The sequence below is a fragment of the Telopea speciosissima genome, chromosome 1 (assembly GCF_018873765.1).
Source record: "Telopea speciosissima isolate NSW1024214 ecotype Mountain lineage chromosome 1, Tspe_v1, whole genome shotgun sequence".
In the NCBI taxonomy this organism is placed as follows: Eukaryota; Viridiplantae; Streptophyta; class Magnoliopsida; order Proteales; family Proteaceae; genus Telopea; species Telopea speciosissima.
Genome location: NC_057916.1, coordinates 56,516,177 through 56,635,128, shown reverse-complemented (window position 1 = coordinate 56,635,128; position 118,952 = coordinate 56,516,177). Strand labels below are relative to the sequence as shown.

Sequence of the window (118,952 nt, the reverse complement as noted above, 5' to 3'; positions counted from 1 at the left end):
CGCATCCAAAGGGAGGGGTTGGGTGGTCATTTTACTACCATATGTGAGGGGATAGGAGGCGTTGCTGGGTGTAGACACCTCATTTCTTAAATTTTGATGCAAACTAAGCAATGATGAAACCTATATGTCCAAAGTAACGATGGACCCATTTTTAGAGCTCGGGAGGCTCCCCAGTGTAGATGCCTGATTTTGTCCCCCCAGAGTGGCCCGGATGATGATGAATTGGAATCCTTTCAAAATGTGAAAGTGGTTTTTTATTTATTCCCTAAAATGTTTTCTTAACCTATAGCAGTTCTTAGCTTTCATGTTGGTTTAGGAGGTTTAAATTGATAAATGAATTTTCAAAATTAAGATTAAAGGTTTTGTCACACATAGAATGAACCAAGACCAACCCCAAAGAACCAAGACTGATCCTGGTCAAGGGTTGGACTGGACCCAAAATTGAACTCGATCGATTCCATTTGCAGTCAGGTTGACGCCATTTGCGCGTTAGCTGACGTCATTTGCAACCTGGCCGAATGTAGGATCAATGTAGGCTGAACCCCATCAACCACCCGTGTTTTTGCGGGGGGTGGGCATTGTGTCGTGGATGATGACGCCTAAATGGCATTAATGTCCCTTTTTCCTTAACGACTCGAATTGAATGGATGTTGTGGTTCTCTTATAAACCAGTGATGGGGATGCAGGGAAAGCACAATAACAGAAGGGAGTCACCACTAAGGGTGTCAAATGATGTGGTTCCCATTCGATGCACATTTTGCAACATAGAAATCAAAACCACACTGGATAAGAATCACCCAAAATCAGAATCATTTTATATGTGGTGCGATTTTAGCCATTTTTATTTGGTCTTCGTTATCCGGATAACAATTGGTTTACATGCGATTTGTAATACCAGTTCACATCCGGTTTCACCTTTGTCCCCTTTAATTTTATGTTTCATTTTCTTGTTATGTGGGAGAAATTATATTATTTCATACACATCTAACTTTGGACGAAGTTAACTTAGACATGTTGGTTGCAATGATATTTTTAAGTGATTACTTAATGCACAAAGTACCGCAAGGGAAGCCAACCTGAGGACATCACCAATCCATACTCCCACTCAACTCAAATCATTAACAAAGTCCACTAAGAAATGCTAGTTGCAATGATATTTTAGAGTGATTTCCAGAACCCTCTATCCCTTCATGAATTTGGCACTCAAATAGAAATTAAAAAAAAAAAATCTCAAGAGGAGTTGTAATATTTTAGAGTGCTTACCCCCTTTCTTAAACAAATCAGAAATTCCTAATCTTGATTTTCTATCTAGTTACTTTTCGGTTAACCAACGGTTTTTTGGTTTTTAACCAAATCGAACCGGCAGTAGAACCTATGAAATCAGAATCACGACGTATTTTTACAATGCGGTTCAGTTCGAGAGTGATTTCCAGAACCCTCTATCCCTTCATGAATTTGGCACTCAAATAGAAATTTAAAAAAAAAAAATCTCAAAAGGAGTTGTAATATTTTAGAGTGCTTACCCCCTTTCTTAAACAAATCAGAAATTCCTAATCTTGATTTTCTATCTAGTTACTTTTCGGTTAACCAACGGTTTTTTGGTTTTTAACCAAATCGAACCGGCAGTAGAACCTATGAAATCAGAATCACGACATATTTTTACAATGCGGTTCAGTTCGATCATGAAATGGTTGGTTCCGGTTTCGACAATCGGTTTCGGTTCCATTTTCACACCCTTAGTTGCCACCTAGGTTGTAAAGGGTCTGGAACCCTAAATAGGCCCAAGTCCTGGTTAGAAGATAGGGCTATAAGTGATTCCATATGACTTGGCCAGAGAATGGGTAAGAGGTCAGGTTACGGAGATGGGAAGGTTTTACACACCCCACTCTGCTCGGAAGAGCTAGTCCTTCGTGTTAAATGTTGTTAGGATTCATAGATTCTCTCTAAATAAGGTCTCATATAACAATATGCAAGGTTGATCTAAGGTCAAAATATCATGATCATGCATCTCAAGACATTAAATATGCAGACTAGCATAAAGGCATAAAATGCAAATAAAGTCATGTTTGAACATCAAAACTGATCTAAATATGATTAAATGCATTAATAACATATGTATGAGTTATTGCCAATAACAAAAAGGCAAACCAACTCAAAATGATTTCCGGGGCAAAGTTCAGAAATTGCACTAAGGCATCAATTACATCTACAGAAGGATAAGTATTACTTACTAGGCATGGATGCACCATCAAAAGGTCCAAAAATCTCATTCTCAATCGCCCTGACCCTGCATTAGGTTAAAAGACAAAAATAACCCTAGTTCAAAAATTAGGGTATTACAATTTCCCCCTCCTTAACAGAATTTCTTCCTTGAAATTTACATACTTGGATTCTCAAATAGGTGGGGATATTCTGTCTGCATCTCAGCTGCAATGGTTCGTAGCTCAGGATATGCGATGGGTCTACTACGTACCTCCTGAGTAGTGCAACATGAAAAACATTGTGGACCCTTGCTAAGTTTGGTGGTAATGCTAATCGGTAAGCATCTAGTCTGACTCTCTGCAGTATTTCAAATGGGCCAATGAACGGACTAAGCTTGCTCTTCTTGCCAAATCTGATGACGCCTCTTATAGGTGCAATCTTCAGGAACACACTATTACCAACTAAGAATTGTAGGTTCTTCCTCTTAGCATCGGCATAACTCTTCTGCCTATCTTGCGCCGCTTTCATCCACTTCTGGATGAGTTGAACTTTTTCTTTAGCTTCTTGCAAGATTTCAGGTCCTATCAACTCACGATCACCAACCACTTCCCAGTGTAGGGAGATCGACAGTTCCTCCCGTACAAGGCTTCATATGGACCATTCCTATGGTCACTTGGAAACTGTTGTCATAGGCAAACTCGACCAAAGTTAAATGTCCTAGCTACCTTCCATATCCATAGCACAAGCTCGAAGCATATCTTCGAGAATCTGTATCACCCTTTCAGACTATCCGTCTGTCTATGGGTGAAAAGCTGTGCTAAACTTCAACTTGGTCCCTAGAGTTTGGTGCACATTCTTCCAGAATCTGGATGTAAACCTTGGGTCCCTATCAGAGATAATGGACAATAGAATTCCATGTAATATAATAATATTATCAATGTACAATTGCGCCATCTTCTGCATGGTGTATTTCATGGAATAGCCGATGAAATGAGCCGACTTGGTTAGACGGTCTACAACAACCCAAACTGAATCATGGCCCATAGGTGTCTTAGGCAACCCTGTAACAAAGTCCAGGGTGATGTGATCCCATTTCCACTACAGAATCTCCAATGGATGTATAAGTCCTGACGACCACTGATGTTCTGCCTTCACTTACTGACATGTTAAGCACTTGGCCAAAAACAATGCCATTCCTTCTTCATGTTGTTCCACCAATAGTACTCTTTCAGATCATGGGACGTCTCGGTGCCTCCTGGATGTATGGAATATGAAGAACAATGCGCTTCCTCCAGAATAAGCTTCCTCAACTCCGTATCCTCTGGTACACACAGACGTTTCCCACACTCATAATATTACCATCCTCAGATGTGTGGAATTACATCCATTTCCCAGCCTGAATACCCTCCTTGATCTCTAGCATCGAGGGATACAACTCTTGAGCTGCCTTGATCCTCTTAGTCAAGGATGGTTGAATTGTCAACTTTGCAAATAGTGTAGTAGGGCAACCAACTATTGGCTTCAGTCTCAAGCTCCTAAGGTTTTCTTGAAAATGATGTTGCTCAGTCAATATGGCTGCAGAAAGTCCTTCTGATTTTCGACTCAGTGCATCAACAATGACATTAGGCTTACCGGGGTGGTAAAGTATGTCACAATCATAGTCCCTAATCAATTCCAACCACCTTCTTTGCCTCATATTCAACTCTTTCTATATGAAGAAGTACTTCAGATTCTTATGGGTTATGTATATCTCTCACTTCTTGTCGCAGAGGTAATGTCTCTAGATCTTCAAGGCTAAGACAACTACCGCCAACTCCAGATCATGAGTCGGGTAGTTCTTCTTATAGTCCTTTAGTTGTCTAGAAGCATAGGCTACAACCTTTCCGTTTTGCATGAGTACACAACCCAAACCTCTTAGTGAAGCATCACTATAGATTACCATCCCTCCTGTATCAGACGGTATAGTCAAAATAGGTGCTGACACAAGCCTTTGCTTCAATTCCTGAAAACTCTTCTCACATTCTTCGGACCACATGAATTTCACTCCCTTCCTGTAATAGCAGTCAAAGGTGAGGAAATGTTGGCAAAACCTTCTAAATCTTTGATAGTAGCCAGCTAAACCCAAAAAACTTTGGATATTTGTTACGGTAGTCGGTCTAGGCTAATCAGTAATTGCTGCTACCTTAATAGGATCTACAAAAATCCCCTCAGCTGAAATCACATGACCAAGGAGTTTCACCTCTTCAAACTAGAAGTCACACTTGCTGTGCTTGCCATACAACTGCTTCTCTAGCAAAATCTGCAGAATGATCCTCAAATGTTCTTCATATTCTGACTTGGTCTTCGAATAGATCAGTATGTCGTTAATGAAAACGATGACAAACTTATCTAGCTAGTCATGAAAGACTCTGTTCATTAGATCCATGAATGCAGTAGGTGCATTAGTTAACCTAAATGGCATAACTAGGAATTCATAATGGCCATAGCAGGTCCTAAATGTAGTCTTTGGTATATCTCCTCCTCTGACCTTAAGCTGATGGTAGCCAAATCTCAAGTTTATCTTCGAGAAGACACATGCTCCTTACAATTGATCGAACAAATCATCAGTCCTAGGTAAGGGATACCTGTTCTTAATGGTGACCTTGTTCAACTCTCTATAGTCGATGCACAATCTCAAACTTCCATCCTTCTTCTTCACAAATAGAACAGAAGCTCCCCATGGAGATACTCTTGGTCTAATAAAACCATTCTCCAACAAGATTTGTAGTTGGTCCTTGAGCTCTTTCAACTAGGATGGAGCCACTCGATAAGGAGCTTTGGAAATTGGTGTCGTGCTAGGCACTAAGTGTTGGCATAACTACGGTCTAGGGATCAAACCATGGTTCCTTAGGGAAACCAATTAGGATATTGCACGCCCTGGGTTATCCCATGGTGTCGCATGGGTGCCCCATTTCAATTTTAGGGTTTCCCATGGTCTCCCATGGGAACCCTGGTGCATCCCTAATAGGGTTTCTCCTTCCCTCATGTGTCCCACGCAATTATAGAACACATTAGGGACAGAGAAAATACATCTCTAGTCATCACATGGCAAGAGGGATCCATCCCATACTCGAATGCGCAGCGAAAATAAATCGATTCGAGTTTCTTTCGCATCCCATAAATATTAATAATCAATAAATTGAAGGAATTAATAAAGAACTGCTAAAGGTGAGCCTCAAGTGTTGCTCCTTCAATAGACAGTGGTTCTTCCTCCAGTGAGCGATCCAAGCAAACAGATCTGAACCTCCAATGGTGCTACCAAGGTTCTGCAAGCCAATCCCAGATGCTCTCGAACTCTTTAGCACAGATCTAGGGTTTCTCAAACCCCAACTCTTAAACACAGATGAGAGAAGCAAGAAGAAGAAGAGAGATCATAAGAGGGAGAGAGAGAGAGACCAAAAACGTAGGAGAGAGAGTGTCTGCCAAAAATGTGGAGAACTTCTCTTCCCTTCTGCATTTTGGTCCCTTATATATAATAATAGGGTTCAATTAAATCCTAGATAGATTTAATAAAGCCCTAGTGAGAGTCAGACTCTCTCTCTCTCAGTCTGGCAGTTCTGTTTAAACTCAGAGTGCTCTAAAGGTGAAGAAGTAGAATCTAATAGGGAAAGTTTTAATTAGATTCTTTATTTAATTAGTAATGGATAATTGCAATTAGCACCAGATCCATTAATTAAATGAAGAGTCAATTAAATTAACAAATTCCAAATAACTCCCTATATGATAACAATTATCATATACAACCCCCCCACTAATCAACACCATCATTATGGAATCTAGTGCATGTACACATGTACTACCAAACCCCAATCCATAGTACGTGTCCATATACGAGTGTCTATGCATCTGATCGAGTCCCGCAAAACTTGATAAAACACTTTGTTCAAATAATTATAAATAATGTATCATTGTATGTAAAATAGATTTTGCAAAACCATTTCCAAAACGGTACTGGATCCAGATTTTGATCCGACCGTGCATAGACAGTCTCTATCTTGGTGTTCCCTAATCAGGTAGTGGTGACCGTGTTGGATAACTCCTTCACTCACAAAGTGTTCACGCATTCCCAGAACACCGGCTTTGACTCGCTTGAGTCTCAATCATTGATGAACCAAAAATGCAATCACACTTTGCAGTAATAGGGTTCCCTCAGGTACAGGGTGTCAGTGACACATGTCTATCCCTTCCTACATCTGGCAGTAATACATGAGGGAATCGACAAAGTAGATTCTTCGCCAATGCACACATCAAACATGTGAGCACTCGCATTCGTACCCTGACATCACATGTCTAGGCATACCCAATGCGACGACCATATGATAAGGGTGCCCAGCCCAAACCCTAGTTGTGACTACCATTTTAAGTAAAAATTAGGGACACGTAATGCTCAAAAAGTTTATATCGCATGTGACAATATCAAACTAAAATGTATAAATGTTCAACACAAAGGTGAACCGGGTTGAACCAAACTGAACCAAGTTTGATGGACACACACTTGTCCAACAATCTCCCACTTGTACATCAAAGCATTCCCTATACATTTTAAACCCATGCCCTCCATGTGTTTCTCAAACACTCCTGGTGACAAACCCTTTGTCATGGCATCAAACACATTTTCAGTTGTGTCCACTTTGGAGATACTCACGTCGTCCTGCTGGATAATCTCTCTGATGAGGTGCTACTTCCGCTGCACGTGCTTGTTCCTCTAATGAGCCCTAGACTCCTTAGCTTGTGCAATGGCCCCTCTGTTGTCACATAACAGGGGAATAAGGCCCTTGACAAGGTCAGAGATTACCTCCAAATCTGATAGGGATTTCCTCAGCCAAACACCTTCTTTTGCTGCATCACAAGCTGCAAGGTATTCTGCTTCAGTAGTAGAATCGGCTGTAGATTTTTGTTTCGCACTCCACCACATAATGGCACCTCCACCCATTAGATATACCTTCCCAGACGTGGATTTTCTATCATCCTTGTCAGTTTGGAAATCTGAATCTGTGTATCCCAATACTGACAACTGATCAGATCCAAAAACCAAGAAATATTTCTTAGTCCTTCTCAGGTACTTAAGGATATTCTTGACAGCACTCCAATGCTCGCGTCCAGGGTTAGATTGATAACGACTTACCATACCTACTGCATAGTAAATGTTTGACCTCGTACACAACATAGCATACATAAGACTCCCTATTGCTGAGGCATAGGGAATCCTCTTCATCTCTTCAATGTCTGTCTAAGACTGAGGACATTGAGATCTAGAAAGACTGACTCCATATCTGAAGGGAACACTTCCCCTCTTGGAGTTCTCCATGCTTAATCTGGCCAGGACTTTGTCTATATAGGTAGCCTGTGATAAGCTTAGCATCCTTTTTTGGCGATCGCTTACGAGTTTGATCCCAAGGATATAGCTAGCTTCACCAAAGTCTTTCATTGAAAATGTTGTGGATAACCACTGTTTTACTGATGAAAGAAAACCTAAATCATTACCAATCAGCAATATGTCATCTACGTATAAAACAAGAAAACATACTGCCCTCCCACTGATCTTTTTGTAAACGTATGGTTCATCCATATTTTGATCAAAACCAAATGATTTGATTGATTGATCAAACCTGATGTTCCAGCTCCTGGAAACCTGCTTCAGCCCATAAATGGACCTCTGCAATTTGCACACCTTTCTTTCTTCCTCTAAGGAAGAGAACCCCTCTGGCTGTTCCATGTAGATTTTCTCTTGCAGGAACCCATTTAGAAATGCAATCTGCACATCCATCTGCCAGATCTCATAATCAAAGTGTGTGACGATAGCCAATAAAATCCTGGTGGATTTCATCATCACCACTGGTGAAAAGGTTTCCTCATAGTCTATATCCTCTTTCTGGGTATAGCCCTTTGCCATTAGTCTCGCCTTGAATCTTTCAACCTTTCCATCTGCGCCCTTCTTCCTCTTGAAGATCCATTTACATCCAATTGGCTTAACACCAAGTGGTGGATCGACTAGAGTCTAAACCTTGTTAGAATGCATCGAATCGATTTCAGAGCACATTACTTCCAGCCACCTAGTGGCATCAATATCCTTTAGAGCCTCAGAGTATGTCATCGGATCATCATCTGATTCAGCCGATACCATGTGAAACTCTTCCACAGTTTCCTCTTCGGTTAGAAGAGTTAGCCTGGTGGGTGGTCTAATAGTCCTCCCACTGCGTCAAGGTTCTTCAGGTGTTGGTATTTCAATGGCTATGTCAATTGGTCTCACTTCTGGAAGTGACGTTTTTGAGTTATCTGATAACTCTTTAATGACTACAGATTCGGACCTTTTGGTCAACATTTCTTCATCCAAAAATGTGATGTGTTTGCTTACCATGACCTTCTGGTTAACTGGGTCATAGGAATAATACCCTATTGTGCCTTTGGGGCAGCCTATGAAATGGCATCTTGAAGTCCTGGATAACTTGTCTGTCTGTTGCTTTTGCACATGTGCTATGCAACCCCATACCTTAAGGTGTTGAATACTGGGCTTACGCCCTTTCCACAACTCAAAGGGTGTCTTGGCTACAGACTTGGATGGAACCCTATTCAAGATGTAAATTGCCATTTCTAAAGCGTACCCCCAAAAAGAGAGAGGCAGCTTAGTCTAAGTGAGCATCGTCCGGACCGTATCCAATAGGGTCTGATTGCGTCGTTCGGATACACCATTTTATTGCGGTGTTCCTGGATTATGATATGAGGTATTCTTTAAATTTATCTGATAGATACTCGCCTCCACGATCTGATCGTAAGGACTTGACGCATTTCGAACTGTCTTTTGACCTTGGCTTGGAACTCTTTGAATTTATCAAAGGCTTTCAATTTTCTACGCATCAAGTATATGTATCCATATCTAGAGTAATCATCGGTGAAAGTAATAAAATACTCATACCCATACCTTGCTTGTATGTTTATGGGTCCACACACATCAGTGTGTATCAACTCTAATAGATCTGTGGCTCTAGTACCTTTATTGCTAAAGGATTTCTTGGTCATTTTGCCCTGAAGGCATGACTCATAGGTTGGAAATGGTTCCACCCTCAGACTCTCTAAGGGCCCATCCCTCACCAATCTACTGATTCGGTCCACATTAATGTGACCTAATCTTAGATGCCATAGATATGTTGAGTTCACTGGAGCTGTTTTTCGTTTCAAATCAACATTCGAAACCATATTTGTTCTAATAGGGCAATCTAGGTAGTACAAACCACTTTGTATATATCTAGATGCCACAAAAAAATTATTAGAACAATTAATTAACATAGTATTAAAGGAAAAACTATATCCGTCCAAAACAAGTTTTGAAACTGAGATTATCTTCCTCTTAAAAGAGGGTACATAATAGCAATCCTTTAAAACTAAACAAGCAGAACTAAAATTCAAAATAAAAGTTCCCACGGCTAATGCCATGGTTTCATCTCTAGTGCCCATCCGAAGACGTACTTCATTTCTTTCCAGGTTCCTTGTCTCCTTGAACCCCTGCAAATCATTGCAAATGTGAACAATGGAACCACTATCCACCAACCAAGAATTGGTCGGTTCAAAAGATAAATTAGACTCATAAAGAATGTGAACATCACATGTATCTTCTTTAATGGCCTCAGTTTCATCCAGCTTCTTATCTTTCACAGTAGCCAGGTAAGCACGACAGTTCCTTTTCCAGTGACCCTCTTTCTTATAATAGAAGCACTTGGTTTGCTTTTATTGCTAGACTTCCCACCCTTGGGTTTCAGGTGCTTGCCCTTACTTCCCTTTTTCTTCTTCTTCCCATTTGAAGAAGGCTTCACATCAGTTGCATTAATCTCAGCCTTGTCCTTTTTCAAGGAACCCTCAGCCTCTACCAACGCATTAGCAAGCTTAGTGAGCTCCATCTCCTTGTTAGACATCTTGTAGGACATCTTAAAAGACGTGTAGACAGAAGTGAGTGATGCTAAGATCACATCGGTCTTGTATCGCACGCTGAATTCAGTCCCCATAGATTCCAATTTTTCAAACTAAGTGATCATTTTCATTACATGATCCATCACTGGAGTCCCCTGGGACATCTTGGAGTTATGGATTTGACCCACCACATCAGAGTGGGCGTGTGTCAACTGCCTGTTGAATAATTCAGCAAGCTTGTCCATTTTACCCCCAACTGTGCGTATATCCTTGACTGAGTCCAGAACTAACTTTTCCAACTATCCTAGGATATAAAGTGATGCCTTAGAATCCCTCATGAGGAACTCTTACATCTCTTTATTTGCCTCAAAATCTTTTGGGTCGGGTTGAGAAGGAACTTGTTCATCAAGAACCGTATACAGTCCTTCTGCAGTCAGGAGCAATTTAATGCTCCGGTACCAATCGATATAGTTTGTACCATTAAGTTTGTATTCACTAATGAGTGTTAATAGGTTGAAATTAAGGGTAGCCATTGTATAAAGATCTACACACGTACAAGTAAAACACATGCGAATTAACAACCATTGATAAAAAATTGAGCATACACACATCAATGGTCTTTCATGATTTAGGTCTTCCTCATGACCCAAAAGATGAATTGGATACCTACAACTTTCGTACGCATAACTTATCCTGTCGGGACTCATATGCACACCGTGGTAGTGTGGACTAAGCTATCCACCTCATGGGCTTTCAATATTTTCGGCCACCTGGGTATCATGCCCATATCCTATCGACTGACATACATCCAAGTCATGTATTTATCTATTGCATTAGTTAGAATCATGGAATTATGAAAGATGGCCCACTGTCGCGGTGCCCTCTCACTATCCATACCCTAATGTATCTAGATAGAGGTAAATATAAATAATCATGTGACAGTGGTCCTGACAATGTCTTGTTGGTGTATGCGGGGCATATCACACAATCTCTACATTTATCTTCAATAGGAGGCCATAGACATGTCTACCGATTGAGACTAGTCCATATCATACATGTATTATTAAAGAGGGATTAAACAACTTTCACATATCATGGATAGATTTAAAAACAACATAATTAATCAACATTAATTAAAAGTGATTATGGGATGGTGACATTTTTATTAGAAACAATTAAAGAACCCTCCCAATAAAAATAATTTAATAACTTGAGTGCATAAATCATGCCATGGATGCCACGCCTTGATCATCTCCTTCGCCCGATCACGTCTTCAAAGCAAGTCTTTGAGCGCCACATGTGGATCACCATCAACATGCCCTAGGAGTCCTAGCTCTTCTAAAATTACAATGAAAACTTAAGAAAAAATTCTATACACTTTCCTTTCCATAATAATAAAGAAACCCCGCATGGAGAAACCCACCCACCATTTGGGCTGCCCATGGGGTGGAGTACATTTGTTTATAAAAAAGATAGGGGGAGAGAGAGAAAGAGAGAGAAACATCACATCCACCCATAATCCCATGTATCACATACATAGACAATCCATCCATTTTATTAGAATGCCATTCCCATAATCACATTATAACATAATCTCATACATGGGCATTGTTAAAGCAAGTAATAAAAAATAACATGGATTTCTTCAATTATTGAATCACCACATCACATGTGATAACATGTATCCAAACTAAAAAATTAAAATCATATTTTAATTGCAAGTGAGTGGAGGGAGGGATCCCTTTACCCATCTTCTTCCTTTAAAATCAAAAATTCTGTTTTTCCCGTAGGCAGTAGCCACTGGCACCGTAGGCAGAAGCGACTGGCATCGTAGGCAGCAGCCAATAAAGTAAAATACGCAAATGGGCAGGGAAAAAGGAGAGGGGCGTGCGCAGAGGCTTGGTAGTGTGCGTTCTCCCCCACATGATTAAAATTTTAAAAAAAATCATTTATTTGGATACATGCTTCAATAATTAGAATAAATAAATCAATAATCAAATCCATTATACATGGGTAGGTTGTTACACCAACAATCTTGTAACTACCCATGTGCACATGGGAAGGTTGTTACAACAACCATATTATAGCCACCTATGTGCCAACTTGCATCCCACTCATGGTAATCATATTAAACATTAATTATTCAATATTCATGGGTGGGAAAGGTGGCTCTGATACCAAACTGTAGGTCAAACTACGGTCCAGGGATCAAACCATGGTTCCTTAGGGAAACCAATTATAAACCAATTAGGGTATTACACACCCTGGGTTATCCCATGGTGTCCCATGGGTGTTCAATTTTAGGGTTTCCCATGGTCTCCCATGGGAACCCTGGTGCATCCCTAATAGGGTTTCTCCTTCCCTCATGTGTCCCACGCAATTATAGAACACATTAGGGACAGAAAATACATCTCTAGTCATCACATGGCAAGAGGGATCCATCTCATACTCGAATGCGCAGCGAAAATAAATTGATTCAAGTTTCTTTCGCATCCCATAAATATTAATAATCAATAAACTGAAGGAATTAATAAAAAACTGCTAACCTGGTGAGCCTCAAGTGTTGCTCCTCCAATAGACAGTGGTTCTTCCTCCAGTGAGCGCTCCAAGCAAACAGATCTGAATCTCCAATGGAGCTACCAAGGTTCTGTAAGCCAATCCTAGATGCTCTTGAACTCTTCAGCACAGATCTAGGGTTTCTCAAACCCTAACTCTCAAACACAGATGAGAAAAGCAAGAAGAAAAAGAGAGATCACAAGAGGGAGAGAGAGAGAGACCAAAAACGTAGGAGAGAGAGTGTCTGCCAAAAACATGGAGAGTTGCTGTTCCCTTCTGCATTTTGGTCCCCTATATATAATAATAGGGTTAAATTAAATCCTAGATAGATTTAATAAAGCCCTAGTGAGAGTCAGACTCTCTCTCTCTCAGTCTGGCAGTTCTGTTTAAACTCAGAGTGCTCTAAAGGTGAAGAAGCATAATCTAATAGGGAAAGTTTTAATTAGATTCTTTATTTAATTAGTAATGGATAATTATAATTAACACCATATCCATTAATTAAATAAAGAACCAATTAAATTAGTAAATTCCAAATAACTCCCTATATGATAACAATTATCATATACTACCCCCCACTGATCAACACCATCATTATGGAATCTAGGGTAAGTACACATGTACTACCAAACCCCAATCCATAGTACGTGTCCATATACGAGCTTCTGTGCATCTGATCGGGTCCCGCAAAACTCGATAAAACACTTAGTTCAAATAATTATAAATAATGTATCATTTTATGTAAAATAGATTTTGCAAAACCGTTTCCAAAACGGTACTGGATCCAGATTCTGATCCGACCATGCACAGACAGTCTCTATCTTGGTGTTCCCCAATCAAGCAGTGGTGACTGTGTTGGATAACTCCTTCACTCACAAAGTGTTCATGCATTCCCAGAACACCGGCTTTGACTCGCTTGAGTCTCAGTCATTGATGAACCAAAGAATACGATCACACTTTGTAGTGACAGGGTTCCCTCAGGTACAGGGTATCGGTGACACATGTCTATCCCTTCCTACATCTTGCAGTAATACATGAGGGAATCGACAAAGTAGATTCTTTGCCAATGCACACATCAAACATGTGAGCACTCGCATTCGTACCCTGCCATCACATGTCTAGGCATACCCAATGCGACGACCATATGATAAGGGTGCCCAGCCCAAACCTTAGTCGTGACTACCATTTTAAGTAAAACTTAGGGACCCATAATGCTCATAAAGTTTATATCGCATGTGACAATATCAAACTAAAATGTATAAATGTTCAACACAAAGGTGAACCGGGTTGAACTGGACCGAACCGGGTTTGATGGACACACACTTGTTCAACACTAAGTCAATGGTAAACTCCAATTCCCTATCAGGGGTAACTAGTTAAGGTCATCGGAAAACACATCGGGAAATTCCCCGACTATGGGTATGTCCATTATCTTCAATTATTTGTCTTCCACTATTGAGGCGAGGATACCTTGGCACCCTTGAGAGAGTAGTTTATTTACCTTAGTAGCTGCAATCATAGGTACAGGCGGTGCATTTCTCCTTGACCCATTGAAGGTAAACTTAGAACCACTACTAGATCTGAAAATTATCTTCTTGTCATGGCACTGGATGTTAGCATGATGCTTGGATAGCTAATCCATGCCCAAATGACATCGAAGTCCGGCATGTCTAAGAGAATCAAGTCAACTGGCATATCTCTACCTTCAATGTGAACTAGACAGTTCGTAGCTGGTGGTTGCTACACTGACTTCTCCAAAGGGTAAAGCCATAGATAAACGTACGACAAAAGTTTTAGGGTCAACACCAAGTCTCTTGGCAAAAGACTGAGATATAAAAGAAAGTGTCAAACACAAGTCAAACAGTACAAAAGCAGGTTGAGAAGAAATATTTAAAATACCTGCCAAGATTTTAGGTTCAAATAATGTTCTCCTAGATTCATGGTATAAGATAAGGAGTCTAATCTTTAACAGAAAAAAATACCTGTCACAACATTGGGTTGTTATATCTAAATTTAACCGTCCAATTAGATCATGCCACATCAATAGGGCATTGCAATCTCGTGATGACCAAATATTTAACGAGTCACTTCCATGACTTGTTACAAATAAGGGACCTACTAAAAACAACGATGGGAGCCACATAGGCATGGATTAACCTTTTCTTATGAGAGAATATTCCTGTAAAGAAGCTACAATAAAGGCATCCACAATCCCTAGGAATCTGGGATCACATCCCTAAAAGGACTCAACCAACAACGTTCTTACCAAAGACAAAAGCTTACTATATGGGGACTATTTCCTTAGCCGCCTCTACCTGTCACAAGCCCAATATATACCCATGTATAATCACTCACAACCCATCTGAACTATCCTCAATTGTTGCTCAGAGAGATCTGACTTAGGCATCGAAGAATCCCTCGCTGGTGCAATCTGACTCTCTGGTGACACCTCTACTTTTGTGCAGGTGATTAGACAGGAAGAGTACTTCTGGAGATTTCTCGTCGCAATAGTTTGGTGCCATCTATGGGAAAGATCATCTTTCATCTATACCCACTCGAATTCTCTACCCATGGCTGGAGTGAATCGCAACTCCAACAACCAGGGAGGGAGATCCCTCCCACCAAAAACAACTCGCAGAGGCAAAGAACATGCGCAAAGAGGGTGACTGCCTCCTAGAGAGGCGAGGGCCCCCGTGGACGCCCTCGTCGCCAACCAGAGGCCGTCCTAGGGACAGCTATACCACCTAACCGAGACAACGAAGAGCTTCCTGCCACCACCGCCACCTTTGTCGTAGTCCCAACGCACCAGCTACCAACGCTCAAGTTAGACCTGCAACTCCAAATGCTACAGACTAACAAGCTGGTCAGTGGATTCTTCAGGCAGCAGATGGAGACCGCAATACCCCAACAACCAGAATTACCAAGAAGTCAAGGTCTGATACCACCACCACTGCCATACCTGCAGAACAGAGGGCCAAAAGCCATGTAGGATCTTCCCATCCACATTGACAGGAATCCGTTCCCACTCGAGTTGCTGGTATGGGAGATCTATCAACCAAGACGCAAGAAAGCCCACATGGTAGTGGAGGCACCGCCCAAACCCCATCAGGGGATGCGAGGACTCACCACACTACGTGATGTCATCATTCTTCGTTCGGAGCCAGCCATACATACCATACTATAAGGATCGAGATGTCAATTTCCAGAAGCCCCCATCACGCAGGCAACTAGGCGAAAATAACGAATCAAGCTTGCCAATTCGCGAAGGATGAACTTCCTCTCAAGCTGAATGAGGATCGAGTTCAACGATCCAAAACCCCGACAGAATTCCCCGACTCAATTAAGTCGAACCGCACGGTAAAAGATGACTAAATGAAGAAATTAAAGGAAATCGATGAGAAGCTCAAAAGTTTGGACCGACGATCCGGCTGCAAGACTCAGCTTGTTTTGGGTGGACATCCCTACTCGGCGGCTATTATGCAGGCAGAACTACCAGCCACCTTCAAACCGCACAACTTTGAAAGATATGATGGGAAGACTGACCCACATGACCACATCAACTATGTCAACGGTATGATGACGATATACGAAGGATCGGAAGTAGTAATCCATCAGGCGTTCCTGTAGATGCTGAATTTTATCAACCCCTAGCAATTACGACGATCAAACATAAATGACTGGCAATGTCCCCGAAAATCAAACACTGTATCAGAAAACATCTCCACTCGCCCTATAAAGCGTACAACCGTGCACATGACCCCCCAATAGCCCGTGTAAACCCACAAGGCAGTGTCATAGTCTTGGCCCCGTAAGGTAGTGCCCCGCTGCCTACGAGGACCTACCGTGCAGTGCCACACGTGCGCTGTGGCCCTGTTGTGTAGCACCGTGGCTTGTGCGGCCTTACTGTGTGGCGCTATATGCGCACGTACTGTAGCCTTGGCGTGCATGCCTGTATGACCCTACTACGTGTGCCTGAGTGGCCCTGCCGCACGCGATTGTGCAGCCTTGCTGCGCACGCTTATGCGGCCCTACCGTGCGGCCCTCCAGGTGCCCAAATTCAGATTTTCCCATTTTTTGCTTTGCCGCGGTCTTGCCATACGGCCCTGCACATTTTTTGCAGCACCGCCAAACCCAAAATGTGCCTATAAAAAGAGGGTCACCCCCTCATTTGGAGAATCCAAGTTTGTGGGAGAGGGGGCACCCCCAGAGCTCCACTTTTCCAATTTTTCCTTATTTCCTTGTTTCAGGGCTCTTTCCCAATTTGATTTTGAGCCTTCGAGCTATTGGATTTATGTGTCCATCAAACCCGATTTGGTTTGGTTCAATCCGGTTTTATTTTCTATTGAACCTTTATACATTTTGGTTTAATATTATCACATGCGATACAAACTTTTTGAGCATTATGTGTCTGTAAGTATTACTTAAAATGGCAGTCACGACTAGGGTTTGGGCTGGGCACCCTTATCATATGGTCGTCGCATTGGGTATGCCTAGACATGTGATGTTAGTATACAAATCGAGTACTCACACGATCGGTGTGTGTATTAGCGAAGAATCTATTTTGTCGATTCTCTCATGTATTACTGCCGGATGTAGGAAGGGATAGACATGTGTCACCGAGACCCTATACCTGAGGGAATCCTGTCACTGCGAAGTGTGACCGCATTCTTTGGTTCATCAATGACTAAGACTCAAGTGAGTCAAAGCCGATGTTCTGGGAATACACGAACACTTTATGAGTAAAGGAGTTACTCAACATGGTCACCACTGCCTGATTGGGGATCACCGAGATTGAAGTTGTCTGTGTGTGATCGGATCGGTGTTAACTCCTAGTCTCCCATGCTACTCAAACTTGGTTCGGCACTTTTACTGTAATCTTACACATGCTAGTGGTGTCGATTGCAGGGGCTATAGGCTCAGAAGTAGGGTAAAAGGGGTATATTGTGTTCACCCTAGCTGATTTGGCTGCCATACTACATATAGCCAATAGAGGAGATAGGCTTTACTGTAACCTGAGGGTCGACCTTTCAAATCTTTTCCCCAAGGAGACCCATAAGTTGGTGTTCCACACCCTCACTGGCAAGGACAGGATTCCAGAGTTTGAGGTTGAGTACAAACCCTCAGCTAGGATGCTGAGCAGATGTGTGCAGTACAACATTTTCCCAAAGGGAGGTAACAGGCGGATATCACAATGCTGCAAGCTTATACTTAATGCCTATATAGGGCAGGCGAGGGAGGACCAGAGATTTGCTTGCCCTACCTTCTTGTAGAGGTTCCTTTCCCGGGTATTTGAGCACTTTGGAGTTGATTTTTCTGGGGTGGTTGAAGGAGGTGAAGGCAGGGAGCCTATCATTAAGACCTCCGTCAAGAAGATCAAGATTTTGGGTCTGCCTGGAAGTGATGTGGAGAAAGAGGAATCGATTAGGGAGGATGAGATGGCAGGGACTGGGATGCAGCCAAGAGGGCTTCCTACTAAAGGTCATGCAGAGGCCTCATCTTCGTAGGCACCACCACCATCATCAGGGACCTTTGGTTGGCAAGATATGATGGCACAGTTCAACTGCATGAGTACCCAGCTTACTGAGATCTCATCTACGATGCAACAGGACTTCTCTTCCTTGGGTGGAAGGATGAGTACCATGGAGCAGAGGCTGAACTTTCGGGATGCTTACTTCCATGTTAACTCGACCTCAGACTTCTCAAGATTCAGCTCAGGAGTAGTTCTTAGTTCTGATGTTTTCTAGAGTTTAGGAACTCTTTTTTTTTTTTTTTTGTCTATGTTATGTTTCTTTTCCTCTATTATCAGTTGTACTTCCAGACCTTGTCGAAATGTAATGGCTTATGTCCTTTTTATATTATGCAGTTATTAACTTTTGCATCAATCTAATTTTGCTTTGTGTTTAATTGCATTCTTTATTTGTGTGCCTGCTTAAAAGTTTTATTACTTTGGCTCTAGCCAATTCATTGTTCTATTTCCTTTGTTTGTGAGTATATAAAGAGCTTCTCGCTTTGATACCAAGCTCTGTCATGCCCCGAAACCATCCCCTAAGAGGATTGAGCAAGTGACCCGGATGCCTTGTAACATTCGCTAAACCACCAGGATGCAGAAGCAGTATATATATATCTCACAAACCACACATCCACAAGAAAAAATGTAATCAAATGAACAGAGTGCCACTAAAGATTATCCCGAAGGTAACAAATATTTACATATTACATATTTGTTTCTACATTGTTCTTGTTGTACTAAGTTCCTATAACATGGTTAAAGCTTTACATATTTACATCAGGGTCATACTTACAAAGAACCCGGGGTAAGCTTTACAAAAGAAAGGTGGGGGGGGGGGGGTTAATAGAACCTATCTACTCAAAAAGAATTTCTACACATCATAAAGAAGTAAAATCCATCACTCAGGGTTCATCTTGAAGAGACACCCCGATCACCCGCATAAGAGGGATCACCTCCCCCAAAGTCCACACCAAGATGGTCACGATCACCATGAGCCTCCTCGAAATAACCCTCCCAGTCAGGGACACATCCATCTGCAATATCATCTAAAAATAAATTTCCACAGGAATGAGCTCCACTGAGCCCAATGGGTGAACAATAAGACATGCATGCAGATGCAACACAATGCTCTTATATGCATGACATCAGATTTTTTTCTCTAGTCCACCTAACATCATAATCTAGGTCACTAGGTTGATGCTACTGCAACAACTCGGGTAACAACCTCTGCTTCTTTGCTTCATCACTTTGGTTGCGACCTTAATTGCTATGTTGGGACCCGCACAGGTCATGGAGTCGCACACCACCTATTGGCGTACCCCCGATAACCATAGTCTACCCCATCCTGGGACGATGACAACTCCTTAGCCAATAGGAAGCCATGGTCACCCAACACATACACCCCTGTTGGTAAGGGTTGTAGCATAGGGATGTGTCAATCCTAACCACATGTGTCTACATGGCATCGTATGAGTTGAGTGGTGTCAACCGCATCCCATAACTATGAGTCACCATACCCCTCATTTCTAAGCCAGCTACGACATTCAAGCTAACAATCAATAGCATGCATCTCAAACATAGTACAATATCTCATAATTTTCCATTCAAGCTCCATGTCAACAACAAGAATAAAAAACATATTTAAATTACAGCAACAATCATGTCAGTAGTGTTACGCCTACATGAATGTCATATTCCCACTCACCTTGGCTAGGTCTTGGTTGTTCACTTACTTGTTGGGTTCTGGTTGCATTTCGATACTCTTTGTCGCACACGGGATTATAACCTACGTTAGTTAAATTATTAGTAAGTGTTAATTAGGGTTTGAGTGAGGTTAGAGCCCTAGGGTACCCTTAGTTTTAGGTTTGAACAAAGCCCAGGCCCAAAAACAGGGCAGACAACAACTCTAGCTGATTGAATTGGTCGATCCAGATCAACCAGAATGGATTGGCTAGTCTTGGTTATTACTGCAAAATTGAAGAATTTTGGGGGTTCTCATGTGGTTCCTTCCCAAAAGCCAAGGGAACATTACCGAGGGTATCCAAATAATTGGTTCATGGTTTAGCTCTAAGGATCAACTCTGGTTGATTGGATTGTCCCATCCGGATCGACCAGAGTGGATCAACCAGTCTCAGTGATTGCAACATGGCTAAAGGGATCATGGGGGAGTTATGTGGTTTTAGCCTAATTGTCCTCAGAGACAATTCTCAAGATCTCAAACCAAATTCTGGCTTCAAGGACCAACTTTGGTCGATTGTACTGGCCCATCTAGATCGTCCAGAGTTGATCGGCCAGACCATGTACAACACGAAAATTGAATGGTTTCTGGGAAATTTTGCATGGTTCTTCCCTAATTGTACTGGCATGATGATCAACCATTCACAATACAGTTCAATGATGTTAAATGATGGAATCCTATAGGGTTTATTACCAAAAAAAAAAAAACAAAAAAGAATCCTATAGGGTTTTGAGATGGAATCCAACATGCATGTTGGGTTGGGTTCCAATTACATTGAAGTATTCATGCATGGCTAGAATTTAGCTTTCAACATGCATCAATCACTAAAACAGATAAGAATTGATTAGAATTAAGTCATTACAGTACTAGATTAGTAGCTCTGAATTGAACATGCATGCAAGGGGTTTTGTGCTCTATCTTACCAAGTAGAACTCAATTTCACTGGTTTGTTTGATAGATGGTCATTCTTATGGCTGTGGTTGATGTTCCTTGTAATTATAGGTTTAGGAAGAATAAAAGAAGAAATAAAAAGCGGTTTTTGGGCATGCATGCAAGGGAAATATGTTCCTAAGCTTTCTATTCATTGGAACATAGCATGAAAGCATGATGGATCATATCTTCATAGTTTTAAATTTGGAATTGATTAAAATCAGAATTTCAAGAGAGTTTAAGGAGATGGGAAGATCAATCTGGATAGGGTTTTATCTCAGAATTCCAGAAGCTTGAAGGAGTTCAAGCCTTTTCCTCCTCTTCCTCTTCTCCTCTTCTCCCTTCTTCCAACGTTTTGAATAGTGTCAAATTTTGTGTTTTAGGTGGTTTATATAGGTAGTGCTTTAGGGAAAAACAACTTATTTCCACAATCTTCGCATACGTGGGACGATATGCAAGCCCCACTTGGTCTCATTGTCGGGGGAATACCTCTACTACGTATTTGGGACATGGTGAGGTGATCCTCGATGCGAGATACTAGGCCCCACACTTATGGAATGCAATTTACACAGTACAACAACTTTGGTCAATTGGACTGGCCAATCCAGAACCACCAAATAGGATCGACTAGAGTGTCTTTCCCTGCTGTTTTTGTGTTAGATCATCCCAAAGGCCAAGGCCTTTGGGTGACCACATACCCCACATGTTTCTTAGGTCAATGCCATATGTATTTGGGTAGGATCTTAGGATTAATAGGAGGGTTCTTACCTTAGGTTGTACATCAGGTGATGTACCGTATAGTTGCACGAGGATGGTGTTTGCCTCCTCATTGGTATGTAGGTTCTCACTAGCTAGGTTACCTCATCCTTTTCAACTACGGGGTCAATGCACCACAATGCAAGGGTCCAGTTAGAAATAGGTGTAGGTATAACATATTATGTTGAATTTTCAGTTGTTAGACTGTATGTTTGATTTAATATTTTTTTTAAACTAAATTTGACTTTTAATTCCCGTTATTAGATTATGTTAATTCTTGCAAAGTCTACATTAAGCTTGTATTTAAACTTAAATATTGGCTTCTACGCAAAAAATAAAAACTTAGATAGTGGCATAGTGATGTATCTTCCATATCCATTATGGTATTTATTTTTAATCTTTGAACAGATGGCTTCCAATGAGACTATGGTTACCGTTGCGAGATGCGAAATTTGCAAAACATTGTATATTAGAGATACAACAATGAAAGGTCCAAATAACGGTAGAGAATACTTCAAATGTCTAAACCATAATTCACTTTTTATGTGGGTCGACGAGTTGCGAATATGTGAATATGGGCTAGGACAATGTAAACCCAGGTCGACGAATTTGGTGCTGCACACAATCTACTGAAATATCACCACCAACTAGTGCATTGTTATGAAAGTGATAACATTTTTTACTTTTTAACTATAATGGTCTCTTAATAAGCTTATGTATTTAAAATACAGGTTGAAAACTGTGGTTGCAGATTTTTCAGATGGGTAGATGAGGAAATCAGTTGCTCTAATACCAAACCTAACCCACTTAGAACTGATTCCGTGGGATCCTCCACGTCTACTCCTTCGCCTTCATCTGATTATGTCAAGGGATACACAAAGAGCAATCCAAGGCGAGGAGGAAAATAAAAAGAATGATAACTGGAGCAATTCAAGACTTAAAGGAAAGGTTTCTAATATACTTGACGTTGTTCAGAAGCTTGATTTATGTGATGGAGGAAATCCATCTGAGCATATTTGGAGATGTTGCTTTGCAATCTCTTTTATTAAACTATAAAAATTTTAATGCCGCTATTTTTTGGGTTTTTTACAATTACCACCCAAAAAACTTTCATATCTACTATTACCCCCCCCCAAAAACTTTCAAACAACCGCTACCCTCCCCTGTTGCATACTAATAACTAAGTGACCCCCACCATTACAGACCCGTAACGGAGGGGGTTAGTAGTGATACTGTGCCGTTGTCACAAAATTTGTAGGACGAAAATGTCCTTCATCCAAAGTGAAATTTTTTACAATTACCACCCCAAAAACTTTCATATCTACTATTACCCCCCCAAAAACTTTCAAACAACTGCTACCCTCCCTTATTGCATACTAATGACTAAGTGACCCCCACCGTTACAGACCCGTAACGAAGGGGGTTAATGATACTGTGCCGTTGTCACGGAATTTGTAGGACGAAAATGCCCTTCATCCAAAGTGAAATAAAACAATCTTCAAAGGGTTATTTTTTTATTTTCTTCGTCTCAACGACCTGCCCTCCATAGGAATTAGAATGATTTACTACTATAGCTACTCTCTTTCACAGAAACCGCGTTCCTTGAAGGAGAACCAGAACCCTTTATTATCTCATCTTCTTCATCTTCTTGTCTCCCTATCCATATCCAACACTTCATCGCAAATACCTTTTCTTCTCTTGATTACCATTTTCGAAGCCAAATCTGTACAGAAAACCTTATCCCTCTTTCATTCTCAATCTCAGTGATGTGGTATTGCCTTAGGTGAGAGAGAGTTTGGATTGAATCGTATAGGTTCAGACGTTAATGGCTGAAAATGGTGAAGACAAACTCATCGCTGTGGCTCGCCACATTGCTAAGACTCTTGGCCTGACCGAAACCATGGCTGATGACATTCTTTAGTTCTTCTCCTCCTTCGACGGCCGCTTCTCCAGAGAGAAGTTGTCTGAGAAGATCAACAACGACGATCCTCAAAGTTATGCTGCCTTGGAGCAGACTCTGAAATCTCTTGATCGTTAGATCTCTCAGTATGTCTTGGCTGATCAACCCATTTGGTCTGTTTCCGCCGATGCCTCAGCCTTCCTCGACGCCATTGATGAATTACTCTCCACATCCAGGGAATGGAATTCCTTAGCCGGCGAGAAATCCATTGCTGCTTGTTTGGATCGCGTTGATGAACTTCTTAAGCAGGTGATGTTTCGGCCGCGACGAAGTTCTTCTTCCTCCGGTTTGCTGCAATAGGTGAAGTGAAGAGGAAGTGAAGGTATAACCCTTTGAAGATTGTTTTGTTTCACTTTGGACGAAGGGCATTTTTGTCCTACAAATTCCGTGACAACGGCGTAGGATCACTACTAACCCCCTCCGTTACAGGTCTGTAATGGTGGGGGTCACTTAGTCATTAGTATGCAATAGGGGAGGGTAACAGTTGTTTGAAAGTTTTGGGGGGGGGGGTAATAGTAGATATGAAAGTTTTTGGGATGATAATTGTAAAAAATTTCACTTTGGACGAAGGGCATTTTCGTCCTACAAATTCCGTGACAATGGCACAGTATCACTACTAACCCCCTCCGTTATGGGTCTGTAACGGTGGGGGTCACTTCGTTATTAGTATGCAACAGCGGAGGGTAGCAGTTGTTTGAAAGTTATTTTGTTTTGGGGGGGGGGGGGGGGGAATAGTAGACATGAAAGTTTTTGGGGTGGTAATTATAAAAAACCCATAATTTTATTGGCTAAAGTACATTCTTAAAGACAAATGCATTGTTAAGTTTTAGAAATATTGATTGTAATATCATAAAAATCTGAATTGATTTAGAAAAGTAGTATGGCAATTATGTTATTATTGGTAACAGTATAAGAACATGTTTCCGGAAACAAATTTTCTCAAACACCATTGGTGTTCCAATTGTGAGGTTTACCAAACGCTATAAAACCTGTTTGTTTTTTTGAGTGAATAGCTACAAAACCTGTTTCTCAGCATAGAAACGAAAAAAACTGTTGTATCTGTTGTTTCTTAGCATAAAAACAACAGAAAGGTTATCAAACGGTGCCTTAAATGCTATACATGATAATGGTGGCAATCACATGTTAAATTTATGCAAGTTAATAATTAATGGCATTTCTATAATAACTGGTTATTTTGGTAAAAATGTTCCAAAACAATTATAAGCAAACGGATCTGAAGATGTTTTTTTGTTCTGGAAACGTTTTTGGAACAAGTTTATCAATTAAAGGCTAAAAACGGATTTTCAAACCAAAAGCAGAAAAAAACGATAGAGGTAAAAACAACATTTTTGTTCCAAAAATGTTACCAAAATGCTATAGAAGAACATTGTGAAACAAAACCCTGAAAAAACCCTGTGTTTTCTCATCAGACAGGGAAAAGGAAAAACTAGACTTCGACATTAAGCTTGAAGCTATTACTCAGTAGTCAGTCCACTCTAATAGTTAACTCTTGACACGAGTCCTACAGGAACCAGATAGCAATCTTCTAGATTTAAATAGAGGTCTTTAAACTGCTCTATAGATAGCAATGAATGAGATTTTAATATTGCATTGTACGTAGATAATACATACAGAGGAAATCATAGTTTTTCGGATGTAATCATACCAACACTAATGCACCAGATCCCATCAAAATGAAAGCTCCTACAGCTCAATTGATGAATATTGTCAACATTTTTCTACTTTTTTTAATGTTTTACATTTTTGCCTGAGCGTCACGCATCGCATTGCCTGCCCTAAAAACCTCAAAGAGTAGAGGAATTGGCATAAGCGCTGGTCTAAATCAACAGGCAACCAGTGTTCGACTCCTCTTACCTACTTGGGGCCACTCACGTTGGATTTAATTGGCTTTCCATTTAAATCCTTGAATGACCCGATTCTGTGACTGTAGGGCTCACATGGACTCGGGGGAATAGCCAAACCTAAGGCCTAGATACCCTCGTTAGCAAAAAAAAAGGGTTGAAGGATTCATATTTACAATAAATCTCATACCAACAAAGCAGCTTCTTCGTCCTTCACCCTCTCTTCCTTCTCTATATCATCAAACTCTTTCATGTATTCACTCTATTCCGTTCTTCATTCACCACTATCCATTTAATTTTCTTTGTTTGCCATCTGTTCTTCATAACAAGGATCTCAAACTGTTGCGTTTGGCATTGTTTATAAAACTTACAGCCATGATTCCCTCCCTCACTTTCTAATGGAGGCCTATAATTGACCCGCCTTATTTTTTAAAAAGGTATGCCACTAAAACTTACTTCTATTTGCCTTTTTTAATAATTCTACTGTAAATGATTGCAAAAGGCTCATGGACAATTTCTTAACTTATTGAAAAAAAAATTCACTTCACAACTTGTTTCTTCCTAAACTTACCGAAGCTACTAATTTCACTGACCAGACTTGGAGACAATATCAAACTTTCACATGCTCAGATAGCTCAACTTGGTTCTACCTTTAATTCCACAATGGTGATACAACTAAAACTATGCAGATCAATCAAAGCAAGGATATAATCTGACATAGCACGAGCTTGAAAAGTTTACTAAAAGGCTCGAACATGTTGGTCATATGGATACAAATCATACAACACTGAAGCACTCAAGCATAAAACAGAAAAAGAATTGCAGCTGTGACTATTGTAGCAGCTCAACATGGTTCGTCTCCAAGACAATTATGGACACACCTGGAACTTCCAGATCAGAGAAAACTCCTCAACAAGCATGTCTAGCTGGACATCATAACTTGATCACTCGCCTGAAGAGCTTGGCTAGCAAAAAGTCTGACATCTACATCTGGGTCCTCACTGAGGTCCACCAAACAGGGACGAATTGTCTGCTCTACGACCTAACATTACAGGAAGAATTCCCAGAGAAAAACACAGCAAATTTAGCACCTCAGCATTCAAAAGAAAGATTGTCACAAGTATAAACTGCATTTAAGTACTTACAGAATGGTCAACAATAGGAATGAGGGACTGCAACACCTTTGCAATATTAAATTTGATGTTGGGTACCCTGTTATAATATCAGATATTAGTCCAGCATGAAGAAACTTAACAAAAATACTAACATTAACCAATTCACCCAAGTATTGGTCAAGCTTGAATACTTATGGATTAACCTGTCTTTTGATGCATAAATGACAACCGGTAGCAACTTTGAACATATGATTTCTGCACCCATTACTGGGGCGAGTAGAGAAATTGCATGTAGAATGGTCATCCGATACAGATAATGTGGGTTGTTAATCATGTCTAAAACCTGCCAAGAATACATTAACACCGCTTCAGGGGAAAATGGAGACACATAAAAAAAACTGATCATGCTATATTCCACAAATTATAAATCAGCCATTGAACTGAAGAATCAGCATCTACTAAAACCTAGAAAACACAAGATCATTCCAGTGAAGATATCATTCAAATGGACACCTACTGCTTCTATATGTATAAAACATCACATTCCAATGGCACCCAACAGTGGTAAAAAATCTAGCCTATGAATAAGCTCATTATAAATCTCCTCTTGTAGGCCTTGAATCTGCTGCTGATAAAGTCTGTTAATCATTAAGAAAAGCAGGGCATCAAGATTGTTTTCTGCCATGACTTAATTATGGAGACCACAATCCTACCAAACCATTAACTCTACCAAAGAAGAGAAAACTATATGATGGGTTTCTAGAAGCCTATCTAGGATTAGGTTCTGAAACTTGGTTAAAACCAGAACCCCATAGTGAAGAGGGAAAAACCAGATTTAAGGGAACTTCAATAATCAGCAACTCAGATGGGAATGATATTTTGGTCAAAGATCACTTTTATGGTCAAGAATAACTCCTCAAAAACTAACTGGAATCCAATGGTCACTTATAACAATAGGATTTTTAATTAGGGTTTTAGCACAATAATGAAATCAGAAACCTAACGAACCAATCTGATGGAAAAAAAAAATCGAAGTAATGATCAGATAACAGATTTAATAAGAGATTAACAATTTGAAATAGTAAACAGAATTTGGTCTCAAAAACAAATAGAATTAAGAATCCAACTCAAAGTAGGATTCTAGGAAAACAACACAAAGATCAAATTTTGAAACTGTGGGTAAGTTCAAAGTACTACCAGATTTCCAGGTCTGAAAATTTGAATTGAAATCTCAGATGTAAACAAGGAGAAATTGAAATTCCAGTAAGTAGGGTATACACAAGAACAAAACAGAAACCAGAAAATGCTGATCACAGTTCTGATTTGATGATGAACAAGATGAAGAAGAATGGAAGAGAAGTAGAATGGTATGGATCAAGCTTCTCACCTGAAACTTGAATGGAATCCCACTAACCTTACCTTAGCATCTCACCAAGAGTTGTTGCATCATACAACAAAATTCTACATCTCATAAAACATTAGAGCAAATGCCAAGCTTTATTCAACATAAAATAATGGGGGGCTTATGGAGCCTATCCTACATTGTTTATATAGAAGCTGAATAGACTTACAGTAGGAGAGAAAGAAGTAGAAACAGCATACGAAACACCCTCCCATGCAAGCAAGAATAGGTGTCCTAATCTACTCACCCCACTGTTGGATTTTAGCAGATCACCAAACACCCAATGGCCTAAAACAGAATCTGGTTCAGTTGAACCAAGGCTGGTTCTTAAGAAACCACAGGCCTATTTTGAAGCTGGTTTCTATGTTGGTACTACAAGAAGTACCTCTTCTCTGCATCAATTCTCCCCAGATTGAAATTATTCGTCCTCGACGAATGCACAAGGGACATGTAGACATGTAGTAGTCATACAAATCCCGGTCTATCCGTTTGAAATCATCGGCATGTATCCACGTGTAGTAAGTTCTAGGACAGCCTTTTCATTTGATGAGAAAGGGATGGTAACCAACTCCCTTCTGAGTGATAGTATACTTGTCGTCCACAACATCTGTAATACCCTGATTTTGGACTAAGGGTAATTTGGTCTTATCACCTAATGCAGGATTAGGGCAAGCTAAAGTGTAAGAGCTTGGACTAACTGGAGGTGTACACATGCATGCATGGTAAGTAGTGTGCCCTAGTGTAACACCCTTAATTTGATTTATTCCTTGCCTAAGTGTAGAATTAGGGTTTGTTAAAAACATATATAATTTGATTTGGAAAATCATGCATAACTAGTAACCTAGCCTAGTGGTTGGACCCTAAGTTCAAGTGGTTAGAGGTCTAGGGTTCCATTCTTGAGAGGGAGATTATTTTATATTTTTATTTTTGAGAATTTTTGGGCTAGAATCCCTAGCCCACGATTTTAGAAGGGGAGATTGTCGGAGTCAGTTAGAGTTTGACCAAGGATTTGACTTCTAATAAGGAAATAAGAAAGAGTTAGATTGAATCTAAAAATAAGGAGGGGGATCTAATTTGAGGGGAAAAAATGACACAAATACCCCCTTACCCACGATTTGAAAGAGAGCATTGCTTGGTCTTTGACTTTGGTTTAACCACCGATTTCTCTAAACAAAGAAGAAAGTGGATGATGTGGCATGTAGTTATACTAGAAGTTGCCTAGACTAGGAAACCCTAGTAAGAGTTAGATTTTACTTCTTATTTCTTTTCCTAGCTTTATGCTTTATATTTTGGTATGTCTAGAATTTAAATTCTTTTTCCATTATAATTACGTCTCTAAGATTCCTTTCTAACCAATAGGATTAAAGCATTCTTAGACCATGATAAGGATTGACATCTCACCGCCCTAAGATCACATTTGAACATATCTTAACCCTTTCCCCCACTTCTCAAAAAAAAACGTGAGAGAAAGAGAGAAATCATGGGAGAAGGAGAAGAAGAAGAAGAAAGAAGGAAGAAGAGGGGCAACATACCTTGGACTCCATTGAAGCTTCTCAACCTTAGAAGAAGAGGATCACCACCATTAGAGCATTAAAGTGAAGGATTTTCCTGATTTGATCTTGTACTTTTGGAGGTTTTCATAGCTTGAAAAAAGTGAGTGAATCTACACAACTTTACATGCTTATTTTCTCCAATATAAAAAACCATTTTGTTTTATCCTTTTCAAATCTGAAACCATGATTTAGATCTTGATTTACCATGTCAAAGTCATCCTAAATACTTGTTCTAAACTTAAATCCATGTATGCACATGATAGCATGAGAAGAATCTTTGTATTCTCCATGATTTATATACGATATGTGTGTGCAGAATTTTTCTAAAAGTATCATGATTATAAATTAATGAATCTAATACATGTGTGTTGATAGTGTGACAAAGTTCAATGAATGATCTTCTCAATTCAAACACAAAACAGAAGAAATTCAAAAAACAGTGATTGAAGCACCGTCAACGACACTTGAACAGATCGAAGATTCTACTGAGAGAGCCTATGTTGAAGATATTCAATTGCACAAAACAGAAGAAATTCAAGAAGACCAAGCTGAAACAGTAGATGAGAACGTGATCGATAAGTTCAGCACTTCCATTGAAGCAAAGATTGCTGATGCCGATCCAAAGATTTCTATAGATACTTTTTCCACTATTGAGATCAATAATAGTGAAATAGTTTTTGAAGAATCTGTGGTTACACCCTTTGTAACTGAGATTGAACAAGGGGTGGACTGAGAATATTGACTTTATTTTTCCGCCCAACTGTTTTAAAGAACGTGAACCACACTTGCAAGACTATATTTCAAGCTTCAGAGAACTACAAGAACATTGCCATGGGCTGAAGTCTGATCTCCATCATTCCAAGTTGATTCCTTCCTTGACCAAAACTCGAGGTCGAGTTTTTTCTAAGGGGAGAATTGATACAGATAAGTCACATAATGGGCTTATTTTATTGGAAATAAGCCTTGGGTGGGGTTATGTATACATTGGGCCTTTGATTCCATCTATTTTCTTTGTAATGGGCCACTTTAATGAGCCTAACATGTGGGTACAAGGAAGGCATACGTAATTAGGCTTAGTAGTAGCTTATTTTCATATATCTAGGTAGTTAAGTGTCTTTTCATATTCCTAGGTAGATTTATTATTTACTTTCTTTGTAGTTCCAAAGTCTTGGAACAAGTCACTAGTTTTCTTGGGGGTGGGGTTCAATGTATTGGGTTTATATTATCCATGTATGGGTTTTAGTTTCTAGGTGTGGGAATTCTAATTAATCTTGGAATTCCAACAGTCTTTTTGATGTAATCCAAGAGGCTATTAAGCCTCCTCCTAAGCTATATAATGGAATGGTGGGTTGCTGTTTCAGAACCCAAAATTTTGAAAACAAAAATCCTCTTGTAAGAACCCTTGTGAGAAACAAGAACTGTGAGATTCAGCAACCCAGGTGAGACTTTTGCAGATCGGCCTAGGTGGGAAATGCAAAGTCGATCTCGAACCAAGGAGAATCCAGTGAGAGATCGATTGCAGCCAGGATCTATTAATGGTGTGCAACAGCAGCAAAGCTGAACCTTGTTTTTTTTTTACTTGATTCTGATCTTCAAGAGGTCCTTACAGGCTCACAACACTTGTAATAACTTCAAATGACAGCAACAATAAAGGAGATCGAACAAGGTAGGGAGGATAGGAAATAAAAGAAGAAGATAGAAGAAGGGGGGTAGGGAGAATGGGCCTCTCACCCTGGGTCTCTCACCCACAGCTATCTCAGCTGTTGTAGCATAGGATTTCTCCCATAACCAATGGCAACAAGGCCTGCAAATTCTTTACTCCAAGTCTGTTTTTTCATTATAATATGATGCCTATTATTAGCTTAGGCAAGCTTACAATAAAATAAAAACTTTCCAAAATAGAAACTTAGGAAAATAGAAACTACTAAATCCTAACTAAAATAGAAGGTAACTAAAATTAGAAACTACTAGGCTTTATAGTTCAGCCTTCTAAACAAGCAAGGAAACAGAAATAGAAACAAACTGAAATTAGAAACTACCTAATATACTTTCTAAAACTGAAAGTAGAAACTAAATTATGGCAGCTTTAGGATAGAATCTTTCTCCACGTGATGGGTCCACAAAATCTTCAAAGAAATATCTCCACACAAGGAAAATATGGGCTGTGACACTGTTTACGTGAACAGTGTTTTGGCCTCTTTTTCTTGGCCTTTCTAGAAGACCTGCTGGGCTGGCTCGACCTGGTCCAGTTCTGGTCCATCTGGAGTTGGTTTGATGGGCCTTGGTTCTTCTTCTTCTTCTGGTCAGCCGTGGGATCTACATCAGTGGGACTCCTATGGCTGGGCAACTAGTGGGACTCTAGTTTGCTAAATTTATCTTTTTTTTGTTCTATCATCTTCAACTTCAAGCTTCCATCAGCAAAGTTACAGAAGCACCGTTTTGTTGCAGGTTAGCTTCAATCCAACCCCTTACAACTTCACCTTTTTGTAACGGTTCACATACCCAGTCCCTGCAGCATTCCCTAATCTGGTCATTACAGAACCAGGATTAATTTTAAGAACCTGTCACTGATATTCCATTAGAACCAGCAGCCAACCACCCTAATCAATCCTAGCCTAATCAAACCAAGTTCAGATCAAAACCCTATCCTCTACCAGTTATCGATCTTGGCATGCCAGCCTTTTAGGTTTGCATCAATTGGAAGACACTGATTGAAAACCAGACCGGGAAGAAAATCAAATGTCTTAGAACTGACAATGGCTTAGAATTTTGTAATGAAGAGTTCAATAGTTCTGCTTGGATGAAGGAATCTTGAGACAAAGAACTGTCAAGAAAACACCACAGCAGAATGGTGTAGCAGAATGGATGAACAGGACTCTTCTAGAGAAATCTTGTTGCACGATCTCTAATGCTAGATTGTCTAAGGATATTTGGGCTGAAGCAATTAATACTGCTTGTTTTCTGGTGAATCGCTCTCCTGCATCGGCGATTGAGTTTAAGACTCCGAATGAGGTATGGTCAGGTAAACCCTCTGATTATTCTAATTTAAAAATATTTGGTTGTCCTGCATATTACCATGTTAGTGATGGAAAACTTGAGCCGATGGCTAAAAAGTGTTTGTTTATGGGATATGCTAGTGGGGTAAAGGGATATAGATTGTGGGGTCTAGATCCTATATCACCCAAGTTCATAATTAGTAGGGATGTTACCTTTGATGAGTCATCTATGCTTGATCCTAGAAAGGCTTCTGTTGAGTTTACAGGAAATCAGGAGAATGTCAGCAAGAAGGTGGAGTTTCAGGTGGAGACTTCACAAAAATCAGGATCAAGCTACTCAGAACCATTCTGGGTTAGAAGATGAAGCAGATCAAGAAACTGATAATGAAGTAGTAGCTGAGGTTCAGCAGCAGTACAGTATTGCAACAGGAAGAGAGAGGTACAGTATTGCAACAGGAAGAGAGAGGAGGCAGATTAGACCACCCAAAAAATATGGGTTTTCGAATCTGGTTGCATATGCGTTGGCTACTGCAGCGGAAGAGATCAAGGATCAAGAACCATCCACTTATACAGAGGCTACTACCAGTAATGAATCTGCTCAATGGCATCTGGCCATGACTAAAGAGATTGAGTCTCTTTATAAACATCAGACATGGGACTTGCTAAAACTGCCAAAGGAAAAGAGGACTGTTGGCTGCAAATGGGTATTCAGGAAGAAATAAGGAATTACAAGGGTTGAAGATGCTAGATTCAAGTCAAGTGTAGTTGCTAAGGGTTATAGTCAAAAGGAGGGAGTCGACTACAATGAGATTTTCTCTCAAGTTGTAAAGCATAGCTCCATTAGTGTGTTGCTTGCCATTGTTGCTCAGTTTGACTTAGAGCTTCAACAGCTCGATGTCAAGATGGCGTTTCTGCATGGTGAGCTTGAGGAGACAATCTACATGAGTCAGTCAAAGGTGTTCATTGTTGAAGGAAAAGAAGACCACGTTTGCCAATTGAAGAAATCTTTGTACGGTTTAAAACAGTCCCCAAGACAGTGGTACAAGCGGTTTGATGCTTTTCTGACTGGGAATGGCTATTCCAGAAGTGCTTTTGATAGTTGTGTGTATCACAAAAAATTGTCTGACGGTTCTCACATCTACTTGTTGCTTTATGTGGAAGACATGCTCATTGTTGTAAAGAGCAAGTCTGAGATAGTCACTTTGAAAAAGATGTTGAATATGGAATTTGATAAGAAAAATTTCGGTGCGGCCAAGAAGATTTTAGAGATGGAGATCCACCGAGAAGCAGGAAAGGTGTACTTATCTCAAAAGAGATACATTGAGAAAGTACTTGAACGATTCAATAAACAGGCCAGCAAGTCAATGAGTACTCCTTTGGCGCCGTATTTCAAACTCTTAGCTTCTATGTCACCTCAAACCGAGGAGATGGAGTACATGTCATGAGTTCGATATTCTAGTGTTGTTGGTAGCATTATGTATGCTATTGTTTGCCTAAGCTGTCAGTGTTGTGAGCAATATGGCTAACCCAGGGAAGGTACATTGGGAAGTGATGAAGTGGATACTTAGGTATCTTAAAGCACTACAGATGTTGGCCTAGTCTTTGGTAAAGGGAGTGACTCAAGCTCCTCAGTTCTTGGTTTCATTGATTCTGACTTTGCTGGTGGTCTCGACAGAAGGAGATACGACAGGCTATATCTTCACACTTTCAGGGTGTGTCATTAGTTGGAAGTCAACTTTATAGTCTATTGTTGCTCTATCTACTACAGAGGCGGAGTATATGGCAGCACCGGAAGCAGTGAAGGAAGCTATTTGGTTGAAGGGTTTGGTTTGTGATTTGGGTTTGTCGCAACAAACCTCAGCAGTGAATTGTAATAGTCAAAGTGTTATACATCTAATTAGGAATCATAGATTTCATGAGTGCACCAAACACATAGATGTCAGATTTCATTTCATTTGAGATGTTGAAGATGAGATTGTTTTGGTTCAGAAGATTGGCACTGAAGACCATGCTGTAGATATGTTGACTAAGATTGTTCCTTTGATCAAGTTCAAGCATTGCTTGAGCTTGGTTGGTGTTTGCGCCATTTGATTTGGTGGTCCCTTGAGACCTTGTTGAAGAGCGGCAAAAGTTTCCTTGTTGTTGGAGTTGTCATCTTCTTTAGATCATCCCTTGTTTCCTACACCGAATTAGCTCACGTAGGCTTAGGGGTGTTGAAGGAGGTGTTTGATCGACAGCTTTGGAATTCAAGTCAAGGTGGAGATTTGTTTAGTATGTCTTGTATGCCAAGGATCCGAGTGCGATGTGGACCCGACCCAACCCGACCCGACATATTTTATGGTGCGACCCAAAGGGAGGAAAAATTTAGATTTAGTTCATGACGTGGAGAGGCCCAACCCGTAGCAAGCGAACAAATCTCTTTGGGGGTTTAGGTGTATAGCCCCCGAGAAAAATTTTTGTAGCCGTATTTATAAAGCACGTTTTTGTCATTCTAGGGTTAGACGAAATAACTTGTATCTTCATTTTTGCTCACTGAAAAGTTTTTCGATGCTCTTCCTGTGGACGTAGGTTTCTCGCGAAACCGAACCATGTAAATTTGTTTGTGTTTGCGATTGTCTTGATTGTTGTTTTCTTCGATCCCATATTTGACCATCTTGTACGATTCCGCTATAACAGAATTATATGGTTGCTAGCTTTATTTTTTTTTTACGTCGATCAATAATACCATTAAGAAGGGCATGGCTAGTAAAACCTTCGGGGGCATGACTCGGTCTAATGGGAAGCTTGATCACTAGCATTCCATTGGTTTCTGTTTGTGAGGGGAACAGTGTTTAGAAGTGGATCATAGCTGTAATCAAGTGTTGCTATCATGAGGGCCTTGGTCAGTGCATGTACTAGCTCATACTAGTCTATCAGGGAGTGATGTCTTTGTTTACCTTATTATTTACTTGTTTATTTCATTGATGAGAATTACCATAGACACTTTTCATTGCGGTGGCGATGTTTAGGGATGTGGTTATGATGGGATGTGGTTATGATCAGATTTTTTATTGTGGTCTTATTCAAATTATACTCATATGTATGTCTTTCACTTTTGTTCACATGTGTGTGTTTTTAAACTTGTACTGTTGTGTTGGTTTACTTGTTATGCTTTTCCCAAAGCTTACCCCTAATTAATTTTCAGATGAGCAGCTTTATGAGTGTGACGATGGTTATGATGATGCTAAAGTGGAGGTTAAGGTGGACGAAGCATATGGATATGATGAGGATAACTACTACTAGAAATTTGCCTAGATTTTACTATTTTATAGAACATGTTACTTAATTTATTTAATTTGGGAGGTTGTAATTAAATTCAGATTTTAACTTTAAGTTTTGAGGACTTGTAATTAATTACAGATTTTTATTTAAGTTTTGGAGATGTAATAAGTAAGTTACATTAGACTTTTAGTTAGTTTTAAGACTTCCCCTATCGCATTTATATATACCTTATATTTTGGTTCTACTCCGGTTCATATCTCCTATGACATTATGATCTTGTGGACCGTTAATGTCCAAAAACCCTAGACCGGGTTTGGGAGCGCAATATCCTTTCATTTTCAAGGGGTGAAGCAAACTGAGGCAGCCATAAGGTATCTCCCTCGTCCGAGTGATGACCTAAGTAGATTGTAAGATCGGACATGTTAAAGAAATTGCTTATGGCCATATCAGTAAGACACTCGAGCAAATAAGCATTAGGTCCAACCTTTTTAAGGACATTGCATGAAACCATTTTTCGTGGGTGGAGCTTTGTATTTGTGCCAATAGGAAATCTTACTAGGCAATGTGAACCATCATCATGTCTTCAGGCTAAAACTCCACAAAAGATCAATAACAATCAGCCATAGTTTTGTAAGAATCATTGCTAAGAGCTATATGTTGATGATCACTGATTTCAACATCATCAGCAGGTTCAAGTTCAGCTACAGCAAGATTAGCACGTCGTGCTTTCTGTGGACAGAACTTAGCAAAATGACCAGGCTTGTTGCAATGATAACAGATTTGGCTCTCGTCATTCTCTTGCATAGGGGACTTTCCTTTGTCAACAGTTTTAGGGACAACACTTGAGTGAAAAGGGGGCTATTGTTGGGTGGCTGGTTGAAAGTAGTCCTCCAAGCATCTCTAGTGGAAGTGTTAAAAGACCCAGATGGTAATTTTAACAAATCTTCAGCTTCCAAAGCCTTTTGATAACAGTCCTTTATTTTTGGTAAATTAAGACATTACCAAACCCCAGGAGGGGGGGCAGGGGGGAAAAGGGGGGGGGGGGAATATACAAAGGGGAGAGAAGGGGGGGAGAGGAAACACAAAATCAGGCCATCCTTAAGAGGTTGGAGGCCGCAAGAGAGAACTGTCTAAGCCCCATGTAACAATAATATGCCTGTTCCTTGGGGAGTCAAAAAAGGGTTTATGGGAGCAAAAGGTGAGCTTGGAGGAGACATCAAATGAGATGGCTTTCCAAATCAAATCGAAGGAACAAGATTTGGAAGTCCATCTTCTAAGATTCTTTTCCATCCAAATGTTATATACAGCAGAGCCAAAAACTAACTTTCCAACCGTGTCACAGATAGTGCTGCCTTTGAAGGTCTTAACCACCCAGTGCCATTTTCTATCAAAGGATAAGTGTCTCCTGCAATGGGGCCAAATGGACAAGAGAGCTTTTTTCCAGATGGTGGAGGAGAAGGGGCAGGCAAAGAAAAGGTGGGATGTGTCCTCAAAAAAGTTCCAACAGAAAATGCAAGAGGGGGAGGAAGGAATATTGCGGTGAATGTGGGAAGGCTTGGGTTGGGAGGCATAGGTTGAGGGATCTCCAGATCGTGAAGCTATGGCGAGGGATGAGGCCTTTGAACCAGACAAGGTTGGACCAAGTGACAGGAGTGCTAGGGTTACAAACAAAGTTCCAAGCCGAACTAAAGCTAAAGCGACCGATGGGGGAGGGGAGCCAAATTGCCTTATCCGCAAGGGCTGGGGGGGGGGAGGTTAGGCCAAATCTGGGAGAGGATACGGATATGGGGGGAGGGGGGGACCAAAAGCCAGAAGAGATAATAGAAGAGAGAGGGGGAGATTTGGGAATGCCGGAGGAGTAAATTGCTCTAGCTCCAAAGACATTGTAGAGAACTCCTAAGGGGTGCCAGGGGTCAAGCCAGAGAGAAGTGGAAGATCCATCAACAATAGCTGTGGAGGTGGCTCTAAGGGCAAGAGGGCAAGGAGGATCTTGCGCCAGACCCAAGAAGAATCGGAGGGAATGGGGACAGTCCAGATGGAATCATTATTGAGAAGATGGGAATAAACCCAGTTGACCCAGATGGAGTCATGCCTAAAGGAAATTTCCAGATAAGCTTAAGGATTCCCGTAGTGTTGGAATTGCCGATGCGGCGAATGCCCAGGCCCCCTTCAACCTTGGGAACGCAAATGGTTTTCCAACTAATTGGATGCAGGAATTTGATAACAGTCCTTAATATCATAGATACTAGTAGTTCTCATTGCTCTACGAACCTCAAGTTTCAAACCAAGTTAGAATTTGGACATGAGTTGAGCATCACTGGCCTCAATACCAGTTCAAGAAAGTAAAGAAGTGAATTGTTTCGTGTATTCAGCCACAGATAAAGTTCCTTGACGGAGGGTATTAAACTGATCATAGAGTCAATCAATGAAAGAAGGGGGAAGATAGTTATCTTTCAAATCATCTTTCATTTCCTCCCAAGCTTCCATCAGCCAATCATTACTAGTGGGACTCTAGTTTGCTAAATTTATCTTTTTTCTGTTCTATCATCTTCAACCTCAAGCTTCCATCAGCAAAGTTACAGCAGCACCTTTTGTTGCAGGTTAGCTTCAATCCAACCCCTTACAACTTCACCTTTTTGTAACTGTTCACATACCCAGTCCCTGCAGCATTCCCTAATCTGGTCATTACAGAACCAGGATTAATTTTAAGAACATGTCACTGATATTCCATTAGAACCAGCAGCCAGCCACCCTAATCAACCCTAGCCTAATCAAACCAAGTTCAGATCAAAACCCTATTCTCTACCAGTTATCGATCTTGGCATGCTAGCCTTTTAGGTTTGCATAATTTTCGTATCAGAGCATGGCTGGACAAGAGAATAATCAAATCCCTTCATATTCAAGACCAGAGTTCGACTGCCTAATGGAAGAACAGCCTTGTTGGTTGTTGGTGAACGATGGCATGACAACACCATTTCACAAACCATTGGATATGTTGTCTCAGACAAGCGAGATAGTCATCAAGCCTGCCAATCAAGTGATTGTTGAATTTGTAATGACTTCATACTATGACAGTGCTAAATGCCGAATCTTTCCAAGTTCGAAGAGAATTATCAGCGTTGGTCGTGATTGGCTAGAACAGCAAAAGGGTGAGATTGATCCGATTGACAATATTTGTATCATAAGACCCTCGCATCTACGCAAGACTCAAGTTTTGAGAGGATTAAAGCTAGTAATGACCATACCAACTATGCAACCACAGAAGAACCGACTGGATCAACACAAAAAAAAAAGATTGAAGCATCGTCAACGACTGTTGAACAGATCGAAGATTCTATTGAGACATCCTATGTTGAAGATATTCAAGTGCACAAGAAGACCAAGCTGAAACAGTAGATGAGAACATGATCGATAAGTTCAATACTTCCATTGAAGCAAAGACTGCTGATGCCGATCCAAAGATTTCTACAGATACTTTTTCCACTATTGAGATCAATAATAGTGAAATAGTTTCTAAAGAATCTGTGGTTACACCCTTTGTAACTGAGATTGAACAAGGGATGGAGACTGAGAATATTGATTTTATTTTTCCACCGAACTATTAAAAAGAACGTGAACCACACTTGCAAGACTACATCCCTGACTTCAAAGAGCTGCCAGAGCATTGTTTTGGATTAAAGTCTGATCTCCATCACACCAAGCTTATCCCTTCCTTGACCAAAACTTGAGATCGAGTTTTTTCTAAGGGGAGAATTGATGCAGATAACTCACATAATGGGCTTATTTTATTGGAAATAAGCCTTGGGTGGGGTTATGTATACATTGGGCCTTTGATTCCATGTGTTTTCTTTGTAATGGGCCACTTTAATGGGCCTAAAATGTGGGTACAAGGAAGCCATACTGGATTAGGCTTAGTAGTAGCTTATTTTCATATATCTAGGTAGTTAAGCGTCTTTTCATATTCCTAGGCAGATTTATTATTTTCCTTGTTTGTATTTCCAAAGTCTTGGAACAAGTCTCTAGTTTTCTTAGGGGTCTTGGGTTTATATTATCTATGTATCGGTTTTAGTTTCTAGGTGTGGGAATTCTAATTAATCTTGGAATTCCAACAGTCTTTTTGATGTAATCCAAGAGGCTATTAAGCCTCCTCCTAAAGCTATATAATGGAATGGTGGGTTTCTGTTTCAGAACCCAAAATTTTGAAACAAAAATCCTCTTGTGAGAACCCTTGTGAGAAACAAGAGCTGTGAGATTCAACAACCCAGGTGAGACTCTTGTGGATCGGCCTAGGTGGGACTCCTATGGCTAGGCAACTAGTGGGACTCTAGTTTGCTAAATTTATCTTTTTTTCTTCTATCATCTTCAACCTCAAGCTTCCATCAGCAAAGTTACAACAACACCTTTTTGTTGCAGGTTAGCTTCAATCCAACCCCTTAAAACTTCACCTTTTGTAACTGTTCACATACCCAGTGTCTGCAGCATTCCATAATCTGTTCATTACAGAACCAAGATTAATTTTAAGAACTTGTCACTGATATTCCATTAGAACGAGCAGCCAGCCACCCTAATCAACCCTACCCTAATCAAACCAAGTTCAAATCAAAACTCATTCTCTACCAGTTATCGATCTTGTCATGCTAGCCTTTTAGGTTTGCATCAGTTGGTGTTTGAATGATGAAAGTGGTAATGGTGCAAATGGTGATGGATGATGAATGATAAATGTTGAAGATAGTAGGATAATTTTGGCAAGTTAGAGTCCCACTAGTTGCCCAGCCATAGGAGTCCCACCTAAGCCCGCTGTAGGAATCTCACCTAAGCCTTCTTGAGTCACACAAGAAAATATTTAGATTGTTGGCTGTAAAATTCATTGGATGCCTTTGAGAGCAGCCCACGGTTTGCATTATATAAGCGGGTGGGGGGAGGCTTTAAAAGCCTTGAGTACATCAAGTAGTATTAAAGTAGAATCTTAGAATTCCAAAGCCCCTTTGGAATTCCCCACACATAGATAACAAATCCTAGACATAGAAATCTGCCCCAAGACATAGAAAACTGTTACCCAGAAAATCAAAGTGAAAAGACCTACGCTAAATTAAAACTCAGCACTAGACTCTTTGACTACTACTTAGAAGACCGAAAAAAACTAATTAATATTACCTAGGAAAATAAACCCACGACATTAATCAATCTAGGAGTGAAATTAAGCTACTACTAAGCCTAATCCAGTATGCCTTCCTTGTACCCACATTTTAGGCCCATTAAAGTGACCCATTACAAAGAAAACACATGGAATCAAAGGCCCAATGTAAACATAACCCCACCCAAGGCTTATTTCCAATAAAATAAGCTCATTATGTGACTTATCTGCATCATGTTCCAATCAAGTTCCAGGTGGGAGGCTTGGTCCATATCATTCTACTTCTCTTCCATTCATTTTCATCATGTTCGTTGTCATATCACGTCAGTATTTTCTGGTTTCTATTCTGTTCTTGTGCATACCTTACTTAATGGAATTTCAATGTACCCTACTCGTTGGAATTTCAATGTCTTTGTTGTTTCCATCTGAGATTTCAAATCAAACCTCAGATTTAGTAACCTGATAGTATTCTACACACACCCACAGTTTCAAATTTTAATTTTTCTGCTGATGTCATAGAGTCCTACTTCAAGTTGGATTCTTAATCTTACTTGTTTTGAAGAACATAATCTGTTTATTAATTCACATTGTTAGTCTCGTAAAAATTCTGAACTCTGGTCATTAATTTGATCTTTTGTTTACTATCAAATGGGACATTTAAGTTTCTGATTTCACTGCAGTGCTGAAACCCTAAATTCTAGAATCCTATTTTAAATAGGATACGTCCATAACTCCAGATCTAGCCGTCAGATTTCTGTCAAATATTGAGGAATTATTCTAGACAATTACACTGACCTTAGACCAGAATTACATTCCTATTCTTTTCTCTTCACTGCAATTCTGGTTTTCAACTGAGTTTATAAACCTAATATCTTAGGCTTCTAGAAATCCATCAGATAGGAATGTGGATACAGAAAGGCGCAGCAGGAGAAAATCTAATAATTTCCTAAATCCAATAGAAAAATGGATGAGATTACCCCCAACAGAAGGTATTCATACACTTTTTTTTGTAGAAAAGATTTTGATTTTAGTTTCAGCAGTAAAGTTAGAAGGTAGCCAGTACTCATTATCCACCATAACCTCATCAACTCAATGCATCATTTCCCAAATTAAGAAAGTCCAAACATTGAGAACCTTTACACCAAAAGCACCTAAAATCATTTCCATACCAACCCTCAATTTTCACTCCCTCTTCTTTCGCATCAAATCTGACGGACAACAACACCCCCCCGCCACCCTGTCTCTCTTTCTCTTCTATGTTCCTTCTAGGGTCATACACACATTTTGAAGATTCCTGCAACACTAGGTTAATGACGATCCTTAGCCCAAAATTCCCCAGCCTCTCCCCTAATTAAAGTAAAGTGGAGAGGATTTAGGAAACTGAAGGGACATTCACGAGAATGAATATATACCTGATTCTTCTGTTCTCTCTTTTCCTGAAAGGTGGACTACATCTGCCTATACAGTAGTAAAAGACAGCAAAATTTTCACCTCCACAAACCCTTGCTGCTAGATATGTTACAGTGAATCACACTAATGTATTTTCACTTGGCGAAGTAACTACCCAACAATTGTATTAGCAACAAAGTTATAAGGGCAAACCCCCAAACGAATGGTTTGTCTTTTGAAGATTTTAAATTGCATATACCCCATTACAGATCTAAAAAAATCCAAAGTTAGAAGCTGAAAACTGCTTCTTTGCTGTCTGAAGACTTATAAGTGTACTAATTCATCCCATGCTTATGGACTCCTTGGAAACATTATAGGAACTGAATCATTGCCTGTTCATAATTTAATGTTTTAATAAGCTAGTGGAGAACTAGCATGTTTATCATCAAACCAGTTTTTGTGGAACAAAGACCAACATAAACTTAAAAAAAAAAAAAAACAAAACAAAACAAAAAAAATAAGTTGCATAGGACAAGGAAATTTTTCTAATTTTCTTCAAATTAGAAACCTAGAAACACAATTCCAGCAGAAATTAATAAAAGAAAATTTAACCACTAAAGTAATCATTGAAGAATTAAAAAAAAAAAAAAAATTTTAACAGATTTAGCATACATTACAAACCATAGTTGTCAAGGCGTCGCCTAGGCGGCGCTTAGGCGTCCTGGCGGTATTTCAAGGGCTAGGCAGTGCTATGCTTTCCATGAGTCACGGATGGCGGACGCTCTGACCATATAGGCGTCGCCAAGGTGGTCAAAGCGGCGCCTTGGTGCGCCTTATGGTCAGAGCGTCCGCCATCCATGACTAATGGTTATTTTATTTTTATTTTTTCATGTTCTTTTTTTTATTCTTTTTGCTTGCTTTTTATTGGTTTGTGTATAAAGAGTCTAATGTACGCTGCTACATGGGATTATTTAGTTTTTTAAAACTAAATACTTAAAAGTTAAAAATCTATCTAAAAGTAGAAATGAAAAAGTGAAAACCTAAATTTACTCTAATAGTCTAACGACTCCTCTCTAAAGCCTTCGTCTCCTGCAACTCTTCGTCTCCTGTAACTCTTCGAGTCTTCATCTCCTCCAGTTCCGGCAAGTAGCAACATCAACTCGAGTCTTCATCTTCTCTAGTTCAGGCAAGCGGCAACAAAGACTCGATTCATCTTCTCTTCTAGTTCCGGTAAGTCTCTAGTCTCTACTCCCCTACTCTTCTTCTTCTTCTACTTCTCTTATCTCTGTAACTCTGTTTTCCCTTTTTTGTTTTTTTTTTTTTTTAAATTTTAACAACTGCTGGCTGCTACTGCTTCCCTCAACACAACATCTCTACTCTTCCGGTTCCACTTCCGCCAACTGAAACTTGACTCTTCCGGCAAGGTAAGCCCCTAGTTCCCTACTCTTCTTCTCTGTTTGAGTGTTTTGCCTGCTGCTCTGTTTTTTTAACGCCTGCTACTGTGTCGAATAAATCCCTACTCTTCTTCTCTGTTTGAGTGTTTTGCATGGTAACTTCTATAGTTCTATGCTTCTTCTTCTCTGTAGAGTGTAGTAGTGTAGTGTGTAACGGTAACTTCTTCTCTGTATTTTTTTTTTTAAAGTCTGTAACTTCTATGCTTCTTCTGCAGTTCTGCTACTTCTTCTATGCTTCTTCTGCTTCTTCTTCTCTGCTGCTTTTATTTTTTTTGGCTTGGTAATGGTATTATAGTAACTTGGTTAACTGCTGCCTGCTGCTTCTCTGTAACGCTCTAACTGCTGCTGCTTCTTCTCTTTTTTTTTTTTATTGGTTAACTGCTTACTACTGTTTCTTCTTCTTCTCTGTAGTACTAGGTACTAACAGTCTAACACTTGCTGCTGCTTCTCTGTTTTGATGTTCTCTTTGTAATGGATAATACCTGAATCACTAAAATAGATAGTTAGATACTAGAAATCTAGAATATTAGATACTGATGTAGCTTCCCTGCTTCACTATTGAGTGTTTTTTTTTGGGTGGGGGGGGGGGGGGAAGGGGGAGAAAACTAACACTAGACCGCCTTTACCGCTTAAGATCCACTTAGGCGGCCGCTCTACCACCTAAGCGCTTAGACAGGCCTCCACCGCCTTGGACCGCCATGCCGCCATGACAACTATGTTACAAACATGGATGCACATAATTTATAAACCAGAGAGAGAGAGAGAGAGAGAGAGAGAGAGAGAGAGAGAAAGAGAAAGAACAGACCTGAGGAATTATGTGCTGCATTGCCCAATCTGGGCCAAATTCTTCCGCAAGACGCTTCAAGTTATTAGCAGCAGCATCACGAATCGAGTAAACCTGGTACACATATAGACAGGGTAAATAACTCGAAAATATTACACAGCCAGGATCTTCTGTCACTCTTACATCAGCACTGCCCAACTATTAGGAAAAAGAAATGAAAGGTGACAACTATTAAAAAGAATAAGAGTGGAGGACACACACACACAGAAGGCTTTTTGTTGGTTAAAGAATAAGGCAGAGTCAATCATCATACTTATTTCATCATATCATCCCAATTACTTACTAGGCAATGAAAAATATTGACGAACCTTATCTTCCAACCACTGCATGCAAAGAGCACCAAGCTTATCATCAAAAAACCCCACACCCAACTGACTTGCCAATAAAGGTATGTACTCTATTATTGCAAGGCGAACCCTCCAATGTCTATCCTCAGCAAGCTCAACAATGGCTGGTAGCAATGATTGGGATAACAGATCAATTCCAATCACCTGAAAGGAAAGCTCCCATTAAAACTATTGAAAAAAATGAAAAAATTAAAAGCAATTAAACTTTTTTTGGGGGTAGGAAAAAGAAATCAAACTCAGTGTCATCAACACATCTAGTATACAACGCTTGGGGGAGTGGAAGGCACCTAGAAAAGTTTAAATGAGCAGTACTATACTTGATGAAATGATTAAACACTTGATGATTGTTGGAGGTCAGCACTGGGTACGCCTTTTTTTATGATTGTTGGAGGTCGGCATTACTTTTAGGGAACAAAAAGAGCATCATAGACATAATATAAGCCAATGTTCAAACCAACTGAAGGCTGAAAAATTCTGTTACAGCAGTCAACAGTCTGTCATCCAAACAGTGGTCCAAAACGGAAAAGTAAACATGTAAGCAGTTGTACAAATGGTCTGGTTGCTTTGTTGAATGGGAGCACTTTGAGTCCAAGTCAAGTGACACACCCATTTCATTGATAATTTGCAGGTTTCATTCAACAATAGCACTTAAAATCCAATCAGACTTGAACAGTCCAAGAAATCCAACCATTCAATGTGGGTAAGATATGGGTGACAGAATCTAAGTTACCCAAATGTTGACTTTGACACCTGTTATGAGAACTTTATAGGTTTCTGTAGAAGCAGAACATTTGGTATCAGCAATCAACTGACCACCAAGGAAAAAAGGTCGTTTAACACAGCTAAAGTTTGAAATTAAGTCTCCTTGTCATTTGTCAAGCACATTCCAGTTATAAAACACTTAAAGCAATACAAAGTCCCAATCTTTCAAACAGGAAAAAAAAAATTAAAGAAACCACAACTGCCCCCACCCCCACCCCCCAAAAAAATCCCCAACGACATGAACTCCATGGCCCCAGCCACCCATCTCAGCCCATCCTCATAAAAGGTCTCTGAAGGACAAGATCAGCATACCTAACCCCATCCCATGAGATATAAGACATCCAGACCTGTCAACTCCTTAAACTCATATGCATCCAAGACACAATTCGGGAAGATAACCCTCCTCACTGAATGCCAGCCTAGCCACTTGTATGTCTCTTCTCATTTCTCAATAGGAATATGGGAAAGCTCAATCACCATACCGTTTACAAATTTGAGTTTTGTCAATAAATGAGATTGTTAAAAGTTGTACCCCACGGCACAATTTTAACTGTACGATGTCACTGGGTGTACACAATTAAGTACAATATAGACGGTTCGGTTATTTTCTCTCGACAGACATGGACCCTGGTGGATTTACCTCCAAGTAAGGATCTTGTACAGTGTCGTTGGGTGTACACAATTAAGTACAATCCAGATGGTTAAGTTGAATGGCCTTAGGCCTGTTTGGTTGCAAAGGGTTTTACTCAGACATATGGTGTGGACTATTTTGAGACCTCTCATGTTGCTCATCTAAATTCAGTCTGGGTTCTTTCCAAGTAGATATGAGTTTGGACTGGCCTCTATCAACTGGATATCAAGAATGCATTTTATATGATCTACAGGAGGAAGCGTATATGGAGCAACCTCCAGGGTATGTTTCTCAAGGGGAGAATTCTCACCGAGTTTGCAAGTTAAACAAGACCATCTATGGTTTGAAACAATCATCTCGAGCCTGTTTTGACAAATTCAACTCGATTGTTACCAAGTGCTGTTTTTCACAATGTTATTCTGATCATTCTGTGTTTGTTCGCCGTCGAGGTTCTAAAATGGTTGTGTTGATTGTTTATGTTCATGACATTATTAATCTGGTGATAATTCATCAGGGATTGTAGAGGTAAATCTGATCTCCATCAGCATTTTCAGATGAAAGATTTGTGCTCCCTCAGTGATGCAGGGCATCCACCAGCCAATAGGCCAGCACGCCTATTCTCCAAAAAAGTATTTGCGCAGGCCCAAGCCCAGCCCATTAATCTCGGCCTAGGCTGGCCAGGGCACTCCAAGTCCCTGCAGTTCTGATTATGTGCATCCAGTGGCCTTGCTAGGAAGCCACTAGGATATCTCTTTAGTTCTCCTAATTCTAGTGCTTAAATTTTTGTTTTCCAAGGCATGTTTATGAGCCTTTTCTTATTCCTAGGACTATTAATTAGTCTTTTCAGTTTTCTAAGTAGTAGTCTAGAATCTAGTGCTAAGTTTTAATTCTGACTTAGGTCTTTTCAAATTGACTTCTTGGGAATTACTTTTGTCTTGGAATCCCAAGAGTCCCTTTAACGTAATTTGTGGTTTCAAGACGGATTTAGCCTCCACATTTGGGTTATATAAAGAGAAACCGTGGGAGCCTCTCTTGGCAACCATGAATTGAAAACAAATTGCTCTCTTTGAGAATTTTTGCTTGTGAGACTCAAGTTGGATCAAGGTGGGACTCCGACGGTTGGGCAACTAATGGGCCTCTAGGCTGCCGCCTATATATCTTCATCTTCAACTATCGGCATCCTCATCATCTCCACCATCCATTCCCTGCAGCCACCCCTCCATCAACCCCCATCATACCTACCCATAACTCACTCAAACCAGATCCAGATTGGAACCCTCTTCCAAATTTGATATTGGCTTGCTTACTCTCTCGGGTTTGCATCATTTTGGTATCAGAGCATGGCTGGCCTTTTATATTACTTCACTGATTCATTAAAAGTCTCGACTAAACAAGTGTTGGCCATTGAGCAACGTCAACCCTTCAGCTCATTTATGTCCGGCAGTTCTTGTTTTGCACCTCAGAAGTTGAAAACTGAAGTTCCTTACTTGGCTGGAGAAAGGGACTCATACCGACTCCTTGATTGGTTAAATTCTGTGGAGGACCATTTTAACTAGAGTGGCTTGACAGAGGCATGAAAGCTTCAATTTGAGCACTCACGACTGGCCGGTGAAGCTCTAGATTGGTGGAGATACATTGAACACAAGCTTAAAGTTCGAAGATGCAAGCCTAGTACTTGGAAAGACATGAAGCGTGAATTGGAAGCCAAGTATTTACCAGAACATTTCAAACAAGATCTCACTCCTCAACAAGATTACCACCACAAAACATTTAAAGCTGAAGAGAATTTCCAGCGGCCATATGTGAAGTTCAGTTCGCCAGTGAGAAAATATTGGCAGTTTAACACTACCAATGTTCCGATGAAGGCTGAACTCAAAGTTACAAAGTTACATTGCCAAAGGAAGTTGATAGAACACCAATCAAAGAAAATGAACCTGAGAACAAGGAAGAAATCATTCGACTGCATCGACAAAGGAAGATGAAACAACATAGTCAATGAAGCGGAGCCTGAAGCCAAGGAAGAAAATCCAGCACTTAGCAATGACAAGGAAGAGACGGTGTTTGAAGGTTCTACTGTAGAGGTCTACACTAAAGAGGTTAAAACAACGGACGATAATGTCGTGATTCATGAACTCGACAATACAGTTGAGTTGGAGGTTGACACAAAAGTTCCAGAGGACTCTTTGGAAACATCCTTAAAACTGAGATTGATCCAGATCATAAGCCTCTTCTAGATTCGATCACGGCTTGCTTACCCTCTCGGGTTTGCACCACTCAGCCATTTTCTTGGAATTGAAGTAATACGAAGCATTTTCAAATGAAAGATTTGGGCTCCGTTAACTATTTTCTTAAATTTATGTTGCATGTTAGGGTAAGAACTGCGGGGGGATAGGGCAGTGAATTTCCAATTACAATTGGATTACATCAAGGATCAACTTTAAGCCCATATTTGTTTGCGCTAATCATAAATGAGTTGACTAGAGATATTCAAGATCAGATCCCTTGGTGTATGCTTTTTGTTGGGTATATTGTTTTGGTGGATGAAACAAAAGCAGGGATAAATGCCAAGTTGGAATTATGGAGATCAACTTAGGAATCAAAAATTTTAAGATACGTAAAACAAAAACAGAATATATGGTGTAACTTTAGTAATAATTAGTAATAATAGGACTGAAAGTAAGGTGGTGAAAATTGATGATAAGAAGGTGCCATAAAGTGAAAATTTTAGGTACCTAAGTTAAATTATAAATAAAGGAGAAATAGAAGATGATGGTGCACAAAGAATTAAAATAGAATGCATAAAGTAGAAGGGTGCATCCACAGTGTTGTAAGATTGACGTATTCCTTTAAAACTCAAAGGAAAATTTTGTAGGATAGTTATACTATCAGTAATGATGTATGGAGATGAATGCTGCATAGTGAAGAAAACATATAGATAAACTTAGTGTAGCTGAAATGAGGATGTTGAGATGGATGAGTGGTAAAACCAGAAAGGATAAAATAAGGAATGAACAAATTACAGCTAATTTAGGAGTAGCTCCGATAGATGATAATTCGCAAGAAAGTCGTGTGACGTGGTATGGATATGTGCAATTGCTCCACCTTCAAATGCTCCAGTTAATGGGTGATTTGATTCAAATTGAAGGAGCCAAAAAAGCCAGGGGTAGGCCTAAAATGACTCTAGGAGCGGTGAGGAAAGACATGCATGGTGGCTTAGGACTAGTAAAAAGGATGGCTTTGAATGGAACTGATTGGAGGACAAGGATCTATGTAGCCGACCCCATTTAGTTGGGATAAGGCTGGGTTGAGTTGATTTGTATTAGGCTAGATTTTGGATAAAGGGGTATTTAGGTCCGCAGTGGCGGGAGCCTTGTGCACTGGGTTTGCTCTTTTTTTTTTTTTACTCTCTTTATTTTCATACGAATTTTCTAATAATTTATTGGGAGAGGGATGGGTATGCTAGCACCCTATGTCTAACTCTCTCTTCCCCACTTTGAAATGACTCCCTTACCCCTCAAAGGGAGGAAAAGAGAGATACACACATGGGGTGCTAGTATACGGTACATCGCTAGCATACCCAGCCTTTTCCCTAATTTATCATTCTGTTTTCATGTTTTTTAGGATAGAATCATGTATATTTAGTTTTATTTACATTTTAATAATTTTTGTTTGCATTAATGTGTAAGGATTAGTTTATTTTCCTTCATTATCATGTTTAGGGATTTTATTGAATAGAATAGCACTGTTGTAAATTATATTCATGTGATATTAAATTATTTATTTTCTGCTTTACAGACACACAGTATCTTAGGTTATTTTATTTTATATTAATATGTTGTATAATGTTAATTGATTAAGTTAGATTATGTGTACTAAACTTTGTCTTGTAGCACAAACGTTGTGGTATGTTCTCATATAGTCATATTCCCTTCTTTTCATATTTTGTTTAGTTCTGAGAATAATACATGGAAAGTCTTCAATGACTAAAGGACTTTAATAAAAAAAAAGTGGGGAAGTGTTGGGATCATTTTGAAATCTTTCCAAATTCCAACAAGTCCAAGATTGCTTAAATCTGATTTATATTGAAGGAGTTATGTACTGGTCAAACTTAATTTGGTGTGCACGAATGCTATCAAAATCGCTCTGAATGAAAATATTTTTTTGAGCATCAAAACAAATGAACATTTTACCGCACTTTTGGTTTTTAGCAATGTTTTAAGATATTAAGATTTATGGAATTTTTAGATTTGACAAAAACCCCAGCATTAGAAAGTTGAAAACTGCACCTACTGCCGCAAATCCAATTTTTGTTCTTGAACTGGAGGGTTGACTTTATATCTTTTTGGAATTTGATTTTTTAACTATTTTTATTGGATTCAAAATAGGGAGTATTTGCTTATTTAAGAATAATTTCTTAAGTTACTTAAATGATATTAGGCATAAATAAGTGTCTGTCCTGGTTTCCGGCATAAGTATCTGTCCTGGTTTCCCACTAAGTGAAACTCTTATTTGAACTTTGATTTTTCAAAAACTGATAGTGTCATTGTGTTTAAATGGCCCAAAATAGACTATACACCAACCTTCATAACCAAACTAGGTCTAAAACTCACCGAAACCAGCCATTGAATTGAAAAAAAAAAAAAATACCCCAACTCTCTATTTGGCCAGCTTGTAACCTGTACTTGAGACAAGTTTTAGTTCTTTGATTGTATCATATTGTATTGGAAAGACGCAAGATACACTAAATATACGAACGGAAATGATCAATAAATGCATGGATGTGCTTATGATACTAAAAAACAATTTTGAAGTATAAAACACCCTATTATGCAATATGTATATCTGTTTGATGCAAAGATTTGAGTAGTTGTCACCTAATCTAGTGATGTATAACAAAAAAAAAAAAAAAAAAAAAAAAAAAAGAAGGTAAGAAAAAATGAGATCTGCAACTTTACTAATTTTTTGCCCAAATCCTTCTGAGTTTCCAAGGCCTTCAGTTGCTCTCAGTTTTGTATTTCATTCATGGTTTCTGCTTTGCAAGTTTAAATGAGGCCTATCAAGAGTATCTTACCTGTATTGAACCATATCGGACTTTATCGGTCCCGTACTGACCCATATCAAACTATATTGATCCTGTATCGAGCTTTATCGAAGATATCAGTTTGGCAAATTTTTTTGAAAAAGTATTGTATCGATACCCATAGAAACCGTTACGCCTTGAACCACTCAACCATATGATACGATACTTACTGATACGTAAAACCCTGCCCTAATCCACCAACTAAGGCATTCAACTCACTAAGTGACGAAAGACTCAGCAGACAAAAACACGAACTGAAATTTGGGATTCACAACCTCAATGATGTAGATCACAAGTCCATATGTACCTGCAGGAACAAGCCCCAAAACCAGCCCAGCAAGGTTGTGAAATTCGACTGTTGTGAGAGGCAGCCTGGTCTGATGATGTGGCAAGTTTTTGTTGGTTCGATGGAGCATCACCTAAGGCAGCCCCAGCCCAGAGAGAAACATGAAGAAGATAAGAGATCAAGACAAATTTTTTTTTTTTTTTTTAAAAGTTATTGTTCATGTGAACAGTAGCCCGAGTTACTGTTCACGTGAATACTGATTTGGGGGCAGATATGGACAAGTTGGTAGAGATTGAATGCAACTTAGAAGACTTCTAGGAGACTTTCTAATTTATTTAGTTTCTATTTTAGTGTCCTTCCTATTGTTTTAGAAGGTTGATATATAAAGCTTTCGTAGTTTCTAATTCTAGTTAGTTTCTATTTTCAATAAGTTGCCATTGTCACTAGTTGCTAGGTTTAGGAGTTTCTATTTCCTACTTTCTATTATCAGTTAGTTTCTATTTTAGGAAGTTTCTAATTTCTACCTTCTATTTTGTAAGCTTGCTTAAGCTATTAATAGGCCCCCCATTGTAAGGAAGGATCAGAATTGAATAATAGAATTTTGAGGCCATGCTTGTCTTCGGTTATGAGAACATGCCCTGTTCAACAGCTGGGATAGCTGTGCGTGAGAGACTCAAGGCTGAGAAAGCCCATCCCCCTACCCCCCTTCTTCTATCTTCTCTTCTCCTCCTTTCCCTGTTCGATATACACTGCTGTGCTGTCTCTGTGACTGCAATAAACTATTGTGAAGATACCCTCTGAAGACCAAATTCAATTCCCAATCATCTTCAAGGTTTGCTGCTGTTGCACACCATTAATACATCCTTATCATGTTGATCCTGGCTGCAATCGATCTCTCACTGGTTTCTCCCTGGTTCGACGACTTTTGCATTACTCAAATGAACAAGCAAACTTGTGATTCCGGCTGCTGCAATAGTGATCAATCATCTCCCTCCCGCACTGTGATAGCTTCATCCTCTCATTCAATCATTCCCCTCTCTCCCCCGTCTATCCGTGTAGTAAGTTAAATATTGATCATTGGCTGATACACAGCTCAAGGTTGGGCTTCTAACGGCTGCAAAAAGAGGGGGTTTCACTCCCCCTTTTCCAACCCCTCCCCCCTCCCAAAAAAAATAAAGGCTTGGGATCCCAAAAAAAAGGCTTTGCTGAACACCACCACCACTCCCCCCACTTATCTCTTTTGACCACCCCTGGTTTCTTTACCTCCACTTGACCCCCGCTCCTGCTCACAACTATTTGGGCAATTAAAGAATTTTGAAACACTTTACAAAAGAATACAGCCACATGTCAGTTGATGATTCAACAGCATCTTGCACCTACATCCCGTGTCTAGCATAAGCTTTTATGTCATGGGCAATAACACTTATATGCTCAATCTGAGGGTTTTTTCTCCCCCCACTCTCAACCCTTCAATATCCTATTCAGTTGAATCTACAGAAGAGCAAGACCAACATAGTCTTTTTGACATTTTCAAGTGCTTGCTGCAAAAATATAATTTCTGCCCTTCTTTAAGAATTTGAGTCAGATACAAAGGTCAAAGGGAAATTGTCGTCTCGTTATGGTTGGTTACATGAAAAAGACCTTTCTGACAATAAGATTTTCCCCCAAAGCAACAACTGGAACAAAGACAATTTATAGATATATAGAATCTCCCACCCACCCACCCCCAACAACCAAAGAAAAAGAGTAAAAGAAAACACCCCAAAGTAATGCTGATATAGAAATTCATCCAAAGGAAAAATAAGTATCTGGATTCGGGAGTTCTTGCACACTTATCTGACATCTGTTAATGTATGGCCTTGATAATCTGTTCCTATTTCCCCCCAACTTATTTGTCCCAGATAGATCTTTTTATCCCCCACCCCCGGGTTTGTATATTTCTCTTCATAAAGGAAAGAATCAAAATAAACTTCTGATCTGTCACTAACAAGCTAAATTAATTAAAAGCATTAATCAGATAAGAGTTCGAAGAATGACAAACCTGATTCACTTGATCAAGCTTGCTAATAATATTAAGTCGGACATCAGGGAATTCATCTTTTAGAAGGGATAGAAAAATCGGAAGAAGTTGCTCAATTGTTGCATCCTGCATTAGCCATCAAGCAGTAGTTAACTATAGATTTAAAGGATCTTGCAAGCAAGGAAAACTAATTAGAAAAGGCAAAACTATATCTATACTGGCCCACAGAGAGGATTTCTAAGCGGGCCACCTATTTTGCCATGTGGAGGGGCGATATGGCAATTCTGACAGTTGGATATCTAGGAAATGGTCCAAATTCACTACATATCAAATTCGAGAATCAATTCAATCGAACACCCCCTATGCATGTCCATTCATCCCTGTACCCATTTCCTTGTGTGCACCCTCCTTGTAGTCCTTAATGTTTTTCAATACTTGATTTTGCCACTTGGCCAACTCTAATTGGACTGAAAGTATAAAACTTCACATTTGAGTAGGGGATCCAGGGGTCCACCTGTACAAAAAATTACAGCCCGGTCTAACCTGTCACGAGGCATAACCAAGGCCCACTTGGAGGACCCTCTCCAGAACAGCCCACCTAGAAATCCCACTCTGATTAGAAAAAATACTCTTTTATAATATAAAAGTGTAACAAGTTTGGGCCGTCTCACATTTATTTCCCCGCCTAAAAAAAGAGGGAAAAAAACTTTTACAATGTAATAGAAATTGGAAGATCACTCAAACACTTGTAGATTAACACCCTAGCAATACTTTGACATGCATCATACTTTATAGGAAGAACAAAGAACACTTTAAACCATGTTTAAAATCCATGCAAAATAAAGAAAACTTTAAAAGAATGTATAAAGGCTAAATGGTGAGAGAAACTGTCACAAGAAGAATTGCAATAAACACATAAAATATTAAATTCAAGCATGATAGACCCATGCAACATAAAGGAGGATGTGAACATTACACTCAACTATGAGGAGTGTGATAATAGCAACTCCCCCACCCCCTTCTTTCTTTCCACAGCCCCGCAATCAGTAAAAGATGTACAAAATGAATAAAGCCAGAGTCCAACTAAGCAGAGGCAAGCCTCCCCTGTCCAAACCAAACTGCCCACGGGGCCCCCCAAAAAACCAACAAAAACTAACAAGAGACAAACCAAGACCACCATGATACAACGGTAATATGCCCGAGTAGAGTTTGGAGAGCCTTAAGCAAAATGACAATCAAGAACGTTACGACAAATATAAGAAATTAAGGGAGGGGATCACATATATATATATACACACCAATAAACACAGCCATCTTATTCTTAATTATGCTGGGAGTAAAAACGTGCAACCATGGATAACATCTTACCTTTCCTAAAACAGGTGCCATTCCCATTATCACTGAAGCTAAAGCAGACCGAACATGCTGGGAAGAATCTGATGAGAGTTCCTATAAAATATGTAATGAAGTTATGAGACAGATAAGAAATTTACACCCATATAACAAGATAAACTTTGAACACCAAAGGAAGAAGAACAAAATGTAAGAATGCATGTGCACCTTCACACAAGGAAGGATATGTTGAATTGCTAGCTGGGGATTCAATATTCGGCAGAACTTGGTTACTTTTCCTGCAGCTGCAATACGTACTTCAGCCTCATTATCTCGAAGTAGCCGCACATATGCAGGAACCAGGTCCGACCTTAAACAATACAAAAATCAACATCACATAAAGCTTTGATAAAACCCATGGTAAACCATGGTGCCATATGGACATTAAGGAAAAAAGTAGAAGAAAATGGAAATTTAGGAATAGATTAAAAGACATGTGAGAAATAATGAACCAGTTCAAGATTTCCTTATCAATCCATGATTTGAGTGTAAAATTACAGAAGAAAACCACATAAAAAAATGCACAGTTGACCCAGATACAACAGAAAAATGATAACTCTTCGTTAACAAGGTTAAAGTTACCTGGTAGGCTCAGGCCCCACAGCTTCACAAAGTTCATACAACTGATTAGCTACCATGTATCGCACTCGCCAAGACTTATCCTATTCAGGGAAAAAAATGCACATCTAAGATATGAATCATCAAAAGCCATATAACTCAGAAGTCAGAGAAATTCACAGTTATAAGTGATTCCCAATTAGTAACTGAATCAACTAAGTAAATCCGGTGCTGAAGAATATTTTAGTGAAAATGGAACCTAAAAAACAACCCTAGTTCTCCCATACATGAGTTTGTTCAAAGGAGAGACCATTTCTCCCCAGACAAAGACGTCGAAAGGTAAAATCTTCATCATGTATACAAATACAGTACAAACATAATTACAATTGCATGTGCATGTGCAAGAACTAAAACATTGATCACCAGTCAACAATAAAGGTGACACAAAAATAGCCAGGCCAATTTATCATAACATTCACACTGTTTACTAGAACCAACGTACAATATCAGAAACACCAGCCATTCTCAAAGTTGACTGACCTAACATTTTTTACCTTGTATTGCATGAAAATAAATCTTTACAGAGCAGCAGACTTAAAATGACGTGAAGAAAAAGATAACTTCCACAAAGAAATACCATTTAAGACTACACTCCCATAAACATCATATCACCTCTGAGAATTCCCAGTAACCAAGTAACTCGTTGCCAACATAACACACTGAAAACTAAAGATTAGAAGAATAAACAGCAACAATTATACAAGTAATTTGACTCCCACCAACAGAAATTTGCATAATAACTATGAGTAAGGACAAATACAATTTCTAAAGAAAAGTCATCCCATGTCAGACATGGAATTTCATTGAAATAATGAAACGAAATCCTACGCGAAACACAAGGAAGTCCAGATATCGACAAAATTTTGAGCATTCGCCCCCTTTTGCCTGAAAGCCCAGAACTGCTAAAACACCTCACATTTTGCAACTGAATCAAGGGTTGGTGATCAACTGTGGAACATCACTTCAACATTTGGGGGGATTTGAAGCATAGTATAGCCATATTTCCCACATATAGGACTGTTGCGATGGACTTTGAGAGATATTCAGGCAGAGTATGACATGGCCGTCATATGCCATAGGATTCGAAGCCAAACTACCACATTGGTTTTTTTTCCAATCTAATGATTCAAACATGTGTAAACATGTTTAAATAGGCAATCTTTGAAGTATCAAAGCAAAATTCCAGGTTTTGGCCACTGAAATGGACCCATTTTTGGTGGGATTTCGACCATTTCGCTAAAAATTTTCAGTTTCAGTGGGTGGGGTTCAAAATCCCACCTGAAATTCAAAATTTAAAACATTGCATGAAACAGAAGCCATCTTTCTCTAATCTCATCGTTGAAGAAAGGCTTTATTGAACTCAACCTCATAAATCCTTACAGAATACACCCAACACAGTAAATGTTCTACTCCAAGAAATTGCAAGGAAACTTCCTCAGTAGTGGAGAGACAAACAAAATTACTACATTTATTCCATGACATATTTCATAATTAGGAAAAAGGAAATGACAAAATATTATGCCCCAGCAAGCCAGAAAAAAGAATAAAAAGGCATACACAAGAAGTGCACCTGAGAGAAATTAACAATGACAGGAAGGATGTGAGAAACACAGTCCTCGGGTTCCAACAACTTTCCAAGTGCTGCACATCCCTCAACAGCCAAAAGTCTAACAGAATCTTGATCTGAAATGAATCAGAATTGTTATGTACTTTTAGCTTACTAGAAAAGACAAGCAACATATTTTCAAAAAAATTAAATAGTATAACTGGGCATGCCAAATTAATTCCACTTACTTTCCAATGGCTTCTCGTTATGCATAAAAATCAAAAAAGAATTTCAAAATTTTAACATAGTAAGACTCCAAGTGCCCATCTCAAGCACCAATACACCAAAAAAGTTAATTATCACAATGATGACAAAGAAAAAGACAAATAGTGATCTTTCACTTGACCTCCTATACATTTCAAACATCTAGCTGGACCAGCTCTAATTGTAATAGTTAGGTGAGCCACAGAGATACAGCACTGGATCTAACCTTATGCATAACTCATCACCTTACAGGATGGTACATACACACCTCCACACCTTGCATACTTGTAAACATCTTTTTGTTATGGGTAAATGATACCTAGAGTACCTAATGTTTTGACAAATTATAAGTTAGATACCTGACGTTTAATATATTGCGTTTGGAATACCTAAACTGGATTATAATTAATCGATTACCTAATTTTTTTTCTCTATTTTCAATTTTACCCCTGTAAATAATTATTTTATAATCTTAACTTAAAAACTTAGCTGACCCACATCGCAAACCCACAAACCCCTCTCCTTCTTTCTCTTTTCTTTCTTCTTCCTGCTGCTACCCAACGGCCCTCACCCCCTTGCTGCAACCCAACCCAATCAGACCTGCCCCTAACCCCTGCTTCCCACCACCCCACCCACCCCCTGTTGCGATTTCAGCCCCGATGTGACCCAAACTGCCGCACTCCCTATTGTTGCCGCCTGCTAATGGGGAAGGAAAATGTAAAAAGCAGATGGCATTGGCACTTTACCCATTTGGTATTGAAAATCGAAAGTCTAAGAAGCAATTTTGAATTTATTTGATATTAATTTAAGTTCGATGGTTACCTTCCTCCGTCAATAGGGTCCCCCCTCTCTAATCTCTGTATATAAGTGGTCATCTGCTCTTTCACCTCCTCACTAGTCACAATGACATCACAGTTTTATTTGCAGTTCTGCACGTAGAAATTTGAGCAGAGCAACTCTTGATCCCGCTTCAGGAGAGGGAGAGAAGGCACCACCCCTTTGGACTGTGCTTGCCGTGAGTGAGAAGGAGAAGAAGAGAAGGGAAGAGAGACGCAACGATGGCAGAGCATGATGACGATGGTGATGAACAGTGGAAGCTTTACACCAAGTACTCATTCGGGGCAGCAGTCCAAAGAGGGGGAGAGTGCAGGCCGGTAAAGTGATAGGATTGGCTCATTCTTTCACTTCCCTCTTCTCTCACAACTCGCAACCACATCAATAGAGGTGCTGGTGAAGGTGTTGAGTCTCCTCTGTTGAACCTTGAATGGTGTGTGTGGGAGTCTAACATATCACTAACAAAGTGACGAAGTACTAACGAGTGAGGAATGAGTGGATTTTGAGAAAGAACAGAGGAAAACAGGGGGTTGGGGTTGGGGTGGGGTTGGGGAGGGAAGCAAAGGGTGGGGGAGACGGGGAGGGTGGGGCATGGTGGTGGGTTGAGTTGCAGCAGGGGTGGGTGCCGGTGGGATTGCTGGAGGAAGAAGAAGATGAAGAGGATGAAGAGGAGGGAATGGTAGTGTGTGTCCCATTAGGTTTTTATAAATAAAAAATATAAAAAATTAGTTATAAGGGTAAAATTGGAAATAGAAAAAAATTGGGTAATAGATTAATTATAATCCGATTTAGGTATCCCAAACGCAATATATGAAGCATCGGATATCTAACTTATAATTTATGAAAACATTAGGTACCTTGGGTGTCATTTACCCTTTTGTTATTAACATGGTTTTGTTGCCACCAACAAAAACATGGCAGCAGAGGTAAACTAACATATTTGTTTTCTCTATTTCATACCAAAGCCACCTTCGTAGAGTTCACATAATAACATAGCATCTGGCAAGAAACTCTATTTCTTTCCCTCTTTATGCAATTCCTGTACTCATAGACCCTTTTCTATTTATTTTCCCTTCTTCTATTCTTTCTGGCTGGTGAATAAGATCCCAATAGCATTGATAAGCGTCAAGTATAATCCACAAAATGTCTAGTTTACTCACTGCAACATATCATGTGGTTTAAAGTAATTTGTGAAGGAACCAAAACCTTGATTAAAAGACATAAACGAGTGAAGATGCAAAAAGAATGATATCAGCATACAATGTACTTATTGGCATTAAACTTGAATTAGAAGATTATCAAAAGTTAAATTCTGCATACCATCCTGAGTCAAATCCTCAAATATTGACATGATATCAGTCTTCAGATGGGCTGGCTCAACAGTAGCAGCAAACTTTCCCAGGTTTGATGCAGCAGATCTCCTCACCATTGGCATGTCATCTTGACATAATTGGCTGTATATTTGCCGTAATTCTGTCTTTAACATCTCAGGGGCACTTGGGTAAGCAATATGAAACAGTCCGCATGAAGAAACCCGAGCTGTAAACCACTCACCAGATGCCAGTCTCTGAAGGAAGGAAATTAAAACATGTTAACAGAAAGCAAAAGCATAAACATCAAGGTATGCGGAAGGGGAGGAAAACCTTTTTCTTTTTCTGCCTTTTGTCCATGAGGAAGTCAGAGCTTAAAAGGGGAAAGAAACCATTGTTCCAGTTCAAGCAGCAATAACAAACCTCATAAAAATGATTACTATTTTTCAAATGACTTAACATCCAAGCTTCTCTAATATACTTTGTAACAAAATAAACCCAAGAGAACCAAGGCCGAGAGAGTGGAGAAGAGAGAAGGGGACTGAATAGAGATGTTGGATCAAACTAGTCAGTCCCCTCTCACAAACCTTTATTTATATGTGAAACCAAATTACAACCAAAGAATCCTAATCCTACTAGGAATCACAGAAATAAAATTAGAAACACACTAGGAGACCAACTAAGACTAGGACTATCTAACACCTAATCATAAATATAAAGTGAGACACCTAGGAGTTAGGTATCTCGATTAGAATAAGGAATATTTTAATCGAGAACCGATTCAATTTAAACACTAAAACATGAAAATAAACTAAGTATAGAGTGAATCCCGTATGCAACCTATGTACCCCTATTTTAGGTCCATAAAAGTGACCTATTACATTGAAAACCCATGGGACCAAAGGCCCAACATGTATATAACCTAACCCTAGACTTATTCCCATCAAAATAAGCCTCCTTAGGTGATGTATCTGCATCACTAGGAGCATAATGTAGTCCTAGATTGGTAGAGGACCAACTAGGAGGAGCCAGACAACTAGGATCTGTTATGAACAGGTGATTCGGCTAGGTTAAAATAGGGTTTTTGGTGAAATTAAGTTTAGGGTTTGGTTAGGATTAGGGTTTGATGTTAGGGTTATGTCAAGTCAAGGTAGGGGAGTCTATCAGTGAAGGTCCTGAGATGTTTCGATGGATGGAAGTGTGTAAATTTGAATGAGCTGCAACTTAGGTTTAGGGTTTCGAGTTTTGGAAAAGAGGAAAAGAGGGGATCTAGGGTTTAGGATGGGAATTGGGGCTAGGGTTTGGATCAATTATTCCTAATGTAGGGAATGGAATTCGATTCAGGTATGGTGTGTTTCTGATGGTTGGATTGGTCTGCGAAGAATTTGGATAATGGGATGATCTCCAGAAATAGGTGGATGTTGTGGTTTGAATGGGGTAATGAGAAAACAGCTTGGTTTGAGTATTCCAATTGGGCAGGAGAATACTCGATCCAATTATGTGAAGGTGTTGTTAGCTGAATGGTTTGCTAAGAATTTTGGGAGATTGGTAGGAAAATTAGGGTTTTGGGGTGGTTTGGACGATTAGGAGAAGAATGGGTATTGATGGGATGATTCAAACTTACTGTTGTTGCAAGGGCAGCTCAGTTGGTTAGAGGATCTTGAATAAATCTTGAATCTTGATCTTTAACTTGAAGGAGATCTTCAAAGAAATGAAAGAAAGCTTCAAAGAACTACCTGGGCTTCACACCACAAAGTGTAGATTGGATCAAACACCGATCCCACCAACGAACCACCCTGGCTTCCCACCTTAAGGTGTCAATCGGATCAAAAACCAAACCCACCAGCCTTGATCAAATACAAGACAAAAATCTTCAATGGACAAGAAGAGCAGCAAAAAATTTTAATCAATATCAAAATTTGTGTTCAATACTTGCCCCCAGCCCTTACAACCTTATATAAAAGACTCAAAAATAGACTCCTACACTAAAAAGGAGAGGCCTTACACAATCGTTAACCTATTAGGTAAGTTAAACTAACTAGGAAACTGAAACAAACTCAAAACAGAATCCTAATCCAGCCCCACTAAACACTTTAAAGAAAACTATTAAAATCACTTACATTGAACCATTGGTTCAACCGGTTCAATTAATTAACAAAACACCAAAATAAAACTACGTATGGAACTAAAACAACTAATCCCATATGCAACCTATGTACCCCTACTTTAGGTCCATAAAAGTGACCTATTACATTGAATCATAGTCCGAAATCTCGCGAGATCTCACCGAGATTCTCGGTTTTCCAATTTCCCGAGTCGAGATGGCCTACGAAACTTAAAACGTCAATATCTCTCCGAGATCTCGCCGAGATCTCGTTTTTTACATAGGAAAATGCCCATGTAGGTCCTTTATATCAATGCCAAATCTGGAGATCTTGCTGGAAATTCTTGGTATACAGACACCTATCTATGCCAGGAACCAAGACAGAGAAGACAGACATTTAGTTATGCCTAATATCATTTAAGTAAATGCTTTTGTATTTGTATTTCATTTACTTAAGATATTATTCATAAATAAGCAAATACCCCCCCCCCATTTGAATCCAATAAAAATAATTAAAAAATAAAATTCCAAAAGGAAAAAAAGTCAACCCCCCAGTTCAAGAACAAAAACTGGATTTTCGGCGATAGGTGCAATTTTTAACTTTCTAATGCTGGGGTTTTTCTCAAATCTAAAAATTCCATAAATCTTATTATGGTAAAACATTGCTAAAAACCAAAAGTGCGGTAAAATATTCATTTGTTTTGATGTCCAAAAAATTATTTTCATTCAGAGCGATTTTGACAGCATTCGTACACACCGAATTAAGTTTGACCAGTACATAACTCTTTCAATATAAATCAGATTTTAGCAATCTTGGACTTGTTGGAAAGCTATGTTTTGAAAGCTTTCCAACAAGTCCAAGATTGCTTAAATCTGATTTATATTGAAGGAGTTATTTAGGCATAAATAAGACTGTTTGTCCTGTGTCTGTCCTGATTTCTAGAATAAGTGTCTGTCCTGCTTTCCCACTAACTGAAACTCCTATTTGGACTTTGTTTTTGCAAAATCTAATAATGCCATTGTGTTTAAATGGCCTAAAATAGGCTGTATACCGATTTTCAGACCCAAAAGAGGTCTAAAACCCATCGAGATGGGCATCCGAGTTAGAAAAAAAAAAGGCACAAACTCGCCCGAGATCTCGGCCCAACTCGGTTTTTTGCTGGACCGAGATGGCTTCGAGACCCGAGTTTTCGAACCTTGCATTGAAAACCCATGGGACCAAAGACCCAACATGTATAGAACGCAACCCTAGACTTATTCCTAATAAAACAAGCCTATTTTGGTGAAGAATCTGCATCAGAGCAGAGGGTAACGGGACAAGAACAGTGGGGGCCGGTACTGTAGTAGTGCATGGGATGGTAGGATGGCGACGTCAACGACATTTAGACAAGATCCAGTTGGGGAGATGGGATGGGTATGGGAATTGGTAGGAGAAGACCTAGAAGGTCTTCATTGTTCACAGCAGACAGTAAAGAAGAACGAAAAATAAGGAGTATTTTCAAAGAACGTGATGTCAGCCCTAATAAATTGTTTATTAGAAACCGGATCAGAACATTTGTACCATTTCTGGGTATGAGAGTAACCAAGAAAAATGTACTTAATAGACCGAGGAGATAATTTATCAACAACAAGATGAAGAATGTGGACAAAACACACGCAACCACAAACACGTAGTGGAGATCCAAACAAAGAACTATTAGGGGAAGAATAGAAAAAGGAATTTTATTATTAACGACAGATGACGGCATACGATTAATAAGGTAACAAGCAGTAAGGACAACATCACATCAAAAACGTTTGGGGACATTCATGTGGAGCATAATAGACCAAGCCACTTCCAATAAGTGTCTATTTTTACGTTCGGCCACCCCATTTTGTTGTGGAGTGTATGAGCAACTAGTTTGGTAAATAATACCATGAATGAAGTAAAAATCAAAAAGCTCAGTTTGAGTGTACTCGAGCATTATCAAAACGGAAAATTTGGATTAATACACTAAGCTGAGTTTTTATTTCTAGTTAAAAAATTTTTAATACAGTAAGAAATTAAGTCCGATCTTTCAAAAGGTAAACCCAAGTAGAACGGGAATAATCATCCACAAAACTAACAAAATAAGAAAGTCCTATCTACTACTGAAGCGACACGAACCCCAGATGTCAAAATGTACTAAAGAAAACAATGAAGAATTTCTAGGTGTATTAAGGGCAGAAAAGGTAGCACGATGATGTTTGCCTAGTTCACAAGCTTCACATTCAAGACGAGATGTAGGCCTGCAACTAGGAACCATTAACTGGAGTTTGGGTAGAGACAGGTGTCCAAGACATAAATGCCATTGCATGGTAGATGGTATGGTAGTAGATGTAGCAGCAATAGAAGGTCCAATGTCACCCAAATAATACAGCCCATCGCACTCAAGCCCTCTACCAATCTTCTTTGTCTGAAAGTCCTAAATACACAGTAAGAAGGATAAAAAGGTTACAAAACAATTAAGAGACTTAGGCCATGTTTGGTAACAGTCTCAAGAACGTTCTTTGGTGTTCTTTCGTTCTCAGAGAACGAAAAAAACGGGTAAATCATGTTTAGCAATCGGTTCGTTCTTTTGGTCTTTAGAACGAACCGGATGGGAAAATGGTCTAAAGAACGCATTTTACAGAACATCTCAAACTTATTTTTTCGTTCTAAAGAACAGTCTCTCTCTCTCTCTCTCTCTATGTAAGCTCGGTTTTGGGAAGCTCTAGGGTTGTACACGAGAAGCAGAGCAGATCGACTGTGATTGTTATTTTCCTCTCTCACCCTTGAGCCCAGGTTGATTATTCAGTTATTAGGGTTTTTTACTTTTTTTCTCCACCAAGTTTTTTTCTGCAATTTCTTAAGAATTAATCAAATGTATCTTGCGTTTGCAGATCCGTGAACAATCTCTTGTATACTTACGTTATTGATCTCAGTTGTTCAAATTCATGTCTTGCTACACAAATCATCTATGTTATTAGAGCTTGTGCTTGTGTTTGAATTCCAAGATTGACGCTTGAATTAGTTTTAAGATGCTAATTGGTAGCCATTTAACGGTTAAATGTCGGACTGCACTTGGTATAATATTGATTGCACTGCTTGAATAGAATTTATGGATCCTTCTTTCGTAGAAGTAAGTCTTTCTTGCAAAGAACCCATTTCTGTAACAAGGATACATTGATAAGCCCAATGAATCTGCCTTAGAAAGTGGATACTTCAGATCCTGCTTGGAAGATATGGATAATATTGTCGATAATTAGATGTAGATCTTTTTCATTATCCTAGAACTCTTTCATTGTTAAGGCAGTGATGGTTCATTCATCCGACTATGGACTAAAGTGTATTATAGGCTTTGTTTGGCACATTTATGCACTAGTCTTATGGAAAATTTTCAGCTTTTTTTGTTTTCCTTTTCTCCATTGTGGCTCTATTCATTCATCTGACCATGGACTAAAGTGTGTTGTAGGCTTTGTTTCATGGTTGCTCAATATTCAGCTCTGTATCGTATGGTCTTATAGCCATATTAGAGAGATTTCCTTCAACTTCAAATGTCTTTGTTGTCCACAGAACACTAGATAAGCAATGGTCCAAATCATCCATGCCACTATGATCTTCATCTCTCCCTCCTTGTTATAGACTGAAGTAAAATAATGAATAAGGGTACTTTGGACCATTCCATGGTTATGTCTTAACTGTTCTGTCATCTCTTTTCCTATTTGTACTAAAATTTGCAATTCATATATTCTGTAGTTACAGATATTGTTATGGTTCCTTGACCTGTTAATTCAATAGGTCCTGGCAAAAACATTTCCAGGTTCTTATGAACTGTATGTGAGAACAAGTACTTATACTGATTGAATACTACTTGACGGGTCTTTCGCTCAAATTGGTAGAGCTTGGAACATGAGCATGTTCCAAGGGGATGGTGGTTTGAATCCACCAAGGCCCTTTTTATTCAAATGTTCATAGCATAGTCAGTTATGGCACTAATCCACACAAGAACCCAATTTTAATGGCATCTTTGAAATTTGAAATATTTTAATTAGAACTTTGGTTATGTTAATGAGATATTTTAATTTTATGCTAAGGTTGGTAAGAGAAAATGATTTTACAAGTATTTTTTGGTATAGTTTAGAAGGAAATGGCATAATTGTAAGTAGGGAAATTTACGTCTACCACCCCTAGGGTTTCAAACAATTATGTCTACCACCCTTGGAAATTCAAAAATTACTTCTGTACCCCTGAATACTAACTCTGTTAGTTTTGGATGGAAATGACATTTTTGCCCATTTACCCTTCTTTTCTTTCTTCTTCATCTTCTTTCTTTTTCTTCTTCTTCTTCTTCTTCCTCCTGCAACTCTGCCCCCACCCTGCTCCCTTCTTCCCTGTAGACAGCAGCCCCGGCTCCATCAGCGCACCAGCCCATAGCCTAATAATAGCCCTGCAGCTGAGTTTGTTGAATGGCAAATATATACTCTCTGTTAATACCTCGACACATTACAAATTACATTTGATTTTCACCCAACCAAAGATGAGAATTGAGTAGTGTACTACTCGAATATAATTTCATGTCATAGGATGCCTTAACATGGGATTCCTCATTCTCAGTATTTCCATGTCATTATATTATTAATTATTCTCAACAATTTCCCAAAACTAACATGGAAATGGGAAATCAGAGAGAGAGAGAGAGATGCAAGTGGAATGACCTGTTGTTGACCTTGATTTCTCCTCCACTGTTTATTCAATTTGGTTGGCTTTTGTAGATTTGCAGCGTTAATAAGGAGATTCGAATACACCCAAAAGGTAAGAAAACATATATGAATTAAATTGAATTGAAAATGGAACATGAAGTGAAGACCGTGGAATCTGTCTGAAAGATCGAAGGAAAAAATAACACCCCCCCACCCCAAATTGAAGCAACTACAGTATCGCAGGCTTGTTGTAGCTTCAAGCCTTCAACAGTAAGAACCTTTCGAAAAAAAACCAGCAAGAACCGAAATTATTCGACCTTCTAGGGTTAGAAGATGACCTGTGTGTCTAAGACTCAAAAGTTGTGATCTTTCCAGCTGACCTGCAGAAGTTGCGAACTTAGGATCTTAACCCCTCGCCCGTTTTTTCCCCAATCTCTCTCTCTCTCTCCAAACTGGCCCGAATAATAAAAAATCCAGACATGAGGGTTTACATTTCACGGTTCAGAATCAGATTTCAGAGAACATACATTTCTTCCAGGCAAATAAATCTTAGATTGCATTGCAGAAAAATTGTACAATAAAACTGAGTAGAGTAGCGACAACCCAACCGCCGCTGCTCACATCGCTGTCCACCTACTCCGGCAATAGCAGCGGACTCCAGCGAGAGGATGGAGTGAGAGAGGAGAGAGAAATTAATGAGTTGGGGCTGGGGTATGTAAAAGCACCTTTATTAAGGGTATTATGGACATTTAGCTAATATTTGGGTAATGACATCATCACTTAACTGTTCTCATCTAACGGTAGGGGTACGTTTGTAAGAACCTTTCAAAATACAAGGGAAGTGTATGAAATAGATGTAGAGGTGGAGGCAGATGCAACTTCAAGTTGTTGCAGGTGTTTAACTAGCTTATTGTAATCATCACTAAACACAGTGGATGAAGTGCTAGACATCTGAGACATATCACCAGTAGGTTTTTCAGTGGTAGTGTCAGTCATTGAGGCATTGGCTAGTTCATTTGCCCACTCAAGTTGATGTAGATAAGAAACGCCAAAGAACGTTCCTGACCAAGAACGGGTGTTCTTTACCAAGACCATTACCAAGCGTAGCCTTAGTAAGTTGACTGACAAATTAAAGGCTTAAAGGTCATTTAGGAACATGAAGAACAGAAGAGAAGATCATGGAAGATGTTGGAGAAACAGTTCCATGACCTGAGTAGAGGATCCATCAGCAATGATAACATTGGAAGAGGTTTGAGGTTGATTTATTGAAGAGAACAAACTTGACTTACCAGTCATATAACATGAAGCACCCAAATCAATAAGCCACGAGGTAGAGGAAGGATAAATAACAGAATTACCTTTATAGGCTAAGGTGGCTGTAGAGGTGGAGGCAGATGCAACTTCAAGTTGTTGAAGGCGTTTGACTAGGTGATTGTAATCATCACTAAACACAGTGGACGAAGTGCTAGACATCTGAGACATATCAGCAGTAGGTTTTTCAGTGGTAGTGTCAGTCATTGAGGCATTGGCTAGTTCATTCGCCCACTCAAGTTGATGTAGACAAGTCACTTAGGGCTTATTTTAGTGGAAATAAGCTTTGGGTTGGGTCATATATGTATTGGGACTTTGATCCCATGGGTTTATTTCTTAATTGGCCATTTTAATGGGTCTAAAATATGGGTAGAAAGTAGGAAAACGGGATTTACTTCCTTAGTTTAGTTAGAGTCCTATTTTGAGATTGTTTTCTTTATTATTTCACTTTCCAAGTCAGTTTAGATTACCTTATTAGTTAAGGATAGGGTTAGGCCTTTCCTTTTTAGTGTCTAAGTCCATTTTTGAGTCTTCTTTATAAATATGTAAGGGAGGCCAGCATTGTACACGAAATTGATTAATGAAATTATGGCTTTAGCATTTCCAAAAATCCTGAGATAGGTTGGGTGAGATGCCCAGGCTGAGATAGCCATTCCCTTCCCCCATCCCCTTCCATCTGTTCTTGATTCCAAATTCTAATTTAGTTTAAGAGTGCTACAAGCTTGTGGGATTTCTTTCAACTGATTGTCACATTGATTTCTTGAAGATTATTACATCAAGATCATTGCTGCTTCAACAGGTTACAAATTTGTGGGTTTTTTTTTTTTTTTGGTTACTTCAACCAAGGAAATTGTTCCTTCATTTGAGTTTCCATAGTTCACTTGTTTCCCTTTTTTTAACTTCCCATTGTTCTCTTGTTTCCCTTATTTTTACTTCCCATTGTTCTCTTGGTTCCCTCATATGATTTTTGTTTCCATTGCTCTCTTTCTTGTTCTTTGGAGATTTTCTTTTTGATTCTGCCTAGGATTAGACCTATTCAGGTTCAAGTCTTACATTATTTGGTATCAAAGCTATGGGAACAGCAAGTACAAGTGACCAAATCATTCTTCAACAACTCGCTAATATATTCAAAGGATTCTCTGAAGATATGAAGACAATGAAGCAACAGATTAATTGATGCAGGTTCCCTCATATGATTTTTGTTTCCATTGCTCACTTTCTTGTTCTTTGGAGATTTTCTTTTTGATCCTGCCTGAGATCAGACCTATTCTGGTTCATGGTTTCCATTATTTGGTATCAGAGCTATGGGTACACCAAGTACAAGAGACCAAAGCATTCTTCAACAACTGGTTGATATATTCAAAGGGTTATCTAAAGATGTGAAGACAATGAAGCAACAGATTAATTGACACAGGGAGAAATTGGCTCACAAGGTTCTTTTCCAGAACATGGGCCAAATGCTGATCCAAAGGCCAGCATCATCCCAAGCCGCAGACAGGTCCTTAATGTCCCAACCTGGCCCTGCTGAGTTTATTTTATATAGTTCTTTTTGGATCCATTATTTTGGAACAATTGCTGGAGAAGAATTTTGGTATTCTTAGTATATTTTAGAATTCCAAGAGTTAGTTAATTTTCTTAGTGTCTTGTAGAATTCCAAGAGTTAGTTAATTTTCTTGGTTTATGTTTCCTATGTATTGGGGGTAGGGTTCGATGTTTTGGGTTTAGTTTTCTATGTCTTAGGGGCAGATATCTATGTTTAGGATTTGTTAACTATGTATGGGAAATTCCAAAAGGGTTTTGGAATTCTAACGGTCCCTTTAATGTTATTTTGTTGTATTCAAGATTTTCACCTCTATGCAATGCAAGCACTGGCTACTCTCAAAGGCAGCCCAGAATTTTTAAAACAAAAATTCTCTTATGAGAACCCTTGTGAGAAACAAGAGTTGTGAGACCCAGCAACCCAGGTGGGACTCCTACGGCTGGTAGACTAGTGGAACTCCAGCTCTACAACTTATCCTATTCTCTTCCAGATTCGATCTTGGCTTGCTTACCCATTAGGGTGTGCATCATTAATATTCTATTACAGCAACAAATAAATACAATATCTCAGCAGATTAATGCAAAAAAAATCACTCCACAGTTAGATGATGGTCACTATCAAAATTCTGCCTGCAAAGAGGAAAGGTACAGTGATCATAGCCATTGAATCCATTCCAAAGATTCTAGTATGTGAACCACAACTTAATGATGATTGGGGCGAACACTGCCCTTGAAGGAGAAGAGTGTGAAGATTAATGTTGAAGTTCCATCAATTTCTGTCGTCATGGAAGAGTCAGTCCCTTGATGTTTTGAATATCGAGGTGTACATCGAAGAGTTTGAAGCAAAGAAGGTTGAAGACACAACTATAGAAGTTCCCATGGACATGACTGCTGATTTCGAAGTTGAGCACATAGAGTTTGTCATGCCCCCAGAGTTCTTTGAAGAGAACGTTCCATGCCTTAAAGACTACATTCCTAACATCCACGAGTTGCCTGAATACTATTATGGGTTGAAGACAGATGTTCATCACATAAAGTTGATTCCTCCATTTTGCAAAAAATTCAAGGACGATTTTTTTTCAAGCAGGGGAGAATTGATGTAGATAAGTCACTTAGGGCTTATTTTAGTGGAAATAAGTTTTCGGTTGGGTCATATATATATTGGGACTTTGATCCCATGGGTTTATTTTGTAATTGGCCATTTTAATGGGCCTAAAATATGGGTAGAAAGTAGGAAAACGGGATTTACTTACTTGGTTTAGTTAGAGTCCTTTTTTGAGTTTGTTTTCTTTATTATTTCACTATCTAAGTCAATTTAGGTTACCTTATTAGTTACGGATAGGGTTAGGCCTTTCCTTTTTAATGTCTAAGTCTATTTTTAGTTCTTCCATATAAGTTTGTAAGGGAGGCCAGCATTGTACACGAATTTGATTAATGAAATTTTGGCTTTAGCATTTCCAAAAATCCTGCTTAATGTAGTCCTAGATAGGTAGAAGACCTACTAGGAGCCAAGCAACCAGGACCTGTTGAGCTGCCAGATCAATGGGGGCAGAATTGAGGTCTTAGGTCAATTTTTGGGTTAGGGTTAGTTCAATGAGGGTGTATCTTATGTGGTAAAGCTAGGCAGGCATAGGGGAGTCTAATAAACTAGGTTTTATGAGTTTTGAATGGGTAGAAGTAGGATAGATGTATTTGGGCAGCAACTAGGGTTAGGGTTTCGGGTTTTTGGAAAGATGAGAGTGAGGGGATCTAGGGTTTAGAGATGGATTTAGGGCAGGGGGTTAAGGTCGAGTTCTCCAGGGGTTGAGAGAGTCATTCGGCCAAGGTTTGGTGAGCTAATGATGGCTGGAAGTACCTGCCTAGGATTTTAGGGTTTTGGGTAATTAAAAGGGATGAGAGGAATTAGGGTTTCAATAATGGGATGGATCTGAAGTTAAGGTCGAATGGAGGGGATGATGTGAGGCTACTGTGGTTAAAATCTGGATGAAATTTGATGGTGGAATTAGGCTGGACAGAATGTAGAAAGTCGGGGGTTTAATGGATCAATAGGTCTTGAATGGTGGGTGACAATGAAGATCGATGGGGCTAGGTTTAGAGGATTAGAAGAAGAAGGGGGATGGCTAACAATAGTAATTACTTACTTGGAGTTGCAGGTCTTCAATGGCAGTAGCTTGAAGACAAGTAGCAGGTCCTCCCGATCTACAAGATGCAAGGAGTCAACTGGAGATCCACCAGTCCCTTCACCTTGATATTACTCACAAGGCCACACTCAACAGAGCAAGGCAGCAGCTACTATGGCAGCAAGCAAGAGATTAATTTTTGAATTCTGAATTGTGGGGGAGCCTCCCATGATTTATTTTATTTATAACTTGGCCAATGGCCTAATTCCTATTCAACCTAGGAATTTGAACACTAGGCTGATTCCTATTACAAAAATAAATCACTCCCTCTAAACAAATCGTGGAGGGTGTGGAGACTAAAAAAAACAACTTAAATAAATTCTCTAAGCAACCAATAGAATTATATCACTTAAATTGGACCATGGTTTGAACCGGTCCAATTTAAGTTTACAATCAGACAAAAAATAAACTAGGTATGGAAACTAATGTAAAAATAAACTAAGGCTCCAAACAGGCCCTACTCCTAGGGCTGCTTCTTCTTGTTGCGGATGTAGGCCCTTGGATCTGCATCACCTGAGATAGGTTGGGTGAGATGTCCAGCTGAGAAAGTCATTTCCTTCCCCCATCCCCTTCCATTGGTTCTTGATTCCAAATACTAATTGACTTTAAGAGTGCTACAAGCTGATTGTCACATTGATTTCTTCAAGATCATTGCTGCTTCAACAGGTTACAAATTTGTGGTTTTCTTTTTTGTTACTTCAACAGTTCAACCAAGGAAATTGTTCCCTCATTTGAGTTTCCATTGTTCTCTTGTTTCCCTTATTTTTACTTCCCATTGTTCTCTTGTTTCCCTTATTTTTACTTCCCATTGTTCTCTTGTTTCCCCTATTTTTACTTCCCATTGTTCTCTTGGTTCTCTCATATGATTTTTGTTTCCATTGCTCTCTTTCTTGTTCTTTGGAGATTTTCTTTTTGATCTTGCCTGGGATTAGACCTATTCAGGCTCTAGTCTTACATTACAGGTTTTCCATGTTTAGCCCAACATGTGACATCATGATTCAGTTTGCCATAGTAACAACATTGGTGGGAAGATTTGTCAATGGGTTGAAATCTTGTACCTCGTCCGAAAGAAAACTTAATTGAGAGAAGGAACCTTCACCCCTATGAGCAACTGACTCTTCACAGATTGATAGTCAGGATGTAGTCCAACTAGAAATTTAGCAACATGGAACTCAGCTCTTTGTTGTTTCAACTGATCCAAATTGGTAGTTAGGGGCTAATGTATCTGGAGTTCTTCAACTATGCCTTTATAACTGGCAAAATATTCATTCAAGGATTTATCTCCCTATTGGAAAGTAAAAAGTTTCTCATAGAGATCAAACATGCGGGAAATATTCCTTTCTTGAGAAAAACTTTCACTCAGAATATTCTAGACATCCTTAGCAAGAGTATGAAACGGTTCAACACTGTTCCATAATCATATCTTCATAACAGAATTTTCACGCATCCACTCATCGTAAGCTGTGATGGTAGCAGGATCCTTTGGATCACAATCAGGAGGATCATCAATACTGTATTCCAGCTCCCCTTTGGCATAAATGTAGGATTGCACTGCCTGGGCCCGTAAGAAATAATTTGAAACTCCGAAGAGTTTAATAGTAGTAATCTGAACTTGGATAGTGTCCGTAGGTGGTTTAGGATCAGCTATAATGAAAACTGCGACTGATAACAAGTAGCAGCAGCAGTAGTAATAAATTTAGGGTTTAAAAAACCAATATTTCAATAGGATCGAATCCACAAGAAGCAGCAGCAACAGTGGTGTTAATCGGCTCTTGAATAGAACCAGATTAGGGTTTAAATAACCCAAAAGTAGCAGCAGATACAAAATTAGGGTTTGAGATCCCAACTCTTAACAAGGATTGAGTCTTCAAGGATCAGCAGCAGCAGTTGTATCAATTGGTTCTTAAATACAACCAGATTAGGGTTCAAAACAGCCCAAAAACAGAGGGAGCAGTAGAGCAGGTGGTAAAAATAGGGTTTGATAACCCAAATCCACAAAGGAGGAAGATATAGACTTTACCAACCTCAAATACCAGCAGAGTAGATTGACTAAGGGTTGCTGGTGAAGTAAAAATCAAACCACAAGGTCCCTTAACAGAGATGGGATCGATGGGAGAAGAAAAAACTTGATGTAGAAAACCCTAATAGGGTATCACAGCTATAGTAGAACCAGAATAATTTGCAGAATCCACTAAATATGTAGTCTTCAATGAGGATCCACTGTCTGGATCAGAAGTAAGGTAGTAATGATCTCCAATTGATCTTGGTATCTAGGGTTTAACCTGTAGCAGTATGCAGCATAGGGTACTGCACCCCTTTAAGAGAAGCTTGAGAAGACCTTCAAACCAGAATCTGATTCAACAACCAGCTATTGGTTGTGCTCTGATACCATGTAATAAAATAAACCCAAGAGAACTGTAAATACTAAAAGAGAGGACAAGAGGAAGAAGAGAGAAGAGATGGAGCCGATATTTTTGTGTAACCTTGGGAGACTTTCACTTGAATGTGAGAGCTCCCCCTTCATTCAATATATATAGTGACTTTAGATACACACTAGGAATTAAGAAAACAGAAAATACCCAAACTACCCCTAAACAGAACCGATACATAAAACAGTCCTTACTAACACTCCCCCTCAAGCTGGAGCAGAGATATTAATCATGCCCAGCTTGTTACAAAAATAATCTACTCTAGCACTCCCCAAAGACTTTGTAAATAAATCTGCAAGTATTTCTCCTATACGAACATGGCTAGGAGAAATGAGTCCTTGTTACAGCTTCTCTCAAACAAAGTGACAATCTATTTCAATGTGTTTCATTCTTTCATGAAACATAAGATTTGACGCGATATGAATAGCAACTTGATTATCACACCATAGTTACACAGGAGAGTCATCCATAAATCCAAGCTCAATTAACAACTGTTTCACCCACATCACTCATATGTAACATGTGTCATGACTCGATACTTTGATTCGGCACTAGATCGAGCCACAACAGTCTGCTTTTTTACTTTTCCATGACACAAGATAGATTCCCCCCTATAAATGTGCAACAGCCAGTGGTTGATCTTCTGTCAACAGAAGAGCCAGTGCAGTCACCATCTGAAAAACCCTCAACTCTACCATGGACATGATCCGAGTAGAGTAGACCACGTCCAGGAGCCTTCCTGAGGTACCTCAAGATACGTATGACAACATCCCAAAGAGATGTACGAGGAGCAAATAGAAATTAACTCACAATATTGACAGAAAAGGCGATGTCAGGTCGAGTCACAATCAAGTAGTTGAATTTCCCAACAAGCCTCCTATACTTCTCAGGATCATTAAGAACATCACCACCATCAGCTATAAGTTCTGAATTAGGATCCATAGGTAGGGCTGTAAACGGATCGGATTCGGCTCGGATAGTGCTATATCCGCATCCGCATCCGATTAGCTATCGGATGGATTCGGATACTGCAAAACGGATACGGACATGGATACAGATCGGATATTTTATCCGTTTACATGTAAATATAGCTTTTTGTATAGCTATATCCTATCCGTATCCGCATCCGTTTAGCTTTCGGACGGATTCGGATTGTGCTAAACGGATACGGACACGGACATGAATACGGAAACGGATTTCGGCTATTTATTTACACTCCTATCCATAGGAGTATCTAGAGGTTTAGATCCTAGCAATCCTGTCTCTGAAAGAAGGTCAAGAACATACTTTCGTTGTGAGAGCAAAATCCCTTTCCTAGACTGAGCAACTTCCACACCCAGAAAGTATTTCAATCTTCCCAAATCTTTAGTTTGAAACTTCTGTTGTAAATGTATCTTCAACTTTTCGATTCCTGAAGAGTCATCTCCTGAAATGACAATATCATCCACATATACAATAAGAAATATTCTTCCTGCATCAGAATGCCTGAAAAATACAGAATGATAACTACTACAACGTGTCAGTCCAAATTCCAAAACCACTTCAGTAAACCGACCAAACCAAGTTCTGGGTGACTGTTTCAATCCATACAAGGATTTCTTCAGCTTACACACCATCCCATACTCCCCCTGAGCAACAAACCCAGGAGGTTGCTCCATATACACCTCTTCTTGGATATCACCATGTAAGAATGCATTCTTAACATCCAACTGAAACAGAGGCCAGTGATGAATGGCAACAAGAGAAGGTAATATACGAACATAAGTGAGCTTAGCAACAGGAGAAAAAGTGTCCAAATAGTCAACACTATACACTTGGGCATAGCCCTTTGCCACAGGTCGAGCCTTCAAGCGAGCTAAAGAGCCATCAGGATTCACTCACCACAAAGACTCATCTGCAACCAATCGATGATTTACCATAGTACTAAATCTCACGAATTCTCGGTCGAGATCTCAAATATTGCGAGTATCTCAACCTGACCGAAACGAAACAGCAACTCGAATAAAAAAAATGCAAAAATTTGGTCGAAATTTCGACCATCTCGCGATATCTCGAGACAAAATCAAAATCTCGCGAGATATCGAGATTCCTTTTTCAAAAGTAGTTTTATAAATACCAAAACTCGTTAGTCTCAGTCTTAACAAGCTCTGGTTTTTTGGGTTTTTTTCTTCTTATTCTTCATCCTTTCACTTCGTGCTGATTCTTACACCGGCCTTCGAATCTTCGCCGCATCTACACCAGAGAACACACCACTAGCACATTTGTGAAGCTTTTTATTTCAGGTAAAACCAATTTCTCCAAAAATGCTTTTTTGAAAGAAGTATGATCAGTACTAGTTTGTTTGTGATGAAATTAATATATGTTAGACACCGAAGGCCGATCTACAACTTCACAGTGTCGAAATTTTTTTTCTATATATATATTATTTTTTATTTTTCTGCTTCAAAATTTTTTATTTTCTTACAAGAAGAATGTAAAAAAAAATTAAGGGTTATGTACATTGTATGGTGATCAATTAAATATCTTCTCCATCCATTCCCAGTTTTGAGTATGACTCTCACTCACAGGGACGTAGTGGATAATCTTTTGTAGATGACATCTTTTCCTACCAACCTACCAGCCGTACCCGTACATGCTCCTAGAGGCGTCATATCATAGTAGATCAGTGGGTAGTACTTCTTCACAGTTTGGTGACCCAGATCCTAGGATAGGTTTCCTTCAGCATATTGATGATGCAATTTCCATAGCCACTGTGGATGACTACACTCGTCTCTTCTCCCATACTATGACATGGCATTCATTTGTCCTACAATCGGAGAACAATGCACGTCGGCTCCATCAGACTATGAGTGGGGTTGAGCCTGGATGTCAGAGTAATTATTATTAGAATATTTGTAAACATTTGAGTCACTCGATGACTACTTGACTTGTATTGGACTATTGGGGATATTGTCATATTGATATCATCTTCTTAACTTATTATTTACTTATTGTACTTAATATTATGACCTAAGTTATGACTTATGAGTCATTCACTTTATGTTTCCAACTTCCAAGTCAATTTACTTGTTTAAATTGCTTATTAATCATTAATTTATTATGTCCTCTAGTAATTAAAATCTTAAACAATGTGTATGTGTAATTAACTAAGTTATACATTAGGATTCGACTGTACATTGCCAATCAATGGTGCAAATCCAAAACACTGCTTTGAGTAGCTATTTTTGCAATTTGAACATTTAAATGTGTTTATATAGCCTAAAATATGGTTTCCATGAAGTTTCAGGCCCTAACTTGGCCTAAAACCACCGAAATGAACTACCTCTCCCTGTTTGAGTGGGCTTGCTTCTCGGCTGTCAAAATCACTTTCAACCCGCCCTAGTAAGTAAGTAAGAATGAAACCCACCTATATGTTGCTTGGCCCCTACTATGGGAAAAGGGAGTGCTTTCTTTCTTGCAGCATTAGTGGGAAACCCCAATGAGCCGGGAGAAACCACTGAGAACTAGAAGTCGAGCACCCAGGTATCGAGTAGAATGGGTTGAGTGAAGAAACAACCACGCCCCCTACTATTTTTGTTATGCAGGTTCCGATCTTTCCATTTGCGGTAGTTGATTCTTATTACATACAGAATAACAATGATCGACGAACAGCAATCGCCGACAACAAAAAAATGCAAAATTTTGACCGAAATATCCGAAATTTTGGATATTTCGGATATTTCAGTTAGCCCGAAACACCGAAATGAAACGAGTTTTCAAACTATGTGATTTACTAGAGGGTAATGGAACAAGATCCCAAGTCTAACTAGCCTCCAAAGCTAACAGTTCCTTAACCATAGCAGCCCTCTAGCCAAGATGAGATAGTGCTTCTGCAACGGACTTCGGGACAGGATGTTGCTCAAGAGTATTCAAGCAAGAATGGAAAGAAGAGGATAAACCAGAGTATGACACAAAGTTAGACAAAGGATGTTGGGTACAACTCCGAACACCCTTACAAAAGGCAATAAGAACATCAAGGTTAGAAGGAACAACTAGAGAAGAAGAAGGGTAACCTGGGATAGGATCAGCCGGCAAAGAAGATGAGGTTGAAGCTAGAGGGGGGGCCACACCTGTTGAAGATGGCGTTGGTACACAACAACAGGTGGCGACGGCGAAGATGGCGGTTGTAGTGGAGGTAGAGAAACAGATGGAGTAGAAGATTGAACAATATAAAGAGGAAGATCATCATCCAATATAAAGTCAGCAACAAGAGAAGCCATATAAGGAGTAGACTCAAAAAAAGAAACATCAGCTGTAACAAAATACTTCTGTAACTTAAAGGAATAGCAATGATAACCCTTTTGAATACGAGAATAACCCACAAAAATACATTTACGAGCCTTGGGATCCAACTTGGACAGACCTGGACAATGATCATGAATGAAACAAACACTGCCAAAGATACGTAGTGGTAAGGCAAATAAGGGAGCAAAAGGAAACAATAGAGAATGAGGTATCCCACCATGTAAGACAAAGGAAGGCATGCGATTGATGAGATAACAGGCTGTTAAAACATAATCAGCCCAAAAAGGTTTGGCCACCCTCATCTCAAATAAAAGAGATCATCTGACCTCCATCAAATGTCTGTTTTTCCTTTCTGCCACACCATTTTGTTGTGGGGTGTTGGCACAGGAAGACTGATGTATAATGCCATGGTGAGTCATAAAATCAATAAAAGGAGCAGAAAAATATTCCTTAGCATTATCACTACGAAGAACACGCAAAGGAGTACTTAATTGAGTATTAACTTCATTCATAAATGCACAAAAAATAGAAAACAACTCAAAACGATTCTTCATTAAGTAAAAGCCAAGTAACTCTGGAGTAGTCATCAACAAAAGTTACAAAATAATAAAATCCCAATTTAGAAACAACGAGACAAGGACCCCATACATATGAATGAACTAAAACAAAAGGTTGATTAGACCTTGGACTAACTCTAGAGGGATAGCTTACACGATGTAACTTCCCAAACTAATAAAACTCACAATGTAGACTAGAAAGAGACTGAAAGCCATGATCTAAAATCCGTAAACTCTGTAATGATAGATGACCCACGCGACAATGTACTTGGTGAGGAGATGCCAAACTCAAACATGCTATGGACAAGGTGTCTACAAGTATGTACAACCCCCCCGACTCATGACCTCTAGCAATCGTCTTCTTCATCGTAAGGTCCTAAAAGATACATGAATCAGAGAGAAAACTTACAGAACAGTTATGAGTTTTAGTGAGCTTAGTAACAGACCGGAGGTTAAAAGGGATCTCAGGTAAATAGAGAACAGAGGAAAAGGATAAAGAATGAGTGGCCTGAACAGTGCATGTACCAATTACTTTAGCCAAAGAACCATCAGCAAAGGTAACATTAGAGGATGATATACAAAAGGAAGAAAATATATCTGAGACCCCAGTCATGTGGTCCGAAGCACCTGAATCAATGATCCAGGGGCGAGCAGCAGTCAAAAGACATGCAGTGGCATTACTAGTCTGACCAAAGGTAGCAGTAGAAGGCTGGGAAGACTAAGAGATCTGGAACTGGTCGTCATAGTCTTACCCTCAAAAGGAGAAGGTGATGAAACAGTAGACTCACTAATAGCAGCAGAATAGGAAAATTGTTGTTGTGGTGGTTTGCCATGAAGTTTCCAGCAGAAGCATTGAATATGCCCAGTGCGACCACAATGGTGACAGGTCTTCACCATGCCTGAAGAATCTGAACCAAAAGAACTAGAAGTAGAAGCTTTAGCAGAAATAGAGGCTTTGCCAGAACCACCCCCATGGCCACAGCTACCACCAATCCTTGTCCCACTACTAGGACCACGGTAAGGTATGAAAGAGGCCAAGGCCAAACTATCCACAGTGGTGGAATCATGAGAAATCTCACGAGATACGCATAGAACTCGTGAAAAAGTGTTTGAAAGCGTGGCTACCTTATCACCACCAAGTATCTGGGAACAAACAGAATCAAACTCCTTCTCAAGACCACCCAGAAATCCCATGACTGCGAGTTGCTCTCGCTGGTTCTGCATCTGTTGCACAGCAGAAATGATAGGAAGTAAGGAATTCAGCTCTTCATTCATCCTCTTAAAATCAGCAAAGTACTGCGTCAAAGGGCGACCCTTTCGATCAACTCTGTAAAACTACTGAGATAATTCATAGATACAAGACAAGTTGTTCTGTCCAGAATACAGAACATTCAAATACTCCCATAACTCCTTAACTGTATTATGGGTCACTAAATCAACAATCTGATTTTCCATAGAATCCAACAATTGTCCCAAAATTCGTGCATCAATGGTATCCCACGATGCATCATCAGCCGGCTTGGTCTTGGTCAAATGGTCTTGTTGGTCCCGGCCAATCAACACCAACCTAACAATCTTCTTCTATTGTTGAAAATTGGTGATTTCTTGTAACTTCTTCTCAGTAATACGGTTGGATGATGAAGACACAACTTCACTAACAACATTCTTTGGTGGTTCAGACATTGTAACAAACACAAAGTGGAATGAAGATGTAATACATACCAAAAAATCAGAGAAATACCAACAAGACTGAAAAAGTCGATCTCAGCCCCAAAACCCTGAAAGTTGATTTCAACACCTTGAAGGTTGATGCCAAAGCTCAAGACCTTGAAGCAAGCTTGATTTCCATCTTCTAATGTGATGAGAATCAATCTCCAATCACTCTCCAATCAAACAAAAGTCGATTTCAGGTCCAAACCAGAAAAGTCGATCTCAAGTTTTCAAAACCCTGACAAAGTCAATCTCAGCTGCTGCCCCCAAAAATCAATCCAAAAACTCGATCAAACTTGCTTTCTAAGCTCCTGAATGTATTCTCGACTTCATAGATCAATAACCAACCATGAACTAGTCTCCAAACAGTCCAAAATGCAGCATAGGGTGCTGCACCCCTTTCAAACAAAAACTAAAGAAACTCTCAAAACAGCACAATCAATGATGATTGAGACCTAGAAAGGGAGGAGTCAAGATACTAGGAAGGTTGTAACAGTCCCTAGAGATCTTACTCTGATACCACGTAAACACTAAAAGAGAGGAAGAGAGGAAGAAGAGAATAGACGAGATGGAGCCGATATGTTTGTGTACCCTTGGGAGACTTTCACTTGAATGTGAGAGCTCCCCCTTCATTCAATATATATAGTGACTTAAGATACACACTAGGAATTAAGAAAACAGAAAATACCCAAACTACCCTAAACAGAACCGATACATAAAACAGTCCTTACTAACAAGAACCAAGGCCGAGAGAGTGGAGAGAGAGAAGGGGACTGAATAGAGATGTTGGATCGAACTAGTCAGTCCCCTCTCATAAACCTTTATTTATAAGTGAAACCAAATTAAAACCAAAGATTCCTAATCCTACTAGGAATCATAGAAGTAAAATTAGAAACATACTAGGAAACCAACTAAGACTAGGACTATCTAACTCCAAATCATAAATATAAAGTGAGACACCTAGGAGTTAGGTATCTCAATTAGAATAAGGAATATTCTACTTGAGATACTCTCTAAGCCTAGGAGCTTGATATACACATACTTCAACATACTTAAACCACTTGTTGAGTTTTTCAAGTATCGTCAAAATAACAAGTACATGCAATCTGGGATAAATTATTACGAAGTACATATCATGATAACGGAAAAGGTTCAAGTGCCCATTAATTCTTGCAATCTTGTGTAAGATATACAAACCCAATTCTAACCCCACCCAAAAAATTATTACAGAACCATTCTTTGTTATTCTGACTCAAATTCCACCAAACAATAAAGGCGACAATCAAGCACTTAAAAGGAAAACATCATAAAGCAGGACCAACTATATTACCTTCAGCAAAGGAATAAACCAATCTACCAAATCACTCTCCTTCATCTGAGCTCCAATCCGACACAACGAATCCACTGCTTTGTCTCTCACACAGGTTTCCTCAACAGTACAAAGAGTTTCCAATGGAGGTAACAAAACATGAGCGTATTCCAATCCGCCAACATAAGGAATGAACACCCCGAGCTCCTCAGCCATCGCAAGGAGTACTTCGTCATCATCATCATTGTTCTCACTTAGAAAAGGAATCAACTCCTTCCTCGTTCTTTCCTCACCCAAAGCACGAGCTATAGTAGAAAGCCTACGGATAGAGTTCAAGCGAAGCTGAATATCTTCATTTTTTAGCTCGTCTATCAAAATAGCAATCGGATACAGTGGCTCGTCGATCATAGCCATTGTATCTTACAAATGTCCTGTCAGCTGCAGACAACAATAAAAGGCAGATCATAACTTAATACACAGTCAAGACAAATAATAAACTAAAAAAATCAATTCAAAAGAAAATACGAAGAGAACCCAACCAATAATTAAATAATTTCCGCGGAATCTCTAAAAATGTGATCTTTGAGAGCTGGATCGGGACGGTTTTTAAGATCTGGGAGGAGCACTAAAATTAAAAGTTGAGAAAGAATGAGGAAATGATTCGACAGGAATGAAATGCGAGTGATTACCCGGAAAGAAAACAAAAACCCTAAAATCAAGAAATCATAAGCCTAGCGCAGAGAATCCGATCGTGGAAGTGAATGCAGTCTCTATGAAACGAGACCGAGAGAGAGAGAGGAAGGGTGATCGTTTAGTGCTGCTTGGAATATCTTCCGACGGGCTGCCTCTGTCTCGAAGTGCCTTTTCTTCTCCGTCGGGAGATTTACGGGGGAGAGAGACTCCCTAAGGTCGGGATTTCGATTGTTTTGTTCTTTTTGGAATACGAAATTGGAAAGAAATCATCCAAATCCCCCTATGCGTCTTCGGGCGCAGCGGTACTAATTTCACAGGGATACGTATTGGTAGGGATTTTTTTTTTTTTTTTTTTTTTTTGGGTTGCAGAAAGAGCAAATTTATTTATCTAACGTGTAATCCACACGGGTGGAGAAGTGACAAACCCCACAATCCATGGATCGAAATTAGGCCATATTATCGTACACGTTATCGATAGAACCCTCCTAGTCAGAGAGTCAGCAAAGCTACTTACCTTCTTTGAAACATAATAAGCAAAAGAATACGAAACAAAAGAAGAAAAAATATAAAGAATATCATCCAAAATAGGTTTAACCTCCAACATCATCGATCCACCGCCATGTTGTAAATAATTAACGATACCCATATGATCAGATTCCACCATCAGAGCAGTATAACCAGCATATAAGCCTTCTAGTAAAGCCGAACGGATAGCCAACCCCTCCCCCTCCATGATATTGGAAAAAATTATTGGAACTGAAACCGTCGGAATAGGAAAACTTTGATGATTTTGAAAAACAAAACCCAATCCACCTTTGTTTCAGAATGAAGTAAACTAGCGTCACAGTTTACTTTATGCTGGAGGACATTCTCAAACATGATTAGCAGTCAAATGAAAACCAACAACCGCATCCCTTTGATCATGTCATAAATTGCTTTGAAATTCTTCAAAAGCACGAACAGCAGATCAAATCACCTCATCTACAGATTTCCTTTGATGGCCAAAAATCGTATCACACCTAGCTAGCCATGTATGCCATGGGATAAAGGATGCAAGAGAGGACATACACCGACCATATTCCTTCCCATGCATATAGAAAGCTTTCCATGCACCAAGGAAAGAAGAAAGATGTGGAACATCCAAGGCTGAACGAGTAACCACTGCACCCAAACCACATAGCCTTTGCAAAGTCACAGGAAAGAAGAACATGAGTAGTCGTCTCAAATAAGACCACAGCGACAGCAAGTAGGGTCAATAGCAATATTCATGTGATGTAGAGACTCCCCTGAAGCAAGCACAGAGACACAGCTTCGACAAAAGAAACGTTGTATCTTAGGGACTGTTTTACACTGCCAAACAACGCGCCACACCTCATCAGGGACTCTATTAGTAGATAAGGAAGAAGAAGTCGATGCCCTTTGGCGATCCAACTCATCCTTCTTATTAGATAACAAGTCATACGCACTCTTCATAGAGAGAAGATCCTAGTGAGAGAAGCTGTCCAAATGCGCTTATCATCAGTAGGAAATAAGCGGAGATTAATCTTTAAAATACGATCCACATCATCCGGGAAAAAAATAGAGATCCAATAAATCTCTTTTCCAAACCATAGATTCCTGATCAATAAAGTCAGCCAAGCATGAAATAAATGGTTGGATTTCATATCCCCATCCACTAGGAATCCATTTGTCATACCAAGGATCAATAGAGAAACCCGGTCCAATACACCACTCCAATCCTTCAAGAAGAACATATTTACCGAACAAAATACTATGACCTCCCCAACTTGGATCATTTCCAGCCTTAGATTTGAGGAAAAAATACGAGGAAAATAAATAGCCTTCATAAACCATGAAAACAAACACTCCGGATCAAACCATAGCCTGTAAAGCATGGTTATGAAGAATAGAATCCCGGAAACCAAGTGCTCCCTTCTCCTTAGACATACACAAATGAACCCATGACCCACTGAATTTTGGGATGTCCCTCCTTATCACCCCAAAAGAAATTTGCAACAATTTTCTTTACATAAAGATGATGAGAAGTAAGTAATTTAAAATGCATACTTGCATAAGAAGGACCTCCTTTCCTGCATGAGATAAAAGCTTTGATTTCTAGTCTTGAATTCTCCCTTCAATTTTTGAAGTAATATCCTTAAAAAGAGAAGCTTTAGATACACCAAAGTCAGTAGGTAGTCCCAAATACTTCTTTGGGGCAGAACCATAAGGAATCTTGAAAATACGAGAAAACCATCTCTTCAACTTTTGATCAGTATTTGGTGTAGAAGTCAAACATGATTTAGACAAATTAAGATATTGGCTAGAAGCTTTTCAGTAAGTAGATAGAATATCCTTCAAATGATAAATCTCATCTGCCTTTACTTCAGAAATAATAAGACTATCACCTACAAACAATAAGTAAGTAATAGGAGGAGCCCTATTCCGAACTCTAATGCCATGGATGAGAGAATCAGATCCAAAAGTAGACAACTTAGAGCATGGCTGCACAAAATAAATAATACAGGAGACAATGGATCACCTTGCCGAATTCCACTACTTGGTGTGAAAGAACCCCTTAGTGCACCATTTATTAATATAATGAGAAACAGAATGCAAACAACCCATAATCATTCGGAGCAGTTGAGAACAAAAGCCCATACGCAAAAGCAACTTCTCAAGAAAGTCCAACTCAAGCCTATCACAGGCCTTCCAAACCCCTGGGATGATTTGACCTCAGACCTATTTGGATTCTAATGTGTTTTAAACATATTTTAAGTCTTGAAACCATTCCCAACCCTAGTTATTTAATTCTGTGAATTATTCGCTAATTATTCGACCAAATCGAACAATACTGAATAGTATGAATAATTCTCCCCAAATACGCTTTTAAAATAAAAGTTGGAAAAAGTCGTGCTTTTTACGAACTATTTAAAATATTGCGAATTATTCGGACGAAATGAGTTATATATGAATAATTCGGTTAAGTAAAAAAACACAAAAAATAACCCTTTTACGATTTTAGGCTTTGCTTTTAGGGTTTCAATAGTACAGTTTTACTGTGACTTAAGGGAGACTGGGAGAGATAGGCAGAGACCAATTGCAGACCGTGACTTGAGGGAGACTGATATAGCAGAGAATGACTGACTCAGAGCACCTTGCTACTTGTTCGACGACTCCGGGCCTCCGACCACCGCTGCAAGAAGGCAATCGGTAAGCCTAAGCTTCTTTTATCATTAGTGTATTTCTGTAGATGCTGAATTTTGTCACCCCTCTAGCGATGACGACAATCGGACGCAAATGATGGCAATGTCCCTGAAAACCAAAATTTCAAACACAGCAAACATCCCTATTCATCCTATAAGGCATATATCGTACGCACGGTAGCCCCGCAGACAAGGCACAGCCCAACGCACCCTGTGCAGCCCTGCCAGGTAGCACCTTGGTCGCGGCCCTGCAAGGCAGCGCCGTGTGCTGCGTGACCCCGTCAGGCAGTCCTATCGGGCAGCACCGCGGCCTGCACGCCTGTGCAACCTTGTTGTGCAGTGCCGCAAGCGCCCAGATTCCCCTTTTTCCCACTTTCTGCGGCCTCACCGTGCAGCCCCACACAGTTACTGCAGCGCCGCAAGGACCAATTTTGTCTATAAATACTCTCCTTACCCCCCTCATTTGCATATTCAAAATTTGTGGGAGAGGGGGAACCCCGAGAGCTCTAGTTTTCCAATTTTTTTCCTTGTTTTCTTGTTTCGGGGCTCTACCCCAACCCGATTTCGAGCCTTCAAGCCTCGTCCCCCGGGCCGAAGTCTGAGCTATCTAAGTGCGGCTTCTCCAACCCCTTTTTCCCAAATTTGGGAAACCTCCCGTGGTGTAATCACTCTGTCCGACACTTGAAACTTTGGAACATTGTTATTCTGTCCGAGATCCTAAGTCTGATACCCGCAAGTCGTTACTCTGTCTGATAAAGAGACAAAGTCAGTCTTTTGCCTCCACTTGAGCTAGGGAACGCCATCCGTCTTGCATAATTGCATTGTTTAAAGCGTACAGGTATACATTTCCTCCGTTAACTTTTAATTCCAACACAATGTAGTCCTTTCAAATATTCTAGTGTAGTGTACAGTAGTTATTGTAACATAGTTTAATTTAATTAAATAGCTTGTGCATCATTATTTTGCCATACATGTGGGTATAGGACATTCATAAAGGGAGAATATTCGAAAACTAGCTTCTAGTAGAAATACCGATTTACCCGGGCAAGGTGGGTGCCTAACACTTTTCCACTCTCGTAACCTGACGACTTACCCCGAATCTCTGACCAGACTAACCGAAGTCTCGTAGCCCTTCCAGGGCTACACCAATGGGTCCTAGGCCCTACTCCTAGGTGGCGACTCCATTTCATAATTATTGTATGACCCTCATCCCCCTGATAATCATTACCCCTAAGAAGACGCATTCCGTCTCTCTCCAACCAAGGAGCACAACCAACCCCCCTCCTCGCGACTAAAGCCCACAAAAAAGGGGAAAATTATAGATCCTCACATTGGAGACTCCACTGGGGATTAATGATGGTCAAACTTTCAATACTAGATGCTACCGTTGAACGTAAGAATTTTTCTCCCTCTGCATTGTTGAGTTGAGACATGTTTGACTAACCCCTTTTGTTGTATTAATTGCATCATGCATCGTGTTCGAAGTGAAATCAAACGACGATGGTACTCCCTGTTATGCCTCTACCCACGGGGAGGTGGGGCACATCATACTAAGTACTCTGAGATCGTATGATACCCGCTTCATGCACCACTATCATGCACACACAATACTTCATGGGAACACACATCCTCGTGGTTAGTCGTTGGACCCATGTGTAGTCATGGGTAATTCACGATCAAAGCCACAACCCTTGATATTTATTGTACGGGTCTAGAATTACAGACGAGCGTATTCACTAGTGTGTCGTGGGGTACTCTGCTACTCAAAAAGGGCACTAGATTAATTACTCTGAGATCGCGTGATCGATTCCCCAAGTATATCAAAAGAACCACGTACCCATAATTCGCTATCATGAGTGATAGGTATATCAGTCCCGTCAAGGGTGACCTTATTTTGTCCTATTAGCCTACCTATTGCATGCATCATATAGGAAATTAGACCATATACGACTAGGATACACCACAAACTAACCTTGTAGCTTTTTCAGGCTGAAAGTGGAACGCTCGGCAATATACTTTCTCTTAATGAAGAATACCAATCAGGGGAAGAATTCTATTTATCCCTCGAATGACCCTCGATATGTGTCGCATTTCCATTTGGATCAGTGAATCAAAAAAAAAATGTAGCCTCGATTATCCTTTGGAGAAAGATACACTGTTTAAATAATGTGAAAATGGTAGAATTCTGATGAGAGGTGCTCTGTATTAGGAAAAGGTAGATCGTTGAGAGGTCCTCGATTAGATCTCCTTGTGATGATTCAAATTTGATCTCCGAGAATTGTTAAATGACGAAGGATCTATGGCAAACTTGCATCATATCACAAGATCAAAAGGGTTATTCTCGAGCAGTTTTGAACGTGGATGTAAACCTTACCATCGACTACCTGAGCAAAATAGAATCGAGAGAGTAAAAGCGAATTGTCACTTTATTTGTATATATATAAATATATATATATATATATATGCGTGTATATATTTGCTTGTAAATAAAAAAATATAAAATATTAAAACAAGATAAAAAAAATGAATCTCCCCACTTGAGTCCTAAATTTGTCCCCTTTCACCTTTGTAAGGCACAATTCCGTGACAAAGAAAATCCCCGTTACTCGTGTGGAACCGTCATGGCGGTCGATTGAACCGGGTAATCTCCACCAGGCTCCACCTTTTGAGCTTGTTGAAAATTCTGGTTCACCTCCCTTGACTTCTAGTCCCCCGACACAGAGTCCAACAAGGTCACCCCCTGTTACAAGCACCATGGGTCCACCAGAGGCCAGTTCTTCAGAGGAAGAATTGAGTCAGGAAATGGTTAACATGCGGAGAGAAATGATAGATATGAAGTAGCTAGTTATGCAATTGGTCCAGTCAATACAAGGTCAATCTCGAGCAAACAATGCGCCAACTCCTGGAGAGCCAAGGGTGACCTCAACGATGTCTAGGGCACAATCCAAAATCATGATAGAAGAAGAGAATATAGCCATCAATGCTCCCCAAGAGCCACCAAAAATGGAAAGGGAGAAGCAGATGAGGGAGAAAGTTGAGAAGCTCAAAATGGCAATGAAAGGAAAGACTGTTGAGAAACCAGGAGAAGACATGGTTTGCTTCGCTAGAGAAAGAATACCCAAAGATTTCAAATAGAAGCTCAACAAGTTCGACAGAACAGGGGATCATCAAGCTCACTTGAATATTTTCATTACCATGGCCAAGTCGTGGATTCTCATAGAAAATCAAATAGGTCAAGCATTCCTTTAGTCATTGGCGGGATCAGCTCTAAGGTGGCTAACCCAATTGGATCAAACTCAAACTCAAACTTGGTCAATAATTGTAAAGGCATTCACCAAATAGTATCCTACAACATTGAAGTGGACATCACCCGGTGCGAGTTGGAAACCCTGAGGCAAGGAGCTGACGAGGGATGTTCTAACTTCATCATGAGATTCCGTGAAAAGGCATCCAAGATGTGAAACCGCCCGAATGAATCAGAACAGATTGAAATCATATTGGAAAACCTGCATGGAGAGTATCACAATCGCCTCTACTGTCAGCACATCAAAACCTTTGAAGCACTCATAGCTACTGGAAAGTGCATTGAGGACAAATTATTCAAAGGGAAGCAGGCCCAGACTTCAGCCAAGGAAGCTTATGGATCTTATTCTGGCAAGAACAATAGAGGAGGAAGAGGGAAAGGCCCTAAAGTGAATGCAGTTATCAGTACACCTAGAAGCAAATTTCACCAATAGTTGCTCCTCCTTTGGTAATCCAAATTGAGTAGTCAACCCCTTCCAAACAGTTTACCTTTGGCAATATGATACCCACTCGCCTCTTCTTCAAACTCAAGAAGGAAGCGATATTGGACGTCGTACCACCACTGCCCGTGAATACAGCCAATCCACCTCTAGGATATAAGCCAGAGTGGCACTATAACTATCATAATCAAAAGGATCATCAGACAGACAGATGCATATACTTCAAGCATGCAATCCAAGATCTGATAGATGCAGGAAAATTGAATTAAAGATGGGTCAACAGCCCAATGTGACCACTAACCCTCTACCAAATCATAAGGTGAATATGTTAAAAGAAGAAGATCCCTTCAGAGATCCAACAGTTTTGATTCAACTTGTGAAGCAAGAGTGGAAGTTGATGGACGCTCGAATCTATAGGGCTATCCTAGTAGCACGAATTGAGAAGAGCAAGAAGGAAAGAAAAGAGTTGGAGGCGCTAAGGTAAGAGCCGAATGAAGGATTCTCCGACTTCGTCAAAGGATCCGTAAAGAAACTAAAAAGATACAAAGCCACTTGACAGAGGCAAAACAAGTAGGGATGATCATAGAGAATCTACATGGGGTGTACCATGAATATCTCTACCCCCAGAGTCTCAAGATTATCGACACATTCTCCCCAAGATCGTCCACTGGGTCTGCAAATGTCTTAAAAGAAGGGACAACGAGTTTAGATCCCACATCATTAATCTAGGCTCAGATACCCTTAGTCAGCATGGAGGGACTAAGAAAGCCAGAAGATATCTTGGTGGAGTTGAAATTTCGAATTAATCAACTACCTACCCATCTCTAGGAACAGATCATGCATCAAGGTTTACAACCAAGGAGTGAAAATTGTCTCAAGATATTTCAGGAAGTCATTATCTTCAACAATGGGGATGATGACCTCCAAGGACTCCCATTTACCCGGATTATCCATTCTTCAACATCTTCTAGATAAGGAACCTCTATCGATTGACCACAGAAGCCCTCTGCTTTCTTTCATACTTGTGTAAGGGGTACAAGGTGGTATTCAACTTTCGAGTCCAAGAATTGATAATTTATATAAGCAAAGATAAGTTGCATCTTGATTCTATCCCTCGATCGAACACGATGAGGTTTCTTCTCAGATATCAAACCCGGACTCAATGGCTCGAGCAATTGTCCGAATGTGCAAAATGGAATGTCCTTTATGTCTTCCATGACCTTGCAAAATGTCATTCTTACTGGACACCAGAAGGGTCGGTCTCAAGTATGGTAGGACACCAATTGCATTGCATTCTCCATTCGAGGACTGATTTTGATATGGCAGAAATTTTGAATATGAGACATTGGGAAAATGACTGGTTTAGAATCAGAAATCATATATGTGAAGTCAACGGAGTCCCTAAAAAGCAAGTTCCTCCAAAAATGTGGGAAGATCCTTTTGATTCCACAGAAAATATGGAAAGGGACTATCTCTTTCAGGTCGCCAAAATACGAAGGAGAAAGGCCGCCAAGAGAACATTCCCATGGAAAATAAACAAAGATTGAGCACTACCGCCCAAAGGTGTTAAACTACGATCATTAAATTGATGAGAAATAACATAAAAAAAAAAAAAAGAAAACAAAAAAAAGAGAGGAGATTTACCTGGTCAGCTGCCTTGATAGCAGAATGCGAAGTCACTAGCCCAAGAAGGAAGAGTCCCATGGTGGGAACCCTTGTGATAACTGAAAGTAACTTACAAGATGAAGAAATGGGCCCAGTAGAGCTCATCATAAAAGGGAAGGAACCCAAGGTTGTGGAAAGAACATCAAAGATAGGGGATTGATTGTAGAAAAGCCCTATGCGCCTACTCCGAACCAAGTTAAGTACGAGCCAGAAAATCAGGTGTTGCGCCAGCTGAAGAAGGCACAAGCTAGCATCTCTATTTGGGGATTATTAATGGCTTCTCCATTACATTAGGAAGCAGTTCTGAAAGCACTCAACAAGGTTCAAGTTCAGGTAGAAATGGGTCCAGAAGAACTCTCACACATCGTGGGGGCCACCTACGCTATGTAATCTCTCTCCTTCTCTGAAGATGATCTCTCGCCTGGAGGAAAGGGCCATAATCGAGCTCTACACATTACAGTAGAGTGCAATGGGAACCAAGTCCCTCAAGTTCTGATTGACAATGGGTCGGCTCTCAATGTCATACCTCTCAAAGCTACAAGTTGTATAGGGTTGGATCTCACCCAAACGAATCCCTCCACTCAAACGATTTGAGCATATGATAATACAAGAAGGAAGGTTTTGGGTATTTTGACCATGAACATCCGAATCAGACCCGCTCTATTCACTATGGAATGTCAAGTGATTGACATACAAGCATCCTTTAATATGTTGTTGGGACGGCCTTGGCTGCATTCTGTGGGAGTAATAGCCTCAAGCTTGCAACAAAAAATGAAATTTATCTATGAAGGAAAAATGATCACTAGTTTTGGCAACCAGAAATAGTCCATACCTTGGCAAGCATTGAAGAAGGTGGGGAAGCTCCAGCAGATATCCAGCTGGGAGGATTTGAGATTCGGGCAATCAGTGTAATGGCCTCAGAAATGAAGGAAATAATTTCATCCAGTTACCCGTCCACATGGTGTGGGACAATTCTAAAGCTGAACAATATAGGATATTTCCTAGGGCTCGGATTAGGAAGGAACCAACAAGGGATTCCACAATTCCCTGACTTTCTGACCTATGGCAACCATCAAGGGTTAGGATACAAGGTACCGAAGAAGGGAAGTTGTCCTAAGCAAATGAGCCGAGAATGTTAGAAGGCCAGCGCTGCTGAGATAAAGAAACCATCTCCGTACTTTAAAACCTTGAACGAATATTTTGTCAAAGAAGGTGACAGCTTCCCTTATTGCGGGAGCATTCAGCCTTGGTTCGCTCATGACAATGAAAGTCTCCAACCTGGGTTTGAAATCTTCTTTTAGGATGATGTCAACTGGATCACCCTCGAAATAGAGCAGATGAAGCTGAAAGCTACTGAAGAAGAACTAAACATCGGAGGATTATTTGAAATAGCTATGATCTCTGCATGGGATGAAAAGGGGCCGAAACCTTATCTGTTAATTCACCCAATGCTAATTATAAACTGGATTAGTGTCTCTGAAAGGTTTAGTTAAATACAGTCCCAAGGAGTGGTCAACTTCGAGATAGTCCCGTCTGTCGATGAGTCTATTGTACTCAAGGAAGGTAGTACCTTCTAGTCTGTTGAGTTTACTTATATTCCCACTCTCATCATGAATGAAATCACCATTCCGAGTATGTCTCGTCTTCATCTGATTCCTCTTTTGATTCTTCTTTTGATGACGAGGATATCCTTGAACATCACCATCTAATAAAGCAACTAAAGCAAAGAAAGGCCCAACATGTCTGAGAGGATGTATGCCCCATAAATTTGGGAACTGAACAATGAACATGAATGGTTAAAATTGGTGCCTAGCTCAACAAAGAGGAAGTTGGTTAAATGACAGTCCTGTTGAAGGAATTCCAAGAAGTGTTCAATTGGTCATATAAAGATATGCCCAACATCGATCCAGAGATAGTGCAACACCAACTGCCTACTTATCTAGATACACGGCCAATCAAGTAAAAGCCCAGAAGGATGCGACCTGAATAAAGTGAGAAGATCTGGGAAGAAGTCATAAAGTAGTGGAATGTAGGGTTTCTACAAGGGACAGAATATCCTCAGTGGTTGTCCAATATTATCCCTGTACCCGAGAAAGACGGGAAGGTGAGAATGTGCATGGATTTCTGGGACCTCAACAGAGTCAGTCCCAAAGATGACTTTTCCTTGTCGCACATTGACATATTGGTCTCCAACATGGCAAAACATGCCTCATTGTCATTCATGGACGGATTCTCCGGATATAATCAAATCAGTATGTGTCTAAAGGATAGAGAAAAAACAACATTTACTACACCATGGGGAATTCACTGTTACAAGGTAATGCCCTTTGGTTTGAAGAATGCTGGGGCAATGTATCAAAGAACAGCGACGACCATTCTCCATGACATGATACATAAGAAAGTGGAGGTATATGTGGATGATACAATTATCAAGTTAGTCACTTAACAGGGGCACTTTGCAGCATTGAGGAAGTTTTTCGAATGAATTAAGGAATACAAGCTAAGGTTGAACCCTCAGGGGTACATGTTCAGAGCAACAGTAGGGAAACTCCTAGGATTTCTTGCTAGTGAGAGAGGGATAGAAGTGGATCCTGACAAGATAAAGACCATAATAGAAATGCCAGCACCAAAAATAGAAAAAGAAATCTGGGGTTTCTTAGGACGAATTCAATACATAACTCAGTTCATAGCCCGGCTAACCACCATATGTGAACCCATCTTCAAGCTCCTAAAGAAAGAAGAACCAAATCAATGGAATGGCAAGTTCCAAGAGGCGTTCGTAAGGATCAAAGAATACCTGATGAATCCACCCGTCCTTATTCCGCCAATATTGGGCGAACCACTATTACTGTACTTATTTGTCGGCAAAACTTCCATGGGATCCATGATGGCGCAACAAGATCAGAAGAGTGGGGAAGAACACACGGTTTACTACTTAAGCAAGAAACTATTGGAGTACAAAACTCATTGCACCCCATTGGAAAAGACGTGCATTGCTTTGGTTTGGGCAGCCAAGAGGCTGAGACATTACATGATCGCACATCAAATCCAGCTCATCTCAAGGATGGATCCGATTAAGTACCTCTTCGAAAAGCCAACATTGACAGGAAGGATGGCCAGATGGTTGTTGCTTCTATTAGAATTTGACATAACATATGTCAATCAGAAATCCATAAAAGGATGAGTGATCTTGGACTATCTAGCTGCGTACCCAATCAGGGTAGATTCACAGCCACTAGAAGATTCATTCCTAGATGGAGGATTTAGCATATGTGGAGAAAGAAGACTGTGGAGACTGGTGGCAATTGTACTTTGACAGTGTAACCAATCAGAGAGGATATGGGACAAGAATATTGTTGATAACCCCAATGATCTCTATCTGTCATCTGCATTCCAGCTAGATTTCCCTTGCACCAACAACATTGCAAAAATATGAAGCATGTGTGATCGGTCTCGAAGCTGCCCTGACATTAGAGATCAAGAAACTGAGAATCGATGGGGACTCATCAATCATGACTTGTCAAACTCAAGGGAAGTGGAAAATGAAGGATGAGAAGCCTAAGCCCTACCAAGAACATTTGGAGAACTTGATTAAGAGCTTCGAAGAGATCACCTCCGTGTATTTGCTAAGGGACAATAACAGATTCGTCGACGCCTTAGCTACTTTGGCTTCAATGGTTGAATGCAATCCAAAAACTCAAGTCCGCCCATTCTTGGTGGATAGGAGGTATGAACCAGCACATGAAGAGTTAGTAAATGCTCTGACAACTGATGGGAGGTCGTGGTTCATTTCCATCATTGATTTCATCAAAGAGAAAAAATATCCTCTGAATTCCACGACAGGTGAACAAAAGCAGTTCCGAAAGCGCACCACACATTTTATACTTCAAGGTGGCCTGTTGTACAAGAGATCTTATGACGGCACACAATTGCTATGCGTAGACGAGGACCAAGCCCGAGTAATCAGGAAGAAATTCACCAGGAAATCTATAGGCCGCACATAAATGCCAGGATGCTCACCAAGAAAACCCTCAGAATGGGATATTATTGGGTAACCATAGAAGTTAATTGTGCATCATTCATGCAGAAATGTTATAAAGGCCAGATATTTGCCAACATCATTTACATTCCTCTGATGGAGCTCCATTCACTAAGCGATCCCTGGCCATTTTTCACATGGGGCATTGACATAATTGGGAAACTCACGCCGAAGGCATCCAATGGACATGAATTCATTCTTGCGGCCATAGACTATTTCACTAAATGGGTAGAGGCATAGTCTTATGCTGTCCTAACAGCTGCAAAGGTAGCAAAGTTCATCAAAGAGAATGTTATATGCAAATATAGAGTACCACATGCCCTTATATCCGATTAAGGAGCACATTTTTAGGGGAAGGCAGACAAATTTTGCACCAAGTTTGGCATCCAAAGGCATCGGTCTATGACTTATAAACCACAGACTAATGGGGCAGCGGAAGCACCCAACAAGAATGTCAAAGTCATATTGCAAAAAATGGCTGATACTCATAAGGATTGGGCAGATAAGCTCTCATATGTGTTATGGGCCTATCGAACCTCAATTCGAACTTCTAGTGGGGCAACCCCTTTTTCTTGGTCTATGGGACGGAGGCAGTGCTATCCGTAGAAATCCAAGTGTTGTCTCTCAGAGTATTGATGGAAAGCAAATTGCCTGAAGGAGAATGGATGCAAGCGAGACACGACGAACTTAACCTACTGGATGAGAAGAGGATGAAAGCTATGGATCACCTCAAGAAGTACCAACTCAGGATGGCAAGAGCATTCAACAAAGAAGTCCACCCACGCTACATCGAAGAAGGAGATTTGGTACTTCGAGAACAAAGAGCACCAGTTCATGACCCAAGGGGCAAGTTCAAGCCTAATTGGAGCGGACCTTACTACGTGAGGGCAGGACAAGCAGTTCGTCTTGCTGACTTGGATGGAGAGGATCTAAAGGGCTTTGTCAATATGGACCAACTTAAAAATATTTCGTGTAGTCATTTGATCTACATGAACTATGTTTGACCTGACTCCTTTTCAAAGGATATGTAGGCAACTTAGCATGCTCAAGTGCGGTCTCAACAGCCAATCCCCACCAAGGACATTCCTCTAATTCTGCCACACAACAGATCTATCATTCAAGAACCCTTCCCGCCAGGTCTGCCACTCGACATTGCTGTCTATTTTAAGAAGGATAAAAATCCACCATTTGGCATCCTTCCATGTGTTTCTAATAGGATCTGACTAATCCTTCAGTCTAAAAAAAACAAGAGAAAAAAAAGAAAAAAGAAAAGAGACCCATTCCAGTTTATTAAGGAAGCTCTTCGATTGAGTGCAGGTAACATGCGTCACCCACAGAAAGCAACCTCCCTTGATGAGATCTTGCAAAAATGTACCCTTAACATGAATTCTAATGATCCCACTCTTCTGGAAGACGACCAATTGCCGGTCCTTGGAAAGATTATGTGCAGGGAGATTCATCATGGCATGCTCCGACAAGCACACCGATGTTGGGATCCAGAACTGCATGTTTTCTGATTTGGAGAAGTAAGGATAACCCCCACGATTGAAGAATTCTGAGCTTGCATGCTCTCACCACCACCGGGAAACTCTTTTGGCCCCCTTGCGTAGCAACTACAAAGAAGTTTTACAAGACTTCTTCAGCTGAACCAGGAGGGAAGTCAAAGAAATCATGAATTATAGAAAAGTGGATATTCTGAAAGTAGCAGGGATTTTCTCCAGATAAAACGGAATCAAAGGAAATCAACAGAAGAATAGAAGGACGGCATACCTATTTTGCATGATTGGGAGATACTTGTTATGTACTCTAAAGAGGGGTGTTCCTCCTGTAGTTGCAGACCTTGTTTGGCAACTCCTAGATGGGTGCGACATTGTCCCCACCATACTGGTAGAGACTTTTAAGCATCTGGATGAAATGAGTGCTTCTCGGAGATATGGAATGGATTATTGCATAGGATCACCCACCATCTTGCAGATATGGTTGATGGAGAGATTACGGTTCGTTAAACCTATACCCGATGCCAAATTTCAACCAAAGTATTTCCAAGTCCAAAGAGAAACAGAGGAATTCCATGCAATCAAGGATTGGAAGAAGTATTTAGAAGAAAGAATAGACGAATAGATTCAATGGAACTGCCATTGGTGGGACATGAAAACCCTAGTTCTCAGAACTCCAGGTCACAATACGGTGAGGTTAATGGGTTTGACTCATGCTACTTTCCACTTGCCTCATCTAGTACCAACATAATACCAGTCATCGTTCAAGATGATGGAAGTGAAGATTCAGCCACTAGAAGAGTTGACACTGAAAATTGTGAGTCTATTGGATAAACTATGGTTAAAATATGTAATTACGGGGTGACATTGTTGGTCTACGTGTCGATTCTCCACTTTTTGGTTCCCCTTAACCCTCTACCATTAACATGCATGTAATGATCAGGGATTAAATAAAAATATCTAGAATTGTGCGTTGCAAAGGAAAAAGCAAGTGTCTCAAATAAAACTAACATGTTGTTCATTCCATATGCATAATAAAATAAAGAAAAATCATCCAAATCTCATCCAACATCATAAAATATAAAGAAAATGTGTGTAATAAGGAAGGAGAGAGAAGAGACTAATTCTCATCACTGAGGGACAAAGTCTCAGTATCCGGTACCTCCTCCTCATCATCACCATCACCATATCCCTCATCGCCATCATCATCACCGCTCTCACCATCATGCGGCATGAATAGGGTAGGGGTGAGTCTTGCGGATGCCTACTGTCTCCCAAGATGTCTGTTCTCCTCAGCATAGTTATGGGTGCAATTCTCATAATGATCTCGAGAATCCTTCATATCGCCAAGGTGGCCCCTCTAATTGGGATGAGATTGAGTTCATTTCAAAAGGTTAAGATCCCAAAGTAAGAAAAGGAAAAGAAGAAAGGTAGAAGGAAAAGAGAAAAAGAAAGAAAGCACTCACCAGCTGTTTAACATAGTATGTCCGATTGGAAAGTACTGCATCCATGCTCGCCTGCATCTGACGCATGTCAATGTATCGCTCAACATTAATCTGTTATGATAAAAGACCAGAGTCAGCATCAAGAGTGAGGAATCCAATGGAAGCAAAAAGGTAAAAAATGATTTACTTCATCAAAAGGAAGAGGGAGCCCTAGGTCATGGTCAGAAACTTTGCAGGCAGAAACAACAGTATGAAGACTGGTATCAGATAGGGAAAAGATGGTCCATCCTCGATACCCTAGAATAAGGTCACTCATCCCAACAATGCGTAGCCCAGCACTAGTGCTCTGAGGAGGGCAAAAATCCATGCTACAACTATATGAGGGAAGCATCCCGTATGCACCAGGAATTAAAGGACAACCTGGATACTGTGAAAAGAAGAAGGAAGCAGGATTGTTAAAACAAGAAAGAAAAGGATACCAAGTGGGGCAAAATTCAAAAGAATACCACAGGGCCCTCTTGAGTCAGTTGAACACAAACCATCTCTCGGAAGAGAATTTCTTGATAATCCCAATCAACCAAGGTCAACCCCATGCAGGGATCCCGATCCTCACTTCATCAATATCAGGCGATAGAAGGACAGAATGCATATGGGAAGGAGGAGGACGAGGTACCAGTTGGGTAGAATGCCACTAAAGAGTGACCCTCTCTCCCAGATAAAGCTCAGCCCCGGCCGGACTTTCAAAAATTATTCGCCTCTGGGTGAGTGCAAGGGCATATGTGTACTCATCCCGATCACCTTCATCATCAATCTCCTCCTCTTCATAAGGTTGCCAATGGACTTGGTAGACATGCTCATAGAAATCAATCATCATATTTGAAGCAATAATATAAAGAAAAGGGTTAACATTACCCAGTTGATTGTTAGGTCATTAAGCTGGAGGCGCACTTGTAACTCATCGATGATGGTACACCTCAATGTCCCCCAACATGTCACTCTAGGGATGTAAGGAATGGTCTCATCAGGAGAAGAGGGAACATGAACCCCTAGAACTTCATAGCACCACACCTATCGATGAAAGATAACATGAGAAAATGGCAGAAACGAAGAAAAGTGAGAAAGACAAGAAAGCTGAAGCGTACCCAAAGGACGTAGGTGCAGCCAGTGAGGCTAGGTGACCCCAAAGATAACCTATCCAACATCCCTAAGAAGTGGGCATAAGAAGATCCGCCCCAATCAAAGGTCCTTGTATCCTCAAGGTCTGAAGAAACAAGCAAAGGAAGTGTCTACGCGACTTCGTCCGTCGTAGAAAAGGACATTGGAGATCAAATATAGGAGGAAGCTCCTAGCAGCCTGGTCTAGTAACTCATCCAAGGAAGTATCATCAATCTCTCGGTTATCCCACTTCTTCTTCTTAGAGGGCACGAGCATCACCCGCTCCGTCACAGTGAAACTAAGAAGCCTACTAATGTCCTTAAGAGACATTCGGTCTGATGGAGTCAATACAACAGGCCTCCTAGTGAAGGGAAGGCCGGTAATCATCAAGAAATCTATAAGAGTAATGGTTAACTTCTCTGCAGGCACATGAAACGTGCGGGTAGATGGCCACCAACGATCAACAATAGCTCGAACGACTGGAGTATTGAGCTTCGGAGTGACGACCTGGGCCGTACGACTAAGCCCCGTGTGCTCCACCCTCTCTCTCACAATGGGGTGGAGTTGCCAATACCACGTCCAAACGTCGTTCGTACGGTAGTATTTCTTATAACCAGGAGAATAGAGATCCTACGAAATGAATGGCTAAAATCAAGAAAAACCGAACCAAGCAAATACTATGCGAAAAAAAAGAAGGCATGAGTAACTTACATTTGTGAGGCCCTGAGCCTAGATAGTGCAGCATTTGTGGCAGGCTGTGTCCATGATAATGGTACCTGTGTTCCATTCCGCTCGCATGTCGCCCACTGAACCTAAGGAAGGACTTCCAGACTGAGCTTTCTTCGCAGACATGAAGAATAAGGAGAGAAAAAAAAATAAAAACTAAAAAGAAGAAGAAAAAGAAGAGAGAGCCAGAGAGGGCAGAGCTCTAAAATGGAAAGCCCAAGAGAAGGAATAGAGGAGGTGAGGAATGAGGGAGCCCCCCCTTTTATAGCAAAGGAGCTGGCCCCGTGGCCTAGCTGTGGCCCTGTGTGGCAGCACTGCATAGTCCACGACCCCGCATGGCAGCTCCACGAGTGGCTGGCAGCCCCGAATGGTGGTGCCGTGCAATTTTCGCGTGAAAAAAAATAAATTTTGAGGCCTTGATGCCATTTCATTTTTTTTTCTTGGGCCTCGATGCCACGACTTCTCTTGGGCCTCATTGCTATTGCCATAAATTATTTTCTTCTTCCAAAAAACTTTTGGGTAGGGGAACATCTTGTCTTTCAAAAATTCCGTCGCAATGCCGTCCCATCGTTATATTTTCACAAAATTCGGTCACGATGCCATCTCATTGTTATATTTTCAAAAGTTTGGTCATGATGCCGTCTCATTGTTACACTTTCAGAACATTCAGTCGCGAAGCCGTCTCATTGTTATATTTTCAAAAATTCGATCGCGATGCCGTCTCATCGTTGCAATTTTAAAAAATTTGGTCGTGATGCCATCTTATCATTACACTTTCAAAACATTCGGTTGTGAATCCATCTCATCGTTATATTTTCAAAAAAATTTGGTTGCGATGCCGTCTCATCCTTACACTTTAAAAAATTTGACCGTGATGCCATCTCATCATTGCACTTTAAAAAATTTGGTCGCGATGCCGTCTCTTCGTTACATTTTACAAAATTCGGTTGCAATGCCATCTCATCATTACATTTTCAAAAATTTGGTCGCGATGCCGTCTCATCGTTGCGCTTTCAAACAATTCGATCACGATGCCGTCTCATCATTGCACTTTCAAAAATTCGATCGCGATGCCATCTCATCATTGCATTCTCAAAAATTTGGTCGTGATGCCGTCTCATCCTTACGCTTTCAAACAATTTGGTCATGATGCCGTCTCATCGTTATACTTTCAAAAATTCAGTTGCGATGCCGTCTCATCATTGCATTTTCAAAAATTTGGTCGCAATGCCATCTCATTGTTGCACTTTCAAAAATTCAATCACAATGTTGTCTTACCATTACATTGATCGTGATGCTGTCTCATCGTTGCACTTTCAAAAATTCGGTCGCGATGCCATCTCATCATTGCATTTTCAAAAATTTGGTCGTGATGCCATCTCATCATTACACTTTCAAAAGTTCGGTCGTGATGCCGTTTCATAGTTATATCTTCAAAAATTTGGTCGTGATGTAGTCTCATCGTTGCATTTTAAAAAATTCGGTTGCGATGCCATGTCATTGTTACACTTTCAAAAGATTCGGTTGAGATGCCGTCTCATCGTTGCACTTTCAAAAAATTCAGTCACGATGCCTCCTCATTGTTATATTTTGAAAAATTCAATCGCAATGCCGTCTCATCGTTGCACTTTCAAAAGTTCAGTTGCGATGCTGTCTCATTGTTACATTTTCAAAAAGCTCGGGCACAATGCCGTCTTATTGTACAGTATCATCACTTGGTCACGATGCCGTCTCATCGTCGCAATGCTATCACATCATCAGAAGAATAGGCGAGCAACACCACTTCATATCAGAATCCCCCCAAGCAATGTTTGATGGCCAAGAGGAAAATCCAACCGAGCAATGTTCAACAAAAATCAGAGTTCAGGCAAGCAATGTTACCTCAAAAGGTAAAAGCCCGGATAGATAATACCATTTCATTTTCATCTTTGGTCGAGCGGTTCCTTATAACCCTCATAGGTGGCCCTCATGTCCCTCGTTTTGGTTGAGCGGTTCTTTATAACCCTCACGGGTGACCCTCATAGCCCTCGTCTTTGGTTAAGTGGTTCTTTATAACCCTCACGGGTGACCCTCTTGGTCCTTGTCTTTGGTCGAGCGGTTCCTTATAATCATGGCCCTCATTTATCACTATATTTGGGTTTATCAAACATGATTTTTTCCGAATGATTTAACGAGACATGGTTTTATCGCTCAACTTCACCACCTTTAAGCAAAGTGGTGATAGTACATGCTCCTAGTGAAAAATCAAGCGATCTTTTGTCTTTGTACTTCGACTGTTGGCACAGGCCTCGACCAAAGAGGGGCAAACTGTAGACGCTGAATTTTGTCACCCCCAATGATGACAACAATCGGATGTAGATGACTAGCAATGTCCCTAAAAACAAACTTTTCTAACACTGCAAACATCCCCATTCATCCTTTAAGGCATACATCGTACGCATGACCGCCCCGCAGATAAGGCACAACCCAATGCACCTTACGCAGCCCCGCAAGGCAGCATCGTGGCTACAGCCCCACAAGGTAGCCCCGCGCTCCTTGTGCAGCCCTGCAAGGCAGTGCGGCGTGCTGCGTGGCCCCGCTATACAACCTTGCCACGTGGCCCTTCTGCGCTGTACCACGGCCTGTGCGGCCCTACCATGAGGCACTGTAGGCACCCATATTCCTTTTTCCCCTTTTTTCCCACTTTTTGTGGCCCCACCATGTGGCCCCACACAATTACTACAGCGCCATGGGGACCAATTTTGCGTATATATGGCCCCTCACCCCCTCATTTGCATATTCAAAGTTTGTGGGAGAGGGAGCACCCCTAGAGCTCTAGTTTTCCAGTTTTTTCCTTGTTTCCTTATTTTAGGGCTCTGCCCCAGCCCGATTTCGAGCCTTCGAACCTCGTCCCCTGGTCTGAAGTCTAATTTATCTGAGTCCGGCTTCCAACCCCTTTTTTCCAAATCTGGGAAACCTCCTGTGGTGTAACCACTCTGTCCGGCATTTGAGCCCCTAGTTTCCAAAACCTTGGAACGTCTTGATTTTGTTCGAGATCCTAAGATCCAACACCCACATGTCGTTACTCTGTCTGACGAAGGGACAAAGCCAGAGTTCTGGCTCCACCTGAGCTGGGGGACACTGTCCTTCTTATATAATTGCATTTGTTTAAAGCATATAGGTGTATATTTCCTTCGTTAACTTTTAATTCCAGCATAATGTATTCCTTTCAAATATTCTAGTGTAGTGTACAGTAGTTAATGTAACATAATTTATTAATTAAATAGCTTATGCATCATTATATAGCCATACATGTGGGTATAAGACATTTATAAAGGGAGAATATTCAAAAAACAGCATTTAGTAGAAAGACCCGTTTACCTGGGCAAGGTGGATGCCTAACACCTTCCCACTCTCGTAACTTGACCACTTACCCCGAATCTCTGACCAGACCAACCGAAGTCTCATAGCGCTTCTAGGGCTACACTCCATTTCATAATTTTTGTATGACCCTAATTCCCCTGATAATCATTACCCTTGAGAAAACGCATTCCTTCTCTCTCCAACCAAGGAGCACAACCAAACCCTCCTCCGCGTGGCTAATGCCCACAAAAAAAAAAGGGGAAAAATATGGATCCTCACAATTTCCACATGAGTGCCGCCCACATCCACAAGTCTCTGCTACAAACACCATAAACCTTGTATCTACCGCCCAAATATGGTTTTCCTGGTGGAGCAATTTATCATCTAATTTTTATATATGTAACTAAGTATGTGTTTGAGAGAAGTCCCCAATGGTGGAACCCAAGACACTTGTCTCTCTGTTACCGTTATGGGTTTCTAGTTCTACTTTCTACGAATATCTTTACCTTCATTTGTAGCAACTAATGGAATTCCCTGTAGACTTTGTATGGTCTAACTTAAAAAGTGTGCTAGGCCAGAGGTCGGTTCAATGACTTCCCACCCCTTGAGAAATCCATTGGCCCATCCCCATCTAGGCTTTTCATGCACATCGTGCACTCATCTTCACCGTCATTGGCCAAAGTTCCCCTGTGGTTCACAGATGCTGTCACCTACCTTATAGGTCTCCTATGAGGCTGTGACCATGCAATAGTTATAGAGTAAATGATCAGCTTTCATTGCTTTATTTTGATGTTATGAAAATCTTTCAATTTCCTATATATATCATGTTGACTTTGGAGTTTAGACTTTTCTGCTTTTGTCTTCAAAACCCAACAAAAAAACTGTAAAAACAGTAAAGCAAGGAGAAATTCATTCCTTGAAACAATGAAGGAGAAATTCTTTATTTACTCTTGTACCTCACTGTGATGTTTTGGAGTGGAGTGGGGCCATGGGGAGAATTATTTATTTTTCTTTTATCTATTTGTAATATGGTTTTTTATTAATTTTTTTTTGTGAATCCAGCTGAAAGAGTGTTTTTTGATATGTATAGATGAAACAGTAAAGCAATTCTTCACCAAAAAAAAAAAAAGTAAAGCCATTGAACCCACTGATGATACTCTGCATCACAGATACACATCAATCCCTATGCATCAATGATCAAACCTCGGCCATTCCCTTGTATGCTTCTTGAGAGTTTACTACCAAGATCACCACTTACTAGTGCACATATGAAAAATAGAAAATCTGCCTTTAGCAAAAACTTTGTGACTGTAGAAGAGATGCATCTGTGGGATACTTGGAAGTTGTTAAATTTTGTCTTATTTAGATTTTTGTTAGGTATAATAATTATTGTTTCGTTTGTTTCAGTAAGTAGGAAAATTGGGAAGATAAAAAGACAAGTTTTGGCAACATGCTGATTAACTTGATATTGGCCATTTCAAATATAAATTTTGTGAAAATTAGTTTTACGGAGGGGCCACTCGCCTCAAGTATCATTTGGCTAAAATTAGTGGTCATGATATTGCCCCTTGTGAAAAAGTAGTTGATGTTGTCCATGGAGAAGTTGTTCTTATTGTTAGTTCTAAATCAAATAATAAAAAGCGTAGGACTACAACTATTGAGAGTGGGGTTGGTTCAACTTCTTTCACCACAACTACACATTATCTAAGGCAGTCCACTATGGAGGAAATGATTCTTAAGATGGATAAGCCAACTTGGGAGAAATGCCTCCGTGAATTCTTTATCAAGAAAAATATTCCTTTAATGTTGTTCAATTGAAAAAATTCATTAATTTGTTGAAGTGTACTGCCTGATATGGTCCTAGTATTCCTATTCCAAGTTATTCTACCCTTCGTGGTAGAATAATCCTTGAAGCAAGAAAAGACCTTGAGAAATATGCTGAAGAATTAAAGTTGTCGTGGATAGAAACTGGTTGTACTATCATGTCTGACTCATGGACTGATTTAAAGAAGCGGTATTTTCTTAATGTGATTGCTTATTCCTTGGGTGGTGCCCTTTTTTTGAAGTCGGAGGAGTGTTCTCATGCTAGGATTACTGGCGAATTTATATTTGATATTCTTGATAGAGAGATTCAAAGTGTTGGTCCAAATATTGTGGTTTAGATTATTTCAGACAATGCTTCCAATTATGGAAGTGCATTTGACATGCTTCTTGGAAAATATCGTTGGTTGTTCAAGACTCAATGTGCAGCTCATGGTATTAATCTTATGTTAAAGGATATATATGAAGGAGTTATATGGGTTCAAGAAATTTTTGATGAAGCAAAGAGCATTATTGCTCCTCGGTTGGAGAGAGAAGGAATGCGTCTTCTCAAGGGTATGTTGATTTATCAGGGGATGGAGGTCATACAATTAAATGAAATGGAGTCACCACCTAGGATTAGGGCCTAGGACCCATTGGTGTAGCTTTGTGAAGGGCTATGGGACTTCGTTTGGTCTGGTGAGAGATTCGGGGTAAGTGGTCAGGTTACTAGAGTGGAAAGGTGTTAGGCACCCACTCGCCCGGTAAACCGGTCTTTCTACTAGATGTTGCTTTTTGAATATTCTCCCTTTATAAATGTCTTATTTCTACATGTATGGCTAAAATGATGCACAAACTACTTAAAGTTAAACTAATCTAAATTAACTACTGTACACTACATAAGTATAATTTAAAAGTCTACATTGTTACGAAATTAAAATGCAATGAAAGAGATGTGTACCTGTATGCTTTAAAACTATATAATTATACGGGACGGATTGTGTCCCCCAGCTCAGGTGGAGGCAAAATACTGGCTTTGTCATTCATCGGACAGAGTAACGGCATACGGATGTTGGGTAATAGGACCTCGGATAGAGTAAAGGCGTCGAAAAATCTTTGGAAGGTAATCACCCGGATGTCGGGTAGAGTAATGGCTCACAAGTGTTGGGCACTAGGACCTTGGACAGAATAACGACGTCAGGAAGCTTTGGAAAGTAATCTCCTGGATGTCGGGCAAAGTAACGGCTCACAAGTGTTGGGCACTAGGACCTCAGACAGAATAACAGCGTCGAAAAACTTCAGAAACTAGGCAATAGGACGTCGGACAGGGTGACTAGGCCATAGGAGACTTCGGGGGTTGGGGCGAAAATGGGTTAGGGAAGGCAGATCCGGGGGACCCGGACTCTGGACAGAGGGACGAGGCTCGAAGGATCGAAATCGGATTGAAGAAAGCCCCCAAAACTCGAAAAAAAAGGAAAACTGGAGCTCTAGGGGTGCCCCCTCTCCTCAACTTGAAACTTGTTGAAATGAGAGGTAAAGGGGGATATTTATAGGCAAAAATCGTGTTTGGCGGCGCCCCAGGGCAAAAAAAATGAAAAAAAAAAGTTTTTTGAGGTCCCTGTAGCATCACCTAGCAGCACTGTAAGGTGAATTCTCTACGGGGTGCGGCGTTGCCATGTGGTGCAGCAGTCGCGGTGCTGCGCGTGCTACCGTGCAACACTGCGATGCGGTGTAACAACTGAACGTAGCACTACCAGACGGTGGTTTCATGCGGGGCAGCTGTGCGGGGTCGTAGTTTTTTTGCGCGGGGCCGCACCAAGGATACCAGGGGCTGTGGGTGCCTTCGAGGTAGAACTGGGGTTATCTGGGTTACTCTGAAGAAACAAAGGGTCTAGAGGGCATAGCCAATCTTTTGTGTCCGGTTGTCGTCATCGTTGGGAGTGACAAAATTCATCATCTACATGCGTAAATGAGGAGCAAGCTCAAACAGTTATGGAAGAAATCCATCAAGGGATCTTTGGGCCACAGATGAATGCTAGAATTCTGGCAAAAAAGATCCTCAGATTGGAATATTATTGGGCAACCATGGAAGCGGATTGTGCTACTGTTGTCAAGAAATGTCTGTGAATTCACCTAGAGGGGGGGTGAATAGGTGAAAGTAATGGAATATAAATATTTGTGTGGAATTAAAAATGTTATTAAAATAAAGCAAATAAATTGCAACAATAACACCAAGATTTATAGTGGTTCGGCCAAAACTTGTCTACATCCACTCCTCTCACCTTAGAGAGAATTCCACTAAAAGAATCTTGAGAATGAGCAAGAGAACTCGTACAACTCTTGATTTCGAGCAAGAGGACTCACCACAACAACATACAACTAACTACTCTTAATTTCGAGCAAGAGGACTCAACACAACAACCTACTCTTGATTTTGAGTAAGAGGACTCACCACATATATTAATAAAAGATTACTAGGGAAGGATTACCTCAACCTTAGTAAATGAGTAGCTAACTTCCACTTGAAGCTTTAAGGCTAAGTGAATACAAGTAGCTAGAGAGGAAAATGAACTTGAATGAATGCTCTGATGATAGATGCTTCAACACTTTGAATGATCAAGTTTCAATGCCTTTTTGATGTCTTTGTTTAGCTTTAATTGATTGTGATTAGTCTAATTGAGCTCACCTATTTATAGGTAAAGGTGCTCAAAGCATCTAAGGCTTAATGCTAATTTCGGACATAATTTAGTCCTAATCCGGTATGCCATTTTCCAATTCGGTATGCCGGATCATGGAATATATTCATTGACCAACGGTTAAATCCCAATAGTCATATTGCAATTCGGTATACTGGATCTGATTTGGTATGCCGGATTTGCAATTCGGTATGCCAGATCAGATTCGGCACATTCCGGTTGCTCTCTGTGAGCAAAACCTGAGATTGCAAATATACAGGTCAAAGTGGATTCGACATGCCGAATGGGGATTCGGTATGTCGGATCAGCTGATTTTGTTGAAAATGGCTAAGTCCATGTTTGGACAGGTGTAGGGCCATTAGCTTAGGTTTGGTCTATATAAAAACACCTCATAGGGTCACTCTACATGTATGCGTGCATGAGTGTGTGCTTTACAAATGAACTTAAACTTTAAATACATTTTGATACAAAATAATTAAACAAATGCTTTTAAACTCTTGTATCTCAATGAGTTGCTTGAATATGGTCTTTGAAAGTAGTCCTTCTCTTAGTCCTTTTCTTCAAACCATTCTTTGAAAAATTGGTTCTTTGTCTTGGTTCATTGTCTAGGTGCATCAAGCTTCTACAAGCTCCCCCTTACTTGATGCTTATCTTTTATGAAGTCTCTATACAAAATAACACAAGTTAGTACAACTAACTTATTTATTATCATCAAAACCATAATGGGTGATGTGTGGATTTTACCCCAACAATCTCCCCCTTTTTGATGACGACAAATAAATAAATAAAGAGACAATATCAAGACAATTTATTTTGAAAACAATAAACTCAAACTCAAAACAATAATTGCATTAATATCAATGTCAAAAGAAATTACATTTCATTTCAAAACAAAGGAAGGAAATTACATCACATAGCAAGAAACATAAACATAAGCATAAATCCAATTCCATTCTCTTATAAGCCCCCCAATTTTCTCTCCCCCTTTGGCATTATCAAAAAGAAACAAGGGAGGGAACAGAAAGAAAATCACTCCGGATGAATATTTGGGTCTTGAGAGGACATCCCCGAAAATGGAGGGATAGAGGGAATAAATCCATGTGGAGCAATACCTTGAGATGGTCAGACTTGAGGAGTAGCTCCCGGTGTATCAAAAGGTAGATGTCCAAGATTAAGAGCCAAAGAACGAATTGCTGTAAGTATATCCTCTTGTTTAGAATTAACAGAATCAAAACCGGTCTTCATATCTTGGCGGAGAGTAGAAACATCGTCATGAAGGTGTTGTTGTCCCATTTCGAGTTCCACCAACCGAGTGTGTGCTTCATCCAAATACTCATCAACATTGGAAATCCAATCTTGAAAAGTGTCCGGTACAAACCTTTGTTGACGTTGTTGGCGTCTTGGTGGTACACCTTCTTCACTGCCCGAATCTTCAAGAGGATCTGGAATATTGATGATATGAAAGAGAATTCTAGAGATGGGTTGTGAAGTTTTGGATGATTCGACTTCACAAGAGAGATCAATATCAAAGTGATTGAAGATGTGAGTGAGAAGACGTCTATAGGGTAGATTTATCTTCCGAGATGGCTTGGTAATGTGCTCCATGTATCTCATTATGAAATAAGGAAGGCAAGTTCGAGTACCGGTGACAACACAATAAGTAAGGTATGCTTGAGGGGTCAAGCACTTGCTTCGGTCTCCTCCTCTCGGGATGAAATTATGTTGAATAATATATGAGATGACATGAGGAATCATCTTGAGGCGACCGAATGGAACGGAAGTTTCATTTGCGTGATATTCGGTGAGGATGTTGGAGTAGATATCTTCATGATTGACTATATCAGCGAAGTTGGAGTACTTTGGATTCCAATAAATGCAAGGGCCAGTATTAGGAACTTGAAGCAAAGAAGCAAGATCATCAAGTGAGAGTTCAATGGTGACGCCATTGACAAAAGAAGTGAGTTTCAAATCTTCGGCCATGCCACTAAAGCGAAGATTATTGTAAAAATAGCGAACAAGGATGGGGTAACAAATTTTCAGAGGTTGAAGGAGAGATTCCCATCCAAGAGCTTGAAACAAATCTTGGAGATGAATACCTTCGAAAGAAGCGGTGTCAACGGAATGACCTTCTTCAATTTTTCTTGATGCGAACAAAGGCCAAGTAGTAAGAAATTATTGAGAAAGAAAATGTTGAATTGTCTGACGTTCTTGATGAGAAGCCCCTTGAGATTGAGAAGAAGCTCCCCGAATAGGAGTAAATTGACCTCCTCGTCGCCCACGCTTGGAAGGTTGGTCTTCGCCCGCCATAGGTTCTTTTCCCCTTTGACTCATATTGAAGAGACGAGAGAGACTGATGGAAGTGAAAGTTTTGAAGTAAATTTCAATCACTTAGACTTAATAGTAGAAAGATTAGAGAGTGATTATGCCAAAAAGGGTGAAAAAGTGGGGTATATATAGACTTAAACAGCTCTCCAACGGCTAGAATACAGTCACTGGAGTTGATTTGGTATGCCAAATCAGGATCCGGTATACCGTTTCTTGGCCAACGACTAAAAATGGCTAACATTTGAACTGATTCGGTATGCCGAATCATAATTCGGTGTGCCGAATCATAATTTGGTGTGTCGAATCAAGAAAAATAGTAAAAAACATCTGAAAGATAACAAGCCTCTGGAAGTGATCCGGTATACCGAATCTGGATTCGGTATGCCGAATCAGCTATTTCAGCAATGAAATACCAGAAAATGATTTTATTTTTAAAAAAAATGCAGATATAAGGATTAATCAAAAGGATTGCATAACCCTAGGTCTCTTCTAAGTGAGCAGAACCTTTCTTCACTCAAGGGTTTTGTGAAGATATCTGCAAGTTGCTTCTCGGTCTCAATGTAGTCAAGTTTGATTTCACCTCTTTGAGCCGTATCACGTAGAAAGTGATGACGAATATCAATATGTTTCACTCGAGAGTGTAAAATTAGATTCTTGCTAAGGTTAATGGCACTGGTGTTATCACATTGGATTGAGGAAGTGTCAAACTTAACTCCGTAGTCTTGGAGAGTTTGCCTCATCCATAACACTTGTGCATAACATCATCCAGCGACGATGTATTCAACTTCGGTGGTAGACAAAGCAACTGAGTTTTGCTTCTTACTAAACCATGAAACTAAACAAGATCCTAGAAAGTGACAAGTACCACTTGTACTTTTCCGATCAACATGACACCCGATAAAGTCGGCGTCAGAGAAGCTAATAAGGTCAAAGTCATTGTCAATAGGATACTATAGGCCAATGCTTGGAGTCACTTTCAAGTACTTAAAGATTCTCTTTACAGTGCTCAAATGGGATAGTACAAGTTGGGTTTGAAACCTAGCACAAGCACAGACACTAAACATTATGTCTGGTCTACTAGCCATTAGGTAGAGTAAGCTACCTATCATGCCTCTATATTTTGTAGGGTCAACCGGGGTTTCATCTTCATCTTTGGATAGAGTTACAGATGTACTCATAGGGGTACTAGAGGATTTCTGTCCATTGATGTCAAACTTTTTTAATAATTCCTTAAGATACTTGGTTTGACTGATGAAAATCCCATTAGGAGTCTATTTTATTTGGAGTCCTAAGAAGAAATTCAATTCCCCCATAAGACTCATCTCAAATTCACTACTCATACTTTTACTAAAATCATGACAAAGAGATTCATTTGTAGATCCAAATATGATATCATTTACATAGATTTGAACAAGAATTATGTCTTTATTCTTATGTTTTACAAAGAGAGTAGTATCTATCTTACCCATAGTAAAACCATCATCAATGAGAAATTTACTTAACCTATCATACCATGCTCTTGGAGCTTGTTTCAAGCCATATAGAGCTTTCTTCAGTTTGTAGACATGGCCAGGGAACTTTGAGTCTTCGAATCCAGGAGGTTGGATAACGTGTACTTCTTTATGTATGAAGCCATTTAAGAATGTGCTCTTGATGTCCATTTGATGTAACCTGAAATTCTTATGACAAGCAAACGCAAGAAGCATTCTAATAGATTCAAGTCTAGCTACAGGTGCATATGTCTCATCGAAGTCAATGCCTTCAAAGTTGGTTATAGCCTTGGGCAACCAGTCTAGCCTTGTTTCTAGTGATATTACCATCTTCATCAAGTTTATTTCTAAATACCCATCTAGTCCCAATAATTTTGGTGTTTGATAGTCTTGGCACTAAGTCCCAAACTTGATTTCTTTCAAATTGATTGAGCTCTTCTTGCATAGCAATTATCCAATTACTATCCAGAAGGGTTTCCTTTATATTTTTGGGTTCAATGGTAGAGATGAAAGCCATATTAGAACAAATATTTTGGATTTTACTCCTAGTTTGTATATATTTCTCTAGGTTTCCAATGACAAGGTCAAGAGGGTGGTCTTTAATAGTTCTAATCTCTTTAGGAAGTTGATGTACTTGATCACTAGGTTCATCTAAAGTGACTTTTTCAAAATTTTTCCTAATTTCAAGTACTTCATCTTCATCATCTTCTAGGTCTATATACTTATCATTGGCCATAGATTCATCAAACTTTACATTTATAGACTCTTCCACAACTAGTGTTCTTTTGTTAAAGACTCTATAAGCTCTGCTATTTGTGGAGTAGCCTAGAAATATACCATCATCGGCCTTTTCTTCAAACTTTCCTAAGTTGTCCTTAGTATTAAGAATGAAACAAGCATAACCAAAAACTTTGAAATAATCAACTTTAGGCAATTTGTTACGAAATAATTCATAAGGGGTTTTTAACAATATAGGTCTTATCAAAACCCGGTTCAACACATAACATGCTGTATGAACAGCTTCGGCCCAAAGATACTTAGGCAAAGAGTACTCATTGACATCGTCCTTGTAGTTTCTTGGATAGTTCGATTCTTCCTTTTAACCACACCATTAGATTGTGGTGTTCTAGGAGCCGAAAAATTTAGTGTTATACCTTGTTTTCAACAAAACTTACCAAATTCGTCTATGTTATCAAATTCACCACCATGGTCACTTTTTATAGAAGTGATCAAGTAACCCTTTTGGTTTTGTATTCTCTTGCACAGAGATACAAACTCCTCATATGCATCATTTTTATGCTTGAGAAAGAGGGTCCAAGTGAAGCGAGAGTAATCATCTACAATAACAAATGTATACTTCTTTCCTCCTAGGCTTGTGGTTTGGATAGGTCCAAACAAGTCAAGGTGAAGTAATTGCAAAGGTCTTGAAGTATAAACAGAATTTATGGCCTTATAAGATACCTTTATAAGTTTACTTCTTTGACATGCTCTATAAGTGTGTTGCTTATAAAAGTTCAACTTAGGTAGATTTCTCACCAAATTTTTAGAGGATAAAGATCTAATAGTTTTAGAATTAATGTGTCCCAATTTCCTATGCCACAATATAGCATCATCAAACTTAGAAATAAGGCATGCATCAACAGAGTTTACACTAAAAATGCAAGTATAAATATTATTCTTCCTACAATCCTCAAGAATTACTTTATCATTTGAATCTTTAATCTCACATTTAAAGGCATTAAAGTTTACACAATATCCATTGTTGTATAGTTGGCTTACACTAAGTAGATTGTACTTAAGATTATCAACTAAGCTAATGTTAGAAATCACTGTACCTCCAAATTTGATAGATCCCTTTTCGATAATTCTACCTTTGCTGTAGGATACCCATCCTCCTTTTTGCTTCTTGAGTTCGGAGAACAACTTTGGTTTGGAAGTCATATGTTTTGAGCAGCCACTATTAATGTACCATTCCATGTTGCTTTACAAAATAAGAAATACTCAATAAATTTTTTGTCCCTATTGAGAGTTGGGTCCATTATTGTTAGTATCATACATTCCTCTTGGTCTCCAAACCATTTGGTTACCATTTTTCTCTTGGTTCCCATACCAAATTTGATTGGGGTTTTCAAGGTCTTAGGTTTTGAGGTGCCTTATAAGGGTCCTTGGTTCTTAGGTGGTCTTTGTACTTTTGGTGGAGTTCTAGTTGGTCTTTGCATATTAGGATACCTTCTCCTATTTTGACCATTATAAGGTCTTTGAGGATAATAGAAAGGTTAGTTCATGTGACGACATTCTCAAATGGTATGTTCTTTCTTATTGCAGTTATTACACACAATCACTTGAGAAATATGTGAGCTCTTCCTATTGCGATTGGTGTTATTGGATTGATAACTTTTCTTTCTAATGTAGCATTCCTCAATAGAATGTCCTTTCTTTTTGCAATAGTTACAATACTTATTCTTCTTTATTTTCTTGTTTGGTATTTTACTTGAACTTGCCTCTTTGGTTTGATTTGAACTCTTGTTCACATCATAGCCTCCCCTTCTTTGTTAAAAGGTATTTTAGAGGCATTTTCAAGTAGAATATCAAGGGTCTTCTTGCTATTGGTGAAAGACTCTAAGGCTTTACACAATTTCTCTTTTTCTTCTTCTAAGTTGTTCACTTGAGAAGTTAGAGTTGTATTTTGGTCTTTAAGGGTATTGATCTCCTTCAAGAGATTCTTTTGGAGGTTACTAGTTCTATACTACTTTGATAGAGATCTTCCAAAGCCTCTTCTAATTCTAAAAACTCTTTATCCTTATGAGATGGAGAAGTAGGGGTTACCTCATTTTGAGATTCCTTGTCTTCAGTAGCCATGAGTGTGAGATTGGTTTGTTCTTCTTCATCTTGAGATACTTCATCATCCTCTTCTTCATTACTTGAATCAAGAGTGTGTTCATCTTTGCAGGCATTTTTGTACTTCTTCATTTTAGACAATCTCCCCTAAAATGTCCTGGTTTCCTACACTCATAACACACAATATCTTTTGAAGAGGAGTCAGTGTTATCTTTAGAAATACTCTTACCTTTCTGATCTTTTGAGAACCTCCTTCTATTGAATGATGTCTTGCCTTTATTCTTAAGGAACCTTGAAAACTTTTTGGTAAGGTATGCGATCTCATCATCCGAAAGCTCTTCATCATCATCACTTATTTCATAGGATTTGAAGGCTATGACGTTCTTCTTTGGTTCCTTTGGCTCATCTTTCTTGGTGTCTAGTTTAAGCTCCATTTCATGAGTTTGTAGTGATCCCAAAAGTTCATCTAGACTTAGCTTGTCTATGTCTTTGGACTCTTTGATTGTCGTAGTTTTTGGTCTCCACTCTTTTGAAAGAGATCTTAATATCTTTCGGATATTTTTTCCATTAGAATAGATTTTTCCTAAACCATTCAATTTGTTCACAATATTAGGAAAATGAGTAAATATTGCATAGATATCTTTATCATTTTTCATTTTAAATAATTCATACTCATTAACAAGCATATCAATTTTAGATTGTTTCACTTCGGAAGTAACTAGCTTGTCAAATATTTCCTTAGCGGAGTCACACATACATGTTCTGTTGTATTTCTTTTCTCCCAAAGCACACTGTATGTAGCTTATAGCCGCATAATTAAGTTGGACTTTTGCTTTATCAGCTGGAGTCCACTCTTCTTTGGGTTTATCTATGCTATTTGGTCCATTTTTTATGACTTCCCATGCATCGATGTTGTTGGCACAAATGAAGTTTTTAAAGTGATTCTTCCAATAGGAGAATCCTTCACCTTCAAAGAAGGGTGGCCGGATAATATAGTGTCCTTCAATCTTATGATTGATAGAGGATCCTATGGTCTTAACTCTTAGTTGGATTGAAAACAATCACGGTCTTGAGCTCCCGCTCTGATACCAAATGTGAATTCACCTAGAGGGGGGGTGAATAAGTGAAAGTAGTGGAATATAAATATTTGTGCAGAATTAAAAATATTATTAAAATAAAATAAATAAATTACAACAATAACCCCAAGATTTATAGTGGTTCGGCCAAAACTTGCCTACGTCCACTCCTCTCACTTTAGAGAGAATTCCACTAAAAAAATCTTGAGAATGAGCAAGAGAACTCGTACAACTCTTGATTGAGAGCAAGAGGACTCAATACAACTAACTACTCTTGATTTCGAGTAAGAGGACTCAACACAACAACCTACTCTTGATTTTGAGCAAGAGGACTCACCACATATATTAATAAAAGATTACTAGGGAAGGATTACCTCAACCTTAGTAAATGAGTAGCTAACTTCCACTTGAAGTTTTAAGGCTAAGTGAATACAAGTAGCTAGAGAGGGAAATTGACTTGAATGGATGCTTTATTTATAAATGCTTCAACACTTTGAACGATCAAATTTCAATGCCTTTTTGATGTCTTTGCTTAGCTTTAATTGATTGTTGGTTAAGGACTCACCATTGTCCAGAATACTAACAGGAATACTTGATGTAGGTATCATGCATAAGCCAAAGAAAGGAGGGTTAGACAAACAATTGCGTCAATGGACCCTACGTATGCACATGGATGGCCCTACATTGCAAGAGGATGTTAAATTACCAATACTTGGGAGAATTAGGTGTTTAAACTCCACCATGATTTGCTTCAGAAAGCATTGCGATGCTGGGATCCTCAGTTACGTGTTTTCCACTTTGGAAAAGTTAAGATAGCTCCAACCATTGAAGAATTCCAGGCTTGCATGTTATCTCACCCGTAAAGAAGATTGTTTCTAGCTCCCAATTCTGCAAAAAGGTAAAATTGAAGCTTTAGAAGGTTTCTTCGGAATGGGTAAGATGGGAATTAAGCAGATTCTCAACTATGACAAGGTGGATGCATCAAAAGTGATCAAGATCTTCAACAAGGATAAAGCAGAAGAAGAGCATTGAATTCAGTGCAAGAAAAGGGCTTATCTCTTTTGTATGATTGGAAGATATCTCTTAAGAACCCTAAGGAAGGGTATGCTTCCGATAATAGTAGGAGTTGTCAAGAAACTTGAATAAGGATGTGATATTGTCCCCACAGTATTGGCAAAAATGTTCAAAGGTTTGGACACCATGTGCCATTCTTAGAAATATGGAATAGACCTTTGTTTTGGATCTCCAGTAGTGTTCCAGATGTGGTTGATGGAAAATTTTGATTGGTAGAACCCATTCCATGTAATCATCTCCAACCCATGCATTATCAGATAAGAAGAGAGACAAATGAGTTTTACGAGATTCAAGGCTGGGAGGATTACTTGAGTAAAAGAACAACTCAGGAAATTCAGTGGAATTGTCATTGGATGAAAGCAGAGCTGAAGATACCAGAGACACGGGGATGTAACTATGTAAGATTGATGAGTTTAACCCATACTAGCTTTTACATACCCTCTTTGATATCTTAGAAACAAGAGCAAATTGAATTGAAGAATTTTAGACCTCCAAAGATTTTAACCAGAGAAGTGGTGACCATGTTATCTGAGTTATGGGGGAAATATGTTGTAAACAAGTAATATTTGGTTAATATCTATATCTTACTTGTTCATTTCATCCATTCAACACCCATTAAATCAAAATCATCTATGAAGGAAAGCATTAATTTACGGAATTATGACTCTACAAAAGAAGGAAATCTACATTTACATTCATAATCATCTATTTTGTTTTGCAAAATAAAAAAATACTACAATATAAAATTGTATCCATAACAAATTAATAAAACTGTTTCCATGATAAGAAATAAAGGGGAGGGATCAAAGTCCAAAGTCATCCATCGAGAAGCTGGGATCCACTTCTCTAGACCCAGATCTGGATATCTGTAATTGAAGAGCCTCTAGCTCACGTTGGGTTCTCGCCAGCTCACTCTGAAATCTCTCAGACTCGCTTTGGTGAAAAGCGGCTTGCCCCCTCTAAAAAATAAAAGAAAAGAGAAAATAAAGAAAGGATAAGAGAAAAAAATAATGAAAGGGTATTCAAGAGACTCACCCAATGTCAGCTAATCTCAGCCCTTGCTATGATGGCCTCATCCATGCTACACATCTTGCACCGCATATCGACATATCTCTCAGCATCCACCTAAGCCCACATAGGTAAGAATGCTTGCTTTCAAAGAAAGAAGAGATAATAAAAAAATAACAATAAAGTAATAAGATGGAGTTTTGTTTTTACCCCATCATAAGTAAGAGGAAGGCCCAGTTCACAATCAGAGGTGTTTGGGGGCAACAGAATCACATCTGGTCTCCCACTCTCTAGACCCGGAGTAGTCCATCCTCGATAGCCTGAGATATGGTTGCTCATGCTGGCCATCCGGTGACGAGGATCTCCGCCTGAAGAACCTGCCTGAGAATCTCCTACAGCTGACCGAGAACCATGAGAGGACTGTTCCAGGCCATAGTACCCAGGATAAAGATCATGGTCAGGGTACTGTAAGATAGAATGTTAGGGTTCACAGTTAAATTCATGGTGATAACCAAAATTGTTCAAAAAAAAGAAGAAAAGAAAGAGGGAGAGTTTGGGTACCTGAGGACCACTGGTGGTGAGGGCGACACAGACAGTCTCCCTGAAGAGGAGCACCTCATAATTATCTTCATTAGAAATAAAATGCATGGCATCCTCTCCCCCTCACCAATGATGAATGTCCTCCGGCCGAAGGAGATTTGGAGTATGCATCTGAGCTGGTGGCAGACCACTGAGGAGACACTCGCTCCCCAAAATAAAAAGCACACCCCCAAGGGCCCTCAAATAGGATCCGCCGGGAACAAAGTGTTGAGGCCCTGGCAAACGACTCAGGCTCGGAGAGATACTCTACTAAGTGTGGCTGGAGAGTGACCTGCAAGATAAAAATGATGATAAGATAAAAAAAATGAATGAAGGAAAGAGAAGCAATGATAAGACATACATCTTCGAGCCTCAAATCATCTAGAAGGGAGTGCATGGAAGATAAGGTCTTGTAGCAACCACTCTTGGGAGAGACCACCTCTACCCATCGATGTGCATGGGTGAAGATAGGACTAGGATACTCGTCAGGCTTTTAAGAGGGAATCCGAAAGCGGAGAACCTCATAGATCCATGTTTGCAAAGAAAAGGATAAATCAGAATTCAAATAAAAGAAAACAGCAAAAGAGAAAGAACAAAAAGAAGTAATGATCTTACCCAGATGACATAGGAGCAGCCAATGAGGTTTGGGGTGCCCCGGACTATGAAGTCCATCATGTGTAAGAAGTATGCATAAGCAGAGCCACCCTAGTCATACTCCTCTACTTGGTCAAAGTCCTCAAAAAATC

General features: G+C 39.8%; 2 protein-coding genes across 4 annotated transcripts; one reads left to right on the top strand and one right to left on the bottom strand.

Annotated features, from left to right (window-relative positions):
- Positions 1-26,074: 26,074 nt before the first annotated feature.
- Positions 26,075-82,722, bottom strand: LOC122670110 (serine/threonine-protein phosphatase 2A 65 kDa regulatory subunit A beta isoform-like). 3 transcript variants are annotated; one of them, XM_043867079.1, is made up of 13 exons: positions 82,503-82,722; positions 81,835-82,251; positions 59,700-59,946; positions 57,306-57,418; positions 55,700-55,779; positions 55,286-55,427; positions 55,094-55,174; positions 53,747-53,851; positions 44,908-45,090; positions 44,561-44,653; positions 26,770-26,909; positions 26,597-26,663; positions 26,075-26,493 (listed from the first exon to the last, which is right to left on the bottom strand). In XM_043867079.1, exons 2-13 carry the CDS (start codon positions 82,225-82,227, stop codon positions 26,374-26,376), a joined length of 1,764 nt encoding a protein of 587 aa, XP_043723014.1. In that variant the 5' UTR covers positions 82,228-82,251; positions 82,503-82,722; the 3' UTR covers positions 26,075-26,373. The 3 variants fall into 3 exon arrangements, with proteins under 3 accessions (XP_043723014.1, XP_043723021.1, XP_043723028.1); XM_043867086.1 differs by having other exon boundaries at positions 81,835-82,244; XM_043867093.1 differs by lacking the exon at positions 82,503-82,722 and having other exon boundaries at positions 81,835-82,269.
- An 11,937-nt stretch (positions 82,723-94,659) lies between these two features.
- On the top strand, positions 94,660-95,121 carry LOC122651506. Its single transcript, XM_043844916.1, has one exon. It carries the CDS (start codon positions 94,660-94,662, stop codon positions 95,119-95,121), a length of 462 nt encoding a protein of 153 aa, XP_043700851.1.
- The last annotated feature ends 23,831 nt before the right edge of the window (positions 95,122-118,952 follow it).

Bases quoted from the DNA above. Each gene is read 5' to 3' on its own strand.
- LOC122651506 (XM_043844916.1), top strand. From the start codon at position 94,660: ATGAAGGATGAGAAGCCTAAGCCCTACCAAGAACATTTGGAGAACTTG.
- LOC122670110 (XM_043867079.1), bottom strand. From the start codon at position 82,227: ATGGCTATGATCGACGAGCCACTGTATCCGATTGCTATTTTGATAGAC. The intron at 59,947-81,834 runs GTAATATAGTTG...TCCTTCCTTCAG, and splicing joins GGTTTATTCCTTTGCTGAAG to AGACTGGCATCTGGTGAGTG. The intron at 44,654-44,907 runs GTTCGTCAATAT...TATGTGTACCAG, and splicing joins TGCAGTGGTTGGAAGATAAG to GTTTACTCGATTCGTGATGC.